This window comes from Schistocerca cancellata, chromosome 9, assembly GCF_023864275.1.
Source record: "Schistocerca cancellata isolate TAMUIC-IGC-003103 chromosome 9, iqSchCanc2.1, whole genome shotgun sequence".
Lineage (NCBI taxonomy): Eukaryota > Metazoa > Arthropoda > Insecta > Orthoptera > Acrididae > Schistocerca > Schistocerca cancellata.
This window is the reverse complement of record NC_064634.1, coordinates 436,603,636-436,747,814: the sequence shown is the minus strand read 5'-3', so window position 1 is coordinate 436,747,814 and position 144,179 is coordinate 436,603,636. Positions and strand designations below refer to the sequence as shown.

Below are 144,179 nucleotides of genomic sequence, written 5' to 3'. Positions count from 1 at the left end.
TGGCAACCAGTTTGTATGAATTTCTGGCGGTGCAATTGGTTTCTTCTACTGTCTTTACATCTTGGGCCTGTTGCTCTTCTGTTCATTGAAACTGCTAAATTCCTGGGGCTCATACTCGATTGTAAACTTTCTTGGTCCTCCCATGTGTCTTATCTAGCCACCCGCTGTACGTGGTCCCTCATTGTCGTACACGTTCTCAGCAGTATTTCCTGGAGGATCGGACCACCCTCCTCTGTTTGTACCAGTCCCTTGTCCATTCAAAACTAATCGACAATGCATCTGCACAGCCATCCCTTGTATGCCGTCACAATGCTATTCGCCATTGGGGCATTTGTTTGGCCACTGGTGCCTTTTACACTACCAGAAGCTACCAAACTACCTCTGCCATGCCCCTGTGATTTTCTCCTTAGCAGATATGTGTGCCGTTTGTCTACCATGCCTGTACCCATCCTATGCCTCCTTCTTCAATGACTCCTTTGATCGCTTATATGGGGCGCATGCCTCATCTCTGTTACCTCCTGGAGGTCGCTTTAGGCTTTCGCTCTGGCAGCTTAAATTCACACTACCTGCCACTTTCCCAGTGAGTGTGAACCCTTTATCACCTTGGCTTCATGCAGCAGCCTATGTTCACCTTGGCCTTCATTCGCTTCCTCCAGCCTCATTCTATCGCTGTACATTTCTCGACCTTCACATGGAACTTGCGATAGGACCTTTGTGTACACTTTTGGACTGGTGTCAGGTGAGTCTTTGGCATTGGCACCGACATTTTATGGTATCAGTTTCCTGAACACTGCTCAGCTTTTACAGCAGAGCACTTCTCTCTGTATCAGGTCATGCAGTACATCTGGCAACACAGGCTTTTCTATTGCATCATCTGCTCTCTCACAGTGCCCTTCAGAACCTCTGTGTACTGTACACAGTCATCCCTTAGTGCAATGGGTCCAGGAAAGCTGTCGCTTGCTCAGTCTCGATGGAGGCACTGTGTGTTTGGGCACTATCTTTTTAGCCATCGCCATTTGTTAAGTGGTGTTCACCCACCACTTTGTGCTCATTGCCCTCAACTTATGACAGTTCGCCATTTCCTGACAGAATGCCCTTTTTTTAAGCACTTGCGTTCCAGTGTTTGCCATAGAGTTATTGGCCTTTTTAGTGAATAACACAGGCTGTTGACCATGCTTTATTTTTAATCAACTGTAACAGTAAGACAAAGGACATTTAATCTTTGCTGCAGGAACTCGGCCGCCTCTATGGCGAATTTTGTGGACCTTTCTCCAAGGGAAAGTCCGTGTCTTTAGCTGTCTTTCCTTCCGCTGATTGGGCTTAATGTTTAGTCACTTTTAGGTTCTTTTCATCATGATGGTGTAAGATTTTGACATGAGCTCTTATGACCTCAGTTGTTGCACCCAAACAACAGAAAAAAAATAAAATGTCAGTATCGTAAGGAATGTTCTCTTTATCATGACATTCATTCCAGTGATTCTGAGCTACAGATTTGATAAAATTTTACAGTAGAATACCAGGTGTCATAATGTAGCATTAAGGGTTAAAATCTAGATTTAGTTCTATGTTCAGTAATGTATTCAAGTAAATTTGCCACCCCGTGCCCCCATTTGGCTGCAGCCATCAGGAAAACAGAAAAAAACTGTGACGGGCCCTTCAGACAACACTTAATATGATTAAAAACTGCACAAGTAATTGCAAAAATAAATTCACATTCATTTAAAATTCAGTATGAAATACAGTATAAAAGATGAATCTTCTAGTCATCATTCTTGGCAAGTTAACTTAGCAAAATATAATGCTCAGAAAAGTAACATATGTTTACAATTCACTGCCTGTGCAATTTATACCCATTTGAACATTTTTTGTATTATAAAGTCAACATAGATGTATAAGACTTTAGATATTGTCATTGTTTTTTAGTTCATTTATTGACACAGATAGCATGGTATAAGTGACACATAACATGCAGTTTAAATATAGTAAGAAAATTATTTTAGTTCATATTTTATGACTATAGATATCAGAAGTTAGGAGATCCTGGATTTTTCTGGTTGTCAGATGTTCAGCTGACAAAGGAGAGGTAAGATTGACCCAAGGACGGGATGTAGACAACAATTATTGGCAACACAAGGACATGTGGTTATGAACAAGATCCGGACAGTGGGGTTGATGACCAGAATAGCAGACAGGATGCCTCAATGTAGTTTGGTTGCCTCTCAAGAAGGCATCATGTACTCTTATCTTAATCAGGTTACCTGTAACAATTGTACAGAAGAATAAGAATTACATAATGAACAAGTTAACATAAGGTGTGCTAAAATAATTAATTTCATTAACACACAATCTTTCACATAAGTAAGAATAACAGAGAATGACTTCAGTGCATGAAATGGCTCTGTGTTTAGCTCAGGGGGACATTTTATATCTCATTTTTAGAGGCCTGCTTGAACTTCCATTGGATTCAGACTTAAATTGTTTATTGCTTTGAATGAGCAGTCTTATAAATGTAATGTCCAAATATGAACTGGGAAATCTTTCTTGTGGGCAAATTTTTCTCTATTTACTGTACAGTTAGTCAATGGTAGCATGCATAATATTCCGCGTCGACTATAGAGTTTTGCTGGAAGGAGATTGGGTTGTTGGCTACTCCACACCAAAGTACTATTGTTGTTGTTGGTTCACCACTGTTATTTAGTGAGTGCTAGTGCAAATAAAACTTTCTCACCACATTCTGAGAGGATTCGAATCCACACAGCACAACAAGTGTGAAGACAGTTTGGTGATCTTGATTCAAAGTGCATAATTTTTTGCATGGTATCTGTTGGTGTAATGCTGTGGTTGCCTATTTCAACACATGCTACCAGTGCCTTACAAGATTTCAAGAACAGTTCTCTGTATCACAGTCATTCGACACTTATTACTGACAAACTTTGTATTAATGTTGCTCCCAAGGAACGCAGTATTCTGGTGCGACAGAGTACAAGCAAAGTATTTGGATGAGATTCTGAAAAACTATACATTGGGTAAAAATAGTGGCTAGACAAGTTCGTAAGCTCAAAGGGGGACATCAAATGATACTACATGTGACCTCCAGCCCCCGCCCCCTTGGGTGGGATGGGGGGCAACTTTTAAATCTTACATGGAAACCCCCATTTTTATTACAGATTTGGATTCTCCATAAAAAAGTAATCAAGTTTTGTCTGAAACATTTTTTTAAAACCATTGACAGATGGTCCTGAAATCGAGAAAAAGTAAAATTGGGGAAGAATTCTGATTTAGGTAGAATGATCCAAGAAAGACGCATCAAATCGATACAGAATGTGCACCAATTCTTTCATTACTCTAAATTAAGAGTATCCTACCTGCCACAGTTTTTGATGGAGGGAGGTGGAACGGTATTAAAATCTCGTTAAGGAACTCTTCACAATTGCATTACTCAATCGACTGTGGCGCTACCACGGCCAAACTGCGAACTATGGCGCAGTATGAAGGTCAGTGCAGTGCGATCAGATGTCACTTTGCTTTCAGATTGTGAACCGTAAACATCAACAGACGAAAGTAAATTATTCTTTAGCAAAACATGGCTCACTATCCTCCTACAGAGGTTGATATGTTAATTTTAGGTGAATGCCATAACAGCTCTGCAATTGTATGTGGATTGTTTCCCAAGCAGACAACATCCAAGCGAAAAACTTATTTGAAATTGCACTCCACGAGCTTGAAATGGATACATGCACCGTCCACCTCGTCATCGCGAATACAATGAAAATGACGCTCATACCCTCACCTGTGTTCAACTGGATCCCGAAATTAGTAGTCCTGCGATTCAGAGACAAACTGGAATAACGTTGTCAAGATTTTGAATGCACATAAATATCATGTGTATCATATCACACTGACAGCCATTAATGCCAAAAGATATGCATATAGGTGTGCATTTCTGACAAAGGGCCTTGGAAATGATAAGAGGTGACAACGATATTTTTAGATACGTTATGTTCACCGATGAAGCCACATTCAAAAACAATGGTGAATTAAATTGTCATGATTGTCAGTCCACACTGGCACAGACCCATTGACAATCAACACAAATGGTCGTTAATCGTCTGGTGTGGAATTTTAAACGGTTACTTGATAGGACCGTATTTTTTTTACCGAAATGTTACTGTGGAATCTTATTTACAACTTCTCCTCGATGATTTGTTGGAGCTAATAGAAGATGTCGATTTAGAAACTAGGCAACAAATGTGGTTCCAAAAGGATGGAGCAACTCGCCATTATGCTTAAAATGTGCAGAATGTTCTAAATTTATGGTATCCTGGTTGGTGGATAGGATGTGGCAGACCAATATAGTGGCCTCCATGTTCAACAGACCTGACATCTTCTTTTTTTTTTTTTTCCTTGTGGGGTTATTTAAAAAATATTGTTTATGAAAGATAGTTCACAACCAAAATAATATGGAGCAACACATTCGAAGAGCGTGTGCAGCCATACCCCGGGATGTGCTGCTCAAAACTGTGGACAACTTTAGCAGATGATTGACTTTGTGCACTGAAGCAAATGGGGCTAATTTCATTAATTAAGCACCCCAAATTGTGAGAGGCAAGGGGACTCAACGCTAGTGAAACACCCCATGGGAACATCATTCTACTGTGTCCATGTCGTCATTCCTGTGTAATGCTAAAAGTACGGTAAGTACATTTTGTACAAAAATAATCTTAATTTGGTGTAACGAAAGAATTGGTGCACATTTTGTATCGATTTGATGCGTCTTTCTCAGATAATTCTAAGTAAATCAGAGTTCTTCCCCAATTTTACTTTTTCTCGATTTCAGCGCAATCTGTCAATGGTTTAAAAAAATGTTTCAGACAAAACTTCATTACTTTTTTATGGAGAATCCAAATCTGCGACTAAAAAAAAAAAAATTGGTTTCCATTTAAGATTTAAAAGGTGCCCTCCGCCGCACCCAACTTGTCTTACCCACTATTTTTACCCGTGTATAGTTTTCAAGATAATCTTATCTTGAATTAAAATCAAATCTAGGAACAGAATTCCTTCAGAACACAGAAAGGACAGTGTGTGAGCTCAACCAGAGCAAAACATTTATTTGGTGTTCATGAAGTGCCAAGTTAAAATGCAATTGTTCAAAGGCAACATATATTTAATAATAGTTATTTGTTGGACTTTGAACACCATTAATACAAATCCAAAATTTCCCCCTCATATCATAGTAGTGAAGGCATATTACCCTCATGTACCAAGCTATGATTTTATTTAGTTCAGAGGTACTACAAAAGACAAATATTTCTAACAGCTGAATAGTTAACACTATGAAAAGAGAGAGAATAAATTATGTACACACTGACTGATCTAGCTTTATATAAAAATATCTTCCTTTTTTGAGAACACACGTGTAGTACTTTTAAATCACATACCATCAAAGTAATTCTAATAAATTACCACAGTTAGTGGGAAGTTGTTATTCAAATCATGACACTCTACGTTGACCTTCCAGAGTACTACAGCAGGTAGCCTTTAAGTGCCATAGTTTACAGACCGAATAACGTACATACTAACACGAAGAATGTCTTATTGCTTTTTGTCTCTAGTACTTATTATTTACATATGTATGTTTCAGTCAGGCATTGTGAGACAGACAGATAAGTGCCCGGAATTCACTTCATCAGATACGTTTAAATACTGCAGCAAAGACTGTGTAATCTATGCACATGTCGTCAAAGTTATCCACACGCAAAGAATATTTGTAATAGTACTGCGGACAGACTTCCCCTAGTCCATGTGGAATCTATGTATAAATATGGTACAAGATTGTATATAGCACCACAATTTAACTACTGACATACAACTGATTGCTCATGTATTAACAAATATTAGTGAAAGATAAACAAAATTAATTGCTAGTGTAGATATTTCTTAAGCTTGTGATGGAAATGTAGTATCTTTATTTTGTTGATTCTGGCATAGGCCAGCAAATAGCTTTCTTCGTGTGGAAGTCTGATGATTTTGTAAGGACTGGTGTGAAGCAGTTGCCATTTATGGTTCTTATTCTGAAGAAAAGATTTTGGGTGAGTTCTCAAACATACACAGTCTCCTACCTGTAACTTTTTATCACAATAAGCTCCTCTCAAGAGTGCATCTTCCGCACTTCATCTCCCCAAGAACATTCCTGTCTTGGGACCTGTAGAAGATGATGTGTCCACTTGTTTCTTTCCTTTACTTTTGCATATAAGTTCAGCTGGTGTATATTGTGCAGAATAGATTGACAAATGGTTTATTTGCTCGAATAGCCCAAGACATTCTACCCAGTGTGTTTGTTGAATAGTTGCATAAGTGTGCATGAGTTTGTTACTCTTGAAAAAATTCTCCAGATTGCATCACTTTCTGGATGACATTTTGACATTAGAATTTGTTTGACTTGGTGTTCGTGTAAAAATTCTTTCCATGTTCTACCACCAAAATTTGATGTGTTGTTGAAAAGTAGGGTAGGAAGCTTTTCAGTAATCAGTATATAGCCATTTAGAATTCTGTTGATAATCAGAGTTGCAGTGGTAGATTCTGTATTATATAATCCGATTTTTTTTGGGGGGGGGGGGGGGGAGGAGGAAACCAGTGCTACTAGATATTTTACCCGAGCCTTAGCTGAAGGCAATGGACTTGCAATATTGATAGATAAAATTTGCACTGATTTTGTGTCCCTGATAATATAGGGTGCTGTTTTGTGTGGCAACGTTTGTCTCGTGCTTTGTTTTCTGATATATCATACAGGTTTTCAATAGCTGCTGCACATGCCTTTGCATGTTAGGAAAGTAACTGTAAATATTTTCTTTCTCAAACGTTTTGCTGAACTGTAATGTCCCCATGCGTGATGTGTATACTAAATTAAAGTATTTTCACATGCAGTGGGAATACAAACACAGTGACAGACTGCACATTTTGCCTATTGATCAAGAGAGTATTATTTATTTTGTGATGGTGCATTAGTTTTCCAGTGGGATCCTGTGAAATAAGTTACTTAACTTTCTTCCCCCAATGGTCAGCATCCTGTAAAGCTGCCATATTTTTATACATATTCAAGAAATATTGTCTGTAATTACTGTCTTTTTATCAATAAAACTCTTGAGCTAACCGAAACAAAGCACAGGGTTATTTGGTAAGCGTGATAGCGTTACGGAGATGTTTAGCAAATTCAAATGGCAGACTCTGCAAGAGAGGCACTCTGCATCGCGATGTAGCTTGCTGTCCAGGTTTCGTGTAAAAATACTTTCCATTTTCAGGATGAGGTATCGAATATATTGCTTCCCCCTACTTATATCTCCCAAGGGGATCAAATGTAAAATTAGAGAGATTCGAGCACACACGGAGGCTTTCCGGCAGGTGTTCTTCCCGCGAACCATATGCGACTGGAACAGGGAAGGGAAGTAATACAGTTGCACGTAAAGTGCCCTCCGCACACACTGTTTAGTGGCTTGCGGAGTATAAATGTAGATGTAGATGTAGAAAGCATCTGCTACTACATTGTCCTTTCCACAGACATGTTCTGTTTAAAAATTGTATTCATGTAAGAATTGGAATCTACATGCCAGGTGTGCATTAAGCAGTTCACACATCATAAGAAAACTTAAAGTTTGGTGATCACAGAAAACTTCAATATGTTTGCCATAAATATAGCAATTAATCATTTAAATGCCCAAACTAAGCCAGGGTTTCTAACGCTGTGGCAGAATAGGCCCATTCATGTTCAGAGAGTGTAATGCTAGCAAAACTTATTACACAAGTATCACAATTACCATTTTCTTCATGAAATTGAAACAGGCACGATCCCATGGCTCAGAAAGAGCCATCATTGACAATACAGATTCTTTTTTTTACAAGTCAGGGTGATACAAAATTTCAGAATTCACTAGTGTGTGTGAGATTGCCTCAGAGTCCACCTGAAAGTTCTTTTGACCTACTCCAATGTCGGTTTTTCTTCAATAAACATAATAGTGCTTTATTTTTCAGAAGTTGATCAAGCAGAAAGTCTATAAAAATGAACATAATCGCAGGAATGCTATAAGCTGTTTCGTATTTCTTGGAATCGGACAATTCTGTATTGTTCAAATGTTATTTAGATCCAATGTTATACCTGTGGAAGAGATCACGTGCCCCATAAACATGATCTTGTCTCTCCTGAACTTTGATTTTTGGAGATTTACTGCATTTGAAAACTTTTTAATGTCGTCACCAGTAAATCAATACATTCTTCCCAAGGAGGAGTAATTATTAACATTTCACCTACATGTAAGCTGCTTAGTCCAATAGATCAGGTCCTAATTAAAGGTCTAATGCAGAGATACACTTAACTTACATTTACTCCAAAAGTTAACACACACAATTTCTAGCTTTTTCCTGGAAATATGAATGCCATGCGAGGGTCTCAGATCAGTGCTTGTAAGGATCTTAACACCATGAAAATTTTATAGTTGTTCATCTACAACACAGACATTACCACTGGGCTTGGGTACTGCTAATATAAGGTTACAACAAGGTGACAATGATACACTCCTGGAAATCGAAATAAGAACACCGTGAATTCATTGTCCCAGGAAGGGGAAACTTTATTGACACATTCCTGGGGTCAGATACATCACATGATCACACTGATAGAACCACAGGCACATAGACACAGGCAACAGAGCATGCACAATGTCGGCACTAGTACAGTGTATATCCACCTTTCGCAGCAATGCAGGCTGCTATTCTCCCATGGAGACGATCGTAGAGATGCTGGATGTAGTCCTGTGGAACGGCTTGCCATGCCATTTCCACCTGGCGCCTCAGTTGGACCAGCGTTCGTGCTGGACGTGCAGACCGCGTGAGACGACGCTTCATCCAGTCCCAAACATGCTCAATGGGGGACAGATCCGGAGATCTTGCTGGCCAGGGTAGTTGACTTACACCTTCTAGAGCACGTTGGGTGGCACGGGATACATGCGGACGTGCATTGTCCTGTTGGAACAGCAAGTTCCCTTGCCGGTCTAGGAATGGTAGAACGATGGGTTCGATGATGGTTTGGATGTACTGTTCACTATTCAGTGTCCCCTCGACGATCACCAGTGGTGTACGGCCAGTGTAGGAGATCGCTCCCCACACCATGATGCCGGGTGTTGGCACTGTGTGCCTCGGTCGTATGCAGTCCTGATTGTGGCGCTCACCTGCACGGCGCCAAACACGCATACGACCATCATTGGCACCAACGCGGAAGCGACTCTCATCGCTGAAGACGACACGTCTCCATTCGTCCCTCCATTCACGCCTGTTGCGACACCACTGGAGGCGGGCTGCACGATGTTGGGGCGTGAGCAGAAGACGGCCTAACGGTGTGCGGGACCGTAGCCCAGCTTCACGGAGACGGTTGTGAATGGTCCTCGCCGATACCCCAGGAACAACAGTGTCCCTAATTTGCTGGGAAGTGGCGGTGCGGTCCCCTACGGCACTGCGTAGGATCCTACTGTCTTGGCGTGCATCCGTGCGTCGCTGCGGTCCGGTCCCAGGTCGACGGGCACGTGCACCTTCCGCCGACCACTGGCGACAACATCGATGTACTGTGAAGACCTCACGCCCCACGTGTTGAGCAATTCGGCGGTACGTCCACCCGGCCTCCCGCATGCCCACTATAAGCCCTCGCTCAAAGTCCGTCAACTGCACATACGGTTCACGTCCACGCTGTCGCGGCATGCTACCAGTGTTAAAGACTGCGATGGAGCTCCGTATGCCATGGCAAACTGGCTGACACTGACGGCGGCGGTGCACAAATGCTGCGCAGCTAGCGCCATTCGACGGCCAACACCACGGTTCCTGGTGTGTCCGCTGTGCCGTGCGTGTGATCATTGCTTGTACAGCCCTCTCGCAGTGTCCGGAGCAAGTATGGTGGGTCTGACACACCGGTGTCAATGTGTTCTTTTTTCCATTTCCAGGAGTGTAGTTCTATAATTTTCCATTGTAAGAACTGTTATATCTCTATGGTAACCACCTTTTATTGTGTTCATGGGATGGAATATGAGGCTTGGCAGCAGATTTTGAGTAGAAATACTTCCATATGATATTGGTAAGTACTTACAATACCATGCTTGTTATTAAAAACATGTATATACTTCAGTAATAATTCTTTTAGTATGGCCTGCTGTTGTGTGTCAAGTTAAAGATTCAACTGCTATCTCATTTATGTGATCTCCATTCTTCACAGTACCACAGTAAGGTGGCTAACTACTAGTTTGTGAAGCTTTCATCTCAGCAAACGTCACTGTTAAGCTTTGGTAATATTTAGAATGTTCAGCTTTTGCCTTTATGAAACCTACATCTTCACCATCGATAGTCAGATAGCACTTGCTCAAGAGAAGTCTAGTTTTGCATCCTTCTCTGTCAGAAACACTATGCCAAAAATGCATTTGACCCTTAATCCATTTACGACTAGGAACGTGTAACAGTTCTGCCTGCTTTTATTCTTCTTTTTTTGTCCTCGGTGTCGACGTGCTGGCTGAAAAACTAGGGGGGTCTACAGTACACTGTTGCGTTTCACAGTCTTTTACTTTCACTTTTCACAACCCCCCCATATACACATTTATATTTGGCCAGTGCAATATTGTTTAACCTTCGATAAGCCTCATTAATAGGTTTCAGGCAGACATCCACATACTGCTACAATAGTTTCCTGTTGAACATCTACGAGCAGCAAAACTTCACCACAAAGTTCACAGTTCTTGAAGAATAATCAGGTACGTGTGGAGCAGACACTCATTGGTTTAACACACGGCCTATTGGTGTAACACTTATTTCACTGTTAAGTTGATGAATTGTTGTCATTCTAACCAACACAGGTTCCTCATCTAAAACTAAGCCGTGGACTGAATGTCTCGGGACCAAACATCAGACCCTTATGTATCCTCACAATAATAGGTACTGAAACTATACATTGTTTGAAGTTAAAGTTACAGAAATTACAATTAAAAATTAACTCATTAAATTAACTGAATACATCGAAAAATTGGTTCTTTTTAACAGTTTCTTCTACTGCAAGGGTTAAGCCAAATTATTTTTCTAATTCGTGAAACTAACAAATATATTTAAGTAAACAATATTTTTGACAAAAATATTAATTACTTTGGAATTAATCAACGTCTGGCTTTGCTAACATGTTTTCGAATAGATCCAGATAAATACTTTAAGAATACTGTTAGTTGTTCCTCCAAATGTTTATAACTAGTGCAGGATTTATATTTGTTTATACGTCAACAATGGAATTTAAGTTATGAAACAATTACTGATTTCACCCTATAACAAAAGATACTAACTAGGAATAGTCATACTAAATTAGAAAATCAATTACATACATAAAACTAAGCACAAAATTAGATCTGATGTTACATTCTTTTAAACTGAGAGCCAACCTTTCTCTTTTATGAAAATCCAGATTATACTCAAGTATGTTAATGGTAATTAGTTAAAAGTGAAAAAACGAATTTAAGAAGGCAGATGGCAAAACTTGAGGGGAAGAAAAAATGTCCCAGCTTTCTTCGTCACAAAGGGGTAGACTATGGCTTCATTTCCTATAACTACCCCAACCTGCATCTGAGGTTTGACATGTCATGAACTGACACTGAATGCTACAATAGTTCTGCGGTTTTGTACTGTATATGTAGGTAACCTCATAACCTCAGTAATTTATTAAATAGACTTGCTGATATCACATTTACAATAGCACATGTGTCGGTAACAACTGTAGTCAGAACTTTTTCTACAGTAGCATTAAGCATGGCCCGAACTATATTTTTAACTTTGATCAACACATTTTCTGGTTAGTATCTAACTCACCCGTAATGTCCATATCTTCATTATATCTTAACAGTTTCACTGAATTGTGTTTTGTGCTCCCACTCCATCTCACAATTGTAATTGGATGGCATAATTTGGTCAGTTCTAGTTTGCTGATGGCGTCATGATCACGTGGGATTCTTCCATCACGTCAATAATATTGATTGTTGGAATCTGTGTTTGCCGGCTTGTGCCAACAGCACAGTTTCGTGCTGGACCACTTTGCTGCTCAGTACCATTTACATTTAACTGTATATGGTTTCTTGTGTTGGAATTCCACTGATTATCATTGTTTTGATGCCTTTAACCTCTCTGTTACTACAATATCCAGTGTTACCTATTATCTGCCTCTTCTTCTTTTGTTTGACTTCAGCAGACTCCAGTTAGCATGCAGAGTGTTATGTAGCGAAGGTACCACCAGCTGTGTCATGAAGTTAATGTGACAGTCTTTCACTATGCTATGATGGCAGAACTGTGTGCATGGTGGAATGGACGGGCCTATGCCATCATTATTGTTATCATTATTTACCTTTGAATCCTCGTGTATTAAATGAATAGAATCCAGTATGGACATGGAGTATTCTAAGTTTATCTCTGGAACATGGGACAGTTTTATTTAAATGCTTTTTGAAATATTTTCAAACACCGCGTTGTGTGTGGAATGCCTCTGGATTGAATGCTTCTTTATGGAGTTTTTCCTGTAAGCAATTTGAGCAATACTTTGACAAAGAACACTTTCACAAGTTGCTCGTAAGTCTGGCAGGTTCCAGCTGTTTCAGTTGCTCAAAGATGCCCACTCCATGGATAAAACCTGTAGTGTAATGTATTTTCTGTTGATGTGGCCATGATCTAGGCAATACTCGCATAAAATATTGTATGAAAATTACAGGATAATGGTTTTTTTGTATCTGGTGTGAGAACTTGGAACTGTTGGTGCTTCAATAAACTTTCTTCTACTCCAAAACTGTTCATAAAAAAGAATCTGCACCTACCCATACCTTATATAGTTTGGTGGCAGACCAGCATTATCTATTTCATCTTTATGCATACAGCATACAGTGGTGTGGTACCAGACTATCACTGTCACCACTTGCCCTAGTACAAGATGGCAGTATGTTGTGTACCGTTTCTTGACAGCAAACAACTCCTACTGCATCTGAGAAGTGACTTTATTATGCCATTCAGGCAAATCTTTAGTTTACTATTTTAAAAATCAGACAACTGCAGCCAAAATTCAACATAGTGAATAAAAGAAACAGAGACTAACTGCATAACAGGTATGAAACAAAGCATAGAACTACAGATACAGAGATATTGACTGAAAAGCATTTGGCTGTCAAGAGAGCAATGTGTGAAGCCTTTAATGACTACTGTGGCAGGGTATTGTCAACTGATATTTCTCAAAACCCAAAGACATTCTGGTCATATGTAAAGGCTGTCAGTGACATCAAAGTTAGTGCCCAGTCCCTAACAAATGATATAGGAACTGCAGCTGAGGGTAGCAAAGAAAAAACAAATGCTCAACTCTGAGTGGTACCAAAAGCACCCTCCACCACACACCATGAGGCAGCTTGTGGAGTATGATGTAGATGTTTTCAAATGATACTTTACAAAGGAAAATCCAAGAGACTTGCCCCAATTTAATCCTTGTGCCACTGAAAACTTGAGTAAAATCATTATTAGTGTCAGTGGTGTTGAGAAGTAGCTGAAATGGTTAAAACTGAACAAAGCTTCAGGACACAAAGAATTCCTGTCAGATTCTGTACTGAATTCCTGGCCAAGTTAGCCCTTCTTCTAGTTAGTTCCTTCAAATAAAGAACTGTGCCCAGTAGTTTGAAGAAAGCACAGGTCACACCTGTCTACAAGAAGGGTATTAGAAGTGATACACAAAAACTGCTGTCCACGATCCCTGATATCAGCTTACTATAGAATCTTAGAATATATTCTGAGCTGAAACATAATGAGGTATCTTGAACAGAAGGATCTCCTCAATCTCAACCAGCATGGATTTCGAAAACATCGATTGTGCAAAACCCAACTCACACTTTTCTCACATGAGGTGCTGAAAGCTTTGGATCCAGGCACTTGGGTAAATACAGTATTTCTTTATTTCCAAAAAGCATTTGACTCAATACCACATCTACACTTATTGTCAAAAGTTTGATTGTATGGGGCACTACGTGAACTTTGTGACTGGATTGAGGACTTTTTGGTTGGGAGGAGAGTCATCGTCAGATGTTGAAGTAACTTCAGGCGTACACCAGGCAAGTGAATTGGGACTCAAGCTGTTCACGTTGTATATAAGCAACCTTGTGGACAATATTAACAGTAGCCTCAGAATTTTTGTAGATGATGCAACTATCTATAATGAAGCACATCTGAAAAGAAGCTGCATTAACATTCAGTCAGATCTTGATAAGTCTTCAAAGTGGTAACTGCTTTAAATGTTCAGAAATGTAAAACTGTGCACTTCACAGAATGAAAAAAAAAGTAGTACCCTATGACTACAATATCAGTGAGTCATAGGTGGAATCAATGAACTCGTACAAAAACCTTGATCTAACACTTTATAGGGATATGAAATGGAATGATCACACAGGCTCAGTCTTTGGTAAAGCAGGTAGTACGCTGCAGTTCATTTGTAGAATACTGGGGAAGTGCAATCAGTCTACAAAGGAGATTGGTTACAAATCACTTGGGCGACCCATTCTAGAATATTGCTCTAGTGCATGGGACCCATACCAAATAAGACTAACAGGGGATATTAAACGTATACAGAGAAGGACAGCATGAATGGTCACAGATTTGTTTGACGCATGGGAGAGTGTTAGCAAGATGATGAAGGAACTGAACTGGCAGACTCTTGAATACAGGTGTGGACTACTCTGAGACAGCCTACTAACAAAGTTTTAAGAACAGGCTTTAAATGAAGACTATAGGAATGCACTACAATCCCCTATGTATCACTCACATAGGGATTGTGAGGAAAAGATTAAGAATAACAGCACACACAGAGGCATTCAAACCATCATCCTTCCTGCACTCCATACATGAATGGACTGGGAAGAAACCCTAATAACTGGTCCAATGGGATGTACTGTTTGCTATACACTTCACGGCAGAGTGCAGATGCAGGTGTAGGTGGAGATGTAGACTGCAATCTGGGAATGTTCATTTTTGTCAGCGTCTCCACCCTTGGATATACCCATCATGATGCTATAAGTAGCACTGGGACTTGCTGAAAAGGAAAAATGGTGCACTCCTGCTACCCGTGTTGCCATTGTGTGCATTACTGTCAGTGCACATCACTGCTGCTATTTCCAGGGAAGCTGTAACAATTCATCAACAAAATCTGTGGTGTTCCATATTTCATAACACAGCCTGTGTTGTTACTTGTCTTGCTGCAAACAAGCCTATTTCTGGACTCAAAATATGTGACATTACTGTACAAATATGCACAGCCTGAATCAACAATATGTCTGCTAGTTGTGCAAGGCCACTGAGATCCTTCAAAGTGTTGAGTATAGCCTCCCTGAATCCATCAATTCTATATTTTCATGATATTTGCGAGATCCTGACCTGTATGAGCAGCAATCATGGAACAATAAACATAGTCTTGAGTGACTATGATCCTGTCACTCTCAAATTCTTACATGAGCTGGTAGACACTTCTAAGAAATTTAAGAAATCGAACATTCTCTTAAAAAACAATTTCTTTAAGCATTTATGAAAAGGAATGGGTCTGTAATTTTTTCTTTTCTTATGAAGTGATTTTACTTTTACAATTTTTAAGCAGTCTGGAAATATGCCAGTAGGGTAGAACAAATTTTTAAGTCAGTTGTTCAAATATTATGTGTGCCTATTTTAAAAAATAAAGTCTTATTACATTATCTAATCCTGCAGACTGTTAAATTTTGTACCTTCTGCCTGTCCTTTCATTTTTCTATATGAAGATTAGAAGTTCATCCTTTTTATTAATAAAGTTTGTGATGGAAAATATTAAAATAAGTGTTCATGAATTCTGCTTTTATTAGACTGTGTGCTAAAAAATCTTGCACAGTCTGTTATTAAAAAGTAAAACACATCCCTTACGCTACAAAAAAAAGCATTACAGGACTAAAGGAAAACAGTATGAAATATTATTCACCAAGAAACAAATAAAAACAGCAAAGCAAATTATATATTGGCCAACAAATTAAATAATTAATTCATTGCAGTGGCAGCAAACTTTCCTCCTCCTAATAAACAACCAAATAAAATGCATTAGATTTACTTCAGTGAAAATTTACGCATCACTAACAGACATCAGTTTAATAATTACAGGCATTAAGGAGGTCACAAATTTCATCAGGCCATTAAAATTTAGTAATTCAGCTGGTTATGAAGGTGTTCCCAGCAGAATATGAAAATCTTGTCTAACTTGGTAGGAATATCTTTAAACTATCTTTGTACAGTCAATGATAGAGAACAGATTTTCTGACAGACATAAATATTATAAAATAACTCAGATATAAAAAAACTGGAAATGAGAAAACAACCTCTACTTACAGACCCATTTTACTCCTACTGACCTGTTCAAGAGCTTTTGAAAGAATTATCTGGATAGGATACTGACTCATTTTTCCAAGCACAGCCTATTAGTTTGGCCTTTGTAAAGAATTTTCCACAGAACCAGACGTTTCAGAGAGAGCATTAGGGAACAGTTGTCAAGAACAGGGGAAATAAATATAGTAGAAGAAGAATGGGTAGCTTTGAGAGATGAACAGTGAAGGCAGCAGAGGATGCAGTAGGTAAAAAGACGAGAGCTAGTAGAAATCCTTGAATAACAGAAGAGATATTGAATTTAATTGATGAAAGGAGAAAATATAAAAATGCAGTAAATGAAGCAGGGGAAAAGGAATACAAACGTCTCAAAAATGAGATTGAGAGGAAGTGCAAAATGACAAATATAAGGATGTAGAAACATATATCACTAGGAGTGCCTACAAGAAAATTATAGACACCTTTGGGGAAAAGAGAAGCACCTGTATGAATCTCAGGAGCTCAGATGGAAAACCAGTGCTAAGCAAAGAAGGGAAAGCGGAAAGTTGGAAGGAGTATATAGAGGGTCTGTAAAGGGTGATGTACTTGAAGGCAATACTATGGAAATGGAAGAGGACGTAGGTGAAGATGAAATAGGAGATATGATGCTATGGGAAGAATTTGACAGAACTCTGAAAGACCAAAGCCGAAACAAGGTCCTGGGAGTAGACAACATTCCATTAGAACTACTGATAGCCTTGGGAGAGTGACCCATGACAAAACTCTTCCATCAGATGAGCAAGGTGCGTGAGACAGGTGAAATACATTCAGACTACAAGAAGAATACAATAATTTTAATCCCAAAGAAAGCAGGTGTTGACAGGTGCGAAAATTACCGAACTCTCAGTTTAATAAGTCGCTGTTGCAAAATACTAACATGGATTCTTTACAGATGAATGGAAAAACTGGTAGAAGCTGACCTGCCTAAAGGAAAATTAAAGACACCTTTGGAGAAAAGAGAAGCATCTGTATGAACATCAAGAGCTCAGTTTGGATTCCACAGAAATGTAGGAACACGTGAGGCAATACTGACCCTATGACTTATCTTAGAAGATAGGTTAAGAAAAGGCAAACCTATATTTCTAGCATTTGTAAACTATGAAAAAGCTTTTGGCAATGTTGACTGTAATACTCTCTTTTAAATTCTGAAGATGGCAGGGGACAATACAGCGAGTGAAAGGTTATTTACAATATGTACAGAAATCAGATGGCTGTTATACAAGTCAAGGGGCACAAAAGGGAAGCAGACATTCAGAAGAGAGTCAGACAGGGTTGTAGCCTGTCCCCAATGTTATTCTGTCTGTATAGTGAGCAAGCAGTAAAGGAAACAAAAGAAAAATCTGGAGTAGGAATTAAAATCCATGGAGAGGAAATGAAAACTCTGAGGTCTGCTGATGACATTTTAATTCCGTCAGAGACAGCATAGGACCTGGAAGAGCAGCTGAATGGAATGGACAATGTCTTGAACGGAGGATGTAAGATGAATACCAACAAAAGCAAAACGAAGATAATGGAATGTAGTCAAATTAAATCAGGTGATGCTCAGGGAATTAGATTAGGAAGTGAGACACTTAAAGTAGTAAAGGAATTTTGCTATTTGGGGAGCAAAATAACTAATGATGGTTGAATTAGAGAGATTATAAAATCTAGACTGGTTATGGCAAGGAAAGTGTTTCTGAAGAAGAGAAATTTGTTAACATTGAGTATAGACTTAAGTGTCAGGAAGTCTTTTCTGAAAGTATTTGTATGGAGTGTAGCCATGTATGAAAATGAAACATGGATGATAAACAGTGTAGATGAGAAGAGAATACAAGCTTTCGAAATGTGGTGCTGCAGAAGAATGCTGAAGATTAGGTCGGTAGATCACATAACTAATGAGGAGGTACTGAATACAATTGGGGAGAAATGGAATTTGTGGCACAACTTGAGTAGACGAAGTGATCGATTAGTAGGTCAGGTTCTGAGGCATCAAGGCATCACAAATTTAGTACTGGAGGGCAGCGTGGAGGGTAAAAATCGTAGAGGGAGACCAAGAGATGAATACACTAAGCAGATTCAGAAGGGTGTAGGCTGCAGTAGATACTAGGAGATGAAGAAGCTTGCACAGGATATAGTAGCATGGAGAGCTGCATCAAACCAGTCTCTGGACTGAAGGCCACAACAACATCAAAGTAATAAGACATTACAAGTCAAGTCCTGGGAGACCCAACCTAGGAAAAACGTCCTACTGGTGTATTCTGTGACCTTGTCAAGGAATTTGACTGAGTGGATGACAGCAGTTTACTTGGCTCACTAAAGTATTATGGCATTAAAGACATCCCTCTTGCATGGATGGACGGAAAGCAAAGGTTCAAATCAACTGCCTGTGTCATGGGACAGAAACCTACCTTAGACTGGGCGAACAACTGTACAGAATCCCACAAGGATTAGAACTGGGCCCACTCTTGTTTTTAATCTAAGTAAAAAAATCTTACAATGACTTCAGATAATGTTTCAAAAACTGTAAAGATTGCTAATGACACAAATATGCTAATCAATGGTCTGAACCCCACCTTAGTAGTTACATCTCCATTGATAACGGAACAGGCCTATAACTGGTTAACAGAAAACAGTAATGCTTGCAAACACTCATATTACAAAAATAATATGAAAAGAACAGGTAGCTGGATGGCACAACTCATACACACATGGCCACTGTTATCTCTAGATTCTAATACCTTAGCACCCATTAATGACATTGGCTGTGTGTGTGTGTGTGTGTGTGTGTGTGTGTGTGTGTGTGAGAGAGAGAGAGAGAGAGAGAGAATTCTGTCCAATTTCTCTATTAAATAGAGACTGGTAATAGGAAACTTGTTGTTTCATTTGATATTAATAACAGTAACTGTAAAGCCTAAACAAAAATGATTGGATTTACAAATCCTCTGCAAAATCCCTTGGCATCTGACTTGGTAAACAAATAAAAATAGTGTCAACAAATTGATAAACTAGTCAATAAGTTTAGTTCAGCATTTTTTTGCCCTTAATGGTATCTCTCACTGTATTGACCTTAAGACAGATGTGTTGGATTTTTTTATGTACACAGCCTGACGAAAAAGTGAAGTCCCCAAAAGATTTCGTCGGATGTCGATGTACCCTCATACACATAAATACCATCAGTGGGTATGTAAATGATTAGAGTTGCAATTTTCTGTGACAGGTTGAGCAGCCACCGGAGAGTGTTACTATTGTTCGTATTTAGTATTGTTACGAGGCCTGGTGGGGTGTATATAGAGACACGAACAGTGTAGAGTGTTGAGTGATCACTGTGAAGGACATGGAGATGCTGCATACTTATGTCAGACTGCATTAACAACACCTGACAGGGTTTGAAATGACCCTCATGTGGGTCTCCATTTGGCTGGCTGATTGAATCATGCAGTATTCACATTTTTGCGGCATTCAGATGTGACAGTAGCCTAACATTGGATGTATGTGAATGTGATGGCAGTGACAGTCATGGTCAAGATTCTGGTCAATGACATCTGACCATAAGAGAGTATTACTGTATTGTGCACCAAGCATACCACAACCCCTTCACATCTGTGCCTGTTACCGTATTTACTCGAATCTAAGCCGCACTTTTTTTCCGGTTTTCGTAATCCAAAAAACCGCCTGCAGCTTAGAATCGAGTGCAAAGCAAGCGGAAGTTATGAAAAATGTTGGTACCTGCCGCCACAACTAACTTCTGCCATCGAATATATGTAGCGCGACACAGGCATGCTCTGTAGGCACAAAGATAAATACTGGCGCCAAAACCTTTGCGTCAGTAAATAAATTAAAAAAAAAAAGTGGAAGACGAGTTTTTTTTCTCCACCGCGAGTTTCGACCACTGCATTTTATACATTATCCAACGAAGTAAATAGAAATTCCGTATTGTTCATTTTCGAATGTAGCAGCATTTCAGTGTACTACGAAAATCGGACTGGCAAGACTGTTTGGGATGTTTGTCAATATGGCCAACTCTAGGTTCTGAATTTTTTCAACCTGTGAGAAGAGATGGTTGCTAACAGGAACCTGATGAAATTTGAATCACATACAGTATTTTCTTCACCATAAGAATAATACGAATATAAACATTTTGCCATGTATTCTTTCGTGTTTGCTGCTATCTCATTTAAATCCTGTCTGCCTAATAAACTACGAAACTAGAGTGAGACAACAGCAAACGCGGAAGAATATACGTATCATGTCATGTTTATATTCGTATTATTCTTATGCCTAATAATGATACAATCTGAAATGAAGCACGGAAAGTGACTAGATTTTTAAATCTAAGATGACTCTAATTTCTGTGCAGAATTTGATGTAATAAAGAAGCGGCCGCAAAGATTTTCAAACGGAGAAAAATTTTCGCCTAACTCTCGTTCAGAACATGTTCTATCATACGCAGTCTATTACTTGATTCTTGTTGATCATTATCAAAGAAAGCAGCAGTGTAAGTAACAACAAATAGCAGTCTCTTGCCATTGTTTCGCTAACGAGACGATTCCTCTCTTTTTTGTTTTAATTGTACGCGGCGGTAGCGCGCACAAATCAAGCCATGCCGCGAGCCGCGACAGGCCGTAAACACGCACTATCAGAATGCGACAAACAATGCATGACACAGTGCAGTAATGCATTTTCAGCTTAAGAGTGATGCAAACACCTATAACAAAGAAAACGGAACTTATCAGATCAAAGCAAAATAGGCAATCGATTCAAACCAGATGAAGCACGTGAAAAAGGAAGGGTACCCGTATAAATACGGACGGAGCGCCTGACGCATAGCAATGGCTACGTGGTAAAGCTTAACTGCTAAGCTTATGACTCGAACCAAACTACTGTAGCTGTATTGTCATTCATTCGACCTAAATTGTGTCTCATATTACAATGGACCAACTTTGTTTCGATTTGGAGGTGTCGCCTAAAACTTTTCTCTCCCCTTGAATTTCGAGTCTCAAATTTCAGGTGCGGCTTAGATTCGGGAAATTTTTTTTTTCCTTGATTTCGAGTCTCATTTTTCAGGTGCGGCTTAGATTTGAGTGCGGCTTAGATTCGAGTAAATACGGTACCTGAGAACATATAATTGACTCACTGCAACATTCTGTGTCATCCCCACACCATTGGCTGGAGACTAGCAGCTGCCAAACTACAAAATTACTGCTCCATGTGTAGGCTGCCACTGATGTTCCAACAAAAATGTCTGCATTTTGAGTGGTGCAGTGGCCAGTAAGAATGGGCTGCTAATGAATGGAACTGCATTGTTTTCAGTGATGAACTGCATTCTTACACTACCCCAGATGACCATCACCAGTGAGTGGTGGCCACTTGGGGAGAGGTTCCACACTTCCTATGCTTTGGGGAGGCACCATGGTGCTACTGCTGGCATCATGGTGTGAGGAGCCATTGGGTATGACTTCAGGTAACAGCTGATAATGATTGAGGGAACTCTGATGGCAAAACAGTATTTCACAAACATTCTGTGTTCTCATTTTATCTCTCATGCAAAAATAGTGTGCTACCTTTTTCAACAGGATGATGCTTGTCCACACATGGCATGTGTCTCTATGAACTGTATATGTGATGTTGAGGTATTTACAGGGCTAGCAAGACCTGCAAATGTGTCCCTGATAGAACACGTGTGGGACTAGCTCAGATGTCAAGTCTATACTAATGCCAGTATCCAGGATATAAAGGACCTGTCACAATAGTTGTGAGCCAACTTGACTCTGGAGAGGATACAACAGCTTTATGACAACCTTCCAATCAAATTAGTGCATGCATCCAGGCCGGATGGGACACAAAGTCATACTGCTAAAAGGGCTCATATTGCCAAGTTATTGACTTGATATTGTCAGCGTCGATATAACATCACACACCCTCTCAACCCATGGAGATTCATTTTGTTTCCTCCTCCACTTCTGAGTCCTTCACTTTCTCATCAGGCAGCATAGATATTTTAACTCCTTGTTGTCTTATGGATTTATCTCCTGCACTGCACCTAAAACAAATAATTACATTATTCAGTAGAAGTGAACAGTGAGAATACTATGTAAAGTAGACAACCATACATCTCACAGAAGATTTTTTAATGGTCCTGGTATTATTACATTCATTTTCCAGTACATTTATTCTTTAATGTCTTTTTCTGCTGGCAATGAAACTCAGTTTGAACTTAACTGTGATCTACACTGTTACAACAGAAGGAACAAAAACAATTTTCAGTCAGACATTTGGAAAGGTATTCAACAAATTCCCACCCAACAAGAAGCTAGAAATTGAGAAGCCTTACTAATTCAAAAGAAAATGAAAAATGTACTGTATTTCATTAAACCCTCTTTTTTTATAAATTATCTAAATATCAGATAATTTGTGGAGAGGCACAGTGGTTAATGAGGTACGTTTATCATTTTCTTTTGGGACTTCCAATTTATTTCATCATATTAGATGGGAGTCTGTTCAATACCTTTCCCAGTGTTTTCTATTGTAACTGTGTAGAACACAGTTCAGTTCAAACTGACTTTTATTGTCAGGGTAAAACAGATATTAAAGAGTAATTTAAAGGTTCTGGGAAGTGAATTTAAGAATTCTAAGGTCCTAGAAATGGCTTCTGCAAGATGTTGGCATACAGAGTAGAAATTCAGCTTGGACATCAACAATGTAACAACTCACTGTCAACTATTAGCACCCAGCTTTAATATTTTTATACACAAATTACAATACAGTCTAGTTTTCATCACAAGATTACTAACACTAAGATGAAGCTGAGTGTATAGAATGTAAACAACCAACTTACATGATAGATTAGAATGAGATGCAAATACTGAAAAAATCCTATTGGTGTAAGTGTTAATGAATCAGATGAACATTTGAGTGAGGGTTCAAAAGTAGAGAACACCAAACACGAAATTATGAGCAGGTCGATACAGTATCAGTCCCAACAACAACAATAAAATGCAAAGTTAAATTCTTCAAGATCCTTCAGTATATGTATTTAGTGAGAAAGAGGGTTTGAATGTAGACTTCCAAAATTTTTGTGCCAATACACTTATATTTTATTTTATTTTTTCTGGCAATCTGTTATGGGAGGGAATATGGATCAGCTGTCAATGAGTTATTTCACTTCTCAGACACCTCACAGGGGTAAAAACAGGCTTTTTCACTGTGTCAGTGACTAGGCCATTTGTTTGTTTAACAATGTCTGAAGAAACAAACGTTGATGATGATCTTCCAGCTGTACTAAATTTATGAAATTTATTTGCAATTGCAGAATCTTTCTGACATTGGCTGCATTAGATATTAAGATATTACCTGTTTATGATGTGTGAAAATTAGTGTCAGATTGGGACTCGCACCCAAATTTCCCACTTGTTGTCTTAACAGCTTTGACTATTCAAGCACACTTCCAGGACCAATGCAAACTTCCATGTGTCATACTGTCTTCAATGCCACTGCTAACTACTTTACTTGGATTCTCAGAACAAGGTTTCCAGGACACAAGCGTGTGCGACATTAGTATTATGATTGTATTTTGCCTTTTGAGGCTTGTAATACTTATTTCTAACAATGTCTAAAGAAACAAACCAATGCCTGTTTGTTCCGATATTATTAAAAATAAGTATTCCAAGCCGCAATGGGCAAAATGAAGATGGAATATGTTTGTCTGCTTGAAAGCCTGTGAAGGGAATCGAAGTAAAATAGCGAGCAATTAGATTGTAGACAGTGTGATATATGGAAGTTTGAGTCAGTCCTTGAAGCATGCTTGGATAACTTAAGTGATTAAGCCAACCACTTGCAACAAGTGGGAAATCGGGGTTCGAGTCCCAGTCCAGAACAAATTTTCATGTGTCACCATGTGTCTTCATACCTAATGTAGCTAATGTCAGAAAGATTCCACAAATTGTAAATAAATTTCTGAAGTAGGTCATTTGTGTTACAGCATATGCTCAGATTGGCAAAGAAAATTGCCCACGTCTTTTTCAAATGAATCATACTGGTATTTGCCTTAAATAATTTAGGGAAAACCTGGATGACAGGACAAGGATTTGAGCTGCCATTCTCCAAAATGTGGGTCTAGTATCTTAACCACTGCACCAACTTGCCCGGTACAACACACTGCAATCAAATCAATGACCCTTCAAAATTACCAATTGTGGACCACTTCAGTAGCAGAATTATGTTCCGGGTCTCTGCATTGACCAATCAGTGGTTTTGTGGTGTGGTCTTCCGTTTTTCTGTTAGTGTATAATATTTAAAAAAAAAAAGTTAGTATGGTGTGAAAAATTATCAAAACTATGAATCCAGTGAAGTGGGTTTCAAAATAAAAATATACTGTGGCAAGTCAGAGGAAAATACAAAAATTGGTCATGAACATGGAGTTATTTTACATTTGGTGGAAGCCAACTTGAACAAATGATACTTGCTTTACATGGGCAACTATTGTAACTTTGTAACTCTGATAAAACTGTTCTCTACCCTAAAACACAAGGTTTAGGGGGCATTACTTAATAATTCAAAGGATTTTAAAAATCATCAGTTACTTTGTAACTGAAGAAAGGTCAGAGGGCTAGGAAAAGAAATGACTAGGTATGTAGTTTGCAAGTTGAAAGACAAAAGGAAAATCCACAGGATTTGTATCATATACATGATACAATGGTCAAAGGTCATAATTGAAGCAGGAAAACTTTCTTGAAACATAAATGTAGTAGTAGTAGTAGTAGTAGTAGTAGTAGTAGTAGCAACAGATCCGTAGATCTCTTTTTACAAGGATATAGGACATGTCTAAGTACTTACAAATTTATCTAAAAACAAAGATGCTGTAACTTACCAAACAAAAGCATTGGTATGTTGATAGGAGACAATAAAAAACACACAAACACACACAAATTTCAAGCTTTCGCAACCCAAGGTTGCTTCATCATGAAAGAGGGAAGGAGAGGGAAAGACGAAAGGATGTGGGTTTTAAGGGAGCGGGTAAGGAGTCATTCCCATCCCGGGAGTGGAAAGACTTACCTTAGGGGGAAAAAAGGACAGGTATACACTTGCACACACACACACACACACACATATCCATTCGCACATATACAGACACAGGCAGACATATGTAAATTGGGGATTGGAATGACTCCTTACCCTTTCCCTTAAAACCCACACCCTTTCGTCTTTCCCTCTCCTTTCCTCTTTCCTGATGAAGCAACCTTGGGTTGAGAAAGCTTGAAATTTGTGTGTGTGTTTGTGTGTTTTGGCATTTACATATGTCTGCCTGTGTCTGTATATGTGCGGATGGATATGTGTGTGTGTGTGCAAGTGTATACCTGTCCTTTTTTCCCCCTAAGGTAAGTCTTTCCACTCCCGGGATTGGAATGACTCCTTACCCTCTCCCTTAAAACCCGCATCCTTTCATCTTTCCCTCTCCTTCCCTCTTTCCTGATGAAGCAACATTGGGTTGCGAGAGCTTGAAATTTGTGTGTGTGTTTTTTATTGTCTCCTATCAACATACCAACGCTTTCGTTTGGTAAGTTACAGCATCTTTGTTTTTAGATATATTTTTCCCGCATGGAATGTTTCCCTCTATTATATTCATATTTACAAATTTAGATCAATTTAAAATAAGCTAATTTGTATACACATATATTTACAGACTTCTAGTTAGAGACAATCATTAGATTTACTCCTGGTATACAATAATTTTTTTACAAATAACTTATTAAATAATGTAATGCCACATTGTTCACTCATATCTCACTATCAGTCACTGCACACACTATAAACACATTGTTTCGTAACACTTCACTCACTACACACACACACACACACACACACACACACACACACACACACTGGTTATCTCTGGGCCAATTTCTGTACCGCGACTTCCCATTTGCTATACTGAAAAATTGAGTCAGCATCCCTCCATAATGAGTGATATGTTGAGCTCAGAGGAAGAGATGTTAGTATTGTGCTATGCATAGCTTGGGGGTAAGTATTTCTAGAAAGGAAAAAAAAAAACATAAAGTGAAGGTGTTATGTGGAATGTTGGATATTTTATAATCATTATTATTATTATTATTATTATTATTTGTATAACATTTTTTATCAAAGCCCTACTCTGTTTTAGCTAAGTAATCCTTCAATGTATAAAACGTATTGCATAACAGGTACTTTTTTAGCAGCCTTTTAGCAAGGGATTACACAACAGCACATCAAATGGTTTCCTATTATTCATTTCTGCGATAAAACCATCACATGACTGACAAAGCTTCTGCCACATAGCATGGAAATATATCTATACAATGCTTATCTGATTTTCAGTCTACAACTGGAAAGAGTATTTTTAGGGAAAAATTTGTTCAGATGTTAATAATAGAGAAGATGCTAGTAACCCAGAAAAAACTAGAACATATGGCAAGTCTAATTATTTAGAGGCCATATCTGGGGCTATGAGAAAATTCAACAATGCCATGCAGAGTGCAAACTGGATATACTGTCCCATTTATGAACTAATATGTTAACGTTTGCAGTACACTGAATACATATTGTCTCTAACACATATTTTTTATGAGCCTTTGTATATGGTTTAGCTACTTCATTTTCATTTTGAAAAGAAAAATTCTGTTCTATCAAATCCAATTTATGATACCTGTCTCTGGCAATGGCAACCTGTAAATCAGATATCTTTACATATCTGTTTTTGTACATGTACTCACTTTGTATGAGTTAACTTGTAGTTAAAGCCAGCTGCCAGATCATCAAGAGTGAGGTAACTTGTAGATGGCTCCCAATGTGTTAAATTTAGTGTATTGGAGTTGACCTGGTGGATTCCTCTCATCCTCAGACCTGACTAACTAGCCCCACATTTTAAAACTTCCTCACCTATTGCTTTCCCTTCCCAGTTCTGTCTCATAATTTTTTAGATGACTTGAGAGAGGATTTTAATCTTGTTACTATTAAAGATATTGTCATCCAAAGTGGTGAATGGTGTCTTGTGCTCGCTTTGCAGGTGATTTTGCTATTCTTTGCTCTTCCTCTAGCTATGTAGCCAGTGGCATTCAATTGCAATTTTTGATAGTCATTGAGGGAGTGAACAGATAGTGCCATTTTTAACTCTTTTTGTAGAAAAAAGTATTTCCCTTCATGTAGGACAAACTTTAGTGGCCACCACATCTAAGGCTCTTGAAAGACAAAAACATTAAACTATTCAATTTCCAAAAGTGCCCTAGCCACATGCTGTACTGAGGCGGCTCTTAGTCTGTAACAAACTGTATGGCTTAGTGAGGCCAACATACCTCAGAGTAAATATGGTAGGAAAAGTTCTAGCAGAATGTAAATAATTTAGCAATAAAGGGGACAATTTACTGGTAGTAGAAGCATTGCGTCGTTGACCAGCACACACAAAAGAGTGAGGATTTTTATAGCTTTCAGATGAATCCTTTAATGAGCTACAGTTCATCAGTTCAGCTGGCACAATGTAGTGACACACACACACACACACACACACACACACACACACACACACACACACACACACACCAGAGAGAGAGAGAGAGAGAGAGAGAGAGAGTTGGGGAGGGGGGTTAATTTTCATTCTCTTTTTTGCATGCCTGACGATGACTCAAGGATTCTATAACTCATTGAGTTGTCTACTGTACTCCTAAATTATTTATACCTCACAGTAACATGAGTATACAACATCAGGATATAAAAGTTTTTAAAAACAGTTTTACAACTGCACACAGAAACAAAGTACAAGTTAGATATTCTTGACACCAAGTCAGTTATAAAAAATCTCCATGTTATCATAATTTAGATGGACCCAGCATCTACTTGATAGTGCACACTGGTAAGACCACAGAAGGGTCTCCCTATGGTTTTCTGTGGTATTACTTGGAGCTTTCATCAAGGTTCAGCACAGCATAAATTCATGTTTTTGATGTGTTGTTACTGTAATCAAAGGAATACCGGTTCCAATGAGATATAATTGCGTCGTAAAACTCATAAGGCCTTAAATGTCTTTAAAATTACCCAGGACATGTACCTAGGAGAGATACAAGTCCAGCCTACAACAGCAGTGCAAGTTTGAATCATCCTGATCAGAATTAGGACACATGATTATCTCATTTTAGCTGTTATTCTACTAACAATTTTCTTCAAAATAACACTGAATGAGTGTTAAGTGTCCCCCCCCCCCCCCTGTCCTATGACCTCCTCCCCATTCGTCTGCCAGTCTCTTTGTTTGCTGCCCTCTGCCAACATACCCTCCCTCCCTTTTCCTGCTCCACTCCAGTTTGCTCATTGGCATTCTAATCCCTGCACACTCTGCCAGACAGCATTCCTCTGACCCCACACCCATACACTACTATCCCTTCCCCTTCCACTCCAGAATTCTGCTGCCATCCCACATGATAGTTGCATTCTGGCCTGAGCTACCGAAGTTGGCAGTTATGTGTGGATCAGGTGTGCTTGCTTGTGTGTATGAATGGTGTGTGTTTCTCTTCTGCAGATGAAGTCTGTGGCCGAAAGCTTTGTGTGTCTTTTAACTGTGCCTGTTTGCAACTTAAAATGTCTTCTTTATGGTAAGTAGCAATCTATCTCTTCATATATTGCTGAGTGTTATTTTTGAATGGTTAAGAGTAAATGAATGAGAACAGCAAGACAGGTCAGTCTTAACTAAGTTATTTTAAATTTTATAAATATTATGGCTCTGGCTGTAAAATTTTTCTAAATGACTTCAGAAACTACACTTGCAGCAACTGTTCCAAAAGCGTATAATTTTATTCATCATATGATATGTTTCAGTTAAGTCACATCCACAATTTAAATAATGAAAACGGCACAAGTCACTTATTTTTTGATGCTTATCATAACATATTTCAAGAATTTGTCCTTATTTTCAAGTGTATTTGTGCATTTGTTTACATGGCTATGTTTGGTGATGTCTGTATGTGTGATTTTCTGACTATATTGCATCTTTTTGAAGTTAGCAAGTGTTATGCATCCTCCATCATACAGAATATTACATACACGCAAATCATAGCACATTTTGTAAACAAACAGTGTAAGTGATGATTTGTGTGATGTTCTGTATAATGAAGGAGGCACAATACCTTCTAGCTTCAAAAAGAAGCAAGAGAGGTAGAAAATCACATGTGAACACCAAACATATTCATGTAAACAAATGCACAAATACTCTTGAAAATGAGAATAAATTCTTGAAACACATTGCACTATGCATCGAAAAAATAAGTAACTGGTCATGGTGATCCTTCCTTGAACTAAACTTAATCCTTTTATTTTTTTAAATATGCCACTTTTGTTTTAATGGACTGTAACTATGAAGAACTATATATTCCTCGTGGCTGGAAATCTTCTGATATCAATAAAAATTAGTCAAGCATAAGCTCATAAAACTCCTCAGAAGACCACTTGACATCCACACCTTTCAACATTTCAACTGTCTTTTTATGCTAGGTGAATAAACTGCCGTTTTTTCAGTCTCGAATTTTTCAAATGATGTTCTCCATGTCATCAGTTATTGGTCTGCCTCTTCATCTATTACGCACAGGTCTCAAGATATATCTTGGTCCAAGGTCTAGGTTTTTGACGTATCGTCTGTGAATCTGAACAAGACAAGATTCTTCCTATTTTGTATGACTAGGAAGGACTCCTCTGTGTGTCCCCACAAACAGACTTGCATTTGAAGGTGCCATGCAAGTGCCCACAAATATGCCACTAATTTGTTGTATATCTTCTCCATGAAGGTGAAAAGTTGCAGGTAAGGATACAATTTATTGTTTGTGTAAGGAGGGAATCAGTAGAGTTGCATCTGAAAGGTTATGAGGGATTGTATGTTTGACATGTAGCAAAGTTGAGCTCCTATACTGGCTCTGGTGTAAATGATGTTTTTCTTACTTGTAATTTACTTTTAGATAATTACCTTGTAGTAGCTCCACTGCCCGGTCCAGATGTGGGAGCTCATTCTGCAAGAGGAGAAGAGGCAGGGGGGGGGGGGGGCAAGGAGGAGGAGTAACAACTTCATATAAAACTTGGGGTCATCTTTATTCAGATGATAGCACTTTGTAATGGCCACTATGGCCACTGCCAAAGGCTGTAGGTGTAAACTGGTCAATAGACTTAGTGGCCGAAGAGGACAGTGCTCTGTGTAGAAAAGCCTAGGACGTGGACCACACAAGGGAAGCTATGCAAGACCAGAAGTTCAAAGATAGCAATCCAGCACTGACCTACTCCAGACGATATTAGTAATGTCCACAGACTTCATATTGCTCAGAAGTCACAAAGGAAAAATAAACTGGATGGATACACTGGTAACAAACCTAGATCAAACAAGGAATCATTTGGTATTCCTGAAAATTTTAAATCTGGCTACATGGAATGTTGTATCCTTCTCTTGCAGAAAATTATTGCCTAGTAAATATAAAAATTACTTTACAGTCTATATTTCCCAATAGACCCTATCAATCCAAAGAGTTTTGAGACTAGATTAATAAAAAGTAGAGAATATTCTACATCATCCCCCCTCCCCTTTCCTACCCTATTTGAGAACAATGACTAAAATATTTGCTTAACCATGTGAAACTGCCAGAAACATTTTCCTTTGAGATGATGATCAGCTCTCATTTCACTCTGGCTTGAATGTAAGTTATGTCGCTAAAGGGTTGATCCTTCATGTGAACTTCTGCACTTTTGTGTTAGGTTAGTAATGACAACACCTTCTTGTCACCTGTGATTCATTTTTTCAGGGAATAATTGTTTGCACTTTAACTTTCTATCAATCTCAGCAGGCATCCAAGTTTTTCTTCAGGAGTAAAGGTGGGCATGGCAGACTTTGCACACAATTTTCTCTTCTTCAAAAGATACTGGAGAACATCCTTAACACTTAATTTAGAGATGTTTCATCACAGAGATTTGTAACAACAACAACGATGTTTACGCACTACAGCCTCATGCCTACTACTTGACACTGCCTGCTCCCAAGTGACTTGTTGAATGCATATCTGTTGTTTACAGTTGTTATAGTAGAAAGCACATAAGAAGGCAGCAGCATGATGGGTTCTGCGCAGGGAAAGACAGAATACTTTGTGGCACTGTCTATGTGCACTCCTTCTGTCCCACACCTCATAATCCAGCTGATGCCTACCCTACCAAATGGCAACACATAGGTGAGTGCTATGCCTGGCCACTTCCCTACTCCTGACTTTGCCTAGCAGAATCTATATGCTCATAAAAGTGTGTCACTTCTTGCTGTAATACTTGTGTTTGCTTTATGTTACCCATAATAGACATTAAAGCATCTCAATAATCTCACCATATTTAAACTAACATGAAAATTAATGCAAAATGTCCTACATGCCCCCAATGTATGTGCTATTGGCTCAAGCATCATGTGGTACAGTGCACGCAGAATACCGTGGCTGGTAGATGCGCAGACGGCAGGGCACGCATGGGGAGAGCGGTAGTGGTGGGCTCTGTGGGCAGGCGCTGCAGGCGAAATTCCGAGCACTGGAGGGGACTAAACTGAAGACTACATTTAAAAAGATCTGTCACCTCTTTTTTGGTTAGCATCTAGAAAGAATTCTGCCAAAAATGTAGCAACTTATTTTCGCCTGGTTTGCTAACCATTTGTAACTTTCAGAGAAATGTCTCAAGTGGGGAATTTTGAGTAAAACCTACACATTTCTCTCGTTGCCATGTTAAAATTTGCTTCTTTTGCCAAAACTCAGCAGAGTTCACACAGTTTCACCTCACTAACATGTAGTGCAGATGCAATTGCGAGAGAATTCTGAAACAGTGGTTTATTAAGTGAGGAACGGAGGAAAAATAACGTCAGCGTCTTATGAAAAAGCAAATCCTTAGTACAAAATAAATGTCTGTTGAGTTCACTTATGTTGTTCCAAGACCCATAGCATTTCTCGTTTCATTAGTTATTGTTGGTCCTTAAAAATTACATTATTTAATTGGAAAAGTCTGTACCAGTGGAATAGTGCGGTAGATAATGAAGTTTTTCATAAAAAACATTCAGAAGAATACTCTCCTCTGTGTGTGCTATCATTTGCCAAAATCTCATTTCAATATCTCAAACCATTTATGAAATGTGAGGTATGTTGAAGGTATTTCACTCTGGCTTTATCGCTGGTGTGGTACGATGGCAAATGAGTGCACTACATCAGATCAGTTTTCTTGAGATTGGTGACTGACAGAGACCTCCACCCAAGCCTACAGAAAAATTCAATACGTTTGCTAAATTTCATACACAGCAACATATTATGTAATATGCACTAAATGCAAAATCATAGCGACCCATATTTTTCATTGTAAACTCTTCCAAATTTCGTGCAGTGTCTTACTTCCACTTACAAGTTACAATAACTATGACAATTAACAAAATGAGGGGCACATGGTAATGAACCTGACATATAAAGCTACAAGTAAAACAAAAATGAAATTATTTAACAATTAGTTACTGTAAAATTGTTTAAGAAAGATTGCAGGCCGTGCGTGTCGATTCTGTCATCGCTGACCAGCCAAAAGATGGCCCTCCCCCCCATTCTGAACAAACGAATAAATTCACCTATCACTTTGGATGAAAATTGGTCACTGCACATCAGCCCCTGTATCCTGCACCATCTGTACACTGCTCCTTGCCACTTTGCATTGTCCCATCATCTACCTTCGTATGTGCACACCAATATAGTTCAAGTTGCAACTGTAGTTACTGTCCATATATGCCAGTAATAAAAATCAGTCTTGGAACTTTTTTGAGGGATGGTGTCTTCTTCTTCTTCTTCTTCTTCTTATTATTATTATTATTATTCAGACAGTAATTTATGTTTTGCTGGTTCCTATAATGTAGTTAGTTTTGACCAGGAATTTTAATTTTCTGAAGAACATGATATTTAAAGCTTCATCGTAATATATTTTCTAAAAAAAAAAATTGTCCCCTCTTAATATAATACTGGAACATAGAGCTACAATGATTTGAAGTTCAGGGTGATCAATCCTTAATGCAACCAGCTGGAGATTTTTCTCCCTTGGCAGCTTCACTGGTGAGGTCCTTGTTGTAGCAAGTGTTTGTTAAGCAATGCACTACAGTGTAATGAGTGAAATTACAAAACAAGTTTTATATTCTCCAAAGAGTATTCGTATATGATTCATATGTACATACGTAATCTGTGCGTGCAACAAACAGATTATTTGAAGAGGAATTTCCTAATATTACAAGTTCCTAATCAGAGTATGATTCATTCATTGATAAATAAATTTCATGAAGTGGGATGCATTCTTGACAGGCAACACCGACTATCCTCTACAGCGCTCACAGAAGAAATTCTGGATAACATAGGGCATGTTCTGGAATGGTCTCCTAGAAAAGCAGTTAGATGTCTTTCTCCTATAAAATAACTGTAGTGCAAGACCCTGTGAAAAGGTTTAAGTTTTGTGAATGGTTTTTAATATGGTGCATGACAGAGAAAGTTACCCTCATCTAACCACCTTTTTGGACAAATCATGATTCCACCAAAGTGGGTATGTTAATTAACAAAATAACTAACTGAATTTCTGAAAAGCCTAACACAATACACAAGGCACCACTGCATGATCAAAAAATTGGAGTGTGGTGCATTATTAGAGAGACTAGTACACCCTATTTTTTTTCCAGGAAACTCACAAGAGTGAGAGATATGTGAAAAACATTTTGCAGCCTCTTTTTGGACAATTAACTGAACGAGAGCATGATTTCATGATCTTCCAGCAAGACCCTGCAATAATACATAAAGCCGATGTGTTATTACAGGAAATTTATGATAAGTTTCAAGGCAGTGTTATCACTAACAACATATGGCCTCCTTGTTCCCCAATTTATCCTGCGATTATCATAAAGGGGAGGCATTAAAAGAGGAAGTGTAAAAATCAAATCCACACGCTTTAGATTACATCTGTCAAGAAAGTGTTGCCATTTCTCAGAGGAAACAATAGAGTTTAATGATGAATTTTCTAAGCAGGTGTCAGAAATGCTTGAACAACAAAGGAAGCAGTTACAGGGTGTCTACATGGACAAGGAAAAATAATTCCCGGATTTTTCACGGATTTCCCGGTTGAAAATACACTTTCTCCCGGGTGAAAATACACTTTTTCCGTGTTAAGTGACAGTATACTTTTTCTCGGCTCTTATCAATCCTTTTATGGTTTATGGTTTTATACACCTGTGTAGAATTTCCCGGCACTTTAGAAAATGAAACTCAGGGGAAAAAACACGTTTTGGAAAGATCTTTGATGTGCAGCAACATATGCACTGCATATTTCCGGGTTACGAAGGTATAAATTCGAATTCCACTAAACATCGCTTGTTGCTTTCCAAAGCATTAAAATCGAGATTGCGACGCGCTTTTGTTAGCGAGTCACAGCTCATGTCACCTGATCTCGCCAGCTGATGACAGCATTTGACACGCGATGTAGTCAGATCACTCTTAAGTAGCGCGACCACACAAATAAGAAAAATTAATGGATTAAATTAATGTACAATTGTTGCTACACGAAAACCAAAGCTATCACATATAATATTGGTCTCTAAGATTAATAAGCTGCAAGAGAAGCTAAGCTTCCACATGTATTGTTGATCTTTTTTGCGCGTCATACATCACATGAATGTGACAGTAAATTTTTTTAATAACGACGTAAATGTCTAATCTTCTGGGCTCCTTATTCTTCATATGGTCGTCCCCAAACAGTTGATTTTTAAATGAGAGTCAAACGCTCTGTGATTTAAGAAATTCGTCGTACACTCTCTCACATAGATTATCTTACATAAAAGGAAATTTACTTTGAAAGTAACGCTTTTTAAAGCAATATTCGCAATATTTTTCCGTGACCTGTTAGAAAGGTACGTTTCAGTAGTTGCCAGAGAGCGCCAGATAATAGGCGTCACTGCACTTGCGCAGCTACGATGACGCAGGAAGCCCGCATGTTCGTACGTGTGAATCATTAAAAGATCTTGCATTAAAACGAATCTAATGTAAAAAACTGTCACGTCACGCTCATTGGAGGCAATTTGTTGTTAAGAAGCACTGCACAGTCTTCCTAAAGCCTTTGACACACTTTGCTGTTGGCAGACGCTTGTAAGAGCACTGTGTTTTGTTGTTGCATATGGCGCATTTTCTTTGCGACCTATGTTTTATTTTCGTTTTTTCTCTCGTTCATGTTTTGTTGCTGCAGTATTATTCTGCGCAGAAGCGGGATACAGTAAATTTTTTTGTTAGAGTATTAATTCTTACCAGTCAAAATCACAAAAATTTAACTGAAAACTAAAACAATGAAAAATTCCCGGAACTCAAAAAGATTCCTGGGTTTTTCCCGGTTTTCTCCCGGATGAAAAAATTCCCGGGTTTTTCCCGGATCTCCCGGGTCGTAGACACCCTGAGTTACATCATCTCCTTGATTAATATGAGGGTTGTACCAAAAGTTAGGTTCCCATATTTTTTACAAATAGAAAATATAGTTTATTGTTATTAATTTATACGTCATTGAAAAGCGTACACTTTTGTCTATTTTTCAACAGTCTCAATTTTTTTCGACACACCTTTGAAGAGAGTGTTACAGCTTTTGTCTTCCTAAGTCGAAGAAGTCTCCTGCCAACCCATTGAGGAAGCGTGCAACCTCTGCTCGGACTTCATCGTCACTCTTTAAGCGTTCACCTAAGTGTTCCTTTAGCTTGGGGAAGAGGCGATAATCGGTGAGGGCTAAGTCCGGGCTGTACAGGGGATGGGGCATAACAGTCCACCCAAATTTCTTCACAAGCTCCTGTGTTTGATGAGCAGGGTTCGAGCATTGTCGTGAAGAAGCACTACTCCCTCCTTCAGGCATCCTCTACGGCAATTCTGGATTGCTCGCCGGAGTTTGATCAATGTTTCACAATATCTGTATGAGTTTATCATCATCCCAGGTTGCATGAAATTGATGAGGAGTGGCCCCTTCTGATCCCAAAACAGTCGCCATAACCTTTTCTGCCAACTTGGTGGTGGTGAACCAGAGTGACGCCACTGACGAGATTTTTGTGTTGTTTCAGGGGTGTAATGAAACATCCACATTTCATTCGTGATGATAGAGTCCAACAACTTCTCCTTGTTGCCTCCCTCCTCACATTGTTGAAGAAACTTGCAAGCACAGTCAAGCCACGTTGCTCCTTGTGTCTGTCAGTCCGCATCTGGGAGACCCAGTGAGCACATACCTTGCGATAACCCATTGTTTCTGTTAAAGTTTTTTTCGATTGTGCTGTGGGAAACTTCTGGAATGCATTCAACAAGTTCACCGACAGTGCCCCTCCAATCTTCGAGCAGCTCACTGTTGATCAACTGGGCAATCGCATCTGAAACCGGTGGTCTTTCACTCTTTTCTTCAGCATGAACTTATGTGGGACCTTCAGCAAAATGCCGATGAATCTCCGAGGGCAGTAAGTTCCTTGTGCGGAGAAACTGGAATACTGCTCGAACCTCACACTTGGCGAGAGCGGCAATCAACACTTCCATCTCCAACGGCTGCCAAGCCAACACTGAGTGACATAGCGAATCGTGGACAGGTTGGCTCAAGAGTGAGGGAACCACTGCACACAGCACTGTTGTCAAAAAATGGCTCTGAGCACTATGGGACTCAACTTCTTTGGTCATAAGTCCCCTAGAACTTAGAACTACTTAAACCTAACTAACCTAAGGACAGCACACAACACCCAGCCATCACGAGGCAGAGAAAATCCCTGATCCCGCCGGGAATCGAACCCAGGAACCCGGGCGTGGGAAGCGAGAATGCTACCGCACGACCACGAGATGCGGGCAGCACTGTTGTCAGATTTGGCCTAGCACCTTCCCTAGAGAATGTAGCTCATTGGGAACCTTACTTTTGGTACAAACCTCGTATATGCGTGTTATTTATTTTTAAATGTTTATGTTATGTACATTAGAAGTGATTAACATGACAAATCATACTATTTTTACTGTGGACCTCCTGTCACCTACACTGTGGGCACAGCAGCTGGCCTCACCAGCCACCTTCACACTGTGAAAGCAATTGCGTAAACAACTGATCAGCCTGTAGTAAGTTTCTTGACATATACATACTATATATATAATTTATGAGTAAAGACAACAATTCATCAAAGAGTAGAGGCACTGAGGCAGAATGTGCACAGGACAAGAAAGTGACTTATGGGCACTGTGAGCTCATGTAGCGCACGATGACAATGGTGTGCACTAGCTTGGGATAGGTTGATAGAACAAAGGAAGGGGAGACTGAAGATGAGAGTGTGGTTGCAGGCTAAATGAAATTAAGCTCCTGAGACAGGGTGGAGTTGGGTACAGGGCAGGGTACTAGTATATGCTATTCTGTCGGTTCCTCTCAGTCCACTCTTCCACAACATTGTCATTTTGTGCTACACAAACTCACCCGTGTAAGTGTCCATGTGTTGCATTCCGCTGTCTACCTCTGAGCTGTCAGCTGCTCTTTCTAAACACTCTCATGGACTCTTTGCATCCTTTGTGCCCTCTCCCATCCCACCTAACACAATCCCTCAAATCAGTAATTCTTCTAAGTTGATGGTGAGTATCCATAACTTTTGCATAAATGTTCTGTTTAATGAAATATGTTTTAAGTGTGTTGTTTTCTTGGAGCCCAATAAAGCCTACTGTATTTACTCGAATCCAAGCCGCACTTTTTTTCCGGTTTTTGTAATCCAGAAAACCGCCTGCGGCTTAGAATCGAGTGCAAAGTAAGCGGAAGTTCTGAAAAATGTTGGTAGGTGCCGCCACAACTAACTTCTGCCGTCGAATATATGTAGCGCTACACAGGCATGTTTTGCAGGCACAAAGATAAATACTGGCGCCAAAACCTCTGCTTCAGTAAATAAATTAAAAAAAAAAAAAAGAGGTGGAAGACGAGCTTTTTTTCTCCGCCCCGAGTTTCGACCACTGCATTTTCATACATTATCCAACGAAGTAAATACAAATTCCGTATTGTTCATCATCGAATGTAGCAGCATTTCAATGTACTACGAAAATCTGACTGGCAAGACTGTTTGGGATGTTTGTTAATATGGCCAACTCGACGATTCTCTTCACCATAAGAATAATACAAATATAAACATTTTGTCATGTATTCTTTTGTGATTGCTGCTATCTCATTTAAATCCTGTCTGCCTAATAAACTACAAAACTAGAGTGAGACAACAGCAAACGTGGAAGAATACACATATCATGTCATGTTTATATTCATATTATTCTTATGCCTAATAGTGATACAGTCAGAAATGAAGCATGGCAATTGACTAGATTTTTAAATCTAAGATGACTAATTTCTGTGCAGAATGTAATGTACTAAAGAGGCGTCTGCAAAGATTTTCAAACGGAGAAAAATTTTCGCTAAACTCTCGTTCAGAACATCTATCATACGCAATCTATTATTTGGTTCTTGTTGATCATTATCAAAGAAAGGAGCAGTGTGAGTAACAACAAATAGCAGTCTCTAATTGTAAGCGGCGGTAGCGCACACAAAAGCAAGCCATGCCGCGAGCGGCGACAGGTCGTAAACACTCATTATCGGAATGCAACAAACAATGCATGACACAGTACAGCAAGAGTGACGTACACACCTATAACAAAGAGAACGGCACTTATCTGATCAAAGAAAATAAGCAATCAATTCAAACCAGACGAAGCACGTGAAAAAGGAAGGGTACCCGTATAAATACGGACGGAGCACCTGACGCATAGCAATGGCTACCTGGTAAAGCTTAACTGCTAAGCTTACGACTCGAACCAAACTACTGTAGCTGTATCGTCATTCATTTGACCTAAATTATGTCTCATATTACAATGGACCAACTTTGTTTTGATTTGGAGATGCGGCCTAAAACTTTTCTCTCCCCTTGAATTTCGAGTCTCAAATTTCAGGTGCGGCTTAGATTCGGGAAATTTTTTTTTCCTTGATTTAGAGTCTCATTTTTCAGGTGCGGCTTAGATTCGAGTAAATACGGTAGAACCCAGGAATTTTTTAGTAAATTTTGTGGTTCTGGAAAAGAGTTGCTAATAATATTTATTAGTGAGACAGCTACTGACTACTATGAGTGGACACACAGCAAAAGAAACAGATGATAAACAGCCTCGAGTGCTTTTAGTAAAATATAATTTTAAAAACTAAGCTTCCAACTCATTTGAAATTGAGTTTGTAATCAGGATGTATTATTAGTTTTGACTTAGAACAAAGATGTAGATTTATTGGTGCAAAAACCATCCAAAAACTGATTGTGGTGGAGGAAGCAATGGAGACCTACCTGTGGGGTGAAATATGAAAATAAACATATATATCATGGAACAGACTAGAGTGGAGTATGTAATTATAACTTCCATGTAAATGAAATGAAGGTAAGTAGGACACACAACCAAATGAATAGATGGCAAGTGACTGAGAAAGTTCTCTGCTGCATTCCAAAACACAAGAGAAGAACTAGACAATCACAAGGGAAGATCATTAGATATAGAAATGGCATGGAGGCCTGTAACCGAAGACGGTAAATGAATAGAGAAGTCAGAGAGCTGCTTTATCCAGCAGTAGATGTGAAATGACTGACGATTATAGTATGACTGATTTTTTAATAGCATTTACAGCTAGTATAATGATAAGATTATTTTTTTTCAAATTATTAGTTTTGTGACTCAACCATAGTTGAACACTGTTTTTATTCCTCACAAAATTTCATTTGCTGATTTCCAGATAAAAAGGAAAACTTGTACCTTGTAAACACTTGGAATATTTGATATTTGTGTCCTCTTTCAAAATATAATTTTCCATTAATAACATTGCACAATAAATGGTTATGCAATAGGTAATTCACCTTCACTAACTGAGTCCACTTAGCTTGAAACCCAATCTGTCAATTTATTTTATGTTATTACTCTTAAGTTTCAATATGCCACATAGTGGGGAGATAACACCAAATACTCAGAGTATTATACTTATTAACTTGTCTCCATGACTGATACATATGCCACAATTTGTGTGTGTGCGCGCCTCACAATGTATGTATATAATAGAGGGAACCATTCCACGTGGGAAAAATATACCTAAAAACAAAGATTCTGTAACTTATCAAACGAAAGCATTGGTACGTTGATAGAGACAACAACAACAACAACAACACACACACACACACACACACACACACACACACACACACACACAAATTTCAAGCTTTTGCAACCCACGGTTGCTTCATCAGGAGAGAGGAAAGGAGAGGGAAGGACGAAAGGATGTGGGTTTTAAGGAAGAGAGTGTGTCATTCCAATCCCGGGAGCGGAAAGACTTACCTTGAGGGGAAAAAGGGAGACGTATACATTTGCGTGCACACACGCGCGCGCGCACACACACACACACACACACACACACACACACACACACACACACACACACACACATCCATCCGCACATATACAGACACAAGCAGACATATGTAAAGGCAAAGAGTTTTGACAGAGCTGTCAGTCGAGGCGGAAGTACAGAGGCAAAGACGTTATTGAATGACAGGTGAGGTATGAGCGGCAGCAACTTGAAATTTCATTTTTGTTTTACTTGTAGCTTTATATGTCAGGTTCATCCGTTACCCACCAGGCCTCAACCCCCACTAATTTCAAGTTGCCGCCGCTCATACCTCACCTGCCATTCAATAACATCTTTGCCTCTGTACTTCCGCCTCGACTGACATCTCTGCCCAAACTCTTTGCCTTTACATAAGTCTGCTTGTGTGTGTGCGTGTACGAGTGTATACCTGACCCCCCCCCTCCCCCCCGCAAGGTAAGTCTTTCCGCTCCCGGGATTGGAATGACTCCTTACCCTCTCCCTTAAAACCCACATCCTTTCGTCTTTCCCTATCCTTCCCTCTTTCCTGATGAAGCAACTGTCGGTTCCGAAAGCTTGAAATTTGTGTGTGTGTTTGTGTTTGTTGTTGCCTTTATCAACGTACCAACACTTTCGTTTGGTAAGTTACAGAATCTTTGTTTTTAGATATATTTTTCACAATGTATGTATATTTTATTGATACCTTCTCTGCAGGATATTGGTTTTCTTTTGCAGTGCTGCTCTCTCAACAAGCAGCGTTCTCTTGTGCAGATTTAAGCGAACCAGAATGATTAGGGTTTAATGCTCCATCAATCATTACATTGTTAAGACTGAGCACAAGGAGAGATGGAACAAGGATAGGATGTGAAATAGGCCACATCCTTTTTTTAAGGAACTATCCTGTTACTTGTCTTAACTAGTTCATGAGAATTACAATAAACCTCAATAAGAATGCCTGAGTAGTGATTTGAACACAGTTCCTTCCAAATGCCAGTCTTGTACTTTAACCACTGTGCTATCTTGGCTCAGCTACAGCTACCTAACTGTTCCTTCAAGACACTTCTGACTGCAGAATGGTCCATGTTTTGCTCTCACCAATTCTTTCTCTGTTTACAATGATATGATAAAAATTAACTGGAAGAACTTGTCAATGTGGTGTGCTCACCTGTAATCATCATTGTTTCTAATGTGTCAAGTTACTGTTAAAATTGTCAGAGACACTATTTTATGAATGCTATGCCATACAGTACCAGTTTGAAGTGAAAGGAGATCACAAAATTTACAGAAGGCAATATCTGTTTACACTTATGTTGTGCCCTGCAGTAATCACAAACTTAAAAAACAAATTATACAATAAAACATTGCATTTATTTATCTGTAGCAATGCTACATACCCTCACACATGTACAAAACATTACAAAAACTGTACATATGTTCCACATGAAGTCATGAATTTATGATACATTATCTTTAAGAAACAATACATTTCAATTCCCCTTTGGCATTCCAATTCTAGACGAATGTCTTTTTTAAAAAAATTTACCATAAAGTGGTAAAACTTTACAAAAGAGTCAAGCATACATGTAAAGTTGTATGTTTCTATATACATGTATCACTCAGTGTGTGAGATCACTTTTAATAATGTGTAACTTGCTTTTTCCAGGATGTGTCTTATACATGAACTACATATAAGTGCGGTTTGAATATCATGCTTAGATCACATTGGTAGAGAAGAACACAAAACAAAAGAAAAGGGGAGTCAAAACACTCCTGGCATCTCTGTATTTCAATGTAAGAACATACAGCAGTGAAAACATACTTTAAATATACAATTCAATACAACTAATTTTTAAAGACTTACGGACAGGATACTCTATAGTAAATGTGGCATGCAACCTAATCCATTACAAAGTGAAAAAGTATTTCAGAGACATATCTCAAGAATAATTTCATCACAGGAAATGCCAATTTCAAGTTTTTCCATTTAGGGATTGACTCAAACTATAAAAAATACAATGAACCATTTCTATTTACGAGAAACAAGTAAAGATTGTGCGTTGCTACCACTAGGCAGAAAGAGAGAGTTCACAGGGTTTTTTAAACTCTCATTCAGCTATGGCATATTTACAATTAGTATGGTATAATCTCCAAAGCCACAACAGTAACATAAAAAAATAAAAATTGATCGGCACAGACTTTAAGATGACAGGTATTTCATTGCTGTATGCCATAAGGAAATTTAAATTGCTTCGTAACAGTTACTGGTTATGGCTACAGTGAAAACTGATAGGCAGAAGTATTTTTTATTCCACATACATTGTAGAACAGAAGCAGGTAACTTTAAGGCTTCCCTGTACATATTTTACAGAAATCACACAACTCTTTGAAATGAGGAAAATTGCTTGCACTTCTGAGAATTCTGGTCAAAGGTTTATAGTATAAAATATTGCACAGTTCTTTATCATATATTAAGAAACAGTTTGTCTGAAAGACTTTTTACACTGAAGTGCTCTTAGATCAGCAATTTTTCTTTCAGCCTTGAATTTAAAAATGTTAGTGTAGAAATATGGAACATTATAAAAACTTTGGTCATTGTAAAATGTACATATATGTATATAAAAGCTGCAAGAGGTTCCCTGACATAAAAGGCAAAAAAATAAAAAAAGAACAGTAATGTGGTTCATTTCAATGTGAAATTTAATGTGCACAAGCCTCAGGTTTCAGTTTAACAATAACTGAAGTGCTTCAAACACAGCATTTGTAACAATACCTAAATAAACATACCATTAACACAAATCACAATGGAATGAGGAAAATAAATATTTCTATCAACAACACAGACATAGGACTCAAACATTCAGTAATGGACAAAGTCACAAAATGATCCTCATACTGAATAAGACAAAATGCAATTACATTTTTCAATGAGGTAGAGGGTAATTCAAAATTAAATTTAAACAGATCTCTTCTACATTTCTCAAATTTTATGCATCCAGGTATCAAATTCTCTGCCCAAGCTTTCAGGCTGACTTCCTGTTTTAAATTTTTTAATATTCCAGTACACAATCAAAAAAGCTTTTCATCTCTTACGATGATTATGAACAAAGAATAATGCAGTGAGAATATTTTTCTGAACATCTCTTCAATTACATAAGAACATGATGCACAGTAAAGATATTTCAACTAACTTGATAACTTAAACAGACTTCACTATATTGTTAATTCTTTGAAAATTTTTTCTTGACAGCTGCAGCAGGGAAACTATGTACCATCAGAGTAATAATATTAAAAGGTATGAACTCGATATCGCTCTCTGTTAGTTTGTGTCACACATATTGTAATGATTAGTGCATAGAATACTTTAATAGTTACAAAACAGAAGTAAGTAAAATTAAACATAAATAAAAATCATGGAAAGACAAAGAAATGTATTCTTTAAACATACTGGGAACATCTTTAAATTCTGAAGAGCACTTTGTCTTAAAATACTACAGAAAGACATAAGAAACAAATGTGAAATCTAACAGAGGTGCAAATTCAGTTGGAACTACAGATCAAACAATATAATACGTTGATTCCATCATTTGTATTTTCTCTGTTTTGTATGTAATATTTATCTTTGGGAGTAGGACTAAGTAACTCATCATAACTTACGTTATTTTTCTACACTCGTTCCTTGCTTACATTATCACCACAGAACCAAAATAAATTTAATAGCTCCAAAAAATCTCGATTCAAAGCTTATCTGGAAGGCCTGACTGATTTTAAGGCAATATCAACACAAATTATCACCTTTTTCTATCTAGTTTATTAATGTTAATAGCAGACTACACAAGAAGGAAAGTGTTATTTACACGAATCTGTGTCACTTAACATTTGCAACCTCCCATTACTAAGACATGAATGAGCAGAATATAGTGAATGGAATTAGCAACTTCAATAAACAGGCTCAATGAAACTGGAATAATAATTGTGCAAAAGGTTACAAGTATGGCAGTATACAGAACATCATTTAAGGAAAACCAGAACATTAAGGAAACAAGTATTACAGCCAATCTGGTAATGTCACCAGCCAAAAATGCAGCATTCAGTTTTTCAAAAAAGTCTATAAACCTTTTATTTCAAGCAATCTCTAATTTGTGTAAGAAGTTCCTTAATTTATGTGCTAAAATTTAACATCAAACAGAACTAAAATGAGAAAAATCAAATTGGAATATGTATAAAAAAACATGAATTATTACCAAGTACAGCCTGGGCAGAAAATTTGAGGGCATTCGAAATACGGAATTTATATACAAACACACAAAGGGAGACTGTTTTGAACTTGATCAGTCAAAATTCAGCCACAATTCAATTAGGTAATATAAACAAAATAACATTCCATCATTTCACTTTGAGGGCCATCTTTACTAAATAACAAATGGAGCTTGACACTTCTTGTCCTCAATGTATCTACACAGTTTCTGGTCCTATTAAGAAATATTGTCTCTATAGCTCTTACGAAATCTTACAGCTAAAATTATTCACCCAATATGAGGAAAGTATTTAAGATACTACAAAACTATAACTTGGCTTTAAGTTGCTATATACCAAGGAAAGAAAGGTATAATAATACTGCAAAAGTGTTTTAAAATTATTATATAATGGAATGTTAAAGGGAAGTACATTTTCTTTAAATCCAGTATAAATGAATATTCTATGGAATAGGTACACAAAGGTTAAATTTGGCTTTTTATTTAAAATCCAAAATGAAAGCCAATATTCTATTACTCTCTTTCTTCATGCAAAGGACCTGTGTTCTGATTTATGCAAGTACACCATAATATGGGATTTAGTCAAGAAACTGTCGAGTCTGTGTGCAACATTAGGAACTGTATTCTCAGAAAAATAAAACAATCTACTTGGATCTTAACAATGACTAATTATACACATTGAGGATGCTGAAGTCAAGTTTCATTTGCTACACACACACACACACACACACACACACACACACACACACACACACACACACACACACTCCCATCAGTATGGCAGCAGATACGTGAAATGAGATACTGCACATAACACCATACCCCATCAATAAGAAATTGCTATATTCAGTGACCACTGTCAATCAGATGCTTGTTTCCCAAGTTTTCTTCTTTTATGCAGTCGTTTATGATAACTCTGAGCTAATGAGTTTATTATTGAAATGATAAAATACAAAACCATTGCAATAACAAATTTTTCAAATATGGATGCCAGCAAATTACTTTCCTGAAAAAGAAGAATGTCACTTAACAAAACAGCTATTACACATTAAATAATAATTACAAATAATTTTACAGAAACATATGACAAACTTAACTTTTTGTAGTTGAAAATAACTGGTGACATTACAGAATTGAAACAAATGAAGTTTAGAAGAAAAAGTAGTGGTACCGATATAAGTGGAACCAATTTTTATAATGACCATTACACTGAAACTCACGCACACCCCCTCCCCCCCTCCAGCTCCCCCCTTTCCCACATCCACATATGCAACAGAGTTGTATGTAAGCAAGTGGGCAAGTGGGGGACGTGTTCTGCACATTTTTGCGTTGTCACTACTGTGCGCTCTGTTCCTGACCAATAACACCAGCCTTAGTGTACTGCAGCAACTGGAAACAGCAGGTTAAGGGTCACATTCATTCACTCTTACAGAAAAATACAATGCACATTCCGTATTTGACATTACAGTCAGAGGTGGCATGATGACACTATTGGCTGGAGCATAACATGGCACACTGCTCTTGCTACTGTGCTACAAGATACCACCCATATTCTTATGTGCATTTCCTTTTACACTTGAAACTTTTTGAATTATTGTGATGCAAATGGTGTTCTCATTTCGAGAACATTTTTTTCCCCTCATGGACAGACTGCCCCATCACTCTCACCCACAGATGGTCAGATTGTAGGTTCCAGAGGGACAATGAGCACATACATTACTCCAGAACCTCAACAACTTTTCACCTATTTGTTTTACATGGTCCACATCTGTAGTGTAGGTCACTTTCCTGGATGTAAAACACTGCAATCGCTGGTTCATAAGTACTTCTGTCTACATCAAATCCACCAAAGCTAGCAATACCTACATGTGACTGTTGTGTCACATTCAATACCAAAACTTTTCTACCACTACAGCATAGTCATCTGGGAATATCACACGAAAATCAGTCCTCCCAGTATTCTGCAAGTCTCGCTGATGCTTTTGCAGGTCAAAACTACTCTCCCCAACCTGACCAGGAAGAGCTTTACTGTGTGAAATTTAAAACTTGCCCAGCATACAGATTGTTCCATAAAATTTTGGGAAAACTGCCAAGTGTATGCAACTTGCTGCCATGATATTTCAGAGCAGAGTCTTCTGGCCATCTTCAGGTGAATACTGACAAAAATGCATTGAGCTCATGTAGTTAAGGCCTTGCTGGCATGTATTTATGTTCTAAGTATATGTGCTGCACTGCGTACCTTCCAAGGTGAAAGATTGCCACATCAGTATCAAATCTAATGTCTTCATACAATAAAATTGCAGAGCACAAACTATGAAGAGCATGATGTTTTTTTTTATGACAGGATTCCATGTAGAATTTAACTGGAAGCCACTGTCTCGACTGATAAGGGACTCAAGCAATTTAATTTCTACTGGTTCATTTACGATTGAGTTCCAAAAGTTTCACAAATAGGGCCACCATTTTTGATTCATTTTATTTAATCAAATGAGCAGTGGAAAAGCAATGTTCAGTGACTGTGTACTTCTTGGCTTCCAGAAGGCAAGTATGCTGCTAATCTACAATTTGATGATCCTGCACAGTGCACGTAGCTTGCCCTGTATAAGCCGTGCAAATCTTGCACTTTCACATGAAATACTGTAAACACCTGCCTTGCGGAACTATTAAACTTTAAGTCTTTATAGTATTCCGTCTATTTTCACTGAAACATTTTCAGTATATGGTAGATAAAAAGTAGTTTTGAAGGCCTCATCCTCTTGCTCTGTTGTTCATATGTCTGCAACACTTTCTGCACTTGCCAAGACAAATATCTGTTGTTCAGGAGCACAGTCTGCATATGTTCCTACTCCTTTTGCAAATTATGCAAATTATCTGTATCCAAGATGGTTCACATTAGGTGGATTAAGGTCTTTAGAATGGCCATCATTTGTACCAGATGGTGGCAACCAGCAGCCTGAAAGTACAGGTCTGTATAAATGGGTTTTTTAAACACCAATTGCCAAGTATGCCATTGCTCTTATGTTAAACCAAGACGTCTCAAAATGGCAAGCAACCATCTTTCTGAATCCCGGTAGTAAAGTTTATTTTTTCTTGTATGGAGTTCAGATGTTGAAGGAACTCTGAAACCGTACAAAGTGTGAGGCCACACTATAAAATTGTTGTCATGTGTCACAAATTTGCTGTTGGTTTTAAAACAGCTGAGGCGAGAACTTGTCCCTCAAAATCTTCCTTAAAAAGATGGGCCGTCAGGGAAGACAAATGACTCCCCATGGTGACACTGTCAGATTGTTAAAAAAACTCACTGTTAAACACAGAGTACAGTGGAGTGGGTGTGTTCAAACAACACTGTAATGTCAGCCCCAAACGTGCTGTCGATGAGTCCATCAAAGGCACATTAGTAAAACACAAAACAACAACGAAGCTGACTAATCCCAGCTTAAGTGACTCAAGTCTGCTGACAAAAATCACTATACTTTCTTGTATGGTACAGACACTTGCCTACAGTAAAGATAACGTCAGTAAAGACATCAAATACTTTAAGAAAATCATATGTGGCTGCTGCAATATTGCTCACTACAGGGTGTAAAGGCACACCTTCTTTGTGGATCTTTTGCAGTCCGTACTGTCCAGGTGGAACTAAAGTATTTGATCTCAGTCCTTAATGACCTACTTTGGTACATAAATGTTAGATATAAATCTGTTGTATTTTACAACGGCCTTGGAACGCTATAGAACACTGATTTTATTAACATAGACCTCCAGTGGTATGGACTTTAATAGTACTGTACCCATGTCTGCTGTAAAGTTACGGAAGCTGGCCTCTCCATAGGCAACATGCTGCTCTCTGGTGGTGCAGGTCTTGTCAACATGTGGCAAGACTCCCAACATATTTTCTCTGCTGTGTCTGTTACAACACAGCACACAGCCTCTTCGATGGAACTGATGAAGTCCACTAGTTGTGGTGAAACAAGAGTAGGAGTAAAATTAAGACCTCCTGCCAATATGCACACAGTCACATCATCCATAGATTTCCCTATCAATCAATGCACAGCATTCTAAGGTATGGCCACATCAAACTAGATCAATTATTTGTGGAACATGTTACTTAACATAATGTTTTTGTCAATGGCTGCTTCACTATTTGTGTCACCTGGATTCTGCCCCTAAACACACACAATTTTGCAGGTGGAGACTCTTCCTATGATATATACCTCATAACTGCAATCCAATGGTCTTAATGTCCTATACTTCCTCATCACCATTCTTTCTAACCTGTCTACTTTTTTAATTATCTGCTTCAACCGAACTCACTCTTATCTTCCTTTTTCTACACCTTACTTCAGACAGTTCACCTTCCCATTGTATTTTATTTCCAGAGTGCCGTCTAATATACCATTACACCACCACTAAGCTTCCTAGCGTGAGTGCCAGTTATCCTCACCATGCTCCCAACTGGTACGATCTTTTGAAACCCACTCCCCCTTACTGTACCTCCCTTTCCCAATCTCATGTTCCTTACACGTTTATTTCACCTACACCAACCACTATGGTTACATGCCCCACTAAGGTAACAATCATGCAGACAACAATATGTCTGGTAGAAGTGAAGACATGAGGGTTTGAAGCTTTTTTATTACCCTTCACTGATTACAAGTATCTTACTTAAATGTACCAAAATGCTGTGGTACAATGGAATATGAAACCAGATTGATTGAGGTGGGTTATGGGACTAAACAACGAAGTCATTAGTAACACAATTCAAGAGTTACTTGCATAAGACAAAGGCACCTGGTAAAAGTGGGTGCTAAAAGTGAGGAAGCTAAAAACACACAGAGTAGAAAGGCATAAAGGAGGCCCCAACCACAACACTCCTGCTCCTGCTCCAGGAATAAAACAAAACCCTATAACTAAAAATAAAGACCACTTTCATGAAGGAAACTGATAACCAGTTCAACCATGAATTATCTGCCAATATTAAAGACAAGGAATCTGGAAGGCTATATGTATATGAAGGGCCAAAAGAGGGGGACATTCCACCAATATATGGGCTACTGTCAGTGTGGCCCCACAACCACACTGTGGGGAGTGGCTCATTACACAAGAGAAAACAATGAGTCAGCCTAGTATAACCGATGCATAGCCGGCATATGACAGTGAACTCCTTCCATGGGAAGCGGAAGGAAGAGGGCCAAACTGCACTAGTTTCCTTGGATGTGTGGAGTTTATTACTGAGACAATAGTGCACCATAAGTCATTCCACTTTTGGGCAAAGAGAGATCTCAGATGTAACCACATATCTGCACTGGGAATATTGAAAGGGAAGGGGGGTAAGTATCTGTCTCTCTAGCCAGTTCATTTCCTGGGATGCCCACATGACTTGGGACCAGAGAAAGACAACAGAGCAGGTGGGACGGTCAAGGGCAAAGAGAAGGTCATAGACAGCAGAGATCAAAGAGTGATGAGAATAGCATCAGTTTATAGCCTGCAGGCTACTCACTGAGTTGGCACATATAAAACCACTGTGGAGGGAGGCCTGAGTGTTGGGGAAAAAAAAACAGGGCCCAGCTAATGGCTAGCATCTCTGCTATGAACACACTACATGATCACAGCAGTAAATGGTGTTCCAATAGGAGTAGGAGACGTAAAAGTGTATTCCGTCTTTTCTATCATTTTAGAACCATCAGTGTAGAAGATATTAGCATCCTGGAACTCTTCAAGGATGGAATGTACAAGACACCACAATATCATAGTGGCAACAGACCACAGGACCCTGGAACAGGACATGTTCAAATTGACAATCACACCCAAGGGTGGGTGTCAGGTGGAGACATCCCCTGTTTGCAAAGAGAGGGGTACACAGGATGGTCAGGGAATTGTCTGATGCAATTGGATAAAAAAACAAGAGTTGGATCCGTCATATTTATAGAGGGGGAATCCCCGATTCTGCAAGGAGACTGTTGACGGGACTAGTGCAACAGGCACTGATAGCCAGATGCACCTCGTAATTATGAACAGGGTCAAGTAGTTTCAGAGTGGAAGGAGCCACTGAGCCATAAACCTGACAACCATGATCTAGTCTGGACAAAACCAGAGTGCGGTAAATATGGAGAAGAGTAGCACACTCTGGACTCCAAGATGCATGGGTCACGAGGCAGAGAGCATTAAGTTTCTGCAAGCAGGTAGTCTTCAGGTGGGAAAATGGGGCAGCCACATCAGCTTCCTGTCAAAAAGGAGGCCCGAGAAACAGGACAGTACTACATCATCTAGGTGCTGGTTGCCTAAATAAAGTTCTGGATCAGGTGCGCTGTGGGTCGATGGCAAAAATGCATAACCCGCATTTTGGAGGAAGAAAACTGGAAGCCATGGGAAAGGGCCAGGAGGCCAGTCAGATGGCACTTTAGAGCTGGAATTCAGCAGATGCTACCAAGTGGGAGCTGCATCAGATGCAAAAATCATATAACGCTGGGGAAACCAGAGGGCCAACAGACGTTTCAAGCTCATTGATGGCGACAAGTGAGAGTGTGATACTTAACACAGAACCCTGCGGGGCACCCATCGAAGTGGCACTCCCCACAGGGGATGGTATGCATTAAAGTCCCCCTGGAGGAGATACAGGAGTGGGAGTTGCTGTATTAAGGCAGGCAGTTCAACATAAGGAAGTGGCACACCTGGGAGGGAGGTAGACATTGCAAATGGTGATTGGTAGGGTTGTCTGCACTCGTACCACTATTTCTTCTAGGTTGCTATGAAGGGAGATCCAGTAACTAATGATATCGGTGCAAACCAAGGTGCAACCCCTCCAGATGCAATCTTGGGGCCAAACTAGAGTTATCAGTCCATTTTTCCTGACGCAAGCAAGGCTCAAGGCACAAAAACACCAAAAGAACATTTGAGAATGTAAAAGAGGGAAAAGGAATGGGGAACCACACCTAAAAAGAAAATGAATGGAACAAACAAAAAAAACAGGGAAAACATACACCACAAGGAAAAGTAGAAGAGGTTATTAAAACCATAGAGCAAAAGGTCTAGGCTGGCTGATCACAATAATAAAAGAGGATGAGCCAGCCACCCTGCAACACATTAAAATTTCCACCATAAAAAGACAAGGCGAGATGAACACATGTAGGTAAAAGATGATCACCAAGACAAACAAAGCGCAACAGAGTTAAAATGGAGGGAGGGTGGCAGCCTCCTAGAGAAAGCTAATGCCCACCATTAGATGATATGATAAACACCCTCCCCCCCCCCCCCCCTCCTGCTCAAGAATAAAACGTGAAACTAAATTTGCTGTTGAGGCATTGTTGCCCAGCACCCGAAGGTAGGGTGCTGGGAAGGTTAAAAAGATTGTCACAGAGGGGCTAAAAGTGGGCAGTCCAGCAAGATGTGGACGACAGTCATATGTGAGCCACAGTGACTCCGAGGTGGGTCCTCACAACTGATGAGGTAGCCATGTGTTAGCCACGTATGGCCAATGTGGAGCCGGCAGAAAACCACAGAATCCCTGCGAGAGGCCCACATTGAGGACTTCCACACATTCGTAGTCTCCTTAATGGCACACAATTTGTTGTGCATACTGAGATTATGCCATTCAGTCACCCAAGGCTGAAAAACCTTGTGGCGTAATAATGATTGCAGGTCAGTTACAGGGATGCCAATCTCCAGAAGAGGTTTCCGTGTAGCCTGTTTGGCCAGCCTGTTGGCACATTCATTTTCTGGGATTCCGACGTGGCCTTGAGTCCACACAAACATCACGGAGTGACTGGTATGTTCCAGGGCATAGATGAACTCCTGAATGTTCGCTAGCAAAGGATGGAGGGGGGTAGCATTAGTTGATAGCTTGTAGGCTACTCAAGGAGTCAGTACACAGAAGTGTATTGCTCCCTCCTATGCATATGTCGCGAAGAGACCATGAGGATAAAATCAGTGAGATTAGAGCCCACACAGAGGCATACCGACAATCTTTCTTTCCACTGCCCTTCAGGTGCAGCTGAAAAACGCACAGGAGGAGCTAGATAGGATGAGGAGGGAGAAGGGGATTGGGTAATGGGAGCTGGCTGTTGGCAAGAGATCTGCTAGGAGAAGGAGATGGAGATTTTCAGATAGTTTTACTATTGGTGTTTGTAATAGATTTGACCAACTGTCAGAGTCTAGTGGAGAGGAATCTCTAGTAGCTGTACATGTAGGAAGTATGCAGCAGACCTCAGCAGTCACAGTGGCTAGGACAGTTGCAAAGTCTAAGAGAAAGAAGAAGGTTCTGCTGTTAGGTAGTTCTCATGGTAGAGGTGTAGGCCAGCAGTTGCAGGAAGTTTTGGGGAGTGAGTACCAGGTCACCAGCATTGTGAAGCCTAATGCAGGATTGGCTCAGGTGACTTTTAACATAGGGGGGGTTATGTAGGGTTTTTACAAAAGAGGACCAGGTAGTGATTGTGGGTGGGGCTGGTAATAGTATTGATAGGGATGGGGAGTATGACATAGATGGTGACCTGGAAAAGATAGCCACTCAGACTGGCAACACGAATGTGCATTTCGTGGAACTGTTTCAGCGTCACGACCGGCCTCATCTTAATACAGCCATCAGGCGTAATAACATGAGACTTTGGGGTGCGCTAATGACAGATGGTATGAGTTACATTTCAGTGGTGTCGGTGGAGTCTTGTGCATTTCGTGGAACTGTTTCAGCGTCACGATCGGCCTCATCTTAATACAGCCGTCAGGCGTAATAACATGAGACTTGGGGGTGCGCTAATGACAGAAGGCATGAGTTACATTTCAGTTGTGTCGGTGGAGTCTATCAGCAGGACGGGTTTCACTAGACATGGCCTGCACCTCAACAGGTATGGAAAGGGGAGGTTGGCAAAGCTTATAGGTGACAGCATAGGTGGGGGTGGTGGGATCACTCATGGGAAAATTCTGGTAGTTGTGGGTGTTAGAGCTGTACCTTTTTTAGATTGAAGTCAGCTGACAGGTATTCCTGCTTAAGGGAAGTCTCTCTAACAAAGAAACCACTTTCGACACAGCTTAGGTATCCGATTAATGAGGGAATTAGTATATTTCATCAAAACATACAAGGCATTAGAGATAAAGTTAGTGAACTACTTATAGATGTTGACTCTGAAATTATTGGTATATCTGAACACTTCTTAAATAAGGAGATAATTCAGAGGCTTCCTTTACCAGGATACAGGTTGGCTGGCAGCTTTTCTAGGAACTCTTTGCGGTGTGGGGGAGTAGCCATGTATGTGAAAAACGGTATCCCATTTGAGTCAACTGATGTTTCAAAGTACTGCACTGAAAAGGTGTTTGAATGTTGTGAAGGTGTGGTTAAATTTAGTGGAGCTAAACTTCTTACTGTTGTTATTTATAGCTCCCCAGACTCCGATTTCACAATATTTTTGCTAAAGCTAGAGGAGGTTCTTGGTTCACTTTATAGGAAATACAAAAAATTAGTTATATGTGGTGACTTCAATATAAATTGTATAAGTGATTGTGCAAGGAAAAGGATGCTGGTAGACCTACTTAATTCATATAATCTTATGCAAATCATATTCTTTCCAACGAGAGTGCAAGGGAACAGTAGAACAACCATAGACAATATTTTTGTTCATTCGTCATTACTAGAAGGGCATTCTGTTAGCAGAATGGTGAATGGCCTTTCAGATCATGATGCACAAATTTGAAGTCTAAAAGATTTTTGTGCTGCAACGCAGGTTAAATATAGTTACCAACGTTTTAGGAAAGCTGATCCAGTTACTGTAGAGACTTTTGTAAACCTTATCAAGGAACAAGAGTGGCAAGATGTTTATAGTGCGGATACAGTAGACGATAAATATAATGCTTTCCTCAAGACTTTTCTCGTGCTCTTTGAAAGTTGCTTTCCGTTAGAACGTTCAAAACAGGGTACTAACACAAACAGGCAGCCTGGGTGGCTGACTAAAGGTATAAGAATATCTTGTAGAACAAAGTGGCAATTATATCAAAACGTTAGAAACAGTCACAATCTAAATGCAGTAGCCCATTACAAACAGTATTGTAAGGTGCTTAAAAAAGTTATTAGGAAGGCAAAAAGTATGTGGTATGCAGATAGAATAGCTAAGTCTCAGGATAAAATTAAAACCATATGGTCAGTCGTAAAGGAAGTGGCTGGTCTGCAGAGACAGGTCGAGGATATAGAATCAGTGCGTAGTGGGAATGCCCGTGTTACTGATAAGTCACATATATGTACAGTATTTAATAATCACTTTCTGAATATAGCAGGTGAACTAAATAGAAACCTTGTCCCAACAGGGAATCATATAGCGCTCGTAGAAAAAAGTGTTCCGAGACTGTTACCTGAAGTGCTCCTCCATGATACTGACAAGAGGGAGATCGAGTTAATAATTAAATCACTAAAGACCAAGAACTCTCATGGATATGACGGGGTATCTAGCAGAATACTGACGTATTGTTCCATGTATGTTAGCCCAGTACTTAGCCATATCTGTAACTTTTCCTTTAGGAGTGGTCGGTTTCCTGACCAATTAAAGTACTCGGTAGTGAAGCCACTTTATAAAAAGGGAGACAGGGATAAAGTTGATAATTATAGACCTATTTCTATGCCATCGGTGTTTGCTAAAGTTATCGAGAGGGTTGTGTATACAAGGTTACTGCAGCATTTAAATTCACATAATTTGCTGTCAAATGTACAGTTTGGTTTTAGAAATGGCTTAACAACTGAAAATGCTGTAGTCTCTTTTCTCTGTGAGGTTTTGGACGGATTAAATAAAAGGTTGCGAACGTTAGGTGTTTTCTTTGATTTAACAAAGGCTTTTGACTGTGTTGACCACAAAATATTACTGCAGAAGTTGGAACATTATGGAGTAAGGGGAGTAGCTTATAATTGGTTCGCCTCTCACTTGAAGAACAGAAAGCAGAAGGTAATTCTCCACAATATTGAGAGTGGTAATGACGTTCAGTCCCAATGGGGCACTGTTAAATGGGGCGTTCCCCAAGGATCGGTGCTGGGGCCACTGCTGTTTCTTATTTATATAAATGATATGCCTTCTAGTATTACAGGTGATTCAAAAATATTTCTGTTTGCTGATGACACCAGCTTGGTAGTGAAGGATCTTGTGTGTAATATTGAAACATTATCAAATAATGTAGTTCATGAAATAAGTTCGTGGCTTGTGGAAAATAATTTGATGCTAAATCACAGTAAGACTCAGTTTTTACAGTTTCTAACTCACAATTCAACGAGAACTGATATTTTAATCAGACAGAATGGGCATGTTATAAGCGAGACGGAACAGTTCAAGTTCCTAGGCGTACGGATAGATAGTAAGCTGTTGTGGAAAGCCCATGTTCAGGATCTTGTTCAGAAACTAAATGCCGCTTTATTTACCATTAGAACAGTATCTGAAATAAGTGACATTTCAACACGGAAAGTAGTCTACTTCGCATATTTTCATATGCTTATGTCATATGGTATTATTTTTTGGGGTAGTTCTTCTGATTCAAAAAGGGTATTTTTGGCACAAAAACGGTCTGTTCGAGCTATGTGTGGTGTAAGTTCTAGAACCTCTTGTCGACCCCTATTCAATAGTCTGGGAATTCTGACATTGCCCTCACAGTATATATTTTCTTTAATGTCGTTTGCTGTTAGCAATATTAGCTTATTCCCAAGAGTTAGCAGCCTTCACTCAGTTAATACTAGGCAGAAATCAAATCTGCATGTGGAATGCACTTCCTTGACTCTTGTGCAGAAAGGAGTGCAGTATTCTGCTGCATCCATTTTCAATAAGCTACCACAAGAACTCAAAAATCTTAGCAGTAGCCCAAACGCTTTTAAGTCTAAACTGAAGAGTTTCCTCATGGCTCACTCCTCCTATTCTGTCGAGGAGCTCCTGGAAGAGCTAAAAAATTAAGCAAATTCCAGTGTTACATTCTTGATTTTCTTTATTTAAACTAATGACGTGTCGCCTGAATATATTTCTTATATTTCATTTTATCTGTTTCTACAACCGTGTTATAATTTCATATTGACTCGTTCCATGACCATGGAGACTTCTCCTTAATGTGGTCCCACGGAACAATAAATAAATAAAATGAACAATACGAGACTGGAATAGAAGGGAGAATCAATAGAAGTACTCAAAGTACCCTCTGCCACACACCATCAGGTGGCTTGCGGAGTACAGATGTAAATGTAGATGAAGAAACGACTCTCCAGGGCATGAATGGATGTGATCAAGACCACGAGATATAGCTACCAGCACTGCAGCCATTGGGCAAGGAGTGCTGTTCAATATGTCCTCCATGAATATACACGAATCCAACATGACCATCAGCCATCGAGCCGTCGGTGTAAACCACTTCATGGTCCCGGTACTGGTCAAGAAATGGGAGGAAGCAACAGCAGAGAGCTGCGAGGTTAAATGAATCCTTAGGACCATGTGAAAGGTCCAGGCGAAGCTTCGGCCTATGTGTACACCATGGAGGTGTATGTGAATGGACCTGGACTATAGGTGGTAAAGGCAAGGACTCCACTTCAGACAGAAGAGACTGGGTAAGAACTGCAATCGTAAGCCCTGAGCTGGGCCTCCAATGCGGGAGATGAACCGCCGTGGGTGGGAGAAGGAGACGGTAATTCGGATGCTCATGAGAACTATGAATGTGTGCAACATAACTGGCAAGCAGTTGTGCACGCCTAGCCTTCAATGAAGGGACCCTGGCCTCCACCAGGACGCTGATTGCTGGACTCGTTCTAAAAGCTACCGTTGGCAGTCAAACGCACTGGGTCCAGTAAACGCAATGCTGAGGGTGCCTCCCATAGTCAAGGCGGGATTGAACAAGGGCTCTGTGGAGCTGCAGCAGCGTAGAGCGATCTGCACCCCAGTTGGTGTTACTCAGGCAGCAGAGGGCATTGAGGTGCTGCCAGCACTTCCGCTTCAGCTGATGAAGATGAGGAAGCCACGTCAATCAGGCACTGAAAACCAGTCCTAAGAATCTGTGTGTCTCCACTTAAGTGAGTGGATCATCATTAACGTAAAGTTCTGTTTCCAGATGAATGGTACGATGCCGACAGAAGTGCATGGCACATGACTTCGGGGCTGTACACTGGTAGCTCTGTAGGTGCTGCTCAGCAACACCTGTACTGGAGGAGCAGTACAAAGTCATCTGCATACAGAGAAGGTGAGATGGACAGCCCGACAGCTGCTGCTAGACTGTTAATGGGCACTAAAAATAGAGATACACTCAATACAGAACCCTGCGGGACCCTATTCTCCTGGATATGGGGGGGAACTAGGGGAGGCACCAACTTGGACTCAGAAACTAAAGAGCTATAGGAAACTTTAGATAAAATCGGAGACCCCACTCACATAATGTGGCAAGGATATGATGTCACCATGTCGTATCGTAAGCTTTTCGTAAATTAAAAAAGATGGCAACCACATGTTGCCGTCTGGAAAAGGCTGTTTAGATGACAGACTCAAGGGAAACTAGATTATCAGTGATAGAGCAACACTGGCAGAAACCGCCCTGGCATGGAGCCAGCAGGCCACATGACACCAGTACCCAACACAACCACTGACTTACCATACATTCTAACAGTTTACAATGAACATTGGTGAGGCTGATGGGTCGATAGCTATCCACATAAAGCGGGTATTTGCTGGGTTTGAACACTGGAATGATGGTGCTCTCTTGCCATTGCAATGGAAAGATGCCATTGCACCAGATCTGGCTGAAGATGACGAGGAGATCTTGCTTGTAGTCAGACGAGAGATGTTTGATTATCTGACTGTGGATCCGATCTGGCCCAGGAGCTGTGTCGGGGCAATGTGCAAGGACAATGAGGAGCTCCCACTCTGTAAATGGAGCATTATAGGGTTCACTGTGATATTCAGTGAACAAGACGGCTTTCCTTTCCATCTGTCGTTTGAGGGTGCCAAATGCTGGGGGATAATTCTCTGACACAGAGGCTCGAGCATACTGCTCAGCAAAGTGCTTGGTAATTGCATTTGCGTTGGTAGATAACACGCCTTTGATGTTAATGCCAGTGACACCTGCTGGGGTCTGGCACCTACAAACATGTCTGATTTTCGTCCAGACTTGAGAAGGTGACGTATGGTACCCAATGGTCAACACGTACCTCTCCCAACACGTCTCTTTCCATCTTTTTATAAGCTGGTAAATGCAGGCACGGAGCCCTTTAAAAGCTATTAGGTGCTCTAGAGGAGGGTGCAGCTTATGTCTCTGTAGAGCTCACCGACGGTCTTTAGTGGCCTTGGCGATTTCCGGCGGCCACCAAAGTATTGACTTTCGCCAGGGGCACCTTAAAGAACAAGGGATCGTGTTTTCCGCCACAGAAACCATCGTTCTAGTGATCACTCAACTACCATGAGCCGTGGTAAAATTTGCTGTTTTGAAGAGCGTGCCACAGCGCGTAGTGTAAAGTAGTCGCTTTTCGTTTCTGGTGGTGGCGCTGCTGTGGCAATCACAGTGTGGTGTCTCCCTCTGGTGGGAAAGGGAAAAAGATGCCTGTTCACGTGTATTTAAGGGGCGCTATGAGCTCGGTAGCGGTCAGTCTGAGTCGGTTAGTCGAAGCGAGTCTGGGGGTAGTCTGTCAGTCTCGGCGAGTCGGTCAGTTGGTCAGCTGCATCAGTGTGGGGCAGTCAGTGTCTGTCAGTCATCCGGAGTGCTAGTATGTGTTAGGCCACCAGTCTGCTCGAGTTTGTTCAGGCAATGGACATTGGCGGTTGGATTGTTCGGTCTCTTCCTGGGGCAGGGATGTCGGGTAGCCTGAGGGCACGTTTCCTCTCTGCAGGGGTGGGTCCGACCGAGTGATCGCTTAGTCAATGTTGGTCTGCCATCTGGAGTGCCAGGATGTCTGTCGTTCGGATCGAACTTTAAGGCTGGTTGGATTGATCGGTTGGTCGGTCATGCACTGGGACACAAGATGCCTTGTCCGTCTTGGGCGTCGACGCATGCGAGGTCGCCACGTGGCAGCCAGTGGGCCGCGCCGTATAGCGAATAGTGGCTTCGCAGCCGACGTGAGAGCAACAGGAGTCAACTCACCACATCGGTCTGGTCGGCGCTAGCTGCAACGCCGTGAGACGGGAGATTGACACAGCTTCCTGCGTCCATTGAAGCGGCTGGCAGCGGACGGTTCGGGAGAGCGTTTTGGGGGTGCTGCGCTAGGTCTTTGCCAGACATCGCCGTTTATTAGAAGTTAAGTGATTGCTAATATGTTGTTTCATTTAATTGTTAAATTCTACTTGTGTTCTGGGTCAGTCTCTCGTCCCCAGCTTGCTCGTCTGTCTCTAGTTCGCATTTATTAGGCAGTTAGTGTCTGTCTGTCTGCCGTATGTTGATAGCTGCCTCTGTCATGTTTGTCGGATTCGGTGTTAACGAATTTATAGAATGAAGGTGTAAAGGCCGAATCCCTGAAATATGTTTTTATCTTGCCTCTCATCTTGCGAAGCAGTATATATGTAATGTAGAGCATGTTGTACATATTATGTAAGTCTGAATTTCATGGGTTTTATTTAACTAGTCATTTTTTATAAAGTTGCCACCCTTCCACCGTAAGAGTCCTTTTAAAAACAAATTGCACTTTCGGTGGCAAATAATTTCTTAGTGTGAGTGTTTGGACCATTTCCATCCCTCTTACAGGGTGCATAGTTAATGTGTTTGTGAGAGTTGTTAAATATTTTAGTTTAAAGTAATCTGGTGTGTTGCAGATTTGCACAAGTGTAGTCTCTCAAAAGTTGTTGCGAGCGGTCGTGACTACGGCCGTGTTGAAAGGGAGCGGCAAGCTTCTCGGCCCGAAGGCTCATACTGTCAATATTGTTCTTTCTGCCTCTAAATAAAATTGTAACTTGATGTTTTGAGGGGGCTTTTCTGCTTATAAATTTTTAATCTGTTTTGAAAAGACTTTTATGAATAAAATTCCCTTTTGTTAAAGGTAATTTCATTTTCATCAGTTACACCCTGGCAACTACTTCCATGCTCACCTAGTGTAATTAAATGTGTTAATGTTCTTGATGAATCACTAGTAAATAAAGTAAATTCTTTAAGAAAAGAAGTTGAAAGTAAAATCACGGTTCATACCACATCGATGGTACCATATGGGGGAGATCCAAAGGTGACAGCAGAGGTGAAAGCTTCCCAGTCTGCCTCGTTTAAAGCCCACCTTGGTAGACGTCCAGGGGAATGGTGCTTGGGGAGTGACAGAAAGATGGGAAAGTGGGCACTACCATATAAGTCATCATGGGCTCTCCAGTGGACAGATGGGAGAAGTCCTGGGCTGCAGAGCGATAAATCAATGGCCGAATAAGGGCCATGAGCCACACTGAAATGTGTGGGGGCCCCAGTATTTAAGAGGCAGAGGTTGAGTTGAGACAGGAAAGTTTCGACATCTCTACCTCGGCCAGTAAGCACAGTGTCACTCCACAATGGGTTATGGGTGTTAAAATCTCCCAAAAGTAGGAAACGTTTAGGGAGTTGATGAATCAGTGCAGCCAATGCGTTCATAGATACTGCACCACCTGGAGGAAGATAAACGTTGCAGACTGTTATTTCCTGTGTCATCCTTATCCTGACAGCCACAGCTTCAAGAGGGGTTTGAAGGAGCACAGGTTCACTGCATACTGAGTTCAGGACATAGACATAAACTCCACATGACACTATTATGGTTGCTACAGTTCTTGTTATGTCCCCTACAGCCGTGGAGGGCAGGGGTTCCATATCGCCGGGAACCAGGTTTCCTGGAGGGCAATGCAGAAAGCACGTGTAAAGCTTAAGAGATGCTTTAGCTCAGCCAGGAGGTGGAAAAAGCCGCAGCAGTTACACTGGAGGATGATGATATTGTGAGTCTGGGAAGGCATGAAGCATGCAAGGAGGCAGGTTACACCTCAGGGTCACTTGCTGCCGCCGATTGAGTATTTGTATCCATTCCTATTGTGGATGAGCCATCAGTGAGATCCTGGCCCTCAGGGGATGCTAAGATCTCCACCTCATCCTCAGGAGCAGAACTTGTAGGGAGCGGTGGTGTTGGGGCAACCGGAGGGTCCTTTTCCTAGGCAGACTTCTTTGTTTGCTTCTCTTTATGCACTTGCTGGGAGGACTTCTCCAAAGTAGCTTCAGGCACAGAGGAAGACTGTGAAGCTCTTCGTCCAGCAGCTTTTGGCTCGCCCAAATTACCAACACTTAAAGCACCATAGAGGAAGGGACGTACGGTTTAACACCACAGCGGTACACCATAACCTTGACCTTTTCAGGCAATGAATCACCCTCAAAGGCCAAGATGAAGGGACCAGTAGCAACCCTGTTGTCGTTGGGTCCCCTGTAAATGTGCCAGATGAAATGAACACCCCGCCGTTCTCAATTGATGCAGAGCTCATTGTCAGATTGCAATGGGAGGTCATAATGGAAAATAATCCCCTGGACCATGTTGAGGTTTTTATGGGGTGTGGTGGAAACAGGAATATCACCCAATCGGTCACGAGATAGTACCGTCCTGTATTGGTCTGGGGATACTGTCTGAATCATGACTGTACCACTTCTTGGACAGCACTGTCACTTCCCCAAACTTATCCTCAACATGTTCAACAATAACTTGAGGCTTTGTAGGTAGAAAGGAGTCCCCGTCCATTCTGCTACAGACTAAATACCAAGGTGAATATGGCTCTCTTCTTTCTGTAGCCCTATGTTCCTCCCATAGTGTAGCGAGGGAGGGAAACGATTTAGGGTCATACCTGTCACCACTGTACTCAATCTTGCCCTTCTTCGAAACTGCTGGTGCCGTATGGTCGCCAGTAAGTCATTTCGGGTCATCTGCCCTGATGCCTCATATTCAGATCCGGGCCTCTCCCCACGGGTGCCACCACCCAGCCACAGTAAAGGCCCTTGCTGGCAGTCCTGATGCCCCAGAAAGACAAGCATCTACTCCTTGGCATACGTGGGGAGTTTACAGCTCAGACATCAGCAGTTCGATCCCTGTGTTGGCAGGGGGCTACCACCAAATGGGTACATGACGGCCCCACCACAACGGACTGGCTACCGTGTTGGATGTTGGGTGCAGAGAAATCCAATATTGTCATGGGGGCAAAAGAACACAGGAGAGAAAACGGAAGAAGATGACATACCCCAGAAAGTTTCCTCGCCCAGATAGTTTAATTGCAGGTGGAGATGCAGAGCCATGACAAGAGGTTCAGGAGATTGAATCTCAGGGCACTATGGACAACTCATGCACCACGTAAGGTGTCCTTCCCCATATGGCCTGCACTTCTGTAGAATTTGGAAAGTGACAGGTCAAACCGTAAAATGGGACCTTAACTTAAGGCCAAAAAGCGAGATTTCTTTTAGTTGCCTCTTACGACAGGCAGAGATACCTCGGGCCTATTCTAACCCCCGGACCCGCAGGGGGGGGGGGGGGGGGGGGGGCACAGATGGGAGTGGCATTGCATAGGGAGGACGTGTGACCGAACCTGAAGTGACAGGGGAGATGGAATGGATGATTTGATGTCGCATCTGCATACCATCACCCTAACTTTCTCAGACAGAGTATCCCCCCCTCAAAGGCTATGGTGAATGCGCCTCTGGATATGCCAGATGAAATGAACACCACATCGTTCAGATGAACCCTAAGTTAATCATCAAATTGGAGGAGGAAGTCCCTATGGAAAATTACATCTTGTGTCATATCAGTAAGACTTGTGAGGAGCAATATTCACTGGAATGTCTCCTGAATGGTTGCACGTGTGGAGCAAGGCGAATTGGATGGCAGAAGAAGGGAGCCATATCTCATCTTGTTTAAGGGCTCAACTTCACTGGAATTGTCCTTAATGTGCAAAAAGCTTGGGGACCTATGCACACCACACACATACCCACCGAAGAGTTGTTAGGCCTCTGGGAAGAGAGGGGGAGGGGGGGGGGGGGGAGATAGGGACAAAGTCATACACACAATTAGTGGCATCATTATACACATGCCTCTCAAAGATACAAAGACTCAGCAGGTTACCATGGTGCTTGTCCACCAATCATTTTTTGTCACATACTGTGTTCTACACACAACATTAATACTAATTACATTATTTCTATTCACATCAACATTTGGAGCTTTCACATTTAGTTTACTAAAATTCAAACACTTGTAATGTCGAATATTGTACATCTATAGTGAAATTGTGTTTTATGGAATTATGAGATGAAAAGATATACTCACTGATGGCAAAGGAGATCCTGATCTTCGATGTAGTTTCAGTTTCTGCTTTACAAGATATTCTTTAAAGGGTTCCTGGAGTTTGGGACCGATGTAAGGAACATATGCTAACATGCTTACTGCTTTCTCCACCAGTGTTTCATTAAATGCAATTATCACAAACATCTTCTGAATGTGCATTTTTATCACAGCCTTCCCAATCAGTGTAGCACCAAAGAATGTCCAAAAAGGAACTAAGAAATGCCCACAGGTTATTCCAGCTAAGTCAAATAATGGATTTGGTATCTGAAAAGTGTAGAACAAATAAGGTTTCACAGAAAAATACCAAATGATGCAACAATAAAACTATCAATCTGCCTGAATACTTACTGATGCACATGCTAAGATCCCAAGAAATCCAACCTTCTCAACCATCCTTTCAATGAACAGCTTTGCAGCATCAAGAGTCGTCTGCAATTCAAAACATTCGTGAACACTAGAAAATAAGAGAGAAGAGAGGAGGGGGAGGGGGGGGGGGGGGGGAGAGAGAGAGAGAGAGAGAGAGAGAGAGAGAGAGAGAGAGAGAGAGAGACTGACTTCAGTAAAGAAAATGTATGTTTGTCATGACAGCATTAAGCTTTTCACTGCTCAAATGTAAGTGCTCCAAGAGAAAACATTTGCTGTTAGCAATGTGTGCATCTACGATCATAAATTTCCAATTATTTTTTGTACGGATGCATTCTTTCAAATTTTCTCTCTTCTCAAAGTTATTCACTGAAGTCAAATGTTGAGCCACAATGAAAATATTAATTGCTACACTATCTGAACAACTTTTAGCAATAGGCTGTACCACTTCCTCTGCTAATACATCTTGAGGTTTAATGTTTAAGTTTTCCTGAACAGTAAAATTTCCTTCAAAACAAAAGCATCCGATATTTCTCCATCCATCAGGTCATCATAGTGTATCCACCAAATGACATAACTTTCAATGGCATAAGTTATGTGAGAAATATTTACGAATACAGAAAGCAAAACATTTAAAGTACTATCTGTATAGAAATGAAACCCAACTCATTTGAAAAGTGATAAGTGTTTGCTGGAACCTGAAAATTATGATTTGGGGCTGCAGAAATACAAGTATAGCAAAAGGTAATAGAGTTAGCATGTTGATTAAGTAGCAACAGTTAACGACAAACCCGAAGACAGGAAAGAAACAGGAACAAAGTACGCGAAATTTGAAGTATGTGGTAGTTTAATGTAAAAAGCTATTTTAAACAAAAATATATGTTACTCATTAAATATCAGTTTACATCACACGAAGTTACAACAAAACTTCAAAATATGTGTGGGTGTTTTTATTGTTTCAGAAAGTTGTAAACTCTGAAGAAAATTGTTGTCAAGTCCATCAAAATCTGAATGGAATATAGAGTTAGTATGGAAAATCTAATAAGCACCCTACCATCCGCTGTGGATCATTCTTCTTGCGCTGCAATTCTTCAAATTCATTTAAATCATCCTCATCATCAGGATCATAGCCAGAAAGTCTAGCTGCACGTGCCATGAAGTACGGAGGCAGCTCACCTAGGGCTGTGCCCGCACCCCACATCATTGCCTCCAATCGCACCTTTGCCATGATATTCAAGATGCTGGCCTTCCACTGTTGGTCTGGGTGATCACTGCATATGATTCTGTGCAAGAATGATATTTATTTTGGTATGCTCAAATAATATGTAACATTCCAGAATAATATACATATATTGCCTCTAAAAACACAATATTTTCTCGAATCATTCAATCTTTCATTTACACTAGGTGATATTACACATATTTTACATTATTGTAGTATAGTTTTACTTCAAAACATATTAATATGACAACATGTGTACATAAAATTAATTAAATGATTCTCCGCCCACTTGGAATGCTTATAACAGATTGAAAAGTTCATGAGCCTGTGATTTGATGCGGCACATGAGTAACAAATATGATTATGGGATTATAATCTATTCGTAAGCAGGCAGCAAAGTGAAAAACAGATACATCAGTTTCCTGCATGCTCTGTGAATCACACATGGGAAAACAGGCTATAATTTGAAGTGCATCAGTAGGTCCACAGGAAACAAATTTTGTGTGTGAAAATGTGGCTTCAGTTTGGCCATTTACTTAACTAGACTTTAAAAAATCTAAATCCCCAATAAAATTTGATAAATCCAACCACATAGAGATACCATGTATTCAGAAATTATTACGATTTCAATTTCTTTTTGAATCTCTCATTACCTACCAGTATCTTAAATTTACATATATAAGGTGGTCAAATATTGTTATGCTTACATACTCTGGCCCTTTCTGTGAAAGAGTAAGCTTAACTTGTGGATAACTGAAGCTATGTTTGTTTCCAGTGTTATAATTGTGAATGTTACAGTCATTTTCAAATTGTGCCAGTTTCTTCACAATGAACTTCATAAGAGAATAAATGTACTGTGAGGCTGCTGATAGTAAGCTTATTCTTTTTTGAACAGTTGGCTGCATGAAGTTCAGAGAACGGAAATCAAATATTACCCTTACAGCACATTTCTTTGCAACGACTACCTTTTGTCCGAGTGTGGAACTGCGCCAGAAAATTATTTCATAGGACATCAATGAAAAAAAGTATGCAATGTAAGCTAATTTTGTAACATTTTCAACAGCAAAATCAGCAATTAAGTGTTTGAGGAAGATCTAATCCGTGACTTCCGATTCTAGTTCTTATCAATATGAACACCTAGGAATTTTGAACAACTGGTTTTACACAGTCAACCCCCCACCTGCTTCTGTATCGTTATTGATGTGATGTATCTTGCCTTGTAAAGAACAGATTCTTTTAAAGTGATAGATCTTTTACCAATAATCAATCAATAATCTTTTGAATGTATCATTTATAGCTCTTACTTTTGTTGCAGCACTGTTGGGTTTGATTATGATGCTTGCATTATCAGCAGAGAGCACTATTTCTGCTTTATAAGCTTAATATGGAGAATAGTTTATACAACTGTTTCAAAAATACTTTTACAAACTATGGGAACAGGTTTGTTACAGTAAAACAAGAAAAACATTCTGATAAATGTATGTCCGAAAATCCTCAGTTTTCGAGTTATTAATGGAAATTGACATTCAACAGCTTTGCAGGTACAGCCTGAACCCTTCATTATCTCTGTACCCTCTGTGCCCCTAGGGTGTTGTATTACCAGACAGACTTGTTTACATTTATCATTCATCTGCCTTCAATGTATTCATTGCATACATGTACTGCACATAGTGAGTTAACTGAAAGTGCTCCACTCAAATGTGGCAGGATATTCATTTTGTAAGGTAATGGACACGAGGCAACATGGCTGCATCAGATAGTGTTTCCAGACTGAAGACAGTAAAGTCACTTGACTTACGGCATTGTGTTTTGTCGTGTTGCCAAGACAGGATCCGGAGCATCACAGGCTACTGACCGAGGAAGCTTGCTGTTACACCTAACCATGAAGAGCAATTTCTATCAGCTCTCTAGAACAAGCCAGAGATCAGTTCAAGACAAATGACATGAGGGATACTTCATAAGCAACCTGTGTATCCATATCATCTTCAATGAGCAGAGGGCCTTACGCCTACCAGTCATCCACATTGGGAGAACCCTTGCCAATGGTTTGCTGCACAACCTATCAGTTCATTGAAACTTATTGGCAGACTGAAACTGTGTTCCGGACTGAGACTCTAACTCGGAACCTTTACCTTTCGTGGGCAAGTGCTTTTGTACGAAGTTGAAGCAGTACTAAATACATTCTTTAATTCATATGGATGTTTTAGTCCTTTGTATTTCCTTTTCAAAATATCATTATGACTACTTACTCATCAGGATAAGGTGGCTCTGGGAAGTTCAAGCTGCCACATTCATAGGCTGCAAGGGTAACAGACGCAATGTGCGGGCCGAGGTAGAGCAGGAATGTATGCAGGCCTGTGCCAAGGCCTACAGAAGACAAGACTCCCAGCCCCACCCAGTACAGGCACCATACCATCTTTGACCGCAGCACCTGTACATACTGATGAAATCCACAATAAGCACAGAGGAAATTCAAATATATATAATTGCTTCACAAGGCAAAATGTTTAGCTGACCCAAGAGACACACATCAAAGTAACTGATGCCACAGTTCTGCCTTTTGGAACCATTTGAACTATTACTTCTTTCCTCAGGGAGGAGAGAGGGATACACTGAAGAAATTTAAAAAGTAAGGCCCACACACTCTAACTTTAGTATGAGAGGGACCTACCTACATGTTGTCAGTTAAAATTTAATTTCCTACCATTTACATTTTCTCACAATTTATACCTATACATCCTTAGTACAAGTGGATCCTTCTTATCATGTCGTTAGTGTCCTGCCCTTCTTTTTGACGTTCTCCAAGCCATCTCCCCCTTTCTCTGAGGAAGGAACTAATAGGTCCAAAAGCTAGAACTGTGTAAACATTTCACCTTCTGAAAGTAAGCGATCACCAGAAATTCTGTCCTTCATTGAAGCATATAATATAAAACTAAAAGGTCAGACAGACAGCCATTATTCCATCACAAGTTACTGAAATGTCTAACTTTTCAAGAGTAGTTACCTGAGGCCAATTATGCCACCCATCTATACTCGCATCACATCACGTCACCATTGAATACAATACTTAACGCAGTGCTCATTTGTATTTGAATTCTAGCATCACAACATCCCTGCACACCAATATCTTCTTATTGCACGCATAACCAAAATATTAACTCTACATATGGTTTTACTACAAGCAGACAAATGAAAAGCTGTAATGTTTATTATCTCAAAGTAATCTCAATAATTACTGAGACATTAATTTAACAAAGCAAGCAAAATATTTTTTCCTTCCGTAAGTCCTTTGACCACATGCGTGAATACTTACCACATCCAATCACACAAATCTTGATGTAGTGGAAAATAATGTGCACGAATGTGTTTCTTTAGATAATACAAGGAAAGATATGGACCTAAAGGAGAATGTTTAAACATTTTTCAGAGAAATATAAGAATTAGTCCCCATATTGTTTTCAAAATGTGAAGTAGAATGAAATCAAACAATGGAAAATCCAGGATGGAATAATGACAATATTATGGAAAGGATAAATTGCTACTCACCATATAGTATAGGCACAGAGTTACAACAGGCACAACAAAAAGACTGCTAACAAACAAGCTTTCGGACAAAAGGCCTTCTAAATCAACTCCAACACACACGACCACTGTGTCTGGCATCTGGCCTCGGCAGCCAAAAACTGTGATCAAATAGAGGGTCCACCATACAGTGGGAAGACATATGCTGAAAATGCAAGCGGCAAAAGTACCTTAGGGGTGGTGGGACGTACAGCTCCATACCACACCTGTAGCACATAACCTTGACCACCTCTATCTCCTTCAAAAGCCATAATTATGGTGGGTATCAGTGCGGTTGTCTTCTATACACATCGAACAAAATGAACGCCACGTCGCTCCAGATTAGGCCAGAGTTTCTCATCAGCTCGCAGGATGAGGTCCCTATGAAAAATCACTCCCAGGACTATATTCAGAGACTGGTGGAGGCTAATAACCACTGGGATATCGCAAAGATTATCACAAGCACGAAGAACTGCAAATTGGGTGGCAGAAGGAGCTTTGACCAACAGAGAACCCGACCGTATCTTAATGAGAGATTTCTCTTCACCAAACTTGTCCTCCATATTCTCAAAAAATATGAAGCAACATTCAATGATCAGTTATCATTCAAAAAGATTGCCATTTGAAAACAGCCAGATTTTTGCAGCTTGACACACTTCATGCACCAAGCATTTATCCTGATACCACCTACTTTGATCAGGGGCTCTCCCAAGGACACCACCCAGCCACAGCAAAGACCACCAGGCACGGCGGCTGTTGCCAGGAATTCCGATGCTCCAGCAAGACAAGCAACCACTCCTTGGTTTACATGGGGGATTGAAAAGTTCATGGATCAGTAGTGTGATCCCTGTGTTGTCAGGGGCTTAGCCAGATGTGTGCATAACAGCCCCACCACACTGATTGGCTACACACGCTGGTGACTTAATGAGGTCGAGAGGGGCTACAGCAGGGAAGGAAAAGGGGAAGAAAGGGGCGAGAAGAATCCACGTCATAGCGCTAGGGAGGGCGGGAGTTCTTCCCCAAATGGCTCACACTAAAAACACAAAATGTAGAAGTAGTGGTCAAACCTGAAGCTGTGACCTCAACTCCAAAAGGGATGAAAGAGAACAGGCAGAAGGAGCAAAATTGCAAGAAATGCAGGGAAATAGGTAGATAATAAGGTTGACATAAATCAGACCAAGAGGGGAAAGGAGGGGTAGCAAGGAAGGAGTGAAGATTGGGAGGGGGGGGGGCATGATGAAGGAAATGCAGCCAGGGCAGGAAGAATGGGCGGCAATAGCTCGGGGCCCCACTTGCGGCATGCACGAACTCACGAAAGAAACACAAGTCCCCTGGGTGGCTGTTTATATTGTACAGGGTTGGCTAAACATATTCAGATTTGCAAGATAAAAAGGATTCAGAACAAGAAAAGTACACCTTATGCAAAACTGAAGGATTTATTTAAACTGCCTGCATCTGACATTAGAACCAGAAATACTGACAGTCATGGAAATACAGTACAGTAGGCAAAACTTTTGCTAATTACTAAAAAATAACATGCCATGAACTAGCCAATTATGCATTAAGATTTTATAGACACCATCACTAGTTACTTAGTGCAGAGTAACAATTCCTATTAAAACAATTATCTGACGCATAATAAAGAAACAAAAAATTCAATTTTCACCATAGGTTCTCTGATAAGTATGAATATCAATGTTTCTAAGTCAGCAGACTTGAGACATCAGCAAACAAGTGAGTAATGGTATGGATATTTACTGCCTTTGAGGCACTCGTCTTCAGAGCTTGTTTTGCACTCAGCAAACATCTGCCACCTGTGGATTTACTCTTCTAATATTTGCCGATTTAAATAACAGTAATTCAATCCGCAGTAACATTTCCTATATTATAAAGTATAAAATCAATTTGGGAGTTATTTCTAAGAATTTTATTACCAGTTTTTTTTCTGTGTGTGGTGTAGTAAACAAAGACTGTTGACAACATAAGAAAAGCATAGACTGCTACTCACCATAAAGATGACACTGAGTTGTAGACAGACACAATGTAAGGACTGTTACACATTTAGCTTTCAGCCAAAGTCTTCTTCAGAGAAGAAACACACACACACACACACACACACACACACACACACACACACAGACACACACACAGAGAGAGAGAGAGAGAGAGAGAGAGAGAGAGAGAGAGAGAGAGAGAGAACACCTGATGCACCCAAGAGTGTCACGTCCAGCAGCTCGGGCCAGAATGCCACAAAGAACTGCTGGAGATGGTGGTCATATACGTGTGTGAGGTGTGCTCGCTTGAATGACTCTCTCTCTCTCTCTCTCTCTCTCTCTCTCTCTCTCTCTCTCTCTCTCTCTCCCCCTCTGTGTGTGTGTGTGTGTGTGTGTGTGTGTGTGTGTGTGTGTGTGTGTGTGTGTGTTTTCTTTTCTGAAAAAGGGTTTGACCAAAAGCTAAATATATCAGTCTTTTCATTGTGTCTGTCTTGAATTCAATGTGTCATCTTTACGACGAGTAGCAATCTATCCTTTTCCGTATAGTGTGTTGAAATTCCAATCAAACAGATTATCGTGGATTCAGTTCCTTGTTACACCCTATCAAATTCTTCTACTAAAGAGGAATGAACATTATAAATAATATTGTGCCACAGATTATCTGGAAAATTTTAACGTTGAGATAATATGAATTATTTCCATAACAGTTTTTTTTTTTTTCTTTTCTGTATGGTGTAGTAAACAAAGACTGTCGACAACATAAGAAAAGCGTAGACTGCTACTCACCATAAAGATGACACTGAGTTGTAGACAGACACAATGTAACTGGAAATATGTAACATGATGAAAACAGTTTCTGCACTCCAGTGCAGTACACATATTATTTACTCCTTTTTGGTTGGTTTTTATGGTTGATCAGATCATGCTGACATTTGTGACTATTTCTTTTAGCTCTGTGGGAATGACTTCATCGGGGTGGCATAGTTGTAATTACGTAAAGTATGAAGGTCTGGCTGCTCATGTTATGAATTGCTGGGGAGAGGTATAAAAAAAGCGAAGCAAGTTTCATTAGTCTTGGGAGGGACTGATGCAAATGGTGGAGCTACTATTTCTACAGTTTCAAATACTACTACAGTAACTTATGGTAATCTGGTAACACACCGTGATGTTGACCCTTGGGTGAAATGTCTAGTACAGGTGCAGCAGGTAGACTTATACCCTGTGCTTGAAGAAACATTTTTGGAAGTCATGAAACTCATTGATACTGGAGTGGCTACAAATGGGTACTTATATGCATGGTCTAATTGTGGTTGCAAATCCCATTCCTTTGGGAACTTCATCTTATTGAGGGCGTACGTTTAACTAATGTAAGTTGATATTGTCAATTAGCTGCAGATTTTATAAAACTTTTCAGCACAGGCTTTACGCTCCTGATCCATTGGTATGAATATTAATCACCCCATAGCTCATAGTGGACTTCGAAATATATAATAGGTTGAACAGTTTTATTGACTTCCTTTCACAAAAGAGTACATATTGGCATGTTTTTCATTATTATATTACGTAAAACATTTTCTAACTTAAAGGATTAAGGCAACAAATTGGTGGCCAGTAGGCACAAGACTGAAAATATAGCTCAGCTCCAAAAAGCGCCATGCACGCATCTGTACACTGTACATCATCTGGGGTGACAAGTCTTATCAGACACATGGGACAGAGGAGAAAGGAGGATGAGAGGAGGGATGGAGAGTTGTAGGGAAAGGTAACTGACAGCTGGTGGCAGGAGGGCAGAGAAGGAGAAGAAGAAGAAGAAGAAGAAGAAGAAGAAGAAGAGAGGAGGAGGAGGAGGCAGATGTTAGGGATATGAATTTGGCAACAGTGATGTCACTAAAATGACAGATGGGTGGGCTAGATACAGAGAGAGAGAGAGAGAGAGAGAGAGAGAGAGAGAGAGAGAGAGAGAGAGAGAGAGAGAGAGAGAATACAGAGGAGGATATGAGAGTAAAATGAGTGCAGCTGGTGGCATGGGAATAGGGTTGTAAGTGGGACGGTCTAGCACCGATTGAGACTAGAGGACTGCAGGATCAGACAATGTGTTTAAGGACAACTCCCATCTATGCAGTTCAGAGAAATTAGTAATGGGGGAAAAAAAGATTTTTTTTTTTTGCGGGGATGGGGTATAGATTGCACAGATAGACTGCACAGGCTGCAAAAGAGCTATCCTAATTCAGCACGGTTTGCTTATCAGCGGGTTTCTGCCACTGGTTGATCAATGCTGTTCTGGCTCCTGTCCTAAACCTGCCTATTACGGGTGAGGAAGACATTGGGTATGTGTTATAAACCACAGTGACTGGGAAGTCACAGATATCACGTCAACTTAACAGAATCTAGCTACAATTTCAGTCACAACTAGGAGCCACAAGTAGCACTTAACATTCAGTGTCATGTGCCATCTGTTGGTCAAATTTTGTACTTCTTCCTGTGAACCTTTTATCTAGCTGTGATTTCAGTGACAAGTCTCAAGTAGCAACTAAAAAGTGCAGTCAACGTTTGATGCCATGTGCCATCTGACAGCCTATCTATGTACTACTGTTTTTCTTTGCGACACGCTACTGAGTCTTAACTCTGATTTTTGTGACATATCGCAAGTAGAAGTCCCATGTAATAACTAAAATTCACAGTTAACATTAGATGCCATATGCCATCTGCTGATCTATATCTGTATTTTGTTCTAAGCACCTTGTGTCTCACGATATGGATGTATTACATACTTATGGTCAAAAAACTGAACCAAGAAGCTAATTTGCTCCGAGAAAAATTTTTATACTCAGTTGAAAATTGGTGCAGCCGAGGAATTTGAAGGCCGAATAAAGGTTGTGCTAATAGACAAACCTATAGTGTAGCCAGGAATTTTTGTTGCGTGTTTAAATGCACTTTTCCCCATAAAAGCTAAAATTGCATGGTAACTTCAGAAAATGGATAATGGGTACAGCTCCAATGAGTATTCTGTTGCATATCACACACATATATCATACATAAACTACTAAAAATGCAATCTGGTGTCGGCTCTGTAACTTTTACCAAATTTTAACAATTGTATTTACAAGATGGATATTTCTTCTGATAGTACAATAAACAGTTAAAATTTTGTCTGTATTTTCAAATATTGCGTTAATACTATTCCTAATGTCAACTTTTAACTGTAAGATCAGTACTTTCCACTGTTTTCACTTGCATATCGTCAACCATAAAACACACAACCATCCAACCTAACCTAGACCTTGGGCTGTGCTGAAGGTAAGTCTGCCATCACAACCAACATTCGAGGTGGGATGAATGGACAGATCAATATCACACTCTTGCAAGTCTTTATCACTAAATACATGAGGTGTAGGACAGCTTAAACATGGTGTGAATGGAATTTTCACAGTGTAGTTCACATTTATTTATCATCTTTTTCAATATCCCTTTCATATCACATAAAGACTTCAATGACACAGTGCACCGCTACTCACTTTGCATACTTACGTTATCAATTATGGCTCTTTTATACTGTGAATTTTTTAAGAGTCATTTTGAATCTCAACGATTATCTCTTCTAGACGTGGAGGAGTATATAGAGCAGCCAATAATCAAAATGGAAACTATGTCTGGAAAACCAGGAGGATTATTAAACTTTTATACTGCTGCTAATTACTGGCAATATAATTCACAGTATACAACTGTTACTATATCTTGTAATGAAAGCAATTCAGTGGGAGGAGGTTTCACACTTTGCATAGACGATGCTCCTGTGTTCAGCCACAAACTTAGAAACTAACCTTACTTCTGACGAAGACTGTGTAAAGATGCTGTGCAACTTTCCAGTTCTGCTGTCACCGATATTTTGAATTATCACTATGTCGAATGACTGACAATGTGGTTCAGATACTTGTGAATGTATCAACGTGGTGAGAACCGTATTCTAAACATAAAATCTTATGATACTGTGTGGTAATTTGTATATGATTCTCAGCATCACACTATCAATATTTTTACACTAGTTCCATTAATATAAAACTAAAACCAAAGGAAGAACATATGTAAAACATAATACTTAATACAAACTGTTTTATTCAGATGAAATTTTGTCTATTAACAAGCATATCTTTTGTGTATCATGTAACAACTGATGACTCAGACATATTAATAATACCATGTCATGTAATACTTTGCAGGCTCGGTTACTGCAATGTTAACCTTAGGCCCTGACAAATAATCACCTATACAGGCGAGAACGTATTTCTCAGTTGCACTGACACAGTTCACTTCTTACTTTCAACTGCTGACAGTTTACCATCTAAGATGACAAACGACACGCGCCGCAAAAACGACACGCGCCGCAAAAACGACACGCGCCGCAAAAACGACACGCGCCGCAAAAACGACACGCGCCGCAAAAACGTCACACGCCGCAAAAACGTCACACGCCGCAAAAACGTCACACGCCGCAAAAACGACACACGCCGCAAAAACGACACACGCCGCAAAAACGACACACGCCGCAAAAACGACACACGCCGCAAAAACGACACACGCCGCAAAAACGACACACGCCGCAAAAACGACACACGCCGCAAAAACGACACACGCCGCAAAAACGACACACGCCGCAAAAACGACACACGCCGCAAAAACGACACACGCCGCAAAAACGACACACGCCGCAAAAACGACACACGCCGCAAAAACGACACACGCCGCAAAAACGACACACGCCGCAAAAACGACACACGCCGCAAAAACGACACACGCCGCAAAAACGACACACGCCGCAAAAACGACACACGCCGCAAAAACGACACACGCCGCAAAAACGACACACGCCGCAAAAACGACACACGCCGCAAAAACGACACACGCCGCAAAAACGACACACGCCGCAAAAACGACACACGCCGCAAAAACGACACACGCCGCAAAAACGACACACGCCGCAAAAACGACACACGCCGCAAAAACGACACACGCCGCAAAAACGACACACGCCGCAAAAACGACACACGCCGCAAAAACGACACACGCCGCAAAAACGACACACGCCGCAAAAACGACACACGCCGCAAAAACGACACACGCCGCAAAAACGACACACGCCGCAAAAACGACACACGCCGCAAAAACGACACACGCCGCAAAAACGACACACGCCGCAAAAACGACACACGCCGCAAAAACGACACACGCCGCAAAAACGACACACGCCGCAAAAACGACACACGCCGCAAAAACGACACACGCCGCAAAAACGACACACGCCGCAAAAACGACACACGCCGCAAAAACGACACACGCCGCAAAAACGACACACGCCGCAAAAACGACACACGCCGCAAAAACGACACACGCCGCAAAAACGACACACGCCGCAAAAACGACACACGCCGCAAAAACGACACACGCCGCAAAAACGACACACGCCGCAAAAACGACACACGCCGCAGATATCAGAAAATCACAGTTTAGCCCATCCCTACTGCCTACATCCCTGATCCCGTGTCCCTCACTTCACATCATCTTTACCACAGTCTACCTGTCTATCACTTTTACAATTCTGTATCCCCACTAGAGTCCACTCCTGCACATCTAAGTGTGACATGCAGAACTTCCCCTGACTGCATCAGAGCTTGCTCACTAGTTCCACATGAGCTTGCTGTCTCTTCCAGCCATCAACAACCTTCCCTTCTCCTCTTAGCTTCATTTCTCCCTCATCTACTCCAACCATTACACCACCACTTGAGCTGCAGTGCTGCTACAATGTTGTCAGCCAGAAAAATGTAGCTGTGCAAGTGTTAATATTGGGTGCATGCATGTATCAGCTGGTCCTGAAGGAAACCTTCCACAAGCTTATTAGCATTTAGAGTCTTTTTATATGCCTTAGATCACTCAATGCCTCACCTATGAAGCAAGTTGTTACCCTTACTCTGTTCATTTGTTTTATACAGTTAAAACAGCTAGACAAAATAATATGAACAGACTGGCATAAGCGACACGCTTCCAGAGATTTTTATCCAATTTATCCGTAATGCAATGATGCTATTATAAACATATTTTTCAGTATTTTGAGCCAAGAATGCATCTCTGATTGCTATGGTGGTGTGTTGATCAATAAACGTGTTGTACCTTACAGACTTGCAACATGAGGTTGAGTATCTGTGACAATAACCGCCAAATGTACAAAACATACCTATATATCTACAGCAAATAAATATAGTGTCACAGTACTGAGTTCATGACACTCCTTTGTTCAATGGAGTACTGAAGTAGAGTGGGTAGGGTGTGAGAGGGCGGGGGGGGGGGGGGGTGAGTGGGGGGGGGGGGAGTGAGAGGGAGGGGGGAGTGAGAGGGACGGGGGGAGTGAGAGGGACGGGGGGGAGTGAGAAGGAGGGGGGGAGTGAGAAGGAGGGGGGGAGTGAGAGGGAGGGGGAGTGAGAGGGAGGGGGAGTGAGAGGGAGGGGGAGTGAGAGGGAGGGGGGGAGTGAGAGGGAGGGGGGAGTGAGAGGGAGGGGGGAGTGAGAGGGAGGGGGGAGTGAGAGGGAGGGGGGGGGGCAAGTGGTGCTTGACTTATTGATGAAGATGCAGGAGGACAGTGTTACAGAAATGATTGCCGATATGCTTCGAGTGATTCAAAGGAGTTTGCCACTTCATCTAACTGGAGTAAAATTACATTAGGTGTTCCACAAGGTTCGATCATAGGTCCCCTCCTGTTCTTGATATATGTGAATGACCTTCCTTCTTATCTGAAACAAAATGCTCAGCTGACACTGTTTGCTGATGATACAAGCATAATTACTAATCCAGTAAAAGAAAGTCCAATAGAAAATGATATAAATAAGGTCTTTGGGAAAGTTATTAATTGGTTTTCTGCAAATGGGCTTGCTCTGAACTTAGAAAAAACACATTACATCCAATTTTCTGCTGCAAAAAGTATAATTCCTTCAATAAACATAACACATCAAAAGAAGTCAGTAGACATGGTAGAGCATACTTAGTTTTTGAGTGTACATATAGATGAGAATCTTAATTCGAAAATTCATATTTTGGATCTCCTGAAGCTACTAGGTACAGCAACTTTTGCAATCAGAACAATTGCAAATTTTGAGGATGTAGAAATTAGTAAGCTAACATACTTTGCATACTTCCACTCTCTGATGTCATACGGAATAATATTCTGGGGCAACTCAACACTTAGGCAAAAGGTATTCACTGCTCAAAAGAAAGTAGTTAGAATGATGTGTGGGGTTCATAGTTGCACATCTTGCAGGCATCTGTTTAAAAGTTTAGGAATTCTTACAACTGCTTCACAGTACATTTACTCAGTTATGAAATTTTTTCTCAACAGCATGGACCAGTTTAAAATCAACAGCGACATTTACGATTACAATACCAGAAAAAAAGAAAGACCTACACTATCCTTTACTTAACCTATCTGTGGCACAGAAAGGGGTAAAATATGCTGCTATAAAATTTTTTGATAAATTACCAGATGAAATGAAATGTCTGCCAGACAGCAGTGATAGTTTAAAAAACAAATTGAAATCATACCTCCTTGACTACTAATTCTATACCATAGATGAATTCTTGAATATGAGTAAATAAATATGGATATATAATATATGCATTTTGTGCCTTTTAAGGGAATGGGATAGATAATAGAAATATTTAGGTATAACACTATAATGTAAACAAAAAAGAAAAAGAACTTGTTTCCTGTGTACATTTCTTGTGCATTTGACACATTCCACATCATAAAGGTTTTCTGTGCTATTGATCAATGGAACATGTAACTAACTAACTACCGTAGCTGAAATACAACTGTTTCTGACTACAGGAGGTCTTTATGTATTGGAAAATCTAGTCACATCTTCATCCGCCTGTGACACTTGGTAGAGATTCTGCAATAATTTGGGCAGTAATAATATGATGTTCAAAGGGGTTAAATAAACTTAACAATGCAAATGATGACAAGAAAGGTCTATGATACCATTGGAAGTGACCATGTTCATTCAGGGGTGCATGAATATCTCAGTAGGAGATTGGCAGATGATAATGCCTCCACTCACATTGTAAGACATAGAATGAGATATCTGACAAGAGAACAGTCTGACATTTCATACGACCATTTTTTGGTGAGATGATCCCTGAATGAACAAATAAATGAAATCAAACCAAATGATGGTGGAGATGTGACTATCTTATTATAGGTGCAGGTTTAGTTAAATTGCTTCAGCTGATTCTTTTTTTACTTTTCTGCCTCCAAATGCTTTATAAAATGCTTCATAAAATTAAGGAAACTGTCAATAGTTTATAATAACAGAAATTATAGATACCTGCTGATGGGGACCAGCTGTATTGAAAAACATGAAGAAGAAAACTAGAAGCACAATACATGCAGCAACAGTTGTCCGATGATACAGCAACCTGTTGGAACAAGAAGAAAATACAAGCAATTAATGTATAAAGAAGTTCGAGTTACGCACACAACTGTTTCTAATTCTGTAAGTGGAAACTGTTTTTCCCCAACTACTCATGCTCTTACTACTACTACTCCCCCACCTCCTCCTCATGTGCTGATGACAATGTAATGGAGAGAAATTACTTTCAATTTTGGGAACAGTTAGTAAGATCATGACTTTGTCCAAGCTTACACACTCTTTACAGTCTTCATTTTAAAACTGTTTCCTGGTTTTATATGACAAATCTATTTTCTGAAAACATGACAACTGAAGTCATTTTAAATTAAAATTTTGAAGTTTGGATTCAATCTGCCATTTTCCAGCAGCACTGTCAAGACATTAGCTGAAAAGAGTGGGCAATAAAATAACCTTTTAATATGCTTACATTGGTTTTTGCTGTTGCTTTAAATCTTTTGCTGTCTAATTAAAAGGCACTCATAATACCGCTGATGGCGGCGGATGTAGTGGACAGCCTGGAGAACAGCGTAAAGCTCCGCAGTATAGACCGAACTCTGGTCGGGAAGCCGAAAGTGATTTGGGGTGTCGCTAACAACAGAGGCACTCCCTACACCTAACGATGTTTCCGAGCCATCGGTGTAAATAAATGTGACTTCCTTCATTTGTGCACACAGAGCAGCAAATGCCTGACGATAAACAAGTGAAGGGGTACCATCCTTGGGAAATCGACAAAGGTCACGGAGCAGGCAGATCCGGGGACGGAGCCAAGGCGGTGCTGTACCCCAAGTTGTCAAGAAGGTTTTAGGAAAGCGGAAGGAAAGAGAATGGAGCAGTTGACGGAAGCGGACTCCCGATGGTAGTAGGGAGGAGGGGCGGCCTGCATACCCTACATCAAAGGAGGCGTCGAAAAAAATGTCATGGGCTGGATTAGCAGGCATGGAAGACAGATGGCTAGCGTAACGACTCAGAAGGACTGCTCGCCGATTGGACAGCGGAGGTTCAGCAGTCTCAGCATAAAGGCTTTCCACAAGGCTGGTGTAAAAAGCTCCAGACACTAAATGTAATCCACGGTGGTGGATAGAGTCGAGACGCCGAAGAATAGACGGCCGAGCAGAGGAGTAGACTATGCTTCCATAGTCCAATTTCGAGCGCACTAAGGCGCGATAGAGGCGGAGAAGGACCACTCGGTCCGCTCCCCAGGAGTTACCATTCAGGACACGGAGGGTGTTGAGGGATCGCAGACAGCGAGCCGAAAGATACGAAATGTGGGAGGACCAGCATAGTTTTCTGTCAAACATAAGACCCAAGAATTTAGCGACGTCTGAAAACGGAAGGTTGACATGTCCTAGATGTAAGGAGGGTGGAAGAAACTCCTTACGTCGCCAAAAATTAACACAAACGGTCTTACTGGGAGAAAAACGGAAGCCGGTTTCGATGCTCCAAGAGTGGAGGCGATCGAGACATCCTTGAAGACGTCGTTCAAGAAGGCTGGTCCGTTGAGAGCTGTAGTAGATCGCAAAATCGTCCACAAAGATGGAGCCCGAGACATCAGGAAGGAGACAATCCATAACTGGATTTATGGCAATGGCAAACAGTACAACACTCAGCACGGAGCCCTGGGGTACCCCGTTTTCTTGGGAGAAAGTACGGGAGAGAGTAGTGTTCACCCGCACCCTAAATGTGCGCTCTGCCATAAATTCGCGAAGAAAAAGGGGCAGCCGACCTCGAAAGCCCCAAGAGAACAGTGTGCGGAGGATGCCTGTCCTCCAACAGGTATCGTATGCTCTCTCCAGATCAAAAAAAATATTGCTACTGTTTGGCGTTTCCGGAGAAAATTGTTCATGATATAAGTGGAGAGAGCAACAAGATGGTCAATTGCAGAACAATGCTTTCGGAATCCGCATTGGGCAGGTGTTAAAAGACTGCGGGATTCCAGCCACCAAGCTAAACGGTAATTCACCATACGCTCCAAAACCTTACAGACACTACTCGTGAGAGAAATGGGGCGATAGCTAGAGGGGAGATGTTTGTCCTTTCCAGGTTTCGGAATAGGAACGACGACAGCTTCCCGCCATCGTCTGGGAAAAGTACTGTCGGTCCAAATTCGATTATAAAGGCGAAGGAGGTAACGCAGACTATGGGTTGATAAATGCAGCAACATTTGGACGTGGATACCATCCGGTCCTGGGGCGGAGGAGCGAGAAGAAGAGAGTGCATGTTGGAGTTCCCGCATGGAGAAAACAGTATTGCAGCTTTCGCGATTTGGAGAGGAGAAAGCAAGAGGTCACACTTCCGCTGCACGTTTCTTCGGGAGAAACGCTGCCGGTAATTGGAAGAGCTCAAAATCTCAGCAAAGTGCTGACCAAATGAGTTAGAAATTGCGACGGGGTCCACTAATGTATTATGCGCGACAGTGAGCCCAGAGACCGGGGAGAAACTATGCGCGCCTGAGAACCGTCGAAGCCGACTCCAAACTTCCGAGGAGGGAGTGAAGGTGTTAAATGAGCTAATAAAGAATTTCCAGCTTGCCTTCTTGCTATCGCGGATGACACGACGGCATCGTGCACGGAACTGCTTATAGCGGATACAGTTGGCCAAAGTAGGATGGTGGCGGAAAACGCGAAGAGCACGTCGCCGCTCACGTATTGCGTCAAGGCATGCCTCGTTCCACCAAGGAACTGGGGGGCGCCAGGGCAGCTATAAGAATAATGTCGGTAATATGTGTGACCTCATCATCGACGCTGGGAAAGTGACAGTCATTGAATGTCGCTAGAGACGAAAAAAGTGTCCAATCAACTTGGGCAAACTTCCAGCGCCGCGGGCGCATACATGGCAGTTGAGGCTGCAGTCTGAGGACACGTGGAAAGTGGTCACTCGAGTGTGTGTCATCAAGGGCGAACCATTCGAAGCGCCGAGCTAGCGGAACAGTACCGACCGCAAGGTCCAAATGAGATAAATTTGTCGTGGAGGCAGACAAAAATGTAGGGACCCCAGTGTTGAGGCAAACTAGATCCACTTGGTGGAAGACGTCTAGCAATAGTGAGCCACGTGGACAAGGATGTGGAGATCCCCAAAGCAGGTGGTGGGCATTGAAGTCCCCAACCAGCAAATACGGGGGTGGAAGCTGACCAAGGAGATGAAGGAGATCAGCTCGTGCCATTGGTGTGGACGATGGAATGTATACAGTACAAAGAGAGAACGTGTATCCAGAAAGGGAAAGACGGACGGCGACAGCTTGGAAGGAAGTGTTTAAGTGAATTGGGTGATAATGGAGAATATCATGGAGAAGAATCCTGAGTCCTCCATGGGCTGGAGTGCCTTCAACAGAGGGGAGATCATATCGGACGGACTGAAAATAAGGGAGAACAAAGCGGTCATGGGGACGCAGCTTTGTTTCCTGAAGACAGAAGATGACCGGCGAGTAGGATCGTAAGAGGATCGACAATTCATCCCGATTGGCTCGAATGCCGCGGATATTCCAGTGGATAATGGACATAGGGTGAACAGAAAATGGAGGAATGTGACCAAGGTTGCTGTCAACTCAACGACTGCTCAGAGCTTGCGACTGACAGCATGGAACGGCATGCAGCCGAAGGCAGAAGATCCTGATCCATAGGTTGTTCAGGAGCAGCTCCTGCCACCAGCGATCGGCTGGTTGATCGGCCGTCAGCAGTGTGCCTCGGCGACACAGAAGACGGCCGAGGGCGATTTCCGCCAGGTGGTGCTGTAGATGGGACACGCCTTGGCAGAGAAGGAGATGAACTGGGTTTCTTTGTAGCCTTCTTGGAATTATGATGTTTAGATGAAGGAGGAACCGATGGTTGTGAAGTTGGGGTACGTAAAAAATCTTCAAGAGTATGCTCTTTTTTCGAAGTCTTGGTGTCTGACTTTTGGGCTCGAGATTTAGCAGAACCCGATGAAGGGTGAGCCATAGAGTGGGCAGGCGAAACTGGTGAGGTTGAACAGGCGATCTTTGCGCTGGCCGATCTGACGACCGTGGCACTAAAGGTGAGGTCGCAAGTCTGCGTGGCCGCCTCCTTTGTTGGCCGAGGAGAAGCAAGGACAGTGCTGTATTTTCCTCTCTGAGGCACAGTGGGCTGTCGACTGGCGAATAATTTTCGAGCAGCAAAGGTCGACACCTTTTCCTTCACTCTGATTTCCTGGATGAGCTTTTCGTCCTTAAAAACGGGGCAATCTCGAGAGGAAGCAGCGTGGTCACACATACAGTTGATGCAGTGAGGGGATGGAGGTGAACAAGCACCCTCATGGGCATCCTTGCCACACGTAACACATTTGGCCGGATTGGAACAGGACTGGCTGGTGTGATTGAACTGCTGACACCGATAGCAACGCGTAGGGTTTGGGACGTAAGGGCGAATGGAAATTATCTCATAGCCTGCTTTGATTTTCGATGGAAGTTGAACTTTCTCTGAGGGCACTCCCGCCTTAGGTGACTGTTCACACCTCAGGTCACACCTCCCGACAAACGGACGGAGGGACCAATCGGCACTTTCGGAAGGTATCAGCTCGGGTAATCACCCCTCCCTGGGCCTGGCCGTTACCAGGGGGTACGTACATGTCCTAGCAGTCTACCCGGGGCGAGGAATTACGCGTTACCCCGTCACCGGCTACGCACAAAAATGCGTGGGTCGGCCTTCAGACATGCACAGGGAGGAAGAAAGAGTAAGGGAAAGGAAAGAAGAGAGGTCTCAAACGCCGCAGCGGAGAAAAGGGTAAAGAGAAGAGGTAAGGAAAAGAGAAGGACAAAGGAAGGAAGAAGACACACAAGCAAAGAAGGCGAAGAATGCGTTACATTTTCGAGCGTCCGTCTCCGGACGTAGGCACAAACCATACTCCCAGATGGTGAGAAAGGGAAGGAAAGAGCCAGAGGTGAGGGGAGGAGGGGCGAAGATGGGGGATGGGGAAGGATGCGGAAAGGGAAGGTATGCAGCCCGGAAAGGAAGGAAGGCCACATTAGCTCGTATCCACAAAAGAGTTGTGGACCCCCTGGGGGGACTATACAATTGTGATTCTCAGTGTATAGTATTATTTCACAACTTCATATGTGTATAACTACGTTGAAAGCACTTTATACACAAAAGTTTCGGGATTCTTGGCTTCAACACCCACATTGAAAAGATTGGCTTCAAGGTATTGAAAGTACTACAGGTCAGTAGCAAATTGCAAATTTTGTTGTACAGTTTTTAGGTGTAACTATGGAGATATGAAGTGTCATGGGATGTCAAAGAAGCACCTACAAAATAAAAAGGTAAGCAACCTTTTTTTAAAAAATTGATTAGTCATTCATTGATCAGCTTTAAATCATTGACCACTCTTTCACTAAGTAAATCGTTGTACGTTGTAACAGGTTTTAACTATGCAGCCTAAAATTGCTTTTTAAGTCCATTAGGAATAAAAAAAAAAAGGAAGAAGCAACACTTGCATTATTCACAACCATGCATACTACTACATGTGTAGTCAACCATTTGGGAGAGGTCATTAATCACAGCAATGAAAAAGATATCTAGAAAGTTCAGCTGCACTGCACTAAGTGCACCTCAGTTATAAAAAACTTATTAGCACTGCATTTCACTGACGTTCTAAAACAAGATTGCGAAGGTCAACCATTTAGCTTATTAACTGATGAATGTGCTGATATTGCTGCACATAAATATTGAAACTGACTATAGTTTATTACAGTAAATTACACCTAAAAATGGTATCTACACACCTTGACCTTGATGAAGTGCATGAATGTAATGCTGGAGCTATTGCCTCTGCTATAAAGAAGACACTTCAATGATTCAATCTGCAACTTGAAAATTTAATGGGCATTGATCATGGTTGGAGTAAATAACGGAGTATTTATGAAATTGAAAGAAGAGGTATTACACATCTGATTTTAGTAGGCTGTTTCAGCTGCTGCAACACAATTTTTACCAAGAAGTTTGGGGTTTTTAATTAAAGAGACATACGATTGATTTAGTCACTCTTCTTCCAGACAATCTCTTTAGAAGTCTCTTTATAAGGTGATACAAAACCATCAATGATGGACAGAAACCATTAAAAAAAGTTCAAGCATGCCAGACAAGGTGGTTATCAATTGAATATGCTGTATCAAGAATATACATGCAAGGTCAGAGCTAGAAACACATTTTTCCGCAGCTAAAGTGCGCAAAAGGTGTCACATGGCAGAGTTATTGAACGCTATAGGATGTGGATAAACTGACTAAAACAGAGGTTGTACTGAGTTTCAGGGAGAGCATAAGGGAACAATTGACAGGAATGGGGGAAAGAAATACAGTTGAAGAAGAATGGGTAGCTTTGAGGGATGAAGTACTGAAGGCAGCAGAGGATCAAGTAGGTAAAAAGATGAGGGTTAGTAGAAATCCTTGGGTAACAGAAGAAGTATTGAATTCAATTGCTGAAAGGAGAAAATATAAAAATGCAGTAAATGAAGAAGGGAAAAAGGAATACAAACGCCTCAAAAATGAGATCGACAGAAAGTGCAAACTGGCTAAGCACAGATGGCTAGAGGACAAATGTAAGGATGTAGAGGCTTATCTCACTAGGGATAAGATGGATACTGCCTACAGGAAAATTAAAGAGACCTTTGGAGAAAAGAGAACACCATGTATGAATATCAAGAGCTCAGATGGAAACCCAGTTCTAAGTAAAGCAGGGAAAGCAGAAAGGTGGAAGGCATATATAGAGGGTCTATACAATGGCGATGTACTTTAGGACAATATTATGGAAATGGAAGATGATGTAGATGAAGTAGACAACATTCCATTAGAACTACTGACAGCCTTGGGAAAGCCAGTCCTGACGAAACTCTACCATCTGGTGAGCAAGATTTATGAGACAGACGAAATACCCTCAGACTTCAAGAAGAATATAATAATTCCAATCCCAAAGAAAGCAGGTGTTGACAGATGTGAAGATTACCGAACTATCAGTTTAATAAGTAAAGGCTGCAAAATGCTAAAGCGAATTCTTTACAGACGATTGGAAAAACTGGTAGAAGCCCACCTTGGTGAAGATCAATTTGGATTCCGTCGAAATATTGGAACACGTGAGGCAATACTGACCCTACGACTTATCTTAGAAGAAAGATTAAGGAAAGGCAAACCTATGTTTCTAGCATTTGTAAACTTAGAGAAAGCTTTTGACAATGCTGACTGGAGTACTCTCTCTTTCAAATTCTGAAGGTGGTAGGGGTAAAATACAGGGAGCGAAAGGCTGTTTACAATTTGTACAGAACACAAATGGCAGTTATAAGAGTTGAGGGACATGAAAGGGAAGCAGTGGTTGGGAAGGGAGTGAGACAGGGTTGTAGCCTATCTCCGATGTTATTCAATCTGTATATTGAGCAAGCAGTAAAGGAAACAAAAGAAAAATTTGGAGTAGGAATTAAAATCCATGGAGAAGAAATAAAAACTTTGAGGTTTTCCGATGACATTGTAATTCTGCCAGAGACAGCAAAGGACCTGGAAGAGCAGCTGAACAGAATGGACAGTGTCTTGCAAGGAGGATATAAGATGAACACCAACAAAAGCAAAACGAGGATAATGGAATGTAGTTGAATTAAGTCGGGTGATGCTGAGGGAATTAGATTAGGAAATGAGACACTTGAAGTAGTAAAGGAATTTTGCTATTTGAGGAGCAAAATAAGTGATGGTGGTTGAAGTAGAGAGGATATAAAAGGTAGACTGGCGATGGTAAGGAAAGCGTTTCTGACGAAGAGAAATTTTTGACATCGAGTATAGATTTAAGTGCTAGGAAATTGTTTCTGAAAGTATTTGTATGGTGTGTAGCCATGTATGGAAGTCGAACATGGATGATAAATAGTATGGACAAGAAGAGAATAGAAGCTTTCAAAATGTGATGCTACAGAAGAATGCTGAAAATTAGATTGGTAAATCACATAACTAATGAGGAGGTATTGAATAGAATTGGGGAGAAGAGGAGTTTGTGGCACAACTTGACTAGAAGAAGGGATCGGTTGATAGGACATGTTCTGAGGCATCAGGGTATCACCAATTTAGTATTGGAGGGCAGCGTGGAGGGTAAAAATTGTAGAGGGAGATCAAGAGATGAATACACTACGCAGATTCAGAAGGATGTAGGTTGCAGTAGGTACTGTGAGATGAAGAAGCTTGCACAGGATAGAGTAGCATGGAGAGCTGCATAAAACCAGTCTCAGGACTGAAGACCACAACAAAAAACAACAACATGTATGCAAACGAGATTAATTACGCATATATTTCATTTTTATATCCAATATTAACTGAAATAAACAGAGTCAGTAAAATGTTTGAGTCGAAGTTACGTTACCTGCAAATCAAGTTTATATTTTTACTCAAAATATCCATGATTTCTACATCAGAGATGGTATCAGGGATTCTGCTTTGACAAGCAGTTGCTTGAAATGAAAGGGAAAGGATTACCATGGGAAGACGAAGAAATGTTGCGTAATCGGGGCATAACATTTATAACAAATGTGATAAAAAATAATAATAAAACCAACAACACACACACACACACACACACACACACACACACACACACACACACACACACACACGTTACCAGAAAATTGGTCACTGACGAAAATATTTCCATTGTAAGTGTTGAACAAGCACTTTATCACAACAAAGAAAATCCAATTGATATAATGGCTCAGTGCAGTAAAAGTGTAGAATTTGTAGCAAGAGTAGATAACCAGTGGCGGCAAATTCATTAGTTGAACTAGAATGTGACCAAAGGTACAAAAAAATTTTTTTAATGAAGTACTGCATTTTAAAGATGCTCAAGGGGAATCCAAATTTGAGGAATTAGCGACTTTTGTGATTATTCTCTTAATACAGTGTCATTCCAATGCCGATGTTGAGAGACTATTTAGCAGTACGACTGTAATAAAAAACGAGCAGAGGAATAGAATGAAGTCAAATCTTTTAACTGCTATATTAAGAATACACCGTGGTTTGAGGTTGGAAGGAAAATACTGCAATGAATATGAAATTCCAATAAACATTGTAAAACAAATTGGTATCAAAGAATTATATCAATCTGAAACTGACGATGATGACGATGCAGACAAAAATGATTCATCTGAAGAAGACAAACTCATTTAAATAAATAGCTGTTGTTTTAGACCTTTTTGTATGTCCCTGACCTAGACTTGCTGATTTATTTCTTGTATGTTCTTTTAGTGATTGTGAATATTTTATTGCTTAATAAAAATGAAAACTAATTACTAATATACTTATTGTTTTCTTTCATAATAATTTAAAAATTTAGTGGAAATTTTATTGATTACGAGAGTAGGGGAATTTTTGTTAATGGGTTTCTGGTGGTTTTTGCACTTTAAACTGGTGGGGAGCTCACTTTAACTTTTGGCAACACTGCCTCGTTCCTTATAGACCTTGCCAATTATATCCTCACATACTCCTTTGAAAGGAAGCTACATAAACAGATATGCAGCCACATGCATCCACAAGGCATTCTCCTATGCTAACTCTTTATGGATCATGTACTTGAAATCTTCCTTGCTTCCCAAAACCCCAAATTACTCATCTGGTTCAGGTTCACTGGTGATAGCTTCATGATCTGGACTGATGACCAAGACATCCTCTTCCTCATTCTTCCACAACCTTAATAGTTTCTATCCAATCTGCTTCACCTGGACCTCCAAAACCCTTCCTAGACATTGACCACTTCTGATGGCTCCGTCCATATCTCTGTGCACATTAAGCCCATTAACTACCAACAGCACCTACATTTTGACAACTATAATCCCTTCCACAGCAAACAATTGCTGCCGTACAGCCTGGTCAACCATGATAGTGTACCTGCAGTTGCAAAAATCCCCCCCCCCCTCTTCCAATCAGATACATATTACATACGACTTAGGATGCAAATTTCATCAGCTCTTCAATTCTGCCTGTAGCTGTAATGGTTTTAGTTGTGCCACAAATTCCTCTTCTCCCCAATTCTATTCAATACCTCCTCTTTAGTTATGTGATCTACCCATCTAATCTTCAGCATTCTTCTGTAGTACCACATTTCAAAAGCTTCTATTCTCTTCTTGTCTAAACTATTTATCGTCCATGTTTCACTTCCATACATGGCTACACTCCATACAAATACTTTCAGAAACGACTTCCTGACACTAAAATCAATACTCAATGTTAACAAATTCCTCTTCTTTAGAAACGCTTTCCTTACCATTGCCAGTCTACATTTTATATCCTCTCTACTTCGACCATCATCAGTTATTTTGCTCCCCAAATAGCAAAACTCCTTTACTACTTTAAGTGTCTCATTTCCTAATCTAATTCCCTCATCATCACCCGACTTAATTCGACTACATTCCATTATCCTCGTTTTGCTTTTGTTGATGTTCATCTTACACCCTCCTTTCAAGACACTGTCCATTCCGTTCAACTGATCTTCCAAGTCCTTTGCTGTCTTTTGACAGAATTACAATGTCATCGGTGAACCTCAAAGTTTTTATTTCTTCTCCATGGATTTTAATGCCTACTCCAAATTTTTCTTTTGTTTCCTTTACTGCTTGCTCAATATACAGATTGAATAACATCGGAGAGAGGCTACAACCCTGTCTCACTCCCTTCTCAACCAGTGCTTCCCTTTCATGTCCCTCGACTCGTAACTGCCATTTGCTTTCTACACAAAATTGTAAATAGCCTTTCACTCCCTGTATTTTACCCCTGCCACCTTCAGAATTTGAAAGAGAGTATTTCAGTCAACATTGTCAAAAGCTTTCTCTAAGTCTACAAATGCTAGAAACATAGGTTTGCCTGCAGGTTTGCCTTTCCTTAATCTTTCTTCTAAGATAAGTCGTAGGGTCAGTATTGCCTGACGTGTTCCAACATTTCTGCAGAATCCAAACTGATCTTCCCTGAGGTCGGCTTCTACCAGTTTTTCGTCTGTAAAGAATTCGCATTAGTAATTTGCAGCTGTGAGTTATTAAACTGATAGTTCGGTAACTTTCCCATCTGTCAACACCTGCTTTCTTTGGGATTGGAATTATTATATTCTTCTTGAAGTCTGAGGGAATTTCGCCTGTCTCGTACATCTTGCTCACCAGATGGTAGAGTTTTGTCAGGACTGGCTCTCCCAAGGCAGTCAGTAGTTCTGATGGAATGTTGTCTATTCCCGGGGCCTTGTTTCGACTCAGGTGTTTCAGTGCTCTGTCAAACTCTTCACGCAGTATCATACCTCCCATTTCATCTTCATCTACATCCTCTTCCATTTCCATTATACTGTCCTCGAGTACATCGCCCTTGTATAGACCCTTGTATAGACCCTCTATATACTCCTTCCACCTTTCTGTTTTCCCCTCTTTGCTTAGAACTGGGTTTCCATCTGAGCTCTTGACATGTTTGTCTGAATTAATTTTTGTCTTTAAAACAATGTGACTGGTTTCTCTGTCACTGGTTTTGTTTAGTTTTTATTTAGAACTGCCCTTCTTTCATATTTTCTTTATTCAGTTAGTTCAGTCATGGTGACTATCCTCGGCTATTCATTCAAACCGTTGGGTTGTACCCAACATGTGGTATGCTAGTTGACCTGCAGACAGGATTTCTTATATAAGATACAATCATTGCGCATCAAAGGTTCCACTACTTTGTGCCTGTTGGCGACAGAATCAGGTCTTTGCGTTGGTGGGCAAGGTCTAGTGGTCCCAGGGGTTTAAAATGCTGCAAGAAGCATCCCTAACACAACCCCCCCAGCCCTGATTTGTTGTAGTCAAAGTGTTAAAGATAGGAATGTAACTCACTTTCAGAGGAAGAATAAAACCCTGGAAGAAGTGGAAGACCACCACCATTCTTTTTTCATTAGCTAGTGTTGAGGGACAGAATCCTTATGGTCTTGCCTTCATGAGAGTGTTATATGAAGGAGCGGTCCTAAAAACATGAAATAGGGTACAACAGAAAAAAGGGTTAATTGCATTTAAAAGTAACTAAAAACTGGTTGAAAGAGGGACGACTAGGTAGGTTGAGGGCTCCCAGGGCCCTGTGTGTGGTGGAAGACCCCAACCCCAGCCAATCGCGTCTGCCATGAAAGCAGTTTAAAGGCCTTTTTCGCCTAAAGCTTACTTGCTGAACAGTCTTTTTGTTGTGCCTATCAGTGATTCAGTATTTGTGCTGTATGATGAGTAGCAATTATCCTTTTAATAATATTGTCATCTAACTGCAATTGATTATTCTTTTAAGCAATTTTCTACCTGAATATTTAAATATGTTGCCAATCAAAGATGGGTGAAAGGTAGAAATGCGTACTGGTATAAATAAAAATACATAATGTGACAGGTTATTGTATTTCTTAAAGTAAAGGGGATACCAGTTCCAGTGGTGTGGCAGATCACATTGGAGACGTCTTTGAAAATCTTGTCCATATAAAGTAATGCAGAGGGGACAGAGGTGATGGTTGAGGTATATAATTGCCAGCTGGGCCTTTGGAGAGCCCATCGCGGCAACTGGTCCATCGGGTGTTGATGAGGAAGAGAGAGTATCACAGGAAAGTGATCACGGTCACAAACATCATCATATAGCAACTGTTGTGGTGAAGCTGCAAGATAGGAGAAAAAGATCATAAAGCCAATAGCTGAAAAGGTATCATGAGCTACACTAAAGTGGGCAGGGGTATTATAATTGAAGAAACAAAGATGAAGATTTTCTAAGAAAGCTGGTCAATCAGAAGGCTCATGCCACATGGTACTCCCTTGTAAGTAGTGGTGTCTGTTAAAATTCCTAAGAACGGTAGGAAGTGGTGGTGGGAGTTGGAGGGGGGTGGAGGACATTTGATTGACTAAGGTCCTTAATTTAAGGTGGGTAAATGTCCTGCCTGGGGGAAAAATAAAAATTGCAAATAGCGAGCGCTGAGGTTATTCACAACACACTACTATTGTTGTTGCGGTACGGAGAGCATCCAATTGCTGATGACAGATGTCCAAAAAAACATATAAATCCCTTTTGCTTTATTGATAGCAAAACTTATGTCTGGACAAGTTGCTATTGAGAGATACGTAAGACATCCAGTTGCCTTGCTATAGGGAATGGAGGACGAAATTGCTTCTGTTTCATTCTGATCATTTTCTTCATATCCAATGGGAGTTGAATTCATGTTACATTCTGCCATTCGAAATCTTTCCAGTATTTCTTTCGTGTACTTTTCTGGACTTATCATAATTGCGCCATTTTAATTTTGTTTTATTTTTATGCCAAGAAAACTGTCAAGAGTCCCTAATGTTATATCAAATTCACATTGCAAAGTGTTCAGAAACGCTGCTATTTCTTCTTCGTCACTGCCAACAATTAGGCCGTCATCAACGTAAATAGCTACATAAAGTCTTTTTTCAATGCATTTGCCATGAAACAAACAAGGATCTGCAGCACTGTTCCGAAAACCTGCTTTCTCCATAACACCCATAAACCGTTTGTTCCAGCAGCGTGGTGCTTGTTTTAGTCCATAGAGACTCCGTTTCAGAAGACACACTCTATGTGAACTAACTTTAAAGCCTTCTGGTTGTTCCATGTATACTTCATCTTGAAGTATTCCATTCAAAAATGCCGTCTTCACATAAAACTGTTTCAACACCAGTTTTTTTTTAAAGCAGCTACCGCTAGCAAAACTCTAATGGTGTCATAACGTGCAACAGGACTAAATGTACCTTCATAATCTATTCCTGCTTGTTGAATATATCCTTTAGCAGCTAATTGGGCTTTGAAGTGAGTGTTTCCATCAACTGAAACTTTTCGACGTAGAAACCAACGATTTTGTAATACTTTGGCATTCATAGGACGTTCAACTAACACCCAAGTATTGTTTCTCTTTAGTGATTCTAGTTCTTCATTGACAGCTTGCATCCAATTTTCTTTCTTATTCGACTGTAATACATCAGAAAAACAGTTTGGATCTTTTTGTTCGCCAGCGGTAAGTTTTGAAAACATCAAGAACTCACCATTTTCTATCCAGGCTGGTTTTCTTCGTTGTCTTCTGTTCTCCAGTTCATCTACGTTACAAGATTCTGATGCTTTGGTTTTCAGGAATTCTGCTGATTTTTTTGTTATTGCCATCTGATCCTGACTTCCTCCAGGTTCAAGTCTGTTAAGGTTTTCTTCACTTTGACTTCCTCCAGAAGCAGACTGATGAGGAATGTCTAAGGTAATGTGATCACTGTATGAGCTACACACTATCTCTGGTTTAAATTTTATATCATGACTCAAGACAACTTGCCTTTTGGAAGGAACCCAGACCCAAAATCCATATTTGTCATTGACATACCAAACGAGTTGTCCAAAAACAGCTTTGTCATCAAATTTTGAACGGAACTGTTTGCTTATATGAACATAGCAACCTGTGCCAAAAATTCTGAGATGATCAAGTTTTCACAGTGATCGATTGTACCACAACTCATAATGGAAATTTGTCTGGAACTGAAGACCTTCCAGTACAATTTAAAATATAGATGGCTGTATTGCCTGCTTCTGCCCACAGTCCTCTTGGTAGCTTTCTTGTGTTTAGCACCGAACATGCAGCTTCAACAATTGCTCTGTTTTCACGTTTGGCCACACGGCTTTGTTCAGGAGTATACGGTGGAGAAATCAGTAATTCTAATCCTTTATCCATGAGTAATTTCTTAATGAAGTAGTTGTTAAATTCCTTACCTCCATCACATCGAAATTATTTAACAACATGTCGTCTGGTTTGTGCTTCATTTAAAAACTGCTTAAGCATATCGTACACTTCATGTTTGTGCTTAAGAAATAAAATTCGACGAAATTTACTGAAATTATCTTTAAAACATGCATAATATCGAGCATCTCCAAACGAGACTGTACTCATTGGTCCATTGACATCTTCCTTTTTCGTGAGTTATACGCAACCAATGCAGTTACATCCATTTTACTTTGTTCACGCAGTTCAATAGCACAAAGTTTTTCAATAATAAGTTCAATTTCTGGTTTTCAGTCGGTATTATGTCCCAGAGATCTTTAAAATTATCATATTCCTTTCCCAGAGTAGATAAAATTCGACCATTTAATATTCTTTCAGACAACGTATTCTCTTCATGTTCGTTAATTCATCATTTAAATTTACAAATAGCTTTTGTAACTTATCAACGTGTGAGCTAATATCTTCTGTTTAGTCACATTTGAAACGGAAGAATGTTTCAATTAACATGTTCAAGCGTTGCATGCTACTACATTCAAATCTCTCATGTAGTTTGTCCCATATTTCTTTCGAGTTTCTGCACGTCAATACAAGTTCAGTTACTGCTTTGCTTAGCGCACTTGCTATCAAACTTGCCACTTTCACGTCATTCTTTTGCCATTCTGCATACGCTGCCTTCTGTTCACTTGTTGGTTCCCGAGGCATCACCGCGGGTTGACGCATACCAATAATAATGTCTTCCAGTTCATATGAATGGAGTACCATAGAGAGAAAAAAAAAAAAAAAAAGCTATTTGTTCAGTTTCACATATCCTGGGCCCATAACCTGTTGCAAATTATTGAGTCTGAACAATATGGCTTCATTTAAAATGGTACATTTCTTTAGGATACGCTTAACTGGGAAAAACGAACTTCAAGGAGATCATATATACACAAAACATACTTCATGAAAATACCAAGGATTACTACATTGAACATTAAAAACATTTTTCCTTTTTTACAACACCTGTCCCGAGATACAGGCCCCCAAAGATGACACTGTGAACACCATTTTGAAGATGCAAATTTTGGAAAAATATTTAATATGCTGTATCTCTGTAACAGTTCTAAATAATTGATTACAGTTTTGTTTTATTTGAAAGATAATTGCTTTATGATTACAATGGTATCCTCCGTTTGGACATATCTGTCAAAGTTCTTTTACTGTTGGCTTTGAATTTTTTTTATAATCTACAAATTTTATTTCAAAAATGCTAATCCAGAAAAGTTAGATTTTTTTTCTGTTGATTAGTACCATGTCTGTAAAGGAGAGCTTCAACTTTTAAACTGGATAGGTTTTATTAATTTTTTTTTTTAACTTTTAAGGGTATTGTATGTCTTCACTGAAGTTGTTTCTTACTAAATTCTTTGTTACAGTGTTTATTTCTATTGTCTTTGTTGTAGTTATTTCTTTCACTTTGTTGTGGCTGATCATTGCAGGTTTCTGTATTGCAGTTGTTCAGTGCTTATTTGTTTACTGAAGAGGCTTGTAAGAAATTTGAGACCATCCAGTGCATTCTGTGTTTTTGTGAGGAATTTGCCAGTTGACACAGTTGCAGTGAGTTTTGTGAAAAGGACTTTTTGAAATGTCTTCTGACTGGGACCACAGGAGAGTGAAGTGTGCTCACTATTTGCTTATCCATAAAAGAGTGATATATAAAACAAAAAACAAAAACAGACTTTGCTCAGGTTGGGAATAAGTGTTTTCATTTGAAGACTCTGTTGCAAAGTGAAGATGTTTCCAGTGACGACTTTGTGTGTTCTAAATGTTTTGACAGAATAACAACAATGATAGTACCTGAACAAGGTAAAGCCTCCCACAGTGCAGATGATGCAGATTTTGCATCAATAGAGGAAGAATTAAATACCTTGAATTATTCAACTACAGAGGTAGGTGTTAGTCCTGTTCAGAAACCATGGTCAGTTGAGTCATACGCTCTATGCATCAAGAAAGCACAGAGAAATTACTAAAGCTATGGATGAATACACTACAGCAAAACTGACCACACTCTTCGAAGTAGAAATTCCATATTCAGCAGAAAATGAACCAAAGCACTCTTGCACCTCTTGCCAGAGATTTTTCACAAATATCAATTCACCTGTTGAATACTGTGGATCCTACAGTGAAAAGGTGCGAATTTTAATTATTATTCCAGAGACATTTTCAAAGAAAACAATTTTGAACCACATTCCATTAGTATCAAAGTAAATGGTAGACAAATCAGGAAATGTGAGCTCTGTAAAAGGAGTCTTTGGAAGACCAGATCTCTATTATGGTCATCCTGTAGAAGCAGATTTCTTCTGGAAGATAAATGGGATCGTTCTCGCCCGAGTGCCAGCAAGAAGGACACTATAACTATAACAGTTGAAGGTCAAAAACTTGTGAAAGTGAAGAGGTACATGACTCACAGCATTAAAGAATTTTCTGCAATTTATAAGAACTACTATACAACTTCACATATTGGAAGACCAAATTTTATGCACTACGACCTAAGTGGGTAGTTTCATACCCCCCTAGAGACGTCTGTGTCTGTACTGCGCGAATTTTGAACTTTGTGTGGTAACTGTGAAGAACTTACAGGAGCATGTGACATATGACACAATGGTTGGCGTGTCAAGTCAATAGTAGTCTGTGACATAAAGGGAGATGATGATAAGGATTATGTTTGGTTTGTGGGGTGCTCAACTGTGCTGTTATCATTGCCTGTGCAAATTCCCAAACTTTGCTCAGTCCAATCTCGCCACTTTCATGAATGATGATGATGAAATGATGAGGACAACACAAAGACCCAGTAGTCTTGAGGCAGGTGAAAATCACTGACCCCGCTGGGAATCGAACCCGGGACCCCGTGTTCAGGAAGCGATAAAGGGAGAGACTTGTTTGTTTCAAGTATGTGGTGACTGCCCTGGAAAGGGAGGACTGTCTTTACAGACACTTGGCCTGGAAGTCATAGCAGATAACTATGGAGAAATTACATATGCGACACGGGAGGAAAATAAACTAATTAAGAAAACCGTTGCCTTCGACAGTTTCATTGATGAACTTTGTAAATGGTTAGTGAAAGCAGTATCACACCACCATCTGAAGAAATTGCAACAACACATTGCAGAAGTGAAAGGACTCTGCTTAAATCTACCGCACTACGCTACACTGCTAATCCTCTACACTTCATGAAATTTGGCATCAGGGTCGCAAGCACACCGTCAGCTGCGCACTTTTTAGGAGCTTTTTTTGCACGCGCAACTGGCATCACGCAATTGCCTTACAGGCCAAAAACATACAGATCTGATTAACGATGTGACGGTTCTCAGTATGCACATCTAGCACATACCACTCAACTACAAGTTTATGTCAGTTGCCACCAAGTGGTACCAAACGGTAGCAGACTTTTATCCCCATTTGCTTGGCATAAATCCCTCTAGACGGTAGCACACTTTGCAGACTTGCCAGTTCACTCACTATATAGTAAAATTAGATCAGACATCAGTACATGTTCTAGTTATCCTGATAGAAAAATCAATTTTTTGGAATTCTAAAAGAGATGTAGTATGGTGTAGTTTATTAAGTTCTGTATTTTTGTCATATAGTAATTCGTTTCAGGCACTGAGAACCATAAAGCACATCATCATCGATTGTGAGACTGTAGCATTTACTCATGCTTCTGACATCTGTTGATCTTATGGCGAGTCAGGTTTATCTGTGCTGTAGGTCCACATTATATATATGAATGTTCACAACAAACTGTCTCACTGGTTTCTCTAATATTCACTTAAATGTGTGATAAATGACGGTGTGCTTTTGGCCTTTATGGTTCTCAGTGCCTCATTTGTGTTCTAGCCAAATTACCATATTGGTAGATGGTATAACCTGAATTTAATCATTTCCCCATATGGCAGTTTGAGTTTGGACTTTGTTGTTTACTGTGCAAAGACTGGCTTTCATGTGGTGCCAACATGAACTCTGTTGAATCTGTTTCAAGTGTTAACAGAAAACAAAATTACCTGTAAAAGTTAGCCACAAAGGAATTAAGGACTCCCATACCACATCTGTTGACTGAGAAAGGGATGAAATTAAATAAGTGTGCCTACAAGCAAAAATTTAACATTTAAGTGTGTAATAAGTGTAAGTTGTTGTTTGGGTGCCACATAAGAACTTTCAGCCGGGAAATTACTTCCTTAACTAGTACATGTGTTAGAGATCTTAAACAATTATCCAAAAAAATAAAATAAAAATGCACACAAACTCCCACTTACACAAAAATGTGAAGCAGAGAGGAGCAAAAGCTTTAACATTATTTCGTTCTTGCCCTAAACTGCATTTAATTTCGCACAAAACATTAAAATTCAACAAAAACAATTCTTTCTTTTTTCAGACAAGTTATATAATAATAATAATAATTCCCGTGGAGACCCGGGAAAAGAATAGGCCTTCGGTATGTTCTGCCAGTTGTAAAAGGCGACGAAAAGAACAAACCACTAATAGGGCTAACCCCCCTTTTAGTGTGATTACTTGGTTCAGGACAGAACTAAAGAAGCCTCGGACAAGCGCCGTCATGGTCGGGGACGATGCTTGAACCCTATGCCCGCCCACAATGGTAACGACACTGCTAGCCAACTGGAAAATGATTTAAATCCAAATAGAAGTGTTTTGCAAGATATGCTTCCTGCAACCACCCTAGAAGGAAAACAAAGACAGAGGAAGAGATGGTCAGATGAAGTTAATCAACACCTCATGTTCTGTTATTACCAAGCAACAAACCTAGGAACCAACACAACTGGATACAGATCACAAGTATACACAACATTTATTATTAGATACCCAGACTTAAAATTTTTAACAGAACAAGATACCCCAGTCAGAATTAGAAAACATCAAACAACAAGTACAACAAATACTAGAACAAAATAATGTGCAATCAGAAGAAGAAGAAAATATAGTAACGGACTCAAACATCCCAGAGAAAACAAACAAACAAAGAACAAAACGCGTCAATTAAACAATCAGAGGAAAACGACATCTTAAGACAGCCACCAGAACAAGCACAAATAGAACACGAAGTGACACACATGTTAGATATAGAAGAAAAATTTCAGCTGACATATGTAGAATACAAAGACACAAATACAGACAATTAGACCATTCTTGCATAGACCACCAAATAACCCACAAGTCGAAACAACAATGACAACTATCAACACAATCATACACAACAAAATAAATGAAAACAACTATGGAAGAGTTACAACTACTGGTTTATGTAGGAGCACTCACTACACTAAATATACACACTAGGCAGAGATCAGAACCAACCAACCCACAAAACCAGTATGGCAACACAGGCTACAGATCAGAATAGAAAAACTGAGAAAAGACATCGGACAGCTAACACAATTTATAAGAAATGAAATATCAGACAAAAAACGAAAAAGGTTAGGTAAAATCTCACAGCAAGAAGCAATAGAGCAATTAGATGAAAAGAAGCAGAAATTACAAGCATTGGCCAAACGACTTAGAAGATACAAAAAAAGTGAAAATAGAAGGAAACAAAACCAAACATTCAACACAAACCAAAAGAAATTTTACCAGACAATAGATAACACACACATAAAAATAGACAATCCACCAAACATAACAGACCTGGAACACTTCTGGAGCAACATATGGTCAAACCCGGTACAACATAACAGGCATGCATGGTGGATACAAGCAGAAACAGACTCATACAAGATGATACCACAAATGCCTGAAGTGATAATTTTGCAGCATGAAGTCACCCGAGCAATTAATTCTACGCACAATTGGAAAGCCCCTGGAAATGATAAAATAGCAAATTTCTGGCTAAAGAAGTTCACCTCAACACATTCACATCTAACTAAATTATTTAACAGTTACATTGCAGACCCATACACATTCCCTGATACACTTACACATGGAATAACCTATCTGAAACCTAAAGATCAAGCAGACACAGCAAACCCAGCAAAATATCGCCCCATAACATGCCTACCAACAATATACAAAATATTAACTTCAGTCATTACACAGAAATTAATGACACATACAACAAAGAACAAAATTATAAATGAAGAACAAAAAGGCTGCTGCAAAGGAGCACGAGGATGTAAAGAGCAACTGATAATAGATACAGAGGTGACATATCAAGCTAAAACCAAACAAAGGTCACTACTCTACGCATACATTGATTACCAAAAAGCTTTTGATAGTGTACCCCACTCATGGTTACTACAGATATTGGAAATATACAAAGTAGATCCTAAATTGATACAGTTCCTAAACATAGTTATGAAAAACTGGAAAACCACACTTAATATCCAAACAAACTAATAATATCACATCACAACCAATACAGGTTAAGCGTGGAATATACCAAGGAGACTCATTAAATCCTTTCTGGTTCTGTCTTGCTCTGAACCCACTATCCAACATGCTAAATAATACAAATTACGGATATAATATTACTGGAACATACCCACACAAAATCACACATTTGCTATACATGGATGACCTAAAACTACTGGCAGCAACCAATCAACAACTCAACCAATTACTAAAGATAACAGAAGTATTCAGCAACGATATAAATATGGCTTTTGGAACAGACAAATGTAAGAAAAATAGCATAGTCAAGGGAAAACACACTAAACAAGAAGATTACATATTGAATAACCACAGTGACTCCATAGAAGCGATGGAAAAAACAGATGCCTATAAATATCTACGATACAGACAAAAAATAGGAATAGATAATACAAATATTAAAGAACAACTAAAAGAAAAATATAGACAAAGACTAACAAAAATACTGAAAACAGAATTGACAGCAAGAAACAAGACAAAAGCTATAAATACTTATGCATACCAATATTGACCTACTCATTTGTAGTGAAATGGAGTAACACAGACCTAGAAGCACTCAATACACTTACACGTTCACAATGCCACAAATATAGAATACATCACATACATTCAGCAACAGAAAGATTCACATTAAGCAGAAAGGAAGGAGGAAGGGGATTCATCGACATAAAAAGCCTACATTATGGACGGGTAGACAATTTAAGAAAATTCTTTCTAGAGCGAGCAGAAACTAGCAAAATACACAAAGCAATCACTCATATAAATACATCGGCTACACCACTGCAATTTCATAACCACTTCTACAACCCTTTAGATCACATAACATCAACAGATACGAAGAAAGTAAATTGGAAAAAGAAAACACTACATGGCAAGCACCCGTATCATCTAACACAGCCACACATCGATCAAGACGCATCCAACACATGGCTAAGAAAAGGCAATATATACAGTGAGACGGAAGGATTCATGATTGCAATACAGGATCAAACAATACACACCAGATATTACAGCAAGCATATTATTAAAGATCCCAACACCACAACAGATAAATGCAGACTTTGCAAACAACAAATAGAAACAGTAGATCACATCACAAGTGGATGTACAATACTAGCAAATACAGAATACCCCAGAAGACATGACAATGTAGCAAAAATAATACATCAACAGCTTGCCTTACAACATAAACTTATAAAACAACACGTTCCCACATACAAGTATGCACCACAAAATGTACTGGAGAATGATGAATACAAATTATACTGGAACAGAACCATTATAACAGATAAAACAACACCACATAACAAACCTGACATCATACTCACCAATAAAAAGAAGAAAGTAACACAACTAATTGAAATATCCATACCCAATACAACAAATATACAAAAGAAAACAGGAGAAAAAATTGAAAAATACATCCAACTGGCTGAGGAAGTCAAGGACATGTGGCATCAGGATAAAGTTGACATTATACCAATTATACTATCAACTACAGGATTCATACCACACAATATCCACCAGTACATCAATGCAATGCAGCTACATCCAAACTTATATATACAATTACAGAAATCCGTAATTATTGATACATGTTCAATTACCCGAAAGTTCCTAAATGCAATATAACATATACCATACAGTTAAAAGGAAGTGATGCTTGATCAAGGTCCGCGTCACTTTCCATTTTTAACCAGACTTAACGTCTGAGAAAGTAAAGAAATAATAATAATAATAATAATAATAATAATAATAATAATAAATACTACTACTACTACTGATCTTACTATTGTTGATGGTGGTTGTAGTTGTATAAATATCTTCATAAGCATAACTGTTACACAGAAGATACTATTAATTTCACACTCTCATATTTATCTGAATCTAAAAATTTATGAACACCCAGACTGTATACTCACGAGCCGCAGCTGCTCAAATGCCTGACCAGGTAAAGTAAACACTAGGTGCTGTCAAAGAAGAGCCAGATATCAGTGCAAGACAAATGGCCATGGCATGCAGTACATCTCCAAGGTCAGCATGGAGAATACTTCACAAGCAACTGGTGTACCAGTATCATCTACAATGTGTGCAGAGCCTTACGCCTGCCGATCATCCACCATGGGAGAACTTTTGTCGATGGTTTGTTACACAACCTATCAATCCATTGTTTGTCTTTTCAGTTTTGTTTACAGATGAGGCAACTTTGAGAAGAAATAGAGTATCAAATTTACACAACCAACAATCCCCAAGCTATAGTACAGGATAGACTTCAGGTCAGGTGACTCAGGTGGTGAAACAGGCACCAAGGTCACAACTGTGAAGTTGTAGAGCATGCTCTGCAACACAATGATGTGTGTTGTCGGTATGGCATAGGTATGGGCATAAGCAGAGGGTGTATACTGAAACTACATAATATCCTGTTGCAGAGCATGCTCTACAATATGACTGTCATCATCTCAGTGCCTGTTCCACCACAAGGGCCATCTGGATTCTTCCCCTGGGCACCAGTTTATCAGAACTCCACGGGTGGGAACAGTGCTCCAACATATTCTTGGTTCTCGCCACCCACCTGGCCTCAATTTACATCAATTTCTTCCATGTCAGCAGTTCTTCACAGTAACTACTCCATTTTTGAGTCTGTTTTAGTCTTCTGAATCTTTCATTTTCTGGCATGTCGATTTTTCAGTCCTCCTTCCACCTCAGTAACATACAATGCACTTTGCTTTTCACTCTTCTTAAGTTGTGCACGGTGTTTTAGCAGTAATATCTTTCTTGCATATTACTCTGCCTCCCACCTTTAAGATCTCCAGTTTTCAAATCTGGTCTGGTGCAGTTCCCAACAGTCAGTCTTTCCTTTTCATCCTATCCGGTAAGTCTCTCCCGATCCGGGGTTCTGGATGTCTTGATGAAACTCTTACCCCTTGTCCTAAGCCTCTCTAGTTCCTTTCCCTTCACCTTTCTTCCTTCACCAACAACCCTTCTGCTGAGAGGAGGAGCCATTGGCTCTGACAGCTTCCATAAGTAAAATCTTTTTTGTATTTATGTTCTCCTGCTGCCACTTAGTAAGTAGATTTCTTATCTATTCAAAATCTGTTCATATTATTCGTAAGGAAATCATTTTTGATCAGTATTAATCAATCCTAGAAAATATCTGTATGTTTGTTTGTCAGCTACTGAAGTTGTGTTGAAGAATAGGAACAAACAAGTACTATGCACACATTAAGAAAATTAAAATTTACACAATACAATGTTTCAATTTTTGAAATGAATGTCAATATTAGGTCTATCTGTTTATAATTTAAATAAATATTGGAAATCACAGATAAAAGGTTTCACTTACTTTGAACCGTAATACTGGAGATCAACTATCAATTCCTGAAGAAAATACTTTGATGTCCTAAAAGGCTGCCGCCAAAGTACTAATTTTTTTCTATCTAGTACTTCTTCTTCTCTACTCGTAAAAACCTGGTAATCTCTAAGGGAGGTACTTTCACCATTTGAATGCCTGCTTGATCCTTCGGGTTTCCTTTTAAGTGTTGTAGGCATAGTGTTATTCAGTCTCTGCAACTGAATATTAAAGAAAGTCACTTTAAGGAAGACAATGTTTGTGCAAACGTGTACATGAAGAGCATATTTTTATTTTTATGAGATAATTCAAGAATCATTTCAATACAAAGTATAGGATGACATCAGCTCTTTGTAATGGCGCTATTGTGCATTGCAAACAACTAGCACAAAAATATAAGCACTTACATACCTAAAACAATGAGTTCAGCCATCAACATACAAAAGTGCAAGAAATAAGCCAAGTTAATATCATTCTTAAAACAGTTATGGAATCATCTACATGGAATTTTAAATTCTGCAGATTTTCAAACTTAATTATCAATTTTGCAGTGAAAAATGTTTAGTTGAACTATTGTAGATGTACCCTGCAAACCTGGATTTCTGACATAATACTATATTGTACACAACTAAGTAGTGACAGTGAAAACACTATCTCAGTAACAGGTGTAAAGAACATCTTTGAAAGCAATTCTCTGAGAACTGATTCAGCAGCCAATCCTTTGGCAATAAGATCAAGAAATAAGTTTCTAAAGAAACACCAAGCTATTCATCATTACTGCCCATACCACAATACATTTAGCCATATCCACATCACAGAAGTACAGCTTAAAGTAAGTTAGTTTATGATATACCAGGTGTGTCTCCCAAGAGTTGTAAAGTACATTTCCTCTCCCACTTTGGCAGATAATTGCAAATTTTATGTTTGCGGTGTGTAGATGTAGTGAGCCCAGTTGCAGTTCATGGTGTTTTTTCTTTTGGGTTTACTGCAAGGTGGACTACCAATTTTCAAGTAATGTCCAATGTCTAAAAATGAATACACTAGTAAATGATACACAGAAGCTCACTTATCTTATGCCTACTGTTTGTATGAAGAATCCATCCTCCTCCTCTTTAGAATAAAGAGTGTAACAGCGATGCATTTATTGAAGTTACAATTCTGTTTACTACGTCTCTCTCCCAATGGAAAGACTTCTAATGTTATTACCGTATTTACTCGAATCTAAGCCGCACTCGAATCTAAGCCACACCTGAAGAATTAGACTCGAAATCAAGGAAAAAAATTTTTCCCGAATCTAAGCCGCACCTGAAATTTGAGACTCGAAATTCAAGGGGAGAGAAAAGTTTTAGGCCGCACCTCCAAATCGAAACAAAATTAGTCCATTGTGATATGAGACACAATTTAGGTCGAATGAATGACGATACAGATACAGTAGTTTGGTTCGAGTCGTAAGCTTAGCAGTTAAGTTTTACCAAGTAGCCATTGCTATGTGTCAGGCGCTCCGTCCGTTTTTATACGGGTACCCTTCGTTTTTCACATGCATCGTCTGGTTTGAATTGATTGCTTATTTTTCTTTGATCTAATAAGTGCCATTCTCTTTGTTATAGGTGTTTACGTCACTCTAAGCTGAAAATGTATTACTGCACTGTGTCATGCATTGTTTGTCGCATTCTGGTAATGTGTGTTCACGACCTGTCGCCGCTCGCGGCATGGCTTGCTTTGGTGTGCGCTGCCGCCGCTTACAATTAAAAAAAAAAGAGAGGAATTGTCTCATTAGCTATACAATGGCAAGAGACTGCTATTTGTTGTTATTTACACTGCTGCTTTCTGATCAACGAGTACCAAATAATAAACTGCGTATGATAGAAGATGTTCTGAACGAGAATTTACCGAAAATTTTTCTCTGTTGAAAATCTTTGCAGACGCCTCTTTAGTACATTACTTTCTGCACAGAAATTAGAGTCATCTTAGATTTAAAAATCTACTCAATTGCCGTGCTTCATTTCTGACTGTATCACTATTAGGCATAAGAACAATACGAATATAAACATGACATGATATGTGTATTCTTCCGCGTTTGCTGTTGTCTCACTCTAGTTTCGTAGTTTATTAGGCAGACAGGATTTAAATGAGATAGCAGTAAACACGAAAGAATACATGGCAAAATGTTTATATCCATATTATTCTTATGGTGAAGAGAATACTGCATGTGATTCACAATTCATAAAAGTTCCCATTAGCAACCACCTCTTCTCACAGGTAGGAAAAAATTCATAACATATATTGACAAACATTGCAAACAGTCTTGCCAGTCGGATTTTCGTAGTACATTGAAAAGCTGCTACATTCGAAGATGAATAATACGGAATTTGTATTTACTTCATTGGATAACGTATGAAAATGCACTGGTCGAAATTCGGGGTGGACAAAAAAGCTCGTCTTCCACCTTTTTTTTAAATTTATTTACTGACGCAGAGAATTTGGCACCAGAATTTATCTTTGTGCCTGCAAAGCATGCCTGTGTAGCGCTACATATATTCGACGGCAGAAGTTAGTTGTGGCGGCACCTACCAACATATTTCAGAACTTCCGCTTACTTTGCACTCGATTCTAAGCCGCAGGCGGTGTTTTGGATTACAAAAACCGGAAAAAAGTGTGGCTTAGATTCCAGTAAATACGGTAGTCATTCCCTACTACCAGTACTTCACAGAACAGAGAAATAGTACACTGTTTCAGATGTTGTCATGTGTACAGTAATAACAAATACTGAGTGTTCTAATTTCAAACACAGGAGGATTGTGAGCACTGGACAAAATTTAAGCCTATTCTACCAAACAACTTGGTATAGCATGCTTCCTGGACAAGAGTGTTCAGGAATGCTCCAGAAGCAGGCCCAGCCACCTGCAGACTGAAAATGATGCTCATTGATGGATTCTTTTGCTCTCATAAAGAGTGAATAAAAGCAATGTTGAGACACATCAGGACTGAAAGATGGATGCTTGCAGTCAGGACTCATCTAGAAAAGCTTATCTCTTGACTACTGTTAGCATGTGTATCATGATGGTACATGGGTCCACTGACATTCACCTTCAGTTCCTTCAATTAGGTTCATCTGAAATGCTCAAGAAGGCATGCTTCTGCCAATGTGTATATGTTGTTGTTGCTGTCTTCAGTCCTGAGACTGGTTTGATGCAGCTCTCCATGCTACTCCATCCTGTGCAAGCTTCTTCATCTCCCAGTACCTACTGCAACCTACATCCTTCAGAATCTGCTTAGTGTATTCATCTCTTGGTCTCCCTCTACGATTTTTACCCTCCACGCTGCCATCCAGTACTAAATTGGTGATCCCTTGATGCCTCAGAACATGTCATACCAACCGATCCCTTCTTCTAGCCAAGTTGTGCCACAAATTCCTCTTCTCCCCAATTCTATTCAATACCTCCTCATTAGTTATGTGATCTACCCATCTAATCTTCAGCATTCTTCTGTAGTACCACATTTCGAAAGCTTCTACTCTCTTCTTGTCTAAACTATTTATCGTCCATGTTTCACTTCCATACATGGCTACACTCCATACAAATACTTTCAGAAATGACTTCCTGACACTTAAATCTATACTCGATGTTAACAAATTCCTCTTCTTCAGAAACGCTTTCCTTACCATTGCCAGTCTACATTTTATATCCTCTCTACTTCGACCATCATCAGTTATTTTGCTCCCCAAATAGCAAAATTCCTTTACTACTTTAAGTGTCTCATTTCCTAATCTAATTCCCTCAGCATCACCCAACTTAATTCGACTACATTCCATTATCCTCGTTTTGTTTTTGTTGATGTTCATCTTACATCCTCCTTTCAAGACACTGTCCATTCCGTTCAACTGCTCTTCCAAGTCCTTTGCTGTCTCTGACAGAATTACAATGTCATCGGCAAACCTCAAAGTTTTTACTTCTTCTCCATGAATTTTAATACCTACTCCGAATTTTTCTTTTGTTTCCTTTACTGCTTGCTCAATATACAGATTGAATAACATCGGGGAGAGGCTACAACCCTGTCTTACTCCTTTCCCAACCACTGTTTCCCTTTCATGCCCCTCGACTCTTATAACTGCCATCTGGTTTCTGTACAAATTGTAAATAGCCTTTCGCTCCCTGTATTTTACCCCTGCCACCTTTAGAATTTGAAAGAGAGTATTCCAGTCAACATTGTCAAAAGCTTTCTCTAAGTTTACAAATGCTAGAAACATAGGTTTGCCTTTCCTTAATCTTTCTTCTAAGATAAGTCGTAGGGTCAGTATTGCCTCACGTGTTCCAATATTTCTACGGAATCCAAACTGATCTTCCCCTAGGTCGGCTTCTACTAGTTTTTCCATTCATCTGTAAAGAATTCGCGTTAGTATTTTGCAGCCTTTACTTATTAAACTGATAGTTAGTTATCTTCACATCTGTCAACACCTGCTTTCTTTGGGATTGGAATTATTATATTCTTCTTGAAGTCTGAGGGTATTTCGCCTGTCTCATACGTCTTGCTCACCAGATGGTAGAGTTTTGTCAGGACTGGCTCTCCCAAGGCCGTCAGTAGTTCTAGTCCTGGGGCCTTTTTTCGACTCAGGTCTTTCAGTGCTCTGTCAAACTCTTCACGCAGTATCACATCTCCATTTCATCTTCATCTACATCATCTTCGATTTCCAAAATATTGTCCTCAAGTACATCGCCCTTGTATAGACCCTCTATATACTCCTTCCACCTTTCTGCTTTCCCTTCTTTGCTTAGAATTGGGTTTCCATCTGAGCTCTTAATATTCATACAAGTGGTTCTCTTTTCTCCAAAGGTCTCTTTAATTTTCCTGTAGGCAGTATCCATCTTACCCCTAGTGAGATAAGCCTCTACATCCTTACATTTGTCTTCTAACCATGCCTGCTTAGCCATTTTGCACTTCCTGTCAATCTCATTTTTGAGACATTTGTATTCCTTTTTGCCTGCTTCATTTACTGCATTTTTATATTTTCTCCTTTCATCAATTAAATTCAGTATCTCTTCTGTTACCCAAGGATTTCTACTAGCCCTCGTCGTGTTACCTACTTGATCCTCTGCTGCCTTCACTATTTAATTCCTCAAAGCTACCCATTCTTCTTCTACTGTATTTATTTCCCCCATTCGTGCCATTTGTTCCCTTACGCTTTCCCTGAAACTCTGTACAACCTCTGGTTTAGTCAGTTTATCCAGATCCCATCTCCTTAAATTCCCACCTTTTTGCAGTTTCTTCAGTTTTAATCTACAGTTCATAACCAATAGATTGTGGTCAGAGTCCACATCTGCCCCTGGAAATGTCTCACAATTTAAAACCTGCTTCCTAAATCTCTGTCTTACCATTATTTAATCTATCTGAAATCTGTCAGTATCTCCAGGCTGCTTCCATGTATACGACCTCCTTTTATGATTCTTGAACCAAGTGTTAGCTATGATTAAGTTTTGCTCTGTGCAAAATTCTACCAGGTGGTTTCCTCTTTCATTTCTTAGCCCCAATCCATATTCACCTACTACGTTTCCTCCTCTCCCTTTTCCTACTACCGAATTACAGTCACCCATGACTATTAAATTATCGTCTCCCTTCCTTATCTGAATAATTTCTTTTATTTCGTCATACATTTCATCAATTTCTTCATCATCTGCAGAGCTAGTTGGCATATAAACTTGTTCTACTGTAGTAGGCGTGGGCTTCGTATCTATCTTGGCCACAATAATGCGTTCACTATGCTGTTTGTAGTAGCTTACTCGCATTCCTATTTTTTTAATTCATTATTAAACCTACTTCTGCATTACCCCTATTTGACTTTGTATTTATAACCCTGTATTCGCCTGACCAAAAGTCTTGTTCCTAGTGCCACCGAACTTCACTAATTCCCACTATATCTAACTTTAACCTATCCATTTCAATTTTTAAATTTTCTAACCTACCTGCCCGATTAAGGGATCTGACATTCCATGCTCATATGAGGTAAAAAAAAAACCAGATTTTCCCAGTTAAAACTATACTTTTCTTTGGGTGAAAATATGCATTGTCCTGGGTGAAAATGCAGTTTTCCCGGGTGAAAATACACTTTCTCCGTGTTAAGTGGCCAAACGAAACAATGTTACGCAATCTCGCCAGCCAATGACAGCAGATATTCAGAGCATAGGACACTTAGTGTAGTCAGCCAGTAGGAACATTACTGTTAAGAGTTCGTGGTAATTATAGCTACAAGAGAAGCTAAGCTTTCACATATAATATTGGTCCTTTTTTGTGTGTGTTATGTTTGAAGATATCAAACACAAATGTGCCAGTAAAAATTTAAATAGTGACATAAATGTCTGGTCTTCTGGTCTGAAATATTTCTACGTGGCTGGACCTCAAAGTGCCAACTGACAATCAAATGCTCCGTGATTTAAGAAAGTTAGCACACATTTGCACACATGGCATAATTGATCTTGGATAAAAGGAAATTTACTTTGAAAGTACTGCTTCTCAAGCCACCATTCGCAATGTTTTTACACTCGTACAAAGCAGTTTGTTGTTACCAAATATTGCATAGTCTTTGTCCTGAAGCCTTTGACGCTTTTGCTGTAGGCATATGCTTGTGTACATACCCAGTTTTTTGTTGTAAATGCTATTTTCTTTGCAACTTAAGTTTTATTTTCATGTTTTTCTCTCATGACTTACGTTTTATTCTGTAGATGCAGGCTAAACTAAAATTATTTGTTAGTGTATCAGTTCTTACTACTCAAAATTACAAAAATTTAACAGAGAACCAAAACAACGAAAAATTCCCAGAATTCGAAAAGATTCCTGGTTGTCCCGGGGCATATACATCCTCTTCCGCACACTGACAAGCAATCAGAGGCCTTCCTTTCATCAGATGATTGTGTCACTAACCACGTGTTACAAAGAGGAGCACACACACCTCTCTTCTGTTACTGTTCTCTTCTTCTGAACAAACATCTCCAGAGGAGATCCAGATGCACAATTGCTACTTTGCCTCTGAGCCACAATGGCGTAGCACTATTTAATCACCAATTATGATGCAGAATACTGATTTAACACTGCATAACTAAATATATGAATATTTACTGACAGAACTCCAATGCTAAGTTCGTCTGTTCCTGCATTTGAAAGTGAGGCATCCACAAATTGAAAATCTTACCAAGCTTCTGGTAAGGCCTCAAGATTGTCACCAATTCTATGCAAAGACTGCAGTACATATGCATAGTTAAAAATGCTGTCCTCTTCGACTGTTCTCCAAGCAAGATATAAATTTCATTTGGCAATGGAAGTTGCTCAATGTCTGGAATGGCTTTCATATTCACAATAATTTCTTTACTGTACAATTTTTTTTAACCAAATATGGTCACAATCACAGAAAGAGGACTATCAAATGCCAAACAAAACTGTTCAAGGTGATGATCTGCAGAGCACTCTACTCGAGCTTTCGTGTCACAGATGGCAATGACTAGATACCACGTACAAGGCAACGGACTTTTATTTCAGTTATAACAGCTGTACAATGTTTGGACATGCACTTGATTAGACTGGATACATTATCACATGGCTATCTTGGAAATGTAGCTACAAACCCACACCATCCATTCTCACAACTTTCTCACTATAAATCGCAAACCTGCTCCAATAAATTACAGCTCAATGAACACAAAACAAGATTCCACTATAATGTCGCTCAAGTCCTTTAAGATAGGTATTTTAACTCTTGCAAGCATTAAAAAAGACTTGTCATTTTTGGTTACTGCATTCATTTTTCCTCCAAACCATGGAATTGCCTGAATAGTTAACATGCACAATGGTTGGTGGGTTGGATAGAAAGGGACCAAACTACAGGGTCTTCAGTCCCTATAAGCACAATGAAGCAGGCCATATAGTTCCTCACACACATGCTGCAATGTCAGAATTCACACAGTTTATTTGACCTACACATTACAGAAACATTTCACAGAAATATTTCCCATGCAAATTTGCGTGTACAAAGGGACACAAGGACACATCAAACACACATTTCTTTTCCTTCTAATGCAGAAAATATATCAACATGATGTTTTCCAAATTTCTTATCTGAATTTTGGACAGAATTTTCTCTGGGGCAACTAGCCTTACCAGTCAAGGTTCCTAATATATATTACTGATGTGGCATTCCCCTCAGAAATGACCAGTTCAAAACCTGGTAGGATGCTAGAGACATGGCAATAAAATTACCTGTTGCTAGTACTTGTGCCAATGTTCTGAGTTAAAATAAAAAACTTTTCTGTGTTGTTTCATGGAACAATGGCATCCATTACTGTTGCCATTAATGCATCTTCTGGATGGCGATTACAATCCCTGCACGGTTCTGGTTTCGGTCTACCCAGCTCATGTCTCTTAGTATGAAACTGACAGTGCATCGGCCAGCTTGTATAGGTTCCCAACACTAAGCAGCTGAGTGCAACCTGTCACCCGCAATGGGTTGATGGTCTGTCACTTTCTTAACCTGCTGGGTTGTATACCAGGACAGCTTGTTGCCTCTTCTGCACTACATCCTGCCTCGGTGTGCAAATTTTATTATTTCTTTTCCTTTATTATAATTTTTATTAAATATTTAGGGACTGGTGGGCAGCAGTTACAATTAATGTTTTAGTGTGTTTCAAGAAAGTACAGGTTACATATATTTTGTAACTTCAACAAGTTATAGCAGTCACACAGGTACGGCACTTTTTTACGATCAGAAGAGTTCATGTGACAGCAATAATAATCATAAACTATGTAAACTAAGGGAAGGCAATCACTTACCTATAGAGGACTGTGTCTGGCATACCTGTAATAGTAATGCTACATACAATTCTGTGGGTACTCTTACTAGAAAAAGAGGAAGAGCTCAAAAACTATTGTTCACTGTTTTCTATTATGTGTTTCTGTGTACCACACACCAGTCCTATATAGCTATAGGTAAATGGTTCTCTCTCCCTTATTGTACTTCTTTTTCCATCCAGAAATTTCCATTACATATTTAGACAGATTCTTCATTTCTAAATAGAAGAAGTGAAGAATACACTGATGGAATTATAAGGACTGCATTCCAGTAGGGCAAAAACACTTATAACTACAATGCATAAGTCAACTGAAGCACAAAGTAGTAAACAACATCAAATTCAGATTCTTTCCGCTTAAGTTTAGGACACTGCAGACAGATGCTAGGCACCCCACAGCACAGTAGGTGTGCTGGAGCAATGAATACCGTAAGCAGCAGGCATAGTGCAATGGGGTGGTTAGCAGACAGCTGCTGCTGCTGCTGCTGCTGCCTTAAGGTGTAACACAGCTGAGGTCGTAAGTGTTCATGTCATAACTTTAAGTGGTCAATTACCATATGAAGTTCACGTCGATAATACTCACGAGCCTAATTGGTTGCAATAGATGGGTAGCTAAAAACGATCATTTCGCCTTTGAAGAGAATGCTCAAATGATTGAAAATTAAACTTTCTTCGCCAGATTATTACAACAAATAAAAAGTAAAACGCGATCTCCAGCTCATGCTGTATCTGCTAAAATATCTGGTAATTCAGATGGCAAACATAGCTTAAAATGTAAACAGTTTTAAAATTAGCATTGGATTATAAAATGGTACACTGTCAATGGTTGGTTACAGTAAACACAGAGTGGTGCGAGGTTTGCACTTAACAAGTAAGTGTCCAATAAGCAGGTCTTCCCCCCCATGAACCATGGACCTTGCCGTTGGTGGGGAGGCTTGCGTGCCTCAGCAATACAGATGGCCGTACCGTAGGTGCAACCACAACGGAGGGGTATCTGTTGAGACGCCAGACAAACATGTGGTTCCTGAAGAGGGGCAGCAGCCTTTTCAGTAGTTGCAGGGGCAACAGTCTGGATGATTGACTGATCTGGCCCTGTAACATTAACCAAAACGGCCTTGCTGTGCTGGTACTGCGAACGGCTGAAAGCAAGGGGAAACTACAGCCGTAATTTTTCCCGAGGACATGCAGCTCTACTGTATGATTAAATGATGATGGCGCCCTCTTGGGTAAAATATTCCGGAGGTAAAATAGTCCCCCATTCGGATCTCCAGGCGGGGACTACTCAGGAGGACGTCGTTATCAGGAGAAAGAAAACTGGCGTTCTACGGATTGGAGCGTGGAAAGTCAGATCCCTTAATCGGGCAGGTAGGTTAGAAAATTTAAAAAGGGAAATGGATAGGTTAAAGTTAGATATAGTGGGAATTAGTGAAGTTCGGTGGCAGGAGGAACAAGACTTTTGGTCAGGTGATTACAGGGTTATAAATACAAAATCAAATATGGGTAATGCAGGAGTAGGTTTAATAATGAATAAAAAAATAGGAGTGCGGGTTAGCTACTACAAACAGCATAGTGAACATATTATTGTGGCAAAGATAGACACGAAGCCCATGCCTACTGCAGTAGTACAAGTTTATATGCCAACTAGCTCTGCAGATGATGAAGAAATAGATGAAATGTATGACGAGATAAAAGAAATTATTCAGGTAGTGAAGGGAGACGAAAATTTAATAGTCATGGGTGACTGGAATTCGTCAGTAGGAAAAGGGAGAGAAGGAAACATAGTAGGTGAATATGGATTGGGGGGAAGGAATGAAAGAGGAAGCCGCCCTGTAGAATTTTGCACAGAGCATAACTTAATCATAGCTAACACTTGGTTCAAGAATCATAAAAGAAGGTTGTATACCTGGAAGAATCCTGGAGATACTAAAAGGTATCAGATAGATTATATAATGGTAAGACAGAGATTCAGGAACCAGGTTTTAAATTGTATGACATTTCCAGGGGCAGATGTGGATTCTGACCACAATCTATTGGTTATGAACTGCAGATTGAAACTGAAGAAACTGTAAAAAGCTGGGAATTTAAGGAGATGAGACCTGGATAAACTGAAAGAACCAGAGGTTGTACAGAGTTTCAGGGAGACCATAAGCGAACAATTGACAGGAATGGGGGAAAGAAATACAGTAGAAGAAGAATGGGTAGCTCTGAGGGATGAAGTAGTGAAGGCAGCAGAGGATCTAGTAGGTAAAAAGACGAAGGCTAATAGAAATCCTTGGGTAACAGCAGAAATATTGAATTTAATTGATGAAAGGAGAAAATATAAAAATGCAGTAAATGAAGCAGGCAAAAAGGAATACAAACGTCTCAAGAATGAGATCGACAGGAAGTGCAAAATGGCTAAGCAGGGATGGCTAGAGGACAAATGTAAGGATGTAGAGGCTTGTCTCACTAGGGGTAAGATAGATACTGCCTACAGGAAAATTAAAGAGACCTTTGGAGATAAGAGAACCACTTGTATGAATATCAAGAGCTCAGATGGCAACCCAGTTCTAAGCAAAGAAGGGAAGGCAGAAAGGTGGAAGGAGTATATAGAGGGTTTATACAAAGGCGATGTACTTGAGGACAATATTATGGAAATGGAAGAGAATGTAGATGAAGACGAAATGGGAGATAAGATACTGCGTGAAGAGTTTGACAGAACACTGAAAGACCTGAGTTGAAACAAGGCCCCGGGAGTAGACAACATTCCATTAGAACTACTGATGGCCTCGGGAGAGCCAGTCATGACAAAACTCTACCATTTGGTGAGCACGATGTATGAGACAGGCGAAATACCCTCAGACTTCAAGAAGAATATAATAATTTCAATCCCAAAGAAAGCAGGTGTTGACAGATGTGAAAATTACCGAACTATCAGTTTAATAAGTCACAGCTGCAAAATACTAACGCGAATTCTTTACAGGCGAATGGAAAAACTGGTAGAAGCCGACCTCGGGGAAGATCAGTTTGGATTCCGTAGAAATGTTGGAACACGTGAGGCAATACTGACCTTACGACTTATCTTAGAAAAAAGATTAAGAAAAGGCAAACCTACGTTTCTAGCATTTGTAGACTTAGAGAAAGCTTTTGACAATGTTAACTTGAATACTCTCTTTCAAATTCTGAAGGTGGCAAGGGTAAAATACAGGGAGTGAAAGGCTATTTACAATTTTTACAGAAACCAGATGGCAGTTATCAGAGTCGAGGGGCATGAAAGGGAAGCAGTGGTTGGGAAGGGAGTGAGACAGGGTTGTAGCATGTCCCCGATGTTATTCAATCTGTATATTGAGCAAGCAGTAAAGGAAACAAAAGAAAAATTCGGAGTAGGTATTAAAATTCATGGAGAAGAAATAAAAACTTTGCGGTTCGCCGATGACACTGTAATTCTGTCAGAGACAGCAAAGGACTTGGAAGAGCAATTGAATGGAATGGACAGTGTCTTGAAAGGAGGATATAAGATGAACATCAACAAAAGCAAAACGAGGATAATGGAATGTAGTCAAATTAAGTCGGGTGATGCTGAGGGAATTAGATTAGGAAATGAGACACTTAAAGTAGTAAAGGAGTTTTGCTATTTAGGGAGTAAAATAACCGATGATGGTCGAAGTAGAGAGGATATAAAATGTAGACTGGCAATGGGAAGGAAAGCGTTTCTCAAGAAGAGAAATTTGTTAACATCGAGTATAGATTTAAATGCTAGGAAGTCGTTTCTGAAATTTATTTGTATGGAGTGTAGCCATGTATGGAAGTGAAACATGGATGATAACTAGTTTGGACAAAAAGAGAATAGAAGCTTTCGAAATGTGGTGCTACAGAAGAATGCTGAAGATAAGGTGGGTAGATCACGTAACTAATGAGGAGGTATTGAATAGGATTGGGGAGAAGAGAAGTTTGTGGCACAACTTGATTAGAAGAAGGGATCGGTTGGTAGGACATGTATTGAGGCATCAAGGGATCACAAATTTAGCATTGGAGGGCAGCGTGGAGGGTAAAAATCGTAGAGGGAGACCAAGAGATGAATACACTAAGCAGATTCAGAAGGATGTAGGTTGCAATAGGTACTGGGAGATGAAGAAGCTTGCACAGGATAGAGTAGCATGGAGAGCTGCATCAAACCAGTCTCAGGACTGAAGACCACAACAACAACAACAACAACAACAAGCAGGTCTTGACTCATGATGAGAGGGGTGGGAAGTCCTCCAAGCTGTCAAGTTGTTCCCATATAGAGAAGACCGATGTTCATGCCAGAGGACCCAATGTGCCTATGTGCAACAACGCAGAGATCATCTGAAAGGACAGAATAGCTGAACAGCCTAGGCAGTCAGACTGCAGCCTTAGCGCCAACAGCAGCTCCATTCCTTGACACTCTGACATGAACAGTCAGTTTTAGCAGAAAACGTGTATGTTTGTCTAAATATTTATTACAGTGTCATGTAAATATTTCAAGTAAATCAGTCAAGAACATTAGGAGATTTTTTTTTTTTTTGTAACAACATTAGATGACGACTAAACACGCACTCGCACACAATGATTAATGTTAAAAAACACTGAGGCGGCGTAGATGACACCGAGACTAGTAATTTTATACAAGACACATGGGGTAACAAATCATCATCATCATCATCATCATCTTCATCTTCATCTTCATCTTCATCTTCATCTTCATCTTCATCTTCATCTTCATCTTCATCTTCATCTTCATCTTCATCTTCATCTTCATCTTCATCTTCATCTTCATCTTCATCTTCATCTTCATCTTCATCTTCATCTTCGTTTTCCCTCTATCCAACATCTGGTTGGGTTGGGGTATCAATGGTACTCCGCCACTTTGATCGGTCTTTCCACCATTTGGTTCCATAGCAGGTTTCTCCTCCTTAAACCCATCTTTATTGTATCAATCCATCTTGTTCTCAGTTTTCCTCTTGTCTTCTTGCCCTCAATCTTGAACTCCATCATTTTTCTTGGTATTCTTCCCTCTCCCATCCTCTTGACATGCCCAAACCATTTTAATCTATTCATTTCAATTTTTTTAGTGAACTTCTCCACTCCAATTCCCTTACTAACATCTTCATTTTTCATTCTCTCCCTCCTCGTCTTCCCTAGCATACTTCTCAGAAACTTCATTTCACTGGATTGCATCCTATTCTCCTCTCTTCTAGTCATAGTCCAAGTCTCTGAGCTGTAAATTAGTATTGGTGTGAAGTAAGTCTTGTATAGCACCAGATTGCACCTTATTGGCACTTCCCTTCCCTACACCAAGCCCCTCACACTCTGGTAAAATGTACTACTCTGTTGTATTCTTTTGCTAATTTCTGTCTCCAAACAAGCATTCCCCATTAATACACTTCGCAAACATTTAAAGTTGTCCACCATTTCAACATCCTGTCCCTCAATATGAATTTGTCCCTCGCCCTCTCTATCACCTCTGGTTACCACCATGGTCTTGCTGTTCTCCACAGTAAATTTCATTCCATATTTCTCGACCTTATCATGTCTTTTTTTTTTGTACCTCCTTACTGCTTGTGCCCCACACCACAATATCATCCGCAAATAGTAACAGCTTCATCTTCCTTCCTCTATGGGCTTCTTTCATCTCTCTGACTGTTTCAACCATCACCATTATAAATAGAAGAGGTGATATCACACTTCGTTGTCTTAGTCCCGTAACATTCTTAAACCATTCAGTTCTCCGCCAGTGCCGGTCCCAAGCCCGGGGCCTCACCTTGCAAGTGGTGAGGAAGGAGGAGGAGGGGGAGGAGTAACAACCTCGTTAAAAAACCTGGGTCCATCTGGATCCAGATGGTAGTACCCTGTAAGGGCCCCTCACCAGGGTAGCAGGTGAAGACAGGCAATGGTTGGAAAGCAGAAGAGGATTTTACAAGTCCCAACGGTGGAAAAGCAGAAGAACTGTCTTCGTATCTTACTTCCTGTAGCGTCTGTACTCCAGAGGGACAGCTACAAACAGCGTCTGTTCTCCATGTTAGGAGCAGCCTAAACATATACTGGCAGCAGCTCTAAAATGCCTTTGGGAGTGGCGACCCCATCGTAATAATAGCCTATATATGAAATGGTACTTCAAAACAGTGTCCCAAATGTAAGGAAATATCCCAAAAATAGGTGAAAAATTTGAACATATGATGTCACCGGATGACATATCTCACTGTAAGTGCAGTGGTCGGGCCTGTGCCTACAGGGATGATTGAGTGATGCAGGTGTTTTATGTGGGGCCCTCTGATTTGATTTGTAGCAAATTGTGTCAATTCTGAACACATTTTGTAAATGTGATCTGCTGTAAACATAGAAGTTTACTGTCCTCACTGTAATGAAGTAAAAGCTGTTGTTATTTTGCATTTCTTTCCTTCTGTTCCCTTTTTTTGTTTACTGACATTATTTAGTATAGAAACCGTATGCCGTTTCCTAGTAATGATGGGATTTGGAAGCTTATACTCATCTACTAGTGACACCTTACAGCAGACTTTTGTCGTACTGTACTTTACAACAAACCAGTGGAGACAGCAAGACCAGTAAATAATAAGTGTTACCTCAATGTAAACAAACAATTGTTTAACATAGTGAAAAATGTACTGCCAGCCAAATGCAAGACTCGAACCCCGAGCTCCACAAGCTAAAGCTGTGCATACAGGCCCAAATCACACCAACATGAATACCTGACTTGGGTTGGGACGATCAGGTGTGACAGACCAACAGCCTCAATCGCTGCACATGCTGCGATGAACGTCAACTGGTGACGTGAAATCACACATTCAACATCTGTCATCCACTTTTGGGGCATTTCCCGACATTTTCAACCCCATGTGTCTTAGATTACTTGCCTCAGTGTCATCTATGTCGCGTCAGAGGTTTTAAACATTAATAAGAATCACCCTAAGAAATATGCAGATGCAGCCCATGTCTGAACATTTATTGGAGTATCTTGTAAAAATTTGAAGTAAATCAGTCAAGCACGTGTGTGCATGTGCAGGGAATATAATTACTCGAGGGCTGAGGGACGAGGACTGCAGCTTTCGTAGAGCCTCGTTCCCGAGCAGATCGACATGACCAGGAACCCACAGAAACATCACACTGGCTCCAACAAGAGTGAGCAAGTGACAGTTTTCCTGAACCCACTGCACTAAGGGATGGGCGATGTACAGCACAAATAGACTTTGAAGGGCACTGAGTGAGTCTGAGCAGAGGAAACAATTGAAAAGGCTGTTTGGCCGGATGTATTCTGTGGCCTGATACAGGGCAAAGAGCTCAGCTGTAAATATTGAGGAGTGTGCCGGAAGCTGATATCTAAAGACACGGGTGCCAATGACGAAGGCACATCCAACCCCACAGTCAGTCCGAGAGCCATCAGTGTATACAAAGCTACTATCGCGAAGCTCCATGTGAAGGTCTTGAAACTGAAAGTGATAGACCAAGGCTGGAGTATTGTCCTTAAGAAGCAAATGAAGGCTAAGGTTAACATGGGCCGCTTCATGAAGCTAAGGTGGTGAAGGGCTCACACTCACCAGGAAAAGTGCAGGTAGTGTGCAGTTGGCCCACATGGCAGAGGAAGGGGTGGAACTGTTAAAAGAACTAGCTCATTTGCTATCGCCTTGCAAACGCATCTGTTTATAATGAATGCAGTTTGTCATTGTGGGATGACAGTTAAAAACGCAAAGAGCACGTCTCCGTACACGAACTGCATCGCGGCATGCTTCATTCCACCAAGGGACTGAGACATGACATGGAAAAAGGAAGTGTGACAAATGGAACTTTCTGCAGCAGTAAGGATAACATTGGTGAGATAGTCCACCTGGTCATCACAACTGGGGAAATCTTGTTCCTAGAAGGTCGCCAGGGAGGAGTAAAGCTGCCAGTCAGCCTTAGTAAGCTGCCATTTGAGCAAGCACGCAGATGGGGTAGGAGTGAGCAAACAGAGAGCACACGGGAAATGGTCAGACGAGTAGGTGTCAGTAAGAATGTACCACCCGAGACGATGGGCAATTAGGCAGTGCAAAAGGATAGGTCCAAATGGGAATAGGTGTGAGACGAGTTGGAAAGGAAAGTGGGTGCTCCAGTGTTAAGGCAGAAGATGTTAAGCTGGTTAAGAAGGTCAGCCAAAAGGACACCTCTCTGGCAGGTCCTGGGAGAACTGAAAAGGGGATGATGTGCATTAAAGTCACCGAGTACCAAAAATTGGGGCGGTAGCTGCCCAATAAGCTAAAGGAAGTCTGCCCTGGTGACACTGAATGATGGAGGTACATAAATGGTACAGAGGGAAGAAGTCAGGTGGGGAAGGAAAAGGCGAACTGCAACAGCTTGAAGATCAGTAGTCAGGGAGATGTGTTGACTGTCAATGTCAATGACACCCCATGAGATGGAATGCCGTCCTCAGAGGGAAGGTCAAAACGAATCAGTAAGTAATGTGAAATCTCAAAGCGGTCATGAGGGCACAATTTCACTTCCTTCAGGCAGAGTACAAGGGGACGCTGAAATGCTACAAGCAGCCATAAATCCTCCATTGGAGGAGAGTCGTGATGAAGAGACGTAGTGGTGTCACCTCAGTGGCTGCCAAGTGACAGCCGGTGAAGAATCGCTACTACAGGACACAGAAGGAGGAGGATAGTGCTCCATGGGGTCCAACATAAGAATCGGCTTGCTTGTGTGGTTGGTCTGTGGAGTCTTACACTGAAAAACAGTTGGTGGGGCGCACTGGCGACACAGAGGCCAGCCAGCCGAAGGTTTCATGTGGCGGCACCGTCGAAGAGAATCTTCAAGTCGGCAAAGGAGAAGACCGTTTGCCCTTGGTGGACTTCTTCGAGCCTTCCTGGTTAGAGGAAGTCTTGGGTGTTGTTTGGCTGGAGGGATGGAGGAAGTCTTCACGGGAGTACTCTTTCTGGCCTACCGGCTGTGTAGCTGGTGGCTTCGCCCCTTGAGGCAAGTGTTTGACAGATTGTTGCACATCTGGATGGGAGAATGGCGATGTTACCTTGACACTGGGCAATTTCACAACCTCAAAGCTGAATTGGAGAGCGCATGTCTGCATGGACATGTCCTTCATGGAATGAGGGGTAACAAGAACAGAACTATAAGTACAAGACGGGAGAACGCAGGTTTTACGACTAGCCAGTAACTTGCAAGTGACCGGATAAGGCACCGAAACCATGATACTGGAAGCAGCGCATCGGGTTCGGAATGTATGGCCGGATGGTGATAACTTCATAAGCTGCTTTGAGCTTGGACGGAAGCACCACGCTATCAAAGGTGAGAAAGAGAGTGCGGGTGGACACTAAGGCGGAATCTACTGTTTTCATTACACAATGGATGGCAATGACACCCTGATCAGAGAGTTAAGAATGGATTTCAGCCTCTGTTAGACTGTCGAGCAGCCTAGTGTAAATTACACTGCGGGAAGAATTCAAAGTCCTATGGACTTCAACACAAACAGGGTAGCCATGGAGAAGTGAGGCAGCAAGCAGTTGTTGCACTTGAGAATTGGAAGTGGTCTCCAAAAGCAAGTGCCACTCCGTAAACGAGATCGGATTTCATAGGGCCAGCAACTGCATCTAAACCTTTCTGAATAGTAAATGGATTTACTGTGGCGAAGGACTGTCCATCTTCAGTACGTGAGACCACGAGAAACCATGGTGCAGTGGCAGTCTTTGAATCATTAGCTTCATTACATTTACATTTTGTAGATGCTGAGTGGGAAGAGGATTGACTAATCGTGAGGAAATCCCCCATGATTGCCAGTGTCTCGGATGATGCACTCCTTTCAACTGGGGGCCCCCTTCATAAGGGGATGCACCTGCCTTAGGTGATTGTTCACACCTCAGGTCACACCTCCCAAACACCTGGCAGAGGGACTAATTAGCAATTATGGAAGGTTACAGCTCAGGCCATCACCCCTCCCTATGCCTGGCCTGTAACAGGTGGTATGTGCGAACACTACCTGTCGACCCATAGCTGGGAATGAAGAAAAATAGGAACCTCGAACACCGAAGCAGAGGAATGAGAGGAAATGGGAAACAAAGAAAGGAAAATGGAGTGAAAAACAAATGAGAGACTGTTCTTGTGTCAGAGACAGAGAATGCAGAGCATTCCCAATAACATCCCAGGCGTGTTCCCCAAGTGAGGAGAAAAAGAACAGCAAGAGGATAAACATGCAGCACAGATGGGAAAAAATGCTGCAAAGGCTGGGGCCCTGTGGTAGCCAAGCATGAACCCGCCAGCGAGTGGCGAGCCCCCTGGGAAGTGCTTAAGACATGTGAACAGTGAGTATAACATTAGCTTATAGTGATATGCGTTAAGGTGACGATGACATATGTACTTGTCAGGGGATTTTAAAGACTGACATGTTGAAGCAAAATATTTTGCTGTATCACTTGATAGTGGCTTTAAGGCTGAATAACAACAGTGAAATAATTTCTACAGTAAGTGAAGAAAATCATGTCCTTTACAAAAATCTCATGTACAATTCAGTATGAGACATTTGTAAGTTCAAAGCAGGCAAAACTGCACTTTTTGAATGACTTCTACAAGTACTGGTGCCATCTAAGCTTATTATCCACCTTGATGCCTCTGAATTTCACGATGAAGTACTGTTTAAGGTGCATTCATTGATCTCTACTTTTTGTACCTGGAAGTAATTTTTATTTGTTTGGAAGTGCTTAGTATTATTTTATGTACAATTAAGAGTTTTGCTGTTTGATGCGAAGTTGATGTACACTTGTTCCACTATCATCCAGATGTGCCTGGTGTGGATGTGTCGAAGCAGTTCATCGACACATTCATGTAATCTCAGACAAAGTTTTTGATAAGTTCTCTCAGGTCTTTGACAAATCAGTTCCACAGATCAAGAACACGAGTGGGAAAAGTATTCAGCTTCACAGAATACTATATTTTTCCCTCTTCCGTTCCAAATTTAAACTTGTTCGCATGCTATCGTTTGTTAATGTGTGCCTCCATTTTCAGTTGTTTAAGTAAGACTCCATCCATGCAAGAAGGATGCTTTAATGCCTAATATTTTAGTTTTCTTAATAAAATTTTATGATCTGCACAAAAGAATTGGCAATGTCACAGAAAATGTCAGCACAGAATACTTTTCTCATTTGAATCTACTACAACTGTGTTTGTGAGGTCATATGTTGCTTTCTGTGAATTTTTGTACAGAAGCCAAAGTAAGAAGTTAATAAAAGACCACTCTAAAAAAAAGCTACCTACTGGAGGGAAAGGGAGATGAGTTTATCATTAGATTTCACTTATATCTCCACTATTAATATTGCATTATTATGAAAAGGGAAGTTGCTATTCATCATATAGCGGAGATGCTGAGTTGCAGATACGCATAACAAAAAAAATCTCACAATTAAAGTTTTCGGCCATAAGGCATTCACCTTTTCATAATAATGTTACATTATGTCCTGGATTTTCATTGTTCACTTTTAATATTGGCCTTTTAAAGACTACAGCTTGCCTCATATACCAATAACAAAGGTAACTTTGGGGGTGGGGAATATGAATGATTTTTTTGTATCTGACTTAATAATTCAGCAGCCAAAAGTAATGTCTGCTGATGAACTATGTTACACCTAAGATAATCAAATAGATCTTTTCAGTAGTTCATTCTCTGGTATTGTCAGAAAGAATTCAGAAGCTAAAGATTTGAATCTAACTCTGTTTCAAATTTGATACAAATGATATCTTGTTATACCCACAGATTGCACTTCAAAAGTATTTATTTGTCAAATTGGTTGTTTAGTTTGGGGTATAAAGGGACCAAGCTACAGGGTCATCAGTCACTTTTTCCTGACGCAAGCAAGACTCAAGGTACAAAAACACCGAACCTAAAAAGAAAACAAATGGAATGAACAAAAAAATGGAGAAAACATACACCACAAGGAAAAGTAGAGGAAGGTATTACACCCATAGAGCATAAGGTGTGCAACACATTAAAATTTCCACCCCAAAAAGACAAGGTGATAGGAACACATGTAGGGAAAAGACGATCACCAAAACAAACAAATGCAAAGAAAGTGCAACAGAGTTAAAATGGAGGGAGGATGGCGCTCTCCGAGAGAAGGCTAAATGCCCATCCTTCAATAATATGATAACACCCCCCAACCCCGCGCTGAAGAATAAAACGTCAAACTAAATCTGCTGTTGAGGCACTGTCGCCCAACACTGAAGGTAGCGTGCTGAGAAAGTTAAAAGGGCGCCGCAGAGGGGCTAAAAGTGGGCAGTCCAGCAAGATGTGGATGACAGTCATATATGAGCCACAATTACTCTGAGGTGGGTCGTCGCGGCAGAGGAGGTAGCCATGTGTTAGCCACATATGGCCAATGTGGAGCTGGCAGAGAACCACAGAATCCCTGCGAGAGGCCTGCATGAAGATCTTCCACACATTCGTTGTCTCCTTAAGGGCACACAGTTTGCTGTGTGTACTGAGATTATGCCATTTTGTCTCCCAAAGTTGAACAACCTTGCGGCATAATAATGATCGCAGGTCAGTTACAGGGATGCCGATCACCAGAAATGGTTTCTGTGTAGCCTGTTTGGCCAGCCTGTCAGCCAGTTCATTTCCTGGGAGTCTGACATGACCTGGGGTCCACACAAACACCAAGGAGAGACTGGACTGTTCCAGGACCTGAATGGTCGCTGCCAAAGGATGGCGGGGGTACCATTGGTCGATAGCTTACAGGGTGCTGAAGGAATCATACAGAGAAGAAATGACTCGCCAAGGCACGAGCGGATGCACTCAAGAGCACGAGAAATGGCCACCAGCTCTGCAACGAGAACACTGCAGCCATCTGGCAAGGAATGCTGTTCAATACGAGCTAACATAAACGTACGCGAAGCCAACGTGACCATCAGCCATCGAGCTGTCAGTGTAAACCACTTCATGGTCCTGGTACATGTCAAGAATTGAGAGGAAGTGACAACAGAGAGATGTGAGGTTAACTGAGTCCTTAGGACCATGTGAAAGGTCCAGGCAAAGCTTTGGCCTAGGTGTACACCATGGATATGTACATGAATGGACCTCGAGTGTAGGTGGTGAAGGCAAGGACTCCCCTTCAGACAGAACAGATCGGACACGAACCGCAGTCTTAAGCCCTGACCTGGGCCTCCAATGTGGGAGATGAACTGCTGTGGATAGGAAAAGGAGACGGTAATTCGGATACTCAGGAGAACTATGAATATGAGTGCAACGTAACTGGCAAGCAGTTGTGCACGTCAGATCTGCAATGGAGGGCCTCCACCAGGATGCTGGTTACCAGACTCGTCCTAAAAGCTCCTGTTGCCAATCAAATGCTACAGGGGTGCACTGTAAACGCAACACTGAGGTTGCCGCCGAACCATAAACCAGACTCCCATAGTCAAGGCGGGATTGAACAAGAGCTCTGTAGAGCTGCACCCCAGTTGGTGTTGCTCAGGCAGCAGAAGGCATTGAGGTGCTGCCAGCACTTCTGCTTCAGCTGATGAAGCCACGTCAATCAGGTGTCAAAAACCAGTCCTAAGAATCAATATGTCTCCACTGCAGTGAAGGGATCATCATAAAGGTAAAGTTCTGGTTCCGGATGAATGGTACCACGCCGACAGAAGTGCATGACACACAACTTCACGGCTGAAAACTGGATGATGATGATTTGTGTTGAGGGAGCACTCAACAACACTGCCATCAGTGCCCTGACGAAAAGTCAACATGAAGTCTCACAGGTGAGGATGAAGGCTGTCCCCACATGCAGAGCAGTTTATAACGTACTAAAGTCTGCCGCCCTTCCCCACCAGTTTAGGGATGACACCCGATAGGTCACAAAATTTCACCACCCTGTTAACACTAGTATCGGTATCTGCGAGGACGGTGGGCAGATCTCCAGCTTGACCCAGGGCTGCCCTAATACCAGTATACAGGACACACGTAGCCACAATACGCTGAACTGAAAGCGGCACACCACAAACTTCACAGAAAGGTGGAGCCTCTCCCCCTGTAGGAGGAAGCCATGTGTGAAAGGGCTATGCCTGATGCGCAGTCTGGTAAGCAAGACCTCCTTCCAGCAGCAAGGCTGACACGAAGTGCGCCAAGCTTTTGTGGTCGGTTTGAGCGACTGCAGTTTGTTGTCTGACACCAGCAACCATTCAGTCTCCCACTGACGCATGATGAGTTGGAACAGACAAGAAAACTCTTACAGTTATGTCTATGAAGCCTCTCCAGTGTCATTAAAATGCCATATAATTCCGCATCATAATTTGTAAATTGTTCTGGAAGACGCACTTTAAAAACCCTATCAGAGAAAACCACACAACAACCGAGAGCATTCCCCTGCTAGGATCCATCAGTATAAATAACGATAAAACTATGGTACCTACTTAAAATAGAAGAAAACAAAAGTTGTAGAAACCATATCTGGAGTACAATTTTTCAGGTACTGTGTCAAGCTTCAAATCACTTTGGGCCTCCGAAGACGGCAAGGCAGCAGTGCGTTACACCCCCGAGTGTGTATTTTCATGCCTGAGAGATCCAGATCCTTGAGGCAGTCTGTAGCACGTATACCAAATGGTTGGGTCGCTTGGGGACGATTCCTGAACAGTCGTTCGAAGGTGGGTTGGATCACTGAACTAAATACGAATGACTGGGGTGACGCTGAGATTTTCAGTGCCTGTTGAGCCAAAAAGATATGCCGCCGAATCCAGAGTGGTGGTTCACCAGCTTCTGCACACAGACTCTGAACTGGGCTAGTCCGAAAGGCTCCAGGCGATATCTGAATGCCCGCATGGTGGACAGCATCTAACATCCAGAGGTAGGAAAGACGGGCTGATCCAGAGACCACGCTGCCATAGTCTAAGCGTGATAGAACAAATGCCCTATAAAACTGAAGGAGGTGGGACCTGTCAGCTCCCTATGTTTTTCCCGCCAAGGAATTTCAAAATGTTCAACAACTGGAAGCCCTTTGTTCGTAGGTCTTTCAGGTGTGCGAGCCATGTTAATTTCGAGTTAAATAATAAACCCAAAAAGTGCACTGTGTCTCGAAAAAGTAAAATACGGTCCCCCATTGTAAGCCCTGGCCTAATGGTCAGCTGTAGCTGCCTCGTCGTCATCGTAAGGTCAGAGGAAGAGTAGAAGATAGCAAAGTCATCCACAAACAAAGAGCATTTGACAGGGCTCCTGACTGCAGGAGAAATACCACTGATAGCGATGGCAAACAATGTGACACAGAGGACACGTGGCCCAGGGCATTCTCCTGAACAAAGCAATCAGACATGGCATCAACAATGCGATAATGAAAACGCCTGTCCTCAAGAAAGGATTGGATCAGAAGTGGCAAGTGTCCACATAGTTCCCATTCATGAAGTTGTCGAAGGATATTGTACTTCCAAGTAGTGTCATATGCTTTCTCGAGGTCAAAAAACACACAAACTAAACGGTTTCGGTGCAAGAAGGACTCCAGGTACGAAGTGGTATCTGTTATCAAGATAAATAGCCACTCAACCTTTAGCCCTGCCTACAGTAGTATCGTCTTTCCTGTATATGTGGTAGCCTCGTAATGTAGGTGTGTCTGTGACAGATGCGTTTCTTGTAAGCAGATGCAGAAAGGTTTATCATGGACCAGCAGCTGCAATTCTTCCAAATGTGAGCAAATCCATTCTAATTCCACTGCAACACAGAAGTCCCTATGGAAGCCATTGGCTAGTGATGGTGGTTCTTTCCTTTCTCCCTCGGTGGCGGTGATTTACCGGGGAGGTCAGGAGGAACGTTACCGGTTCCGCGTTCTCTAGTTCCTGCGAATGGGAGTCCATATCTTCAAGAGCATTGTCGTCATTAAAAATGGAGAGTGCTCGTCGATCCGAAGGCTTACCTACCGCTTTCTTGGACTTAGGATTACTTTTAGAAGTATGTCTTTCTTTACTGACAGGAGGAGGAGGCTGCCGGGGTTGCTGGGATGGCTTATCTTAGGTTGCTTCTGAAGTTTGGGGAGTGGTATGTGGCTTAGATGGTAAGGCTACTGCTGACAGCTTCCGAGCGACATCAGTTGCAAGTGGAGCGTTTCCCCAACAAGTACAGCGACAAGTGCCATGTGCTCGTACTTGAATCTGTGGTCTGAGTTTGTGTGAAGGCATCACACTTAACTATTGGTGTTTTAAGGGCTGATGCAAAAGAAGTTGCAAAACCGGTGGTTGCATGGCTTTGTAAGCCTTTTTAGCTTCACCATAGGGTATGCATCTCTGTACTTTCCACTCTCGAATTTTCTTTTCCTCATTGTAAACCCCACACTTTCTGCTCAACACTGGGCAATACCCAGAGCAGTTAACACATTTCAGAGGAAGTGTATAACGTAATGTAATCAACTGTGGAGATACAGTTTATCTGAAGCGAAAAGTACGATGCCCACAGTAAAGAGTAAGGTAATTTATTACATTGCCAGAAAATGTGTTTAATTTATTTAATTTTGAATATGTTCTTTCATGATAAATAATGGACTTGTTTAAGATGTTAGGAGTTTATAAGGACAGTAGACCAAAGAATCTAGGAAGCAGGAATGTCTGCAACTTCCGGGCACATGTTGGCTTGCCCGCCACTTCGTCAGTATTGGAGGAAGATGGACGTGCTTTTGTGAGAAGTGTAGTATAATGGATTTAGATTATGAATGTTGATAGTGAAAATGGTGAAAGTACGAATATATATAATTTTTACCTGAAAGTATTTCAGATCCGGTGGAGTCTATTTCAAACAGAAGAACACCCAGGCCATGCTTGATATTGGAAAGATTATTTTGCAGACAAAACTACGAAAACCTCCTAGACAAACGAGATCTGCAGTGTATAATCTTTCAGCAGCAACTAAAAAAATAATTCTTGCTGAAATTGTGCTGGAACTGGTCGTATTATTCCCATTCAAAAACACGTGGTGAGAGTGTTGTCCTACCACAATATACCGCGTAAGATTCCACAAACAATTTTTCAGTTATCTAAGAAACAAGAAAGATAACAACCAGTACAACAAGAAGTCCCTCACTCATAAGTGGAGCCTCCACAATTGCCACACACAGCCTTCCCGTTACATCCTGTAGTTGTATGGCCAAATCTTTGACATTTATAGCATCACATGGGGGTTAGAAACAAAAGGGCGAACCTTAAGGCGGATATAGCTGGCAAGAATATGTTTCGGTAATACGGGAGTACTAAACGTTAGAATAAACGTTGCCGATTTTTCCGATTTGCCACTAACTCTCTTCATATAATTCTGCACCTTTGTGATGCCCACAGTCTTCCACTCTTCACGCAACTCCGTGGGGCCAACCTCCATTATATCGGAGCAGGTAACCATTCCCTTACTATAGTTAAGGGTGTTATGCAATTCAGCCTTGATTGGGTAGTCACCCAAGGCCTTACATCCCAGAAGCTTTGATATTTGGGTAGAATTAGCAGTTTCAACCAAAAGCGTTGCATTATGTAGTCATCTGACACTTTTCAGAGACCCAGCAATACCTTCCAATGCCTTGTTAATATAGAATGGGGACATCTCAAAGCTTCCCCCGTTTCGCTTGACTACAATGAAAGTGTTATGGCACACTAATGCCCTGTTACTATTACTCTGAGACTTCTTTTCGGGAGGACTGACCAACCTAGCTCTCTTTGAGGAGTGGGTGTAAGTGTTGCCTGACGGTACACCCATCCTGTCAGGAGTAGCAGTTTCATGAGGAAGTTCTATAAGGATCCCACAAGATGCTAGGGAAACAACCATCGACCCAAGCAGAGCCCTGCATGCCTGAGCAAGCCTGATTCAACTGGGGTGCAGCAGGCGCCCCAGAGGTTGCTCGCTAAAGACTGTTTCACCTCAACAGACATTCACCTCCTCAGCACGTAGCACACCTTGAGGTTGAGGGTTTTTTTTTTAATAAGAGGTGAGTACCTTCCTCGCAGTCCAGGCGGTGAAGCCAAGACCCCCATTCTCCGAAACACACAACATTCCACCGCTGCGCCACACGGTGGTCATTTAAGTATAACCAGAGCTTACAGTGACAGAGGACTGGTGGCACTTACCAGTCCCCAGCTCAGGAACCCCAGGGTCGCCAAGCCCGTACTCAGCAAATGAATGCTGAGCTCCTGAGGGGTGAAAACTGGAAGCTGTGGGCTACAGCCCATGGCTGCACCTTGTGTATGGCTCCCTGTAGGCGCCCCTCGGCAACACCAGTACTGGAGGAGCAGTATGAAATGCAGAAGTTGCCTGCGTACAGAGAAGATGAGACCGACGCCCCCCACCTGCTGCTACACTGTTAACGGTCACTAATAATAGAGATACACTCAGTACAGAGCCCTGTGGTACCCCATTCTCCTGGATATGGGGGGGGGGGGGGGGGAATATGGGAGGCACTAACTTGGAGACAGAAAGTACGGAGCTACAGAGAATTTTGGATAAAAATCGGGAGCGGGCCCCGGAGACCCCACTCATATAATGTGGCAAGGGTATATCGCGAGGTCATGTCATAAGCTTTTCGTGAATAAAAAATGATAGCAACCAGGTGTGGGTGTCTGGAAAAGGCTGTTCAGATTGCAGATTCGAGGGAAACTAGATTATTAGAGGTAGAGCAACCCTGGCGGAAACCGCCCTGGCATGGCGCCAGTAGGCCACGAGACTCCAGGACCCAACACAGCCGCCGACTTACCATACAGTCTAACAGCTTACAAAGAACGCTGTTGAGGCTGATAGCTATCCACATCAAGAGGAGAAGATGTCGCTTGTAGTCAGATGAGAGATGTTTAATCATCTGGCTGTGGATGTGATCAGGCCCCGGAGCTGTGTCGGGACAATGTGCAAGGGCAGTGAAGAGCTCCCACTCAGTGAACGGGGCATTATAGGATTCACTGCAGCGTTTAGTGAATGAGAGGACGATCCCTTCCAGCCGCCGTTTGAGTGTGCGAAAGGCTAGGGGGGGGGGGGGGGGGGGTTAATTCTCTAATGCAGAAGCTCGAGCAAAGTGCTCGGCAATCGTGTTTCCGTCGGTACATAGCTTGCCATTTATGGTAACACCGGAGACATCTGTTGGGGCCTGGTACCCTAAAAGACATTTGATCTTTGCCCAGACTTGGGAAGGTGACGTGTAGTGCCCAATGGTGGAGACTTCTCTCTCCCAACACTCCTTCTTCCATTGTTTGATAAGGTAGCAAACACAGGCATGGAGCTGTTTAAAGGCTATGTAGTGCTCCAGGAAAGGGTACCGCTTATGCCACTGTAGAGCTTGCTGACGCTCCTTAATTGCTTCAGCGACTTCCGGTGACCACCAAAGGACTGCCTTACGCCTCGGGTACCCTAAAGAGCGAGGGTCGCGTTTTCTGCCACAGAAACAATTGTGCTAGTCGCCTGTTCAACCACCACATCGATGTTACTGTGTGGGGGAGATTCAGCGGTGACAGCAGTGGTAAAAGTTCCCAGTCCGCCTTGTTCAAAGCCCACCTGGGCAGGCGTCCGTGTGCCTGACACTGGGGCAGTGACAGGAAGATGGGGAAGTGGTCACTACCACACAGGTTGTCGTGTGCTCTCCAGTGGATAGATGGAAGAAGTCTTGGGCTGCAAATTGATAAATCAACGGCTAAGCAACTACCATGAGCCACACTAAAATGTGTGTCGGCCCCAGTATTTAAGATGCAGAGGTCGAATTGTGACAGTAAAGTTTCGATATCTCTTCCTCTGCCAGTAAGCATGGTACCACCCCAAAAGGGGGTTATGGGCATTAAAATCTCCCAGAAGTAGGAAAGGTTTAGGGAGTTGATCAATCAGCGCAGCTAATACAATCAGGGGTACTGCACCATCTGGAGGAAGATATACATTGCAGACAGTTATTTCCTGTGTCACCCTTATTCTGACAGCCACAGCTTCAAGAGGGGTTTTAAGGGGCACATGTTCACTTAGGATATAAATGCAAACTCCACCTGACACTTGACAATAGTCACTACGGTTCCTGTAATATCCCTTATACAGGGTGTATACAGGGACAAGGAAAAAAAATTCCCGGATTTCTCCCGGATATCCCGTTTAAAAAATATGCTTTTTCCCGGGCGACCTACTGTCACTTAGCACAGAAAAAGCTCCCTCGGAACTGTAAAACTTATCAATCCTTTGAATGGTTAACGTTTTATATAATCGCGTAGAACTTCCCGGAAAAAAAAAGAAAAGCCGGAGCAGAGAAGTTTTGGAAAGACCTTTGATTTGCAGCAACATATACGCTGCATATTTTCGTATTACGAAAGTATAAATTCGAATGGCACCAAACACAGCTTGTTAGTTTCCGGAGCGTTGCAACCGAGGTTGTGATGTCCTTTTGTAAGCGAGTCATATCTCAAGCCACGAGATCTCGCCAGCCGATGACAGCAGCTATTCAGAGCATAGGACACGTGTTATAGTCAGCCACTAGCAAGATTACTGGTTACATAGCGCGAACATACAAGAGGAAAAGTTAACGGTTTACATTAATGTACACAGTACCGTATATCTACAAGAAAAGCTAAGCTTTCACGTGTAATATTGTTCTTTTTTTGGTGTGATATACTTTAAGATACATCACACAAATGTGCCAGTAAATTTAAAATTGTGACATAAATGCCTCGGCTCGAAATTCTTGAAGTGGCTGGTCCTCAAACTGTTCAGTTTCGAACGCTCTGTGATTTAGATATCCATCCCACTTTCACACACGTAACATAATTCATCTTGCGTAAAAAGAAATTTACTTTGAAAGTAACGCTTTTCTAACCACCGTTCGCAATACTGTTAGTTATAGGTTCGATTTACCAGTTGCCAGAGAGCGCCAAAAACGAATTATTGTGCGTGTGCAACTGCAGTGGTGTAGGAAGCCCGCATGTTCGTGTGTATAAAGCACTAAGAGAGCTTACACTACACCATAAAAGAAACAGGACATCAGAGGATACTCCAAAAGGCATCAAAATTTCGTAAATCATACTAAAATGCATAATTCGGCTTGAAGTGCACATTTGTTTTTTCCAGATTCACAATGAAGTAGGTCCCATCTGATATTAAGCTTTTCAGTGTGGTTTTTGGGATGTAAATTTTCTTGGAGTACCAGTACTCTACGATCTCATGTTTGGTTCTTTATTATGGCATAATGCCATACATGGCAGAAGATGATAACGTGCACTTGAAATTCACCGAACAGTTGGAAGTACCCAAAATTGTTAAATGAAACACTTCGTTTCAAATAAAATGATTGCCTCAGCGGAATTTCTTTAGCAAACTTGCAAAAATAACTTCATTCTTCTGCAAGGCGATTAATGCTTGACTGCTACTAACTTGGAAATAAAATAAAATCAGAAACTGAAATTAATAATATATTTTTGCCCTCTGTAATTATGTGAATGCATTTTAATTCACTTGATAGCTCCCGGCCACAGAAATCCGTTTTGTTTTCATTTGATGTGGGAGCTGTACACGAAGAGAAGCAGCGAAATCACTTAACGTAAACACGGGTCACGTGGAGACTAACCCCCTCCCCACTACAACTCAGACAACTCTGTGCAAGCGCGAATCTGGCAGCTAGGGCGCGCGAGAAAAATTTTTCTCGTTTGCATCTGGCTGCTTGCTGCTACTACTGATGCAGCTAACAGCCAAACTTCAAGAAGCGGGAAGCGAGAGAAGGTACTGCTTATACGCGAGTCAAATGCGCATGCGCAACAGACCGCTGGCAACTGGTCAAACGAACCTAATGTGAACAGTTGTGACGTCATGCTCATAGAAAGCAGTTTATTGTTACGAAGAATTACAGTCTGCGCCCTACGGCCTTTAACATATTTTTGCTATCTGTAGACGCTTGTGCGTGCACGGTGTTTTGTTGTCGTAAAATGCACATTTCCTTTGCCACTACAGTTTTTTTTCCTCTCGTTTATATTTTATTGCTGCAGTATCATTCTCCAGTAGCAGGATACAATAACATTCTTTGCTAGAGAATCAATTCTGCAGTCAAAACTACAAAAATGTAACTGAAAGCTAAAACAATGAAAAATTCCCGGAATTCCGAAAAATTCCCGGGTTTTTCCCGGTTTTCTCCCGGATGAAAAAATTCCCGGGTTTTTCCCGGAATTCCCGGTTGTCCCGGGTCGTATACACCCTGTTATAGCCACAGAGGGCAGGTGTCCACAATGCTGGGAACCAGGTTTCCTGGAATTCAATGCAGATAGCAGGTGTAAAGCTTAACAGATGTTGCAGATTAGCCAGGAGTTGGAAAAAACTGCCACAATTCCACTAGAGGATGACATCGTGAGACTGGGAAGGCATGAAACATTCAATGAGGCAATTTATGCCTCAGAGTCACCTGCTGCCACCGATTTACTGCCTGAGCAGTCTATATCCATTGTATCTGAGGGTCTGGCGAGATCTAGGTCCTCAGTAAACGCCAAAATCTCCAACCCCATCCTCAGCTGCACAGCTTGTAGGTAGTGGGAACCAGACCATATTGGTCTTAGGTGTTTTCTTTTTGGATTTCTCTCGCTGCTCCTTGGGTTTCCCTGCCTGGGAGGACTTCACTAGCTCAGTCTCCGAGACTGAGGATGAGCGTGAAGCCCTATGACCAGCTGCTTTTGGTCTCTTCAGCCACTGGTGGGTGTCATCTTTCCCACGAGAAGAAACCTGGGGAGTCACCCAAGGGATCCCTAAGCCACTTCCCCGGCTTAGAAGTGGGGACGGACATCCCCGATGGTTGGGGAGGGGGGGTGCTCCCAAAGTAGGTGGTGCAGGAGCGACAGGGAGGGAAACGCCCCTCACCATAAAGGGGGCAGGTGTAGTCTTCTGGTTCTCAGAGGTGACCTGGGTTGGCAGAGCTGATGGTGCCAGAACTGTTGAAGTGGAGGTGTAAGACGATGTCATATGCACAGGGTGCAGGCGGTCAAATTTTCTCTTAGCCTCAGTGTAGGTCAGTCTGTCCAGGGTCTTGTACTCCATGATTTTCCTTTCTTTCTGGAGAATCCTGCAGTCAGACGAGCAAGGCGAATGGTGCTCTCTGCAGCTGACACAGATGGAAGGCGAGGCACACTGAGTATTGGGATGTGATGGGCATCCGCAACCATGGCATGTGGTGCTGGAAGTACAGCGGGAAGACATATGGCTTAACTTCCAGCACTTAAAGCATCGCATCGGGGTAGGGATATAGGGCTTTACATCACACTGGTAGACCATCACCTTGACCTTCTCGGGCAATGTATCACCCTCAATGGCCAAGATGAAGGCACTGGTGGCAACATGATTATCCTTCAGACCCCGGTGGACACGCTGGGCAAAATGTACACCTCGCCGCTCTAAATTGGCACGCAGCTCATTGTCGGACTGCAAAAGAAGGTCTGTGTGAAGTATAATATCCTGGACCATATTTAAGCTATTATGGGGTATGATGGTTACAGAAACATCCCCCAGCTATTCACAAGCGAGTAACTCCCATGACTGGGCAGAGTATGCTGTTTTCATCAAGACTGACCCAGATCTCATTTTGGACAAGCCCTCCTCCTCCCCAAACTTGTCCTCTAAATGCTCAACAAAAAACTGAGGCGTCATCATCATGAATGATTCCCCATCAGCTCTCTAACTACTATCATACCACACAATATCCACCAGTACATCAATGCAATACAGCTACATCCAAACTTATATATACAACTACAGAAATCTGTAATTATTGACACATGTTCAATTACTCGAAAGTTCCTAAATGCAATATAACATATACCGTACAGTTAAAAGGAAGTCGCGCTTGATCAAGGTCTGCGTCACTTTCCATTTTTGACCAGACATAACATCTGAGAAAAGTAAGAAAGAATAATAATAATAATAATAATAATCTCAACTTACAACATAATGCTTCAACCACAAAACCAACAGGAATTTTACACTTCACTCCACCTGTAACACTAACACCCAGAACACCTCCATATTCACTACATTAATTAAAACACAGGAAACAGTAGGAAAAGGGAGAGAAGGAAACATAGTAGGTGAATATGGATTGGGGGAAAGAAATGAAAGAGGAAGCCGCCTTGTAGAATTTTGCACAGAGCATAACTTAATCATAGCTAACACTTGGTTCAAGAATCATAAAAGAAGGTTGTATACCTGGAAGAATCCTGGAGATACTAAAAGGTATCAGATAGATTATATAATGGTAAGACAGAGATTTAGGAACCAGGTTTTAAATTGTAAGACATTTCCAGGAGCAGATGTGGATTCTGACCACAATCTATTGGTTATGAACTGCAGATTGAAACTGAAGAAACTGCAAAAAGCTGGGAATTTAAGGAGATGGGACCTGGATAAACTGAAAGAACCAGAGGTTGTAGAGAGTTTCAGGCAGAGCATAAGGGAACAATTGACAGAAATGGGGGAAAGAAATACAGTAGAAGAAGAATGGGTAGCTCTGAGGGATGAAGTAGTGAAGGCAGCAGAAGGTCAAGTAGGTAAAAAGACGAGGGCTAATAGAAATCCTTGGGTAACAGAAGAAATATTGAATTTAATTGATGAAAGGAGAAAATATAAAAATGCAGTAAATGAAGCAGGCAAAAAGGAATACAAACGTCTCAAAAATGAGATCGACAGGAAGTGCAAAATGGCTAAGCAGGGATGGCTAGAGGACAAATGTAAGGATGTAGAGGCTTGTCTCACTAGGGGTAAGATAGATACTGCCTACAGGAAAATTAAAGAGACCTTTGGAGATAAGAGAACCACTTGTATGAACATCAAGAGCTCAGATGGCAACCCAGTTCTAAGCAAAGAAGGGAAGGCAGAAAGGTGGAAGGAGTATATAGAGGGTTTATACAAGGGCGATGTACTTGAGGACAATATTATGGAAATGGAAGAGGATGTAGATGAAGATGAAATGGGAGATGTGATACTGCGTGAAGAGTTTGACAGAGCACTGAAAGACCTGAGTCGAAACAAGGCCCCGGGAGTAGACAACATTCCATTAGAACTACTGATGGCCTTGGGAGAGCCAGTCATGACAAAACTCTACCATCTGGTGAGGAAGATGTATGAAACAGGCGAAATACCCACAGACTTCAAGAAGAATATAATAATTCCAATCCCAAAGAAAGCAGGTGTTGACAGATGTGAAAATTACCGAACTATCAGTTTAATAAGTCACAGCTGCAAAATACTAACGCGAATTCTTTACAGACGAATGGAAAAACTGGTAGAAGCAGACCTCGGGGAAGATCAGTTTGGATTCCGTAGAAATATTGGAACACGTGAGGCAATACTAACCTTAAGACTTATCTTAGAAGAAAGATTAAGAAAAGGCAAACCTACATTTCTAGCATTTGTAGACTTAGAGAAAGCTTTTGACAACGTTAACTGGAATACTCTCTTTCAAATTCTGAAGGTGGCAGGGGTAAAATACAGGGAGCGAAAGGCTATTTACAATTTGTACAGAAACCAGATGGCAGTTATAAGAGTCGAGGGGCATGAAAGGGAAGCAGTGGTTGGGAAAGGAGTAAGACAGGGTTGTAGCCTCTCCCCGATGTTATTCAATCTGTATATTGAGCAAGCAGTAAAGGAAACAAAAGAAAAATTCGGAGTAGGTATTAAAATTCATGGAGAAGAAGTAAAAACTTTGAGGTTTGCCAATGACATTGTAATTCTGTCAGAGACAGCAAAGGACTTGGAAGAGCAGTTGAACGGAATGGACAGGGTCTTGAAAGGAGGATATAAGATGAACATCAACAAAAGTAAAACGAGGATAATGGAATGTAGTCAAATTAAATCGGGTGATGCTGAGGGGATTAGATTAGGAAATGAGACACTTAAAGTAGTAAAGGAGTTTTGCTATTTAGGGAGTAAAATAACTGATGATGGTCGAAGTAGAGAGGATATAAAATGTAGACTGGCAATGGCAAGGAAAGCGTTTCTGAAGAAGAGAAATTTGTTAACATCGAGTATAGATTTAAGTGTCAGGAAGTCGTTTCTGAAAGTATTTGTATGGAGTGTAGCCATGTATGGAAGTGAAACATGGACGATAACCAGTTTGGACAAGAAGAGAATAGAAGCTTTCGAAATGTGGTGCTACAGAAGAATGCTGAAGATAAGGTGGGTAGATCACGTAACTAATGAGGAGGTATTGAATAGGATTGGGGAGAAGAGAAGTTTGTGGCACAACTCGACTAGAAGAAGGGATCGGTTGGTAGGACATGTATTGAGGCATCAAGGGATCACAAATTTAGCATTGGAGGCCAGTGTGGAGGGTAAAAATCGTAGAGGGAGACCAAGAGATGAATACACTAAGCAGATTCAGAAGGATGTAGATTGCGGTAGGTACTGGGAGATGAAGAGGCTTGCACAGGATAGAGTAGCATGGAGAGCTGCATCAAACCAGTCTCAGGACTGAAGACCACAACAACAACAACAACAACAATTAAAACACACAACCAAAATAATATAAAAAAGGCAAAACAGAAGAATTAAAAACAAAAGTTACTTGCCAACAAAAGACTCCAACAAAATGATCTAGGTTGGACACACACACACAAAAACCATAACAACTCACTGAATACAAAGCAAACACTTCCAAATCCACGTTACGGCACTGACTACCCAAACTCAAACAAATCCGTGTTACCACAGTGAAAACCAAGGATCAAATGCACATGTTTAGCTTAATGTGTAACATCCATCACCAGAAGGTGTCATCAAATACAACATATGAACAAATTCAGAAATACAATGCCATAATGTTTTAACACGTCACACACAACACCATTAAGTCACAGGTCAAAGAAGACAGTTAGAATCGAGTGCTCCCAATGATCCTCATAACTAACACAAAAGGAATTACTGTACATTTGTTCTAACGGTTCAAATGACTCTGAGCACTATGCGAATTGCCTTCTGAGGTCATCAGTCATCTAGAACTTAGAACTAATTAAACCTAACTAACCTAAGGACATCACACACACCCATGCCCGAGGCAGGATTCGAACCTGTGACTGTAGCGGTCGCACGGTTCCTGACTGAAGCGCCTTTAACCGCTTGGCCACACCGGCCGGCACATTTGTTCTACATTTTTTATTGAATGCTATCCGTAAATACTTTTCACTGGACATGGCGAGGATTTCACAGAACCCCACACATATGCATTCATCATCAAACATTCAGAAAATATCAAAATCGCTAACTAAAATTGATTTTTACACTACATACAAGTATTTACCACTCAGATAATCACACATGTTAGCAAGCCAAGATTGGGATTCGGGAAGGCGGTCCTCGGATAAAATCTGACTGACAGATTAATGATGCAGGGAAGTATACTGGCCAGCCTGGATGTGGCTTTTGGTAGTTTCCTACGTCCAGTTATGTGAATATTGGGCCACCAACCTATATCTTATCTGAGTTACATGACTCGCAAACATTTCAAAAATGACAAGACTATTTCACATGGGATAACAGACACACAGAGATGGAGCACACAAACTGATTCCCTGTGGGGGAGAGAGGGGTGGGGAAGAGGGGGACAGGGTGCATGGTGGTGACAGCAGGGAACCCTCTATCACTGATACTACCAAATCACTCTCGGGTGAACACTTGGAATAAGGCCAGGAGAAAAAAGAAAAAGACATTACATTTTGAATACCTAACCACACACCAGCATGTTTACAAGCTTCAGAGATTATATGTATAAATTAACACAACTGCATTGTGAGTACAGACTATTTGAGCTCAAACTTCCATGTCTGCCCATCTTAATTGCATATTGTTCAAACAACATAATAATAAAAGTATTTCTCAGATTAAGACACGAGTTATTCTGTTTTACAGTGGTTTATATATTATATAATGCACCAATTTAAGGTTGTAATTTGCATTTACTTAATTTAAATAAGACACAATGTTACTAAAATTAAATGTAAACAATGACAAGACTATGCACGAGATTAGCAAATATTGCAGATCTATATTAAATGAATTATGTTCATTGCTTACAGAGTAATTATATGACAGTCCTGGGATATCTATCACAATATCTGGCGACTCACTCATTTCTGATATTCAGAGGCATTTCAGAATACATTTGCCAGCTCAGTAAGAAAAGATATTACATGGCCTGTCAAGTAGTCAATTAAGTACCACTGATAGCAAAGGTCACAGACATGGAGATAAAGACCCTGTTCAGAAATAAAACAACGTACTACCATGGGCAAATTCACAAAGAATTATGAAGCTCTAGCTGTTTCTAAACGTCTGAGCAATTACAAGCGAAAAAGTTACCATTTGAATACTTCTTTCATATTTGTGAGAAATGATAGTTTATTAATTATTTTATATACAGTATTTAGAAAAAAAAATGGTTGCTCTTGTAACCTGCATACCTTAAGGGCTTTCATTACCTCCCACAAAATACTAGCTCACAAAACTCTGTAGCAACAATAATACACATGCATTTCCAAAATAAAAGAAAGACAACGTAGCAAATCTACCAAGTAACTACACAGCAACATATAAAAGTTGGGCATACCAAGTCCGCTTTACTCCCGTGCACTTTTAAGCCACGTTTCTTCAATTCTGCTTTAAGCTGTTCTTTAGTCAAGTGATGAAATTCCGTGCGATCAGTTCTGTCATCAGATGAGGAACCAGCCTCATTGTGAGCACGTGACAAATATCCTTGGCCCTTTCTGAAGTTACTGTTAGAGACTTTAGTTTTGCTTTGAGATGGGTTCTTCTTGGTGCCCATTACTCAGCATTACTCTACTACTTTCCTCTCATACGCTAACCTTCCTCCACCATGAAGTACATGCAACTAAAACCACCAGATACAGGTCTGTTAGTATTTTAGACATGTTAATATACATGCTACCAGTTTTAAAGATTTTACTGTTACTAGCAACTCGTGTAGGCATAGTAAAAAATAATTTTCCCAACAATATACAAACGCGCTGAGAGAAATATATTTATTTACCTCTTATCGTGTTTTAAACGTATACAACTTAGATTATTTCTCGCTGCGGCATAGTCAAAATAGACTAAAATGAAAAAGCACAATCTTCATCACACACCACACATCGCTCACATCAGGTGATCAAAACTACAAAATTGAATATACAGCAGACGTCATCATAATCGTTGATTGTACAAAGGAACTGTGATTACACAATTCACACCTAAACCCATTGGTCAAACATGTTGCCAATATTAACCGAAAGTCGTTCCAGAATTTTTAACAAGTAATGTATAAATTATACATTCATAAAAACTGACAGGGAATATCACATGTGCTATTTTATTTGAAAACGCACCACTTATCCGAATATTATCGTGTTTAGTCCGAATATTCTGCTTTATCTTTTAACTTTTCATAAATTAAATAAACGGAAATAAAATATCTTTATTGCTTCCTGAGCGAAATACATTTTGAAAGCTCCTCCTAAGTGTATATAACGTTCACGATTATCACTTTTCCTCTAGGAGGGGGAGCGGAAGTATCGCAAATCTGAAGAGGGCGCTAGTGTTTTTGTTGTATGGGGCAAAGGTCAAAAGTGTAGGGTTGTGGGAGGTTAATACTAATGTTTACATTTTGCTGGTTGGTAAGTTGTCACCACGATTTGAAATGCAGTTTATCACGGAACTATTTTCGTTGTATGTAAACCATTGCTTCTACAAATGCAGTGATATATACCAAACATAGTTTCAAAATTTAAGAACAGAATAATGGCTGCCAAGCCCTGGAGTTGAACCCAGGCCCGTGTTGCTAGAGCAGCGAAAAAGGCATATATTGTGTTAAATGGTAGTATCTGTAATTCTTTTCATGACACATCTGAGTATTATATTTGTTCTTATGAGTAAAGAATGTGCTAATACGTGTTTCAAATTTCGTGGTCAGATTAATCACCATGTATGAGTAATAAATTGTATAGAAATTATTGAATGACTAAACATACAATATTTTATACCAGAGAAATATTCAGTAGGTCGTCACAGGCGTATTTAGAGCGTCAAGTGTGACATTATTTAAGAGGACGCAGTGGAATGAGGCCAAGGTGGAAAGTGAAAATTATGTAATGGTTTAGATCGCCAAAAACACCGTAATTTACGAAAATCTAAAAACCAGCTTCCAAATAACGTTTGAAAATTTGTTGCTTATTTGATGTGGTCGACTATGACGACAAACAGTCCTTGTGCTACCAAGTCTACGGCAAATGTAAGAATACTCGCTGCATCCGGTAACATCGCTGTCCTGTTGACATGACAAGACGCTTGTGGTAAATTGTAGGTTATAAACGCTGTAGTTTGCGATTGTTGTGCTTTAAATCACATCATTCGAAGTATGTCAATGTATAGTGAGTTTGTGCGGTAATAACGTTGATCGTACCTGTTTACAGTGTTTCCTTGAACTAGTATTCTCGAGCAAGAGAACACACAGAAAGAGAGCTAGAAAGTGTTGAATATAATTTAATTACATTTAAATTCGATGTATAATATGTTGTCAGATTGTAACCAGGTTAGTTTTATTTTACCAAGAATGTAATTTAAATACCTAAACCATCGTACTTTTCAGTATAATATTTACATAGCTTGCTCTCATGGGCCTGAGAAACGCCCCTTGTTTAAAATTGTTTGATCAAGGAAATTGAAAGAAATATTATTATTATTATTATTATTAATTTATTATAAAAAATGACGTGTACATTTACTTAGTATTTCTTGTGGCTTATCAACTTTTTCCAGTTCACAACAGGACAGTATTGAGAGAGATCTTTTTTTTTCATATTTGTTTCAGTCCTGGAAATCGCCCCCTCCATATGAAGACAAAATGAGAAGAAAATTCGTTTTATTTGGGTTGAAAAGTTTTTATTTACATTCATGATAGGCAAAAAGAAATGGGGGAAAGAAAGATGAGGCCAAAATCTTGAAAAAGAGAACAATTTAACCATAATGTATACAACTAG

At 40.5% G+C, this 144,179-nt stretch overlaps 1 protein-coding gene across 4 annotated transcripts; it reads right to left on the bottom strand.

Moving 5' to 3' along the window:
- Window positions 1-43,144: 43,144 nt before the first annotated feature.
- On the bottom strand, window positions 43,145-142,682 carry LOC126100195 (vacuole membrane protein 1-like). Of its 4 annotated transcripts, XM_049910754.1 has the most exons (9): window positions 142,193-142,499; window positions 141,752-142,033; window positions 104,395-104,621; window positions 79,848-79,938; window positions 68,173-68,363; window positions 65,756-65,984; window positions 64,687-64,767; window positions 64,321-64,602; window positions 43,145-46,119 (listed from the first exon to the last, which is right to left on the bottom strand). In XM_049910754.1, the coding sequence occupies exons 2-9, from the start codon at window positions 141,965-141,967 to the stop codon at window positions 45,973-45,975; spliced, it is 1,464 nt and encodes a 487-aa protein (XP_049766711.1). In that variant the 5' UTR covers window positions 141,968-142,033; window positions 142,193-142,499; the 3' UTR covers window positions 43,145-45,972. The 4 variants fall into 4 exon arrangements, with proteins under 4 accessions (XP_049766711.1, XP_049766714.1, XP_049766713.1 ...); XM_049910757.1 differs by lacking the exons at window positions 141,752-142,033; window positions 142,193-142,499 and adding an exon at window positions 142,530-142,682; XM_049910756.1 differs by lacking the exon at window positions 141,752-142,033 and having other exon boundaries at window positions 142,193-142,498.
- Between the last annotated feature and the right edge of the window lie 1,497 nt (window positions 142,683-144,179).

Bases quoted from the DNA above. Each gene is read 5' to 3' on its own strand.
- LOC126100195 (XM_049910754.1), bottom strand. From the start codon at position 141,967: ATGGGCACCAAGAAGAACCCATCTCAAAGCAAAACTAAAGTCTCTAAC. The intron at 104,622-141,751 runs GTATGCCCAACT...TTTAATATTCAG, and splicing joins ACGGGAGTAAAGCGGACTTG to TTGCAGAGACTGAATAACAC. The intron at 79,939-104,394 runs GTAAGTGAAACC...TTGTTCCAACAG, and splicing joins CTCCAGTATTACGGTTCAAA to GTTGCTGTATCATCGGACAA.